Consider the following 144179-nt stretch of genomic DNA (forward strand, 5'->3'; position numbering starts at 1 on the left):
ATCACATCGTTGGTCCCGTGTAGTTGCGTTAAGGCCTGGAAACTGTCAACATTGTCCATAGGGTTTGTCGTTCCATTGCAAGATTCAAGGCTAGGGGCTCTAAAGTCTTTAGGCCACGAAGCTGTGAGTATCTCGACAGCCAGTGGCGAGGTGCGAGATATTGGACACCCAAATGAGTTGCCTACCTGGATGACTTCCTTATTTTCATTTCTTCTATCTATCTTGTTCACAGACGGAGTGAGCTAACTCTTTTTTGAGGCACGGTGAGTACGTCTGCGGCACCTCCTTTGGGACCCTTTTGACGAACTAGCAGGTTCAGTTTTGATGGGCGTGGTAGCTCGGCTTTGTCCTTCCATTGGGGGCTAGTTCAGGTTTTAGTCGGGAACCTGGTTAGGGACCTGACCAAGAATCTGATTAGAAGCCAGGTTAGGGTTCTACTTGGCATGCTAACGTTATTGTTGCCAATGTTGTTGTGTTCGCTGGTGCTGATGCTAAGTCTGTTGTTGTTGTTGCTATTCTTGCCCCCTATTAGGGTGGCAAACTTATCTTCCCAGGCCCTCATTTGAGAGCTCATCCCCCGAACACATTGCACCAAATCATAGAACTGACGCGCATCGACTCCAACAGGAGCCGCGAAGGGCTCAACCGCAGAAGGAGGTGGCTTAAGATGGTGGAAATGTCGGGTTCAGTGTAGGAGTGGCACCTAGTAGAGTCAGGGGTACATTGATTTGTCCTATTGTCATTGAGGGAACATTTGGGATTAGTCCGAGCTGGTCCTGTCCTCTAGTGACCTGGTTGTTGTTATTGTTGTTGGTTGCTTGCTTTCTTGAAGAAGCCATGGATGCTTGTTATAAAAGTGTTGAGAGGTGAGAACTTAGCTTTTCGTAGCGGTTCCCACAGACAATGCCAATTGGTGGTGCGTGATCTAGTAGCTCTCACGTGGCAGGTGACTCAGACTCCGAGTTGGAAGTTTTCCTGGTCGGTGGTCGAGCTATGCAGTTTTGCAAGAGAAAGGTGTTAGAGTGCCCGGGTGTTTTTACACAGGGTGGGCACTCCGATACTTAAGTCAGCGAGGAGCTCTTTAGAATGCTAAGGAGATTAGAGAGTGTGAGAGCTTAATCATGCATGTAAGCAAGGTGGTGGTTAGGCTAGGGGTGATAGTCTCCTTGAAAGACAGGGGAGGGTCTGAAGCCGGAGAGAGTTCAATCGGTGGTTAGGATGTGTTAAATAGAATGTTGGGATGAGGGATCAGTGATGGGGGTACCCGGTGATTGAGTGAATGAGTTTCGTTATGAGAAAGGATCTTATTTATGGGGGAAGACCCCGAGATCCTGAAAAGAAGGACTTAAAGGCATTTGTGTTTGACTAGGAAAGTGAATATTGGATCTGTTGTCAATTATTAAGAACACTACTAGGGTTTCACCACGTGTCCCTATGGGGATTTGGCCAATGATTGACTTTCCCTTCACTCGGAGATCCTCATAGCTCAATGTACTACTACCCCTTCACACCTTACTTAACCGATGTGGCGCTAGTGACGTCACTGCTTGGCAAGCAATGTTTTATTAGACCTACGTGGCGTCTTGTTACGCTTGTCACTTTGACATTATGGGTGCAGCTAATACCCGAGACCGGTTCTTAATGAACTGGGGTTCTATGGCAATTCGGAGTTGTTTGCGAGGCCAAACACATAAAACCTCATTGTGGGTTCAACTCGAGTTTACTTTGGGCTTGCGCTAAGCATAGATTCATCGCAAGCATGCATGAACCAAGAGTTCATCGTAGAGAAGAGATGAGCTGTTGGCTAATCGCAAGCATCTATGTGGTGTCAATACATTGTTCACTGTGTTCTAAGGGGTTGAGTAAGCGCTATGTATCTACAATAGCCCCCTTGCTTATCGCTAGGTGGAAGCTTATCGATAAGCACTTCGACTTGGCATTTTTTTTAGGTCTTGCGATGAGTCAGTAGATATTCACACGTTGGGTCTGGGGATTTTGCTCTATTTTAGTAATTTTGTGTGGCTTTTGTTAGCCCCCCTATTTGTTGGTAAACTGAGAGTCGATTACTCGAGGGATTGTGCGTTTCTGGCCTTTGGTATACATTAGGTATCTACTCTTTGGTGATATTGCTTCATAGTTTAGCCCCCTGTCTTTTGGTGATTCCCTTTCTGTCGACCGGCAACTCCATGTCAAGTTTATGCGTTTCAGCCCCCTTGGCCGTTGGCAGGAAGGGAATCAGGAAAAGACATAACAACAAGGCCATTATCATTAACAATTCCTTGTCTGCCATTTCGTGACAGATATTGTCTATTTTTTGACGGCATGCTCTTGCACTCCACTATTTAGCCCCCCTGGCCACTGGAGGGAGGGATTTGATGACAGGGACCAGTGTCATGTGTGGTTGTGTGGGTGAAGGCCTCCTCCTTTATGTTTGAGTGGGACTAGATGTTGAACCAAATTGTGGACTGATTAGTTTATGGGAGCATTTCGTATTCGACTGCTATTGGGAATTGGTTGGGCGTGCCATTTGATAGTGGTTTGGGTATTATAATTGGCACGTGTTGCTTGCCTGACATTGTTTAATTAATGGACCAGTTCGCACGTGTGGCGGGTTCCCACTACTCGATACTATGAATTGGCAGTTAATGACGTGGCCATTTCATTTGATTTAAATGCGTCGTTTCGTTCCGCTTTGCGAGGGCATAGGTGTAATTTTCTATAGGTTTCTCTTTTGTTAAGATTCGCTTGGGATTTCGTATTGGCGTTTGTTTGTCTTCTCCGGTGCCATTTGGTGTTCTGAACATGTGAGTTGCAGTTCTTAAGAAACCTTTTTCTTTTCTCTTCGTGTCTTTTATCATACCTTTGTTCTATTCCTATGGTTTCTTTTCCTGACACATCGTTAAGTGTGATAAGGTTATCTCGGTATAATGTAATATCTTAGTATGCACCTAGGAAGGTGAAATTGAGCTTTTTTAGGGAGAATACGACTTCCCGGGGAGTAGTGTTGTATCATTAACACTAAAATAGCCATCTAAAATTGCCATCAACCTCTCAACTTTATCATATGAAATGTTCCCAATAGTCACCAAGTTAGATGATCTATCATTAACACGTGCAAGGAGAGTAGTGTTGTAGGTGGGGTAAGGCTTGGATGGGAGTGGTCTCTTTGAAAGATAGAGAGAGGCCAGTGAGTAGGGAGGTTGATTCCTTGGCTAAGTGTTAGGGATAAGGAATCTCGAAGTGAGGTGTGCTTGAGTATTGAGTGTTGGGTATAGAATGCCAAATGCTGAGTAATTCCCAATACGAGGAAGATCTCCATTTATGGGGAGATCCCAACATCCTAAAAGGTATGAGATAAAGGTACTTACGATATATCGGGAAAGGGAATATTGGATTTGTTGTCAATCATTAAGTGTGCCACTGGGGTTTCGCCACGTGTCTCATGAGGATTTTCCCAAGGATTGGCTTTTCTTCTCCTCAAGACCCCTCATTACTCGCGTGTGCTATTACCTCTTGTGCACTTTATTTTAATTGAAGCGGCATTTAATGATGTCGCTGCTTGGCGGGCAGTGTCTTGTTAACCCTACATGGTGTCTCGTCGTGTCTTTTGATGGTGTAGGTTCCACATGGCTCTGGGCATGCGTGGGCTCAGCTTGAGCTTCTCTCGGTTTGGGTCGCGAGTGGGCTCGTAAGCCGTGGATTCATCGCACGTTTAGCAAGTCATCGATTTATCGTGTGTTAGGACAAGTGCAGGGCCCTGTCCTAGGTTCGGCCGTGGTTTCCTTTATTTCGGGCACCGAATGGGCTCGGTGAACTGTGGGTTTATCGCAGTTTTATAATACGCATTGTGAGTTCATCGCAGAACTTGTGGTGCATTGTGGGTTCATCGTAGCAAGAAGGTTGACTGTGGGTTGCTTGCATGCAACCTTATGGTGTTAGTTTTGGTTTTTGGTGTTCTCTGAGGGTCTAAGCAAACATTGTATATCTACAAGTGTTATAGATAGTAAAAACAGTGACAGATGATATGGTGTCCTGGAAATTGGAAATGTTAGACAACGTAGAAAGATGGGTCTTGTTTAAAGCTTTGAGATCTGCAACAGAAGCAACAAAAAAAACACATTTAAGATTATGCACAAAAATAAAATTGATAATACAGCAACAAAATGGGATCTGCAGTTATGTGTCCCCAAGAAAAAGGAATAGAAGAAAGGATATGCCATTTGTAAGATAAAAACATGTGAATACAAATACCAAGTGACAAATTCTGAACACTTTAACTCCGAATCACCTCACCTAGCCACCCAACTTGGGTAAGCCATAAGTTACAGAAAAAGCCTCAAAAGAACCAAAAAAAAAAGTTAATAGAAGAATATGTTCTTGGATGGTCCCATTCAGAATTGCTTCCTCACCCCTTCTCTAGTCATGCAGAGTGTTAATGTGCCCAATTCATGCTATCCATCTGAGAGTCAACCAAAGAGATTTGTTTTTGTGTCCTTGTCCCCTTGAGGGCCTTTACTATGTAATCTCCATACTTTTTATTGAATTACAGTTTTTTGACCAAAACAATAACGATGAGAAAGGGTGTAGTTGGTTGGTAAGGAAAAAAATAGTGATGAAGCACCTAGTAAAAATGGATTGAGATAAAGGAGACATAAAACAAAGTTTCCTAGAGACACCATAATACAAAGTATTCACCAACCTATGTTTCCAAAGGGTAGAGTATCACCACATAAAAGGCCATTACCAATGTTGATGTGATCCCTGCTATCTATGGTCTTGGTAGGGTGGATTGGGCAAAGACCTAACCTAAAATGTCAATTCTAAGATATGAACCTACACTCTCAAACTTGGCAACCTGAGATTTATCACTGCACCAAGCAATGGCTCCTGTAGAGAAACAAATTTTGGATGGAGTCACCCTATGGTAGGATGGTATCATATTAGAAGTTCAAGATGGAATAACACCTACAACAACAAATAGAAACATCTTGCTTCTAAGGAATAAACAGTTGATAACTACTAATGTCACTTTGAGCTGATGTCATGTCTCTGAGGAAACCAGACTATCAGACCATTAAAGAGGGTGACTCCTTTGAGCTGATGTCATGTCATTCCTATTTGTCTTTATGATTGCTAAGTCTAGGGAGTCTAGGGTCCCATTTCTTTTTTTGATAGAAGGAGATTCGTCAAAGGCAATCAGATAGGACAAAGGTGATTATGTGGATAGTTTGCTACATAAGGTTTCTAAAAAAACCAAAATAAAGCCATGCCCTTGTTGGCATAGGAAATAATGGAATCAATAAAGTAACAAGATTGCTATGCTCTATGGCATGAGGCTTGATCTCAAGCTTACCAAATCATGGGTTTAGGCTATGATGTTTGAATCTAGGGGTTATATCAGATAAGGGTAACTTTTGAGCCCTAATACCAATAAAAGTAATATATTTAATAAAATTTCAAAAATAAATTAACTTTTTAAAAATAATATAAAAAAGGGCAAAGTTAATATTCGTCTTCTTCTTCTTGTAAATTATTCATCAGAGTCGCCTGTCGCTGCCTCCGGCATGCCTTCGCCCACCTCCACTAATCGTTTCCTCCATTTTCGTTGCTATAGAGATGCACGCCACCGACAACAGCTGTAAAGGCCACCCATTCCCATGTAGTTCATTTGACGAAACAATAAAAAAATGGCGTCAAGCGTCAGAGCCCACAGAAAACAGGGGATGGCAACTATGTACTGGGAGGTTATGTTATGATAGGATAGAAAATAATCGAGATAATTGATGGAGAGATACGCCGTTACAGGTCAAAGCGGTAGTACGCATGCACCTGAGTCACGGAAGGAAGAAAAACAAAATTACAAAAAACAATAAGGAAATAAAAGGCTAGACTCAAATTTAATGAAAAATAATTGAGTAGACAAACAAATTTTATGCCTTCAACGTCCAATTAATGGCATCCTGTCTAGTGGTGGCATCAACCGAATGATCGAGAAAGCATCGCTGATAGTCGAACACCAAAAAGTGGTGGAGTTCGGAACCCATGAGTCTCGCAAAAAAGCGGTCCCTATCTTGGCCATCATCGTCGTCGGTCATCAACAAATAAGTGTTAGTCATTATGGGGGGATCCAAGCTGCAGGTGTCGGCATCCCAGGAAATGGCATCTCCTTTGCCACAGTATAAGCTAGAAGCAGAGTGGTCATCTGGGGATAGCGACATCATGGCCAAGGAGAATGGGTTCGACGACGACATAGTCGTTCTCAAATGGTTTTCCCAAACCACATAAGCCCTACTCTCTAGATTTGGGGAAACCAGTGGATTTGGACATGGCCACCGTCTATGGTTCAGGGAGAGTCATGAGTAAAATTTTCTTACTCTCACTCATTCCCATTTGAGTAGTGAGATTTTTTTTATATAGAGGCGAAGGGGTATGAAGTTTGAGAAAGATTTAAGGAGATGTTTCTGCGACTACAGGCGACAGTTGGAGGCGTGCTAGAGGTGGCGACGGGCGACTTTGATGAATAATCTAAAAGAAGAAGAAGATGAATAGTAACTTTGCCCCTTTTTGATATTATTTTTAAAAAGTTAATTTATTTTTTTTTATTTTATTAAATATATTACTTTTATTGATATTAGGGCCAAAAATTTGCCCTTGTCTGATGTAATCCCGTGAATCTATACTCAAACACTATATATAAAGTTTGAAATCTAAATCTATACTAAGAGAGGATTGTTATGCTCTATGATGTGATCCACAAAATGTAAAGTTGCCAAAAGTAGGCTATGATCAAGGATATTATTCCCCAACTCCTACAATGCAACAAAAAACTTGCAATAACATGCTTAAAAAGTTGAATGTGCTTTGGTGCCATGTATTTCAAATTAAAAACATCAACTTCATAACCATTTTCTAAATCTTAACAACAAAAAACCCAAAAAATCCAAGCAAAACTTAAGAGACTAGAGACCAATGATGAAGAAGATCAATGATCAATGACCAAAACTAATTCCATGGATCCACCTCTAAACAAGTATCATTCGTTTCATCCTTTGATTTATCTACATCAAAAACAAACAAAAGAATAAATTAATCAGAACCTTTTTAAACTAATAAGATTTTACCATAAAAAACTTAAGTTATCCACATAAATAAATATCTAGAAAAAGGGGAAAATTTTACCTTCCAGACCAAACAACCAATCTTGCGTACAAACTAAAGCTTCAACATTCTCTGGAAGATGGAATTGTGATATTGCTCTAAAATTCTACCTCCACCACTAAATATAACTTCTGAAGCAACTATAGAGATCGGAATTGTAAGAACATCACGAACCATCCTCGATAACTCAAGAAAGCGAGACTCATTCAATCTACAAAATCCTAAAATATAAATATGGCTTTTTTAATCAATGCTTGTTTACTCTAAATCTAATTGGGATATCTTTTCATGAATAGCATAGACTTGACTTTGAAAAGTATAATTTGTATAATTAGTCGCCTTAAATTTAATAATTGAATTCATATTGGGCATTACATTACTATTCTTCATATATTCGACAAATAAGTATCCACTTCTACCTTTCAATGTCATAGAAAATTTTCAAAATCTTAACGATTTTTTCAACCTTCACCCATTCTTCTTTAGTTGGAGCATTAACATAATTGATATCATATGATTTCGAATGAGAAAAAGTTTTTCGATAAAACATAGCCCTTTCAAACATCAAATATATGGAATTCCACCTTGTATAAACATCCAAAATTAGTTTCTTTTTACTCTCAATCATCAATTGATTGGCACATTCAATTAATCTCAATTTGTATGTCTTAGAACCTTTAACAAGCTTTACAATTTCTCTAATTTTAAGCACCATGCTATCTATTTCTTTCAAACCTTCTTGCACTATAAGATTTAAATATGTGCACAACAATGCACATGAAAAACGTTTCCCTCTAATAGAAGTGTATTTTTCAAGTTAAGACGCCTTTTATACAAATTAACAAATGTATCATTGGTTGAGGCATTGTCTAAACTAATTGAAAATAATTTATTTTCAATTTTTCATTCATTAAATGCATTCGACACCTTCTCAAAAATTGAAATACCAGTGTGAAAGGGTGGTACATGAAAAAAACATAGAATATGTTTCTATAACCTCAACTCAATATCAACAAAATGAATAATGATGCACATGTATGATTCCGTGGTAATCGAAGTCCACATATCTAATTTAAGACAAATTCTATTAGGAAGTGATTGTAATAAACCCCACAATTTTTTCTTCTCCTTATTATATATCTTTAACACATAAGCTTTTGTAGTGTTACATGAAATATGTTTCACTTTCGGATTCAAACCAGAGTGTATACGTCTAATATCTTCATGCTCTGCAAATGAAAATGCATATCCATGTCTAATTATAGCCATTGTCATATTTTCTCTATATGCATCTTGATCATATTTATTAACTTGACTCCTATAATATTCATCACCTTCTCCACAAATTCCTATATGACATAACATATTTGATGTGCCGACACTCACATCTAAACTATATATTTTATCACAATTTTTGCATTTTTCCCTTTCAATTCCATTTTCATTATAAAACAAATCAAAATGTTCCCAAACAATAGTTTTTTTTTTTTTTTTTTTTTTATTCCTTGAAGTAGACCTTGATTCAACATCACTATGGCTTTCCATTGACATAAGTTTGTAACAAAAAAAATATATATTTGATTCAGATTTATACTATAAAGAAATATAGCCTAAATGAACTAAATTCTAAAAGGAGTATCATTTCTAGGTCATCAACTCATCATTAGTGAAATAATGCCCTAGCCAAAGATACTTTGAAACATCAATAGCCTGTTACAAAATTCTGATCCAAATTTAGAAATATTCTATCCAATGGTAGGCCACCTCAGGAGGACAAATTCATGCAATAATAAAAATGCAATAAGACACTAACTAAATAACTAATATATGAAAATAACTAATATGAAATAATGCTCTAACTAAAGACACTTTGAAACATCATTAGCCCGTTACAAAATTCTGGTCCAAATTTAGAATTATTCTATCCAATGGTAGGTTACCTCAGGACACTAACTTGTGAGCTATGTCTACCACTGAAGTGAAAACAAGAGCTATGTTTACCATTGTGTCTACCCAATATGTAAAGACAAAGTTATATTTTCACATAAATTCTATTCAAAAGATGAATTTGACAAGACATACATTCCTTGATCATCAAGGGATGGAAAAGCTTAAATTGACATGAGATTGAAGAATGCAAGCAACTATCAAATAAGGGCTGATCAATTCTCAACTCTCCATGAGATTAGCAATCTAATGGAACAAGAAAAATTTTTCACCAAGCATGTTGTAGAGTAGCAGACAAGGTTAAAGATACTGAGAGAGAGAGAGAGATTGAGTACCTAAAGTACCTAAGATGGCAGCCTAAATTGCCGTATTGGTCTCTTCTAAACCCTAGAATTTGTTCTTCCCTTTTCGTTCTCCAATCGCCTGAATCATCGTATCTCGGCTAAAACCTAGAGTTCCCTCTTCATTCTCCGACAACCTAAATCATTGTATGATCAAGTGGTCTCTACTGAACCCTAGATTTCATCCTTTCCTCTTCTCATTCAGACGTTCTCCATTTCTCTGTATGACTATATTGACTATCGAGTATTGTCTCTATATTTGCTCATTGATGGATTCGATGGTTAACCATCACCTAACCCGCCCAATCCATTAAAACCCATGCTTATTGGGTTAACCGACCCACAACTACCTAGAATTAAATAAATGGGTTCGACTCATTAATAATTGGGTGGGTTGGGTGGGTTCAACAGGTTGGGTCAAAAATTGCTGCCCCAACATGTGATCATCATCCATTTGCTCCACTTGTGATTCATTTGACAAACGGTGCAACAGAATAAATGGTGGGAAGGAAACAAGAAAAAAGAAGGGAGAGTGATAAGATATCGAACTCTGTTATACGATGGAAAAAACTGAAGATATGGGGTGAGATCGGAAATGCAAGAAAAAAGTGAATAGATTTTAGGAATTTTTGAAAAATGTATTTGTCATGCGACGTCATATGTGATAGAGCGTGATGAAAAGTTAACAGCAAGGGAGGTTGTAGATAATTGTTACAAAACTTAAGGATACTTTGACAGTATGTAAATAGTAAAGATAGAGTTAGTCAATTCCTAAAACTTTGGGGGTACTTTAAGAAATTTATCCTTTTTTTTGGTTATCACCCGATTTGATCTTCCTCTGCCTAGTGATGCCACTTCTGTTACATATTAAAATACAACCATGCTAGTCATTGCTCCCAAAACAACCATTCACATTTCTGCTACAAGCTGATAGCGGGAAAAATCATTCCAGGTTGGTCGTATTGTTTGCGAAGCTCAGAAGGGCGTTTAATCAAGAACTGACATCCGCCATGAAGGTGAACAATTAGGACTGTTAGTTTTTGAAATAGGAGAATGATGCAGGCATGCAGGGTGGTCATTAATCGAGATTCATTGAGACCAATGGGGGTTGGAATTTGGAGAGAAAGAGTCAAAGAGAGAAGGGGGGAGAGTGACAACTAAAAACCTTTTAACGACTAAAGACGTTAACATATCATAGATTAATAGACGTTAATGATCGAAAGTGATAAGGCGACTGTTGATTGTCTTCCTTCTGATATGATACAAGAATGATACCTTTCCCATATCATAGATTAAAAGATTAATAGTTATGCATTAATGATATATGGAAATATGGGGCTTTGATTGAAATTTAAAACTAACCAAAACATAAGAGCATCGATGATTTTAGTTGCTCAATACTGAACTATTGATATTTTGGACGTTGGTTTTATGATTTTGAAAGAAATTCTATATTTTAGTATGATATAGCTTTGGATGAAGTTAATAGCATTGATCACACTGACTTCATGATGCTTTCATGCCATTTTTACAAACAATTAGGCTCAGTTTGGTAGGAGTATGAATACAAATATGTACAGTACAAATACAAGGTTTTATACATGTCTATCCATGTGGCACCGCTACCTCATCTACTAGAATCCATTCCAATTTTTCTATTCTCTCCTAAATTATCTCTAATTCCAATTGATCCTCTACCCCACTTTCTACTTGAATTAAAAAATTTAAGAATTATTTAAATATAACTAAATTTTCTAAAACATTAAAATGTCTATTACAAATAATTATAATAGATTTAATAATACTTAGATTATTAATATTTTTATATTTTACAAAATTCATAACAAAATTATGTAATAACAATATAAACCATAATTTTACCGGTTATTCAATTTGATAAATAAATAGTATTTTACAATTTAAAATAAAAAATATTATATGATGTTATTTAAATAATATTTTTTTTCAAAATTACAAAAATTAAAATACTATTTAAATATTTAAATAACAAAATATTAAAAATATTTAATATTATGTAATAAATTTAAAATAAATAAAAATTAGATATTTTAAATATTAATGGAAGATTTAAATAAAAAAATATTTAACATAACAAAATTTAAAATAATAAGATAATGTAATGAATTAAAAAATTTTCTTAAAAATAGAAAAATAATTATAATATATTTCATAATATTCGAGTTAATAATAATTTAGTATTTTACAAAATGAATAACGAAATTATGTTATAGCACTATAATTTATAATTTTGTAGATTATTGAAATAATAAATAATTAATGTTTTAAAATTTTCAATGAAAAAATTCGTCAAACAACTAAATAATATTTGAAATATTATTTAATTAAAGAATAGAATAAATAACGAAATTATGTTATATCTTAAATTTTATTAAAAACAAAAAATAATTATAATAAGTTTAATAATGTATGACAATAAGAATATAAAATATAAATAATTTAAAATTTTTAAATATTGTTGAAATAATGAAAAATAGATTAAATAATTTACATGTATTGAAGCTTCCAGATAACAAAAATATGTAATGCTTTTCAAAAAAAATTAATAGATATAAGCAATATTATAATAATTAAAATTATTATTGTATTAATAAAATTATTATTTCACTTATATCAATTAATAATGATAAAAAATATTTTTCATAAAAATTAATATTTATTAATAATAGGTTTAAATATTTATTTATATCTAATATATATGTACTAATATTTATTGTATTTTTAGTAATTATTTGATGTATTTTTGTGATAAATATATTTTTGCTTTGTTATTTAACAATAAATTTCAATAATTATTGTATAATAAATTATTTCTATTTAAATTTTTGAAATTTAATATATTATATTTTTCTTATAATTTATTTTCAGTAATTTTGTATTTTTGTTATAATTTATTGATTAATATTTATTAGAGATTAAGCTGTTACTGGAAATTACTTTATTTTTTAATTAATTTAATACATTTTCAGTATTTTTGTACTTTCCTAACTATTGTATTTTTATTAGTTATTTATTATATTTTTATTATTAATTTGTTTTCAATAATTATGTGTTTTTACTATAAATTTTTAATAATGATTGGAGATTAAACTATTGTTATTTATTAGAGATTCGACTATTAATTTAGCTGAAATTACTTATTGTTACTTTCAAATCGTAAAAGAGTTTATTAAAAGTAATATATAAACATAAATGATTATAATTAGTTGAGAAGTGAAAATATAAAAAAGTGTCTGCTCTTATATGTTTCTATTGTTTACCTTTCGATTAACAAAATCCATACATCACACGAGTCTCCATTAATTCTAAAATAAAGAAGCATAAGTGGTTGGTGTATGAAGCCATGCTTTTGAACTATTGTGGAAACAAAATAGACATTATTAAACTAAGATATTCATTTCGTGGGTTTATATACTATTTTCATTTTATTATTTTCTTATTCCTTAGCCTTCAATCAACACATGTTGGTCTTATGGTGCATGCTATCTTGAACCCTCAAAGACTTGAAAACTTGAATAAATAAGTTAAGAACTAGTAAGATTTTAAAATTTTGTCCAAGAAACACCTTCTTCTTCCACCTTTTTTTTCTTTTACTGAGACAAAAACATTTTATGATTTTTTTTTCTTTCCTTAGTTTCTTCTCATGAATATGTTGATTTTCTATTTATGAAATTGATACTTTTTGATGAAAATTGTTATTATTATTAGTGAATGATGGTTTCTAGTTGCTATGGAGCCTAGGAACTACCCTAGGGTTCATGCTTTTTATTAAAAAAAAATCCATCACCTAGGAGAGTAGCGGCCCTAGCCTCACCTTGGCACCTTGATTACTATAGCATCCTTCAAATGACTCCATTTCTTGGACATATTATTTAACTACCCAACACTTCACTCAATATTTGCCTATACTCGATAGCACAAGATGCCAGATGCAGCCTTCTATTTTGCCTATACTCCATGGGCAACGTCCTCAATATTTCCATTGTTATGAATTATCCAACTGATGTACCAGAGAAGTCGGATTGAGTCATCTCTTAATCTCCATCCTAAGTATATCTTGATTTGCACTCCTATTATCTTCTCAACATGATTGGTTTTGTTTTCACTTGTTTCCAAAATTGCCACATATAGCAGGAAAACAAAATCATGTTTGTCAACTTTGTTTTTCTTTTCACATGTGAAAACAAGGTTTTTTTTTTTTTTAAATCCATGTTTTCGAAACCAACAAAATTATGTTTTCTAAAACAAAAATAAATTGTTGGTCTCTAATCTCATGATACGGTGAGTCGCAAGCAACCCTGCTTCTCCATCTATCATCCTCCATAGCTTCAATACATTCCAAGAGTTACAATGGAGTTGTCAGATTTGGTAGTGTGTAAAAAAGCCACAGTAACTCTTACCGATATGAAAAAGAGGGTTTAGACCGAAGACGGACAAAAGACCTCAGCAATCTGGTTTCAAAGAAACATCCAACAATAAAGCAACTCTGAGCGATCTAGTAACTTTGAGATGCTCTTTAGTGAGTATACCTACAATCTTACTCTGGTTTTAGAGGTTTAGGTCTTTTGGAGCATTCAATCTCAATTGCCTTTGTACTTACAAATAAGAAATATAAAAACATTTATAGGACAATTATATACCTTATCAATGTGGGTTAGATTAGGCATAAGTATGCATAGGAAAAAGTATACCATTGAATTAGAATCTATGTGCAAATATCATATGATTTATGAAACATAATATCAAATCACTAATTGAAAACATGTTTTTGAAACCAGCAATTCACGAACATTTTTTTGCTTTCTGTTTTGAAAGCAAAAACAAATTTCACAACCAAAAGATCATGTTTTCTTTGTTTTTGTTTTCAATAACAATTTGTTTCCAATCCAGCCGGTTTTTATTTGGTTTTGGAAACGGAAACAAGAAAAACAATTCACGTATAACGCCCCCTAAATTTGCATTGCATATATTCTATTCCACTACAAATACAATTGTCTAAAATTTGAATTACATGTAACAATCAGTTAAGAGATTCACATATAGATAACTGTACATGAAAACCCCAAAATACCCTTCAGCGATTTACAAATTAACTATATTTACAACTGATAACCAAAAGTGCTAAAAAGACAAAAACTAAAAGAATACATGGATAAAACAATCACATCACATAGCTTACTAAGAAGACCCTGTTTACGGTACCATAGGTGAAGCCACTGCATCATGATCACCGCAAAATTAATGACCTGGATCTAGTTCCTGTGTCACAAAAAATGATACAACAGAGTTGTTCATTATAAATGGGCCATCGATGGGAGGCATTAGAGTCCACAACTAGAATTATATTTATACCCATTTTAAATGAGGGAAAAAAATTAAATCTAACAATTATGATCAGTTGTATGATTCACAGTGGAATTTTCATTTTATCTGTCTATGCCCAAGTGAAATTTAAAACCATAGGTTTATGAACAAGTCACCATCTTTGCTTATCCATCATAAGGGGTGTCAATAGACTGGGTTTGGATTGGACCCAATACGAACTGAACCAAATTCAGATGGATTGGACAGTCCAATATATCTTTTGAGTTGGACCAATCCAGACTTAAGGGGTAATTGGTGAAACGGATTGATGTGGATTTAGTTTGATAGTCCAATGGGCCTCATTCTATTCCAAAGAGGTGAAACCAGAGGCAGCGAGAAAAGGAGCTCGCCATTGATCCTAACATCGAAGGCTTGAGCGGTTCAGCCCTTGACCCTACCCAGTTATGCATCCATTTAAGAGTATCCCACTATGCCTCCATTCTTATCGTCCCCAGTGACCCTCTCCAGTTCACTTGTGTGTAGGAGGAGATGTTCCCAACACAGAAGGCGACCTGATAATTGATGGTGATTCCAAAGTAATCCTAAGCTGGTTGAGAAAAGAGGAAAAGAGAGCCTATGGTATTTCAGAAATGAGATCAAAAAGTTTAGAAGGCTATCAAAAGATATGCAATTAATAATTCTTTGGACTCCAAGACTCCAAGGTCGGCTAAAAGACCCTAGAGAATTATAACTTACAAGTAATGATCTATTCTGAAAGCAAATTACTTGCACTTCCTCCCATGGGATTTTGGTCAAATACACATTCCACCCCTCCATTAACATGCCATCAGTTTTAGTGATGGAAAGCACTTGACAGTTAGAACTTTTTGAAAATCCATTTTACCTTTTCTTTTTGCATCTTCATATATTATACGGACGAAATACCCTCCTTTATACTTTCTTGAAAAGACATTTTTATGCTATTGTATCAAGGTAAGAATGAAAAGTTGAAAACAGGTTCAAGAAAAAATCAAACAAAGAAACTGTATTTGATGTTTATAAACGAGGGTACTTTTATCAAATTTCGGAACATACATTTTGAAGGAAAAACTAATATTTTACTGTCAAGGACATTTTAGTAAGTCTCTATTTCTATCGTAATTATGTCCCTTCTCTCAACAAACCCCCTGTAGCTTGGTGGTCAAAGGGGTACAAGTTATTAGGTAAACCTGAAGGGTTGTGCAAGTATTTGACTGAAACCCATAGGGAGGTATTAGTGATTTACCCATTTTGCAAAGACTACTAATAAAAGGATAAGATAATACTAACTGTTAGGACGCTTTATGTCTCGGCAGAATTTGCTTCCACAGCAACAACAGAATGCCTTTACAGGATGGTCATCATCAGCAAAGTCAATCCCATAGTCCTGAAGCAGATGCACACAGCCTGACTTAGTTCCTAAACAATAAGTAAATGCACATAATTCCAAAATTTCTACTTCTACGGGACCAAAAATAGTTCAAAGCAACCAATAAAGGTTGCGGTTATGCATATCCACAATCAAAAAATGACAACCTGGATATGTATAAATATTTGTCCTGTCCAATAATAACACAAGATACAATCGATAACCACATATAAAAAGGCTGCAATTGGTATTCATTTCTCCAAATTTGAATTTGAATCTGATCCAATCGAGGTGATCCAAATTTGATCCTTTTATGGTTGGATGAATTATGGATCCATCCAAATCTGATCCATTACCATTGGCCAATAATATTTAAATATAAATATACATGCTTATAGCTAGATGAACTTGATGTGTATCTATTACATAAATTGGCGTAAATGTTGTCTGTGCACCAAAGATTCACAGGTTCAAGTCTCATGTCTTTAAGCCAATTTATTCATGATGTACAATCTCAAAGTCATTATCAGCTATTTTGTTAGTAATACATAATATATTGATCATTTTTAGAGTACTTATGATCCAAGTCCGGTTTATATCCAACAATTAAAACTTAATATGGATCAGAAATATTAACAAATCAAATTTGGATTTTAGCATACCCAATTTCATCCAATCTCGTTTCGAAATGCCAAGTTCAACTACTTTTGTCTGACTCTCAAACTTCCCCTTTCTAGTTTCTACTTACAACCATTATATATTTACCATTATAATCCTTATATATTTACCATTAAAAGCTTGATTTGTCCAATCAATTCTGGATACGTTGGGAAATGCATATAAATTCCAAAAATATATTAATAACATTATATTTAAGGTTAAAATAGTCAAAATAAATGTATAAATACATAGGAAATGTATATTATAATGGTATTTGTGAATAAATATATTACAATTAATGTAGTAGGATGCATAGAAATCATACAATTTTATTGATAATGTATCAATCCAGAGTCCTAGAACATATTATGTAAATTTTCACAAATTAATACATGCACAAAGCTAATATTTATTTTTTATTGAAGTTCATGTCACAAAATACATGCAACTATTTTAGTTTTTAACATTAACCCAAAATTAATTCTCAAATGTTTGGTAAACAATATTTATATTTTTGTGAACAATAAAAATGTTATAATAAAGTGTAATGAAAATAACAATAAATAATTCATAAAAATATATAACCTTAACATAAAATATCTCAAATATACTAAAATTTCCAAGATACATATCATATGCAAATTCATATTTTTAATTACTAAAATTATTACTTCATTATTAATATTTTTTTATGATTTTATGAAATAAAAAGCATTTTTTTATATAAAAATAGATTAGTGGATTTGGAAAATTCAATTTATATTATATTTTCAAGTATTTTGTAAACAATATTTTTATTTTTGTAAAATAATAAATATATTTTTATTTAATGCAAATTAAAATATTAATTAACAATTTACAAAAAATTTAAGACATTATCATGTTTAAATTTATAAATTTTAAGTACTAAAATAATTATTCTATTATTAACAATTTTATTTGTATAAATTTCATGAGATTAGAAACCACTTTTTGTTATAAATGTCGATTTGAGAAATTATTTACTCCATTAGTTTACAAAATATTAATTTTGAATAATAATTTTTAATCTTTACTTGGAATTGTTGAACATAAATATATGTTATTTATTCAAACTACATGTGGGCATTAAAATTTGAAAAGGTTTATTTTATTTCACTTATTAACATAAAATAAATAATGGTTGTCTTAGTGGCTTATGAATGTGTTCAAGTCTTATGTGTTGGTTGATTTGGGTTCAAGTCATGCCAGCCGCAATTTTTTAAATTAGGCGCATGAAAGTGTGAAAAACGAAACACACGTGTAGCCGTGTATTGGTCCGTATCAGCATGTATCGACTAATACAACACGATATGGTCTGATACAAATGCGAATCATTCCAATACGGATGATTCAGGGGATACGAGCGTATTCGTAGCATTTCCCATATACCCCATGACCAATACCGATACAGAGGTGTCGGCCCAAGTTAGGCCCAATCTCAAGTCCAAAGAAATTGAACCAAATGTAGGCCCGACCCAACATGCCTAACATGGGGTCGTAAGACCTATCAGTTGAACCGAGGGCCAAATTTGTTAAAGAGGTCCATGTTAATATGTTAGAATCAGGCAAGTCACATAAAACTTTAAAAAACCGACGTGCTCGAATCTCTAAGAGCTCCTATAGACTGGAAGGACGGTATATCATCGTCCTCCTTAAGCTCCTTTGCTGGTTGCTGCAAATCTGGAGCAGCTTCTCTCCCCAACAGCTTGCTTCAACGGATGCCGACCAAGATTCTAAAAACAATCTCGCATGATAGGCAAAATCCCGGATGTGTGAAAAGAAGGGACCTAGATCTCGTGGAAGTTGGTGATTGGTCTGATGAAGAGGATAGTGAAGACTCAGCACAAAACTTCTGTTCATAGAAGAGAAAATGACTGGCGTTTGTGAAGTCAAGGAAGACCACAACATTGAAACAACGGCTTTAGGCTTTAGGGGTTGTGCTTACTACACCCCCATTATCAAGGGAGCTAATCCAAAAGAGTAGTGTTGTATGGGGATTGGTCCAGAAAGGCAGAACTTGCATGCGTCTTGTAAAGGGATATCAATCCAACCAAACCACTCCGCAGAAAAGTCTGGATAAGGGGAAAATCATGGTCTCAGACTAAAAGTCTCAACTCCTAGCCTTCTTTAATGTTTCTTCGTCGTCTCAAAGACCAGGTACGACTGTCCATTTGTTTTTTGGTACTAACAAGTGTGTTGATCCTCTTGCAGATACCCTAGTGTCTCATCTAGAAGGGGGGCATTGACAGATCTAAAGGCGGAGTTACAGTTGTTGTTGAGGAAGGAAAAGAAAAAGCTGAATCTGTTTTTAGGAAGGGACTAGAGGAGGAGGTCACAAGGATCTAGAGTCTAATCCAGATTGTCTTTGAGGAGCTTAGGCAAAGGGAAGAATTTTTTGGAAGAGTTTAATGAGAAGATGGTGTTGTCCAAAAAAGTAGAGGATGAAGTAGAAAATGAACGTAAAAGGATAGTTAAGGAGGCTGCTTTTGAGAAGGAGAGAGAAGCTTTGCAGAAGTATCATAGGAAAAATGAGCAAAAGAAGGAAATTAAAAAGAAAAAAAAAACTACAGCAGAAAGGTTGATATCTAACATTGAGGGGGACATAGAGTTTAGTGGAAGGAGAGACTGGAGAAAGAGCTCTAGGTGAGGAAAGGAGGAGAGGGGTACTAGAAGGGTCTTGATAAGAAAGGTAATGAAGAGAATAGTAAAGCTGGAATGTGCGAGGACGAGGGAGTGTGAGAAAGAGGAGTGTAAATGGAATGTGCGAGGTCCAATAAGTTTTGGAGATCCAGGGGTGTAAGTTGGTCTTCGGTTCCAGCCTAAGGAGCTTCAGGGGGGGGGATTGTGACAATCTAGAAAGACGAGGCAGTGGAACCAGTGGAGGAACTCATAGGGAGATTCTCTATTTCTATCAAATTTAGGAATGTGGAGAACAACTTTCTTCAGGTATTAACTAATGTGTATGCACCAACTCCTACAAAGAGAGAAATGAAATGTGGGAGGAGTTGTTTGCAATTAAAGGTCTAAGGAATGGTCCTTGGTGTCTAGGAGGGGATTTTAACGTCATAAGATTTTCAAATGAAACTAGTAGTTCCCAACAATCAATAACAGCAAGCACGAGGAAGTTTAATGACTTCATAGATGAATGCAAGTTGAAGGAAATCCCACTGTTGTAGAACAGATTCACTTGGTCTATCTCCAGGAAAACCCTTTGTGCTCAAAGCTGGACAGGTTCCTTTTCAACTTAGCCTGGGAGAATAACTGGGGCAATTTGGTTTCTAGAACCTTGCCTAGGATCGCCTCTGACCATTGTCCAATTAAGATGGGGGTAGAACCCTTCATCAATGGTCCTAGACCTTTCAGATTTGAAAACATGTGGTTAACACACCCAAAATTTAAGGCCAAAGTAAAGGAGTGGTGGAATGAGGAATTAAGGGGGGTAAAATGGAAGGGAGTGAGATTCCATAAGAAGCTACAGAGGCTAAGATTTAAATTGAAGGAGTAGAATAGAGATCACTTTGGAAGGATGGAAGAACAAAACCTGAATTTATCAAATTGAAGTGTTGGATGAGAAGGAATCCCAAGGGTTGTTGAATGAACAAGACAAAGAACAGAGAAGGCAGCTGAAAAAGGACTTGGAAGAGAAGTTACCAACCAAGAGGAAATAGTTTGAGCTTTTGTCAATCATTTCAAATCTCTTTATGGAAGCCCTTTGAATGAGAAGTTACCTTCGGAAGAACTGGAGTGGCCAAGGCTGGAAGAAGGAAAGAAAGAAGGAAACCACCATGGCGTTCAAGAGCATGGCGAAGTGGATGAAGGAAGCAAGGATCGAGGCCAACTACTTTCTGCTCGAGGAAGCTAGAGGCAGAGGAAAGGAGTTATTAAAGATAAGAGAAGGAAGAAGAACAACTGTGTTCCTGGACATTGAAGCAGTGAGCTGGCTAAAAGGCTTCGTTGATGGAGTAATACACAGTAAAATTTCAAGGCTGGAAGAACACCCCAACGGTGGAAGAAAGGTCTTATCTTATAGAACAGAAAAGAAATCTAAAAGGTTGGTTCCTGACGCTAAAAGAATAGTTTGGTCGAGGATAAAAGGCAAGTATTATGCTTCCCAGAGGAACATAACAGCTCGGGTTGGAAAAATGCAGCAGAACTGCTACAGGTGTGTATGAGCAGAATGCTTGAAAAAAAGAAACCTGATCAAAACGTAGAAGACCATTCACAGAATACCCAGGAGGCAAACAAGAAGATCCAGCCAGAGGCAATCCCACGCTCTATTGACTTACTGATTGATGGAGTCTGGCACAAAATCTGGGTTGCAACGGAAGTAGAAGCTTTACTCTGGAGCTGTGGGAAGAAGGTAGAAGACGATGCTAACCTGGTTTGGTGGATCCCATGTGGTAGAAGGCAAAGGGAAGGTAATGATGGCATGGCAATAACTGGTCACACAGAAGAAGAGGAAGAGTCTTTGAGGAAAAGAGGAAGCGAGGTTTTATGAGAAAAGGAAAATTTTCAAATAGGGGACTCGAAAGTAAAAAAGAACAATGCGTTTTTCAAGAAAGGAGAGAAACAGTCTCAGCTGCTAAAAGAAAATTAAACGGTAGGGAGCAAATCCTATGCAAAGGTTGTATCAGAAGTAACATCTGGCCCGAGGTCAAAGTTTGATTTGAAGAACATCTAGCCAGGCTACCCGGGCACATGACACTTTAAATGGCCGCATGACTGGTAACCTGGTCTGGAGATCAGAAAGCGAGACGACACTCTGCTTAAACCAAACCGTTGGCTCAGCTCTCCACATGACAGATCAGATTTGTGGTCCATCGTCTTCTTCTCTTCCAGTCCCAAGGAAAACCTCGCTATCCAGGTCGTGGAGAAGAAACGCCAAAGTGGAGAAAGCAGTGTTTTAAAAGCGCAAGGTGCAAAAAAGGCGCAAGGGCCATTTTGTGCCTGATGCGCAAGGCACAAGGCGAGGCATGCGCCTTATTGAGGCAAGGCACACAATTTAAAAAAAAAAGCAAAAAAAATAAAAAAATATAAAACATAATATTAATAGAAATATAAACTTAAGTTTTAAAATAAATGTTTTAAAAAACCTATTGTCTAAAATTAAAATACATAAACATAATATGTAAAGCATATTCAAATGAAAATTTAAAAATGAAATCAAACATATAAAACATTTTCAAGTATATAAAACCCACAATCTCTTTCTTTCTTGATGAAGGGTGATTTGGCCCAACCTAGTAAAAAGGGGACACGTGGACACAACCTGACCAAGAGATGACAACTCAGCCTGACAAGTTCAGTTCGCAACAATGGAGCTAGCGTATTCAGTCACCTCGGCACAAAGGCCACGGCTTAAGGATCACCTCAGAGCAGAGCCACCTCGATGCAGGTCGGACCTCGGCATCGAGGCACCTCGGTATTCAAGGTAGTTTGGAACTAAAAGGCCGAAGTACCAGTTCGGAACCAACAACTCGAATCGACACGTAACCGACTCCCGCGTGACCAACTCTAGAGGTCTCTCCAACAACTCCCGAATCCCTCGAGATCACGACAAGTTAACAGACTGCGACCTTTCCGAGATCATGATAAGCACTTATCCTCACTCCGCCGGAATCGGAGGAGGAACGAGATAAGCCTTACCTATATGTTGTTCCTTCGGAAACGGAGCGAACTCCATCTCCACATCCCTGATATCCCGAAACTCTTTCGTGTGCCCCACGAATACTCAACTATATAAAGGCTCCAACCCCGATGGCATGAGGTACGCGTGATTTCTCAGCTCTCTAGCTGTCTAGCTCTCTACATTCTCAAAGTTATTTCAGCTCGCAACAACTTACTAACTTAAGCATTGGAGCAACCTCGCCAGGCTAACCACCCTGGGTTCTCTGGTCTTATTTTGCAGATTTACCTAGCTCGCCATCCGACTGGAAGCCAGATCAACCTCCAGCAGGGAGCAGTCAGATCGCACAACAACAATTGGCATCGTCTGTGGGAAACACAACAAAAAGCCTTCTCCACAATCAACAGTTCATCTGAAATCAATGGCATCTTCCAGTCACGCCGGATAGAGCACTGAAATGAACGTCACTAGGAAGCAACCTCAGTTTCCATCAGTGTGCATTGGTCAGTTCACCATACCGCTCACGGTGGCTGGGATCCCAACACTAACCGTGCCACAAAGCGACACAAGTAAACACCCAGCTCCCTCCAGTCGTGGGCACAACCTTCGCTGAACCGTCTGTGGTTCCCCCCGGAGTCGGGCAGTCCCAGTTCGATGACCCGGTACACTGCGTGCGGGCCATTCAGGTCCAAATGCAGCAGGTCCAGCAGTTCCAACAATACCAGCAACATGTGTTTTACCAGTACTACCAATAGCAATTCCCTCCACTGCCGCAAAGCCAACAGTCGGTTACACCCAGGCACCCAGCAACTCAGCAAAACCGACCTCGTGTGCAGAACACTCAATCTCCCCACCGAGGCAAGGAGACTTCCCAGGTCCCACTTCCTCTTGGGAGCCGAGTCTCACCTCGCGGAAGGAGAGACGGACAGATCACTCCAACCGCTTCACAAGGCAATATCGGAAACAGGTCCGGAGACACACAACCCAAGGAACAAAGAACTACCTCGCAACAGAGCAGTACCTGACCATACAGAGGTTAGCAGCACCAATGTCGAGCCCATGAAAAAGCAGCAATGAAGGCGTCACAAGGCACGCTGACATTCAGCTCAGAACAGCCAACTCACGAGACCAAACCAATAAGAACAGGTTAAAGGTAAAGAAGAGGCGAGCTCGGTAGCCACAAAGACCGCCCCTCTACTCTCCGGGTCGTCCCCTCTATCTCCCGAGCTCTTGGCGACCCCGATGCCCAAGGACTTCAAGATGCCTCCCCTCGACAAGTACGATGGATCTTTTGATCCTAACGATCACGTGGACTCCTTCCAGTCCCAGATGCATCTAGCTGGGGCTGATGAGTCCTGCATGTGTGTAGCTTTCTCAACCACATTCAAAGGAGTAGATCGCACATGGTATCAGAACCTCGTGCCAGGAACAATCAAGAGTTGGGCGCAGTTCGTGGAGTTGTTCACCTCACACTTCATCACCAGCAAGAAGTGTCCGAGGTCCCAAGAGAGTCTCCTTAATGTAGTACAGAGAGAAGGGGAGTCCATCAGAAGCTACATCAAGCGCTTCAACGACACATGTCTGCAGATCCCCGACCTAGACCCAGCGGTGAGACTCACGACAGCAAAGAAGGGCATAACTCACAGAGAATTCAAATGGCATGTGGTAGCCAACAAGTCGAAAGATATCACAGAATTCCTCAAGCTCGCCGACCAGTTCATCGGAACCGAGGAAGAGATGAATCAGAGGACCGATAATCCAGTAGAGAAGAGAAAAAGAGAAGGTGACAACACAGGTAATGACGGGAATAAGAGAAGAAAGAGTAAGTCCCCGACCAGGGAAGGAAACATGTCTGGGAGCCGATCTCGCAAGTCAGGTCAGCCTCCAGAACCCCACCTGTAGAAAGGACGAACTACACACCCCTCAACGCTAAGCGAGGAGAAATCATGATGGCTATCAAAGACTCCTCCTTTGTCAAGTGGCCTCCTAGGTTGAGGGGAGATCCCACCACCAGGAACAGGAATGTTTAATGTCACTTTCATAAAGACCACGGACACAGTACAAAGAACTCTAGGAACCTCCACGACGAGATCGAAGAGCTCATCCGTCGCGAGTATCTGAAAAATTTTATACAATGAGAAGAAAGGAACCAAGCAGATCGGCAAACAGACCAGCAGGGGGACCAGAGAAGAAATGCTCCTGAGTCTAGTAACAGACAGAACGAGCAGCCGTCACGGCAACTGCCCGAGGAGAGACTGATCCGCGGAGTAATCAATATGATTACTGGCAGGTCCATCATCGCGGGCTGCACTTCGGCAGCAAGTCGAACTTCAGTTCGCAAATTAGAAAGCGAGGAGCAAAATCCGCCAAAGATCGACCGCCTAGTGGATGCGACCTCAGGGCATGAGTTGCTGAGCTTTCTAGATGCATACTCGAGTTACAACCAGATCAGGATGGACCCCACCGATTAAGAAAAGACGGCCTTTATAACCGAGCTCGGAGTGTACTGCTATAAGGTTATGCCCTTTGGAATAAAAAATGCCGAGGCAGCCTTTCAAAGACTTGTAAACAGAATTTTTGAGCCGTTAATCGGCAATAAAGTTGAATGTTATGTAGATGATATGGTCGTTAAGACCTAATTTTCAAAATTTTTATTAAATGATTTGCAAAATGTTTTCAAAATTTTACGGAAGTACAACATGAAGTTAAATCCCAACAAATGTGTCTTCGGGGTCACCTCGGGTAAATTCTTGGGCTACATAGTCAATCGACGTGGCATCAAAGCCAACCCGGAAAAGATAAAGGCCATCTTAGATATGAGACCACCTCGCAAACTAAAAGAGGTTCAGAGGTTGAATGGCCGCATAGCCACTTCGAGCCGTTTTATGTCCAAGTCGGCAGATCGCTGCCTGCCTTTCTTTAAGGCCATAAAGAAGAGTAAAGACTTCGAGTGGACCGCGGAGTGTCAGCTCGCGGGCGAGCTGAAAAGATACTAAGCTAGTACCCCGATTCTGACCTGACCCGAGGAAAGGGATATTTTGAAGTTGTACCTCTCCGCAAGTGACGAGGTAGTCAGCTCGGTACTGATAAAAGAGGTAGATCGGGTCCAACAACCCATCTACTATGTTAGCAAGGTTTTGCAGGATGCTGAAACAAGGTATCCGGAGATCGAGAAGCTGGCGTACACGCTAGTCATAGCAGCTCGGAAGCTTCGTCCATACTTCCAAGCCCACACCATCGTCGTCCTCACCAATAAGCCTCTGAGACAGATCCTGCTCAAGCCCGAGGTGTTTAGCAGATTGACGAAATGGGCCATCGAACTAAGCGAGTACGATATCCGGTACGAACCACGGACGGCAATTAAAGCCCAAGCCTAGGCCGATTAAGTGGCAGAATGTACGTTCAACACCGCAATCCCTAAGCTGGACGAGCTCGAGCACACAGAGGATACTTCAACCAGTGCGGCGCCAATCCCGATTAAAGCAAGTCCGACCTAGGACGAGGAGCCCTGGATCCTCCATGTTGACGGCTCGTCAAACCAACAAGGAAGCGGTGTGGGAATAATTCTATACAGTCCAAACGGGGTGAAACTAGAATACGCACTCCGGTTCAGGCTCGCAACATCAAACAACAAAGCAAAGTACGAAGCACTAGTCGCCGAGCTCACTTTAGCGAAGGAAGTAAAGGCTAAGCACCTTATCATATGTAGCGATTCCCAGCTCGTGGTCAACTAAATCAGCGGCGAGTATGAAGCCCACGACACCACCATGGCTACTTATTTGGCCAAGGTCAAAGAGATACTACGTGGCTTCATCTCCTACTTCATCAGGCAGATCCCGAGATCCGAGAATGCAGAGGCCGACGCCTTTGTCCCGGTTAGCTAGCACAAAAAGCAACACCATGCGGACCGTGTTCATAGAGGACTTACCTCGGCCCAATATTCTCGGGGGGGCAGGAGAGGTCGCTCCTGTAGCACAAGCAGAGCAGAGTTGGATCGACCCGCTTGTGAGTTACTTGCTTCACGGGACCCTCCCTACAGAACGCAATGCGGCCCGAAGGGTAAAGCGCTAGTCGGCCAAGTACGTCATCATAGACAGACAACTGTACATGAGATCTTTCATGCTCCCCTACTTGCGCTGCTTGCGACCCTCAGAGGCCGAGCTAGTTCTCCGCGATACCCATGAAGGCTTGTGCGGCGAACACTTGGGGGGCAGAGCTCTCGCCCAGAAGGCATTACGACAAGGTTATAAATGACCCAAGATGAAGGCAGACACACTCGAGCTCGTCAAGAAGTGTGACAAGTGTCAGAGGCATGCCAACATCCATCACCGACCTGCTGCCGACCTCAAATACCTCACTAGCCCATGGCCCTTCGCATAGTGGGGAATCGACATACTTGGCCCATTCCCGCCTGCGACAGGACAAAGGAAATTTATGGTCATAGCAGTGGATTATTTTACGAAGTGGGTGGAAGCGGAACCCCTAACGACGATCACGACACGCAACATACAAAACTTCTTCTAGAGGAATATAGTATGTCGCTTTGGGCTACCTCGGGTACTCATCTTCGACAACGGAAAGCAATTCGAGGACATCAAGTTTCAGAATTGGTGTGCCGAGATGGAAATACAACGAAACTTCACCTTGGTGGACTAAAAGCTCGCTTAGCTCGAGCAAAAGGACTGTGGGTAGACGAACTGCCCAGTGTGCTATGGGCCTACCCAACAACTATCAAGACTACCACGGGTTAGACTCCCTTCAATCTCACTTATGGCACGGAAGCGGTGATCCCAATAGAAATCGAGGTGCCTACGCTACTTGGAGACCTACGACGAGGAGACAAACAATGACGAGCTTTGTACCAACCTAGACCTGGTGAAAGAAGTACGAGACCTGGCATACATCCAGACTGCAACTTACCAGCAGAGAGTAGCTCGATACTATAATGCCCGGGTCAAGAAGCGACACTTCTGTGTCGGCGACCTGGTTCTTCGGAAGGTTATGGTACCTGAGCCCGGTGTTGGTAAGCTCGGACCAAACTGGGAAGGTCTGTACCGAGTAAAATGGGTATTCGGGGAAGGTACATACGAACTAGAGACCTTGGAAGGGAAACAAATACCTCGAGCGTGGAACGTCGACAACCTGAGAAGATACTATTTCTGATCACCGAACTGGGGAGAGGACTGTGAGTCACTCCCAAAAGCCCAAGGGCCATAATGCCGAGCTGACATATGACCTCGGCACTATGAACAAGTCCCAATCGCCTCTTCGGCATGGGCAGACAAGTCCCAGTCGCCTCTTCGGCATGGGCAGACAAGTCCTAGTCGCCTCTTTGGCATAGACAGACAAGTGCTAGTCGCCTCTTCGACATAGGTAAATCAGCCGTCATGCCTAAGGCATAGACAGTTTGGGTATAAACCCTACGACGTCTAGCCCAGTTCGACATATAATAACAGGTTGGACCCACTAGCTCTAAGGGACAACCGACATCTAAGCGATTAGCCCGTGCGCAGACAGGTCAGGTATATACCCTACAATGTCCGCTCACCTGGGCGTACATTAAGTGAAGTTACCCCTACTCCTAGTCTAGTGCGTTAGCTCGACAGTTCGGGGTAACTTGCACTTGGAAAAATTTTATTTCGGTTATCCCTACTTGTAGTCCAGCTCGGAAGCTCGACAGTTCAGGGTAACCTACACATTTCTACTCCTACTTGGTTTAGTTTGTCAGTTCGAGAATTATTTACACTTGGAACATTTTTGAACAAAGATAAGTCAAAATGTGTATTTCATTGGTATAAAATTTCGAGTACAAGAGGAAAAAAGATGAAATTCACTATAGACCGAGCTCGGAGGCATGGGGTATACAATATAGGAGATAAGGAAAACTCTATTCATCTCGGTGCTCTTCGCCCTTGTCCGAGGCTTCAGTAGAAGGGTCCATACACTCATCATTACCAGTCTCCTCGACGTCACCGAGCAGCTCGCTGTCGCTTTCCGCTTCGGAGTCCGGATCTTCAGCAGCTTCGACAGCCATTTCCTCTGTGACCTTCGAAGTAGTAATGGCGCTAAGGTCAAGCTGAGGGAATTCACGTCGGGTCAGCCACCTACTAAGCTTGAAGCCTTTGCGGTAGCTCTCCGTCCCCACCTCAAGCATTTCCCTCTGATACTCCTCCGAGGCCCTATATTCCTTGACGGCCTTGACTTTGGCCTCCTCCACAGCTTGAAGGAGTATCTTAGTGCGCTCCTTTACGTGGACCTCGAGGTTCTCCACCTCCCTCTTCAGCGCCACTTTCTGCCCCGCGACCTCCTCCTTCTCAGACATTAGCAGTGTGATCAACTCATTTTTCGCCCGCGCATCCTTCTTTAACTGGTTAACTTTGTTGCGGGCCAAATTTAACTCGGCGTGAGCCTCACGAGAAGAAGACTCAGTTGCAAGAGCTCGCTTCAGGTGCACCACGGACTGGTAAGTCAGGGCATGTATAGTGTTCACCTACCAAGAGAAGAGAACAAGAGTTAGTACAAGAGAAGTTAAGTACAAAATTGAAGAAGTCAAGACAAAAAACTTACCACCATGCAATGGGTAGCCGCTCGTGCTCCGAGCTGAGCGACTGGCAACTCGGCCCAACTAGCAACCTCCTCAGCATATACTGTGCTTTGGCTCTTGAGAAGGCTATATTTCGGAGTCAGAATGCTCCGAGCTGCTTCATCACTACCTGAAGAAGCGACAGTTGCAGGGGTGGGCTCCATAGACATTGCCTCCTCGGGCGCGCGGGGCGAGGAGAGCTTCCCGGATTCCTACTCGACCAGATCGATCACGGGAGGTTGCTCGGCAGATAAGGGCTGCTCGGGCTCTGGAACGGCAGCCTACGAAGACTCGATACGAGCTCTTTTGGCAGCTCGCTTCTTCTTTCCCTTCTTCATGCTACCGAAGAGTTCGGTCGCAATGATTTTCATGGTTGCTTCAACAAAAGCAAACTATCAGAAATGACACCGAAATAAAACAAAGACAACACAACAAGTGACGACCCACCAAGACTCAGATCGGCCTGCACAAGCTTGTCTTCAGTCACGTAGTCCACGAACTTCAGACCGAGCTCCGCCCAAGATCGGAGCGCTTCCCTTGTCTTCAGGTTCAGCCTGACACCGGGGTCTTCGATGGCCGCCCTTAAGTGGGTCGGGAAAGGCCACCCCTCTGTGTTGCGGACCACAAAGTAACGCCTTTTCCAGGTTGGGACCTTGTTTGGGAGCTCGTGCAAGAGCTTGTAGCCCGGACGAGGGGACAGGTAGTAAGTTCGCTTGTGTTCGGGCATAACACAGGAGTTCTTCTTTATAGAGGGAATGGAAGAGAAGATATCAAGTTCGAGGGGAAGGTTGTAGTCGTGGAAAAGGGAGATGGTTCCTACTACATTACGAATGGAGTTCGGGTGCAACTGATCTATGGTGATTTAAAAAGTTGACTTCGACTATCAAGGGGTGAAGGGGAAGATGAAGACCAGCTACGAGCTGCTCCACAAAGATCACGATCTCGTCGTGACCGTGCTCCCAAGGAGAGGTGGGCGCCAGATCACCTGAGGGGAATACTATAGACTAAGTTGCCCGGAAGCCTATACCGAGCTACTAGGGACTGGAGCCCGTCCGCCGTCATTGTCGACGGGTCAAAGTTATCTGGCTGCCGACCTCGATGCGAGGTGGGCGCCAAATCACCCGAGGCCTCTCGCGCCTCCCGGGGTGATTCCACCACAGGAGGATCGCAGACCGCATCTTGACCTGAAGTAGCTTCTTCGGTAAGGCGATCTACGAGTTGAGCCGAGGTACCTACCTCGGTCCCAACGGATCCATCACTCCCATCTAAAAGACTGTTGAAACTAAATATAGACATGGAAAAGACACAAAATCGAAAAGGAGAGATAGGGAAGACTCACCAAAGAGAAATCGAACTGAAGGAAGACCTCGGGAAGACACCGAACTGAAGAGACCGAGCTAGGGAACTTGAGCCCAACCTCAGACCGAAGGCTAGCGAATTTGTGGCGAAGCAAATGAGTCTCGGGGCCCCTATTTATAGCCGTTGTGTCCGAGAATCAACGATCGAGATTGAAGTGATCCAACGGCTCCTAGAAAAACCGATCGCGCGACCCCGAGCTTGAAATCGGTTTAGCGTGTGTTTTGCCGTCCGCGAAGTTTATAGATCGCATGACGTCTACATGCAGACTACACGCAACCTGGGTTATTCCTGGTTGAGTCAGGTGGCCGAACAGGTCCGACCTCGGGCCAAATCCACCTGGACTCGTCATGAACTCCCCGCACCGGGTCGGGACCCTTGGCTCGGGAAGTGGGGGGCAATTGATGAAGGGTGATTTGGCCTGACCTAGTAAAAAGGGGACGCATGGACACAACCTAACCAAGAGATGACAACTCAGCCTGACACGTTCAGTTCGCAACAATGGAGCTGGCATATTCAGTCACCTCGGCACAAAGGCCACGGCTCAAGGATCACCTTGGAGCAGAGCCACCTCGATGCAGGTCGCACCTCGGCATCGAGTCACCTCGGTATTCAAGCCAGTTCGGAACTAAAAAGCCGAAGTACCAATTCAGAACCAACAACTCGAATCGACACGTAACCGACTCCCACGTGACCAACTCCAGAGGTCTCTCCAACGACTCCCGAATCCCACGAGATCACGATAAGTTAACAGACCGCGACCTTTCCGGGATCGCGATAAGCACTTATCCTCACTCCGCCGGAATCGGAGGAGGAACGAGATAAGCATTACCTGTATGTTGTTCCTTCGGAAACGGAGCGAACTCCATCGCCACATCCCTGATATCCTCGAACTCTTTCGTGTGCCCCACGAATACTCAACTATATAAAGGCTCCAACCCCGATGGCACGAGGTACGCGTGATTTCTCTGTTCTCTAGCTCTCTAGCTCTCTAGCTCTCTACATTCTCAAAGCTATTTCAGCTCGCAACAGCTTACTAACTTAAACATCGGAGCGACCTCGCCGGGCTAACCACCCCGGGTTCTCTGGTCTTATTTTGCAGATTTACCAAGCTCGTCGTCCGACTGGAAGCCAGATCATCCTCCAACAGGGAGCAGTTAGATCGCGCAACATCATTTCTCAATTGCATCAAGTAGCTAATGTGACATATTACATTATTAATTCTACGAGCCGCCTTTGTGCCACACCCCTAAGGCAAGCCCAAACAAGTCCATGTTAGGGACTTAAATTCTAAGTTTTCACACAAAAAATAATAATTTTATAGTTTTAATTTTTGCTCGTTCATCGAAGCTTCAAGAACCCCCTATTTAGTAATGTTGTCCGTTCATTCATCCTAATAAAATATCTTCTTAAAAGCAATTAAAACTATAAAATTATTATTTTTTGTGTGAAAACTTAGAATTTAAGACCCTAACATGGACTTGTTTGGGCTAGCCTCGAGAGGCGTGGCACGGGGATCCAAGGGCGGAGCCCCAAACCGAGCTGCCAGACTCAAAAAAAAGGAGAAAGCAACAAATTTTCAACAGGTGCATGCCTGGTCTAAGGCACAAGGCGCACCAAGCGTATGCCTTTCGAATGGGTTGCGCCTAGGACCTGGGCAAGGCACCTACCTTGAAATGCGCCTCGCCTGTGCGCCTAGGCGCGCCTTTTAAATCACTGGAGAGAGTACTTCAGGTTCAAGCCAAAAAGCTTCAAACCTGAGTTGGAAGCCGAAGCAAAAGTTGTAGACCACAACCCCTGGAAAGGCAAAACCCAAGGTATAACAGGAAGAAAGCGAATGAAGATAAAGAGTGTAATGGTTGGAGTGATTCACAATTTGCAAGCGAAGACTCACAAAATGGCGAGTAAGGAGGAAATTAAAACTTGCCAACCCGATGAAGTCTTGCAGCCACAGATAGGCATCAGTTCCCCACGAGACAAATTTAAGGAGAATAATCAACCAACAAAAGAGCAAGGGCAGAATCATGGTGAAACGGGCATTGGTTTCAATCAGGAACCGAGCATAAGTGTTACAAAGGCTCTGTCTCTGGAGTCAGATCAAGAAATATCGACCAAGGGAAATACCTCGTTGGTCTCTAAAGGGCAGGCTTGCGACAGTGTGGAGCAAGAAGTTTCTTTCCCCTCTCCCCCTCCCCCTCCCATATTCTTTCTCCTATTCCGATGCCTTTTCCTTCTCCTTCCGTGGTACCTCATCTTTTTCCTGTTGATTTGTACTTTACAGATCCGGTCATTGCCCAAGCCCGGAATGCCACTATGACTAAGTCGTTTGAATTGAGACAAGAAGAAACTGAAGATAAGACAGTCTTGACAAACAGTAAGGAGGAAGAAATTGTGTTCAATTTAATTCTAGAGGACCTAAAGGAATTGGGGGAGAGTGGATGGATTTCCAAAGAGGAGTAAAGGGGGAGAGAAAGTGAATGGAATTCCAAAAGAGGAGGTGCTTGAGAGAGATAAAAATGAAAAAAAGAAAGAGACTGAGAGAATTAGAGAAGTTACATTGTGGGATAGACTATGAAAAGGTAGAAAGCAGAAGAAAGGAGAGAAAGCAAGGAAAGGTAGGAAAGTAACTTGAGGAGAAAGAGGGAATAGCTCTCTGCATTTGCTGAAACAATGTTATTAGAGGCCTAGGAAGTGTTAAGAAAGGAGTGTAATTAAAAGCGTTTTAAAAAAAGAGAAACCATTACTGGTTATGATGCAAGAAACAAATTTATTAGAGGTAGACAGAAGATGGATCAAAAGTATTTGGGGGGTGGGGAGGGATAAGCTGGTCCTACGCCCCTTCTAGGGGGGGGGGGGGCATCTGGAGGACTGTTGACAATGTGGAAAAATGAGGAGGTGGACTGTGTAGAGGAACTGATTGGGCAGCTTTTCCATTTCCATAAAAATCAAGAGGCAAAAGGACAATAAACTTTGGGCATTGACAAATGTCTATGGTTCAAACTCTTATAGGGAAAGAAACCTTTTCTGGGAAGAACTGAGTGATGTTGAGGCCTGTGGGAAGGACCATGGTGTCTAGGGGGTGATTTTAATGTCATTAGTTACTCAAATGAGTCAAATAACCCAAACCTTGGCATAACCACAAGAATGAGGAAGTTCAACAACCTGGTGATGGACTTGGAATTGAAGGAAATGCCACTCCTGCATGCACAATTTACGTGATCTAACTTCCAGAGAAATCCGGTTTGCTCTAAACTGGACAGATTTTTATTCACAATAGGTTGAGAGGAGATGTGGGAAGACTTAGTATCCAAAGCCCTGCCTAGGTTAACCTCAGACCATTGCCCTGTAAGTCTAGGACAGGAGAGGATTGGAGGCAGCCCAACACCCTTTAGATTTGAAAATATTTGGTTGGAGGATCCCAGATTTTTGGGAAAAAAAAAAGGAGTGGTGGGAGGAAAATGGAATAAATGTGAGGAAGAAGGGAGTGGGGTTTGTCATCAAAATAAAAAGACTGAAAGACAGGATAAAAGAGTGGAATAGAGAGACTTTTGGGAGGTTAGAGGATAAGAAGTCTTTAATCTGTAGAAGACTAAAGGAATTAGACGAGAAGGAATCGTGGGGAACAATGTCAAAAGAGGATAGAAAAGAGAGAAGGGTCTTAAAAAGAGATATGGAGGACACCCTATGGAAGGAGGAAATTTCTTGGAGACAAAAGTGGAGGTGTAGATGGCTGTTAGAGGGTGATGGGAATACTAGATTCTGTCACTCTCTAGCAAATGGAAGAAGGGAAAAGAATTACATCTATAGTGTGGAGATCGGAGGGGAAGTGCTTTCGAGGGAGGAGGAAATTGTGAGAGCTTTCATGAATCATTTCAAAGACATTTATGGAAAAATTGAGGAAAGAGATCCCTTGCCTGAGTTGGATTGGACCAAATTGCCTAAGACCCAGAAGGAACTCCTGGAAGAGAGGTTCACTTTGGAGGAGATAAAAGAAGCAGCTTTCATAATGGACAACTCCGAAGCCCTAGTGCCAGATGGCTTCACAATGGCATTCTATCAAAAATGTTGGGATATAATTAAAGCCGATTTGTTGGAGGTCTTTAATGAATTTTGGATCAAAGGAAAAGTAATCCAGGTGCAAATTCCACCTTCATAGCAATAATACCCAAGAAAAAAAAAGCTTCACATCCAAAGGATTACAGACCAATTAGTTTGGTGGGAAGCCTTTACAAAATTTTAGCGAAGGTCCTGTCTGGGAGACTAAGCAAGGTTCTATCTGTGGTGATCTCCCAAAATCAAGGATCTTTTGTTAAGGGGAGACAAATAAAAGATCAAAGTTTGATAGCAAATGAATGTGTTGAGGAAAGGAGAAGAAGAAAGGAAAAATGTTTCATTTGCAAATTAGATCTTGAAAAGGCCTACAACTTTGTTAATTGGGAGTTCCTCTTGGAGATTATGGAGAAATTGGGTTTTGGAGCTAGATGGAGAAAGTGGATAAAAGGATGCATATGCTCATGCCACTTATCTATATTAATCAATGGGTGTCAAGAGATTTATTCCCAACAAAGAGGGGTCTGAGGCTAGGGGATCCTTTATCTCCGATGCTCTTCACATTGGTGGCTGGGGTGCCAAGTAGAATGATATCAAAGGCAGATGAAAGTAATAGTATAAGGGGATGGAGAGTAGGGAGGCAAGAAGTAGTTGGGACGCGCCTCCTTTTTGCAGATGACATTATCATTTTCAGTGAGGAAGGAAGTGAGGGTTAGGAGGAAGGGGGGGGGAATCTGAAAGAAATTATCTCAGCCTTTGAGTGTAGCTCCAGATTGAGAATAAATTTGGAGAAAAGCTACCTGGTAGGGGTAAATACCCAAGAGGAAGAGGTTGAAGCCTTACCTGATTGCTTGGGGTGTCAACTAGGCTCATGGCTGTTAACCTACTCAGGCTTACCCTTAGGTGGAAACCCAAAATCTGAATTCTTTTGGAGGCCAATTTTGGAGAAGTTCACAAAGAAGCTTACAGTTTGGAAGAGAAACTACATTTCTCTAGGGGAAGGATTACTTTGATTAAGTCGACCCTATCAAACCTCCCAATTTATTTCCTCTCTACATTCCGAATCCCCACCAAGGTAGCACGAAAGCTAGAGAAAATCATGCGAGATTTCCTTTGGGAACCAGGGGAGGAAAGAAAAGATCACTTGGTGAAGTGGGAGATTGTCTGTAGACCTAAGACGCAAGGGGGACTAGGGTTGGGAAACTTGAAACATAGAAATACAGCTCTACTTGGGAGCATTCATAGTGAAGTGGGAGTTTGTGGCACAAAGTCATAGTGAGCATTCATGGTGCTTTGGGCAATGGATGGGAATGCAAAGATCTCGCCTCTCGCTTCAGGTCTTTCCCCCTAAAATCTCAATTCCCTTTACTTTTTTCTCTCTCTAACCTTAAAAAGAAGCCCATTGCTTGTTTTTGGAGTCTTTCTCCCTCAGGTCTAAATTGGGATTTTGGTTTCAAAAGGGGTTTAAGGGATAGAGAATGTGAACTAGTGATAAACTTGTTGTTACAAGCTTTGGGGTCAGTCTTCTTGGATGTAAGGGGGGAAGATAAGAGTTTGGACACCTTCCCCCTCTAGATATTTCACTTGTGCTTCTTTTTTTGACACTTTAGTTTCCTTAGACACAGGGAGGGGAGGTAACTTCCCTACAAAGGAAATATGGAGTAAGCTTATTCCCCCAAAAGTCTAAGCCTTCTGCTGCGAAGTTTACTTGGGATAGATAAATAACCACGATGTTCTCCAAAGAAGAAGGCCAAATAAATGCCCATCCCCTCACATGTGCATTTTATGGAATGAAAATAGTGAAACTACCTCACACTTACTACTATCTTGCTCTCTTGCATATTCTGTTTGGTCGTGCATCTCTTCACTATTTGGCTGCAGGTGAGACCCTCCACAGGACTGTGCAACTCTTTTCAATCCAGCTTTCTTTAGACAAGAAAATAAGAGAGGAAGATTAATAAGGAAGACAGCAAGGGCATCCACAATCTGGACTCTATGGGAGGAAACAAATGAAAGACTGTTTGAAGACAAGGCAAGGAACTTGGAGGACATTGTGGAAAACATAAAGACCAAAACAGCAATGTCGGTAAAATCCTTGGAAGCTTTCAAATGGGTGGCCATACATGATATTATCAGAGCCAGGTTTGAAGTGGCCAACTCAGCAGCTGTGAAAGAAAGATTAGTTCTGGACTGGAAACCTCCTCAACCAAACAGACTAAAACTTAACTTCAATGGAAGCTCATTTGGAAAACCTGGATTGTCAAAAATAGGAGTGTTCAGGGATGAAGCAGGGAAAGTGGTAAAACTATTCTCAGGTCCGATAAGAGTAGGGGATTCGGCAAAAGCAGAAATATCAGCCTTATTGCAAGGCCTGAAACTAGCAAAACAAAGGGGTTTTAAGAATTTAGAAATAGGAGATTCAAAACTAGTAATTTTATGGATGGATGAAATGGGATGGCTGATACGTTAGCAAAGCAAGGGCACATAGGGATCAACTATTTTGCGCAGACATGGAATAATCTCTGTAAATTGGAAAATATGCAGTTCCCTTTTTATAATCTTCATGAATCTGTAATCATTTTTCTCTTAATGAAATGAAATGCCTTTGATTATGTAGAGATCATTAGTGTGGTTCTGTGTGGTCCCCACCATTTTTTTGTTTGCTTATTATGCTTAATGCTTAGTCTTTTTGTTTAGTTTCAGTCGACAGTTATTCTCTGTTAGTAGTTATTTATTTCTTTTGTAAACAGTAGGGGCAATTCAGGTTTTTTCCCTATTATTTAATTGTTAATATAAATAGCAGTGAGGGGGCGACAGTCAAACTGATCACCCATATTCTTTGACTTCTCTTCGTTTTCTTCTTCTTCTCACCTCACCTTCTTCTCTAATTCTCAGATCTCTCTCTTGATTCTGTATATTATATCTAGGACTGATTACAGTCCCACTCGATAACTTGGTATCAGAGCCAACCTAGGGCTTCTCATGTCAGCCTAATCAGGCCGACTACATGAGAACTTCCTAGGGTTGGAAGTTTCAGCAAAACAAGACCAACGGCTGATTCTTGGAGGTTGTTGGTAGTGTGCAGCTACTACTCAAGGGACCATAGAGCCTGGAGAGTGTCCAGCAATAAGGAAGAATCAGAAGGGAAGAATTTTCAAGATTAGGGTTCAAACTTGGTTTTGATGGTAGCAGCCAGAGTTTTCTGAAGTAAGTTGATGTCTTTTGGAGATCAATCTATTAAAAGAACCTTTTTTTTGGTTCTTCTAAGAGGTGCGGCTGAGAGATCTCTCTTCTCTCCTGAGTCTTAAGGGTTTTTCTCGACCTTCGAATAGTTCTAGGATTAAAACCCTAAACCTTTTGACTGTTGCCAATTCTAGGGCAGCAGTTAAATCAGTTACAGCTTTGCAGACCAAGGTTTTTAGCTTTCTGGAAAAAAACAAACAGAGCTGTTCTATTATTTCTGGGTGGATTGCCGACCTAAAGGGTAAAGTAGGTTCAGCTGTTAACAAATTTTGGATGTAATTACCTAGTGTCAGGGCTAAAAGGGGTGTTTTTTGACCTTTATCTTGACAAGAATGGAGTTTAAGAGCCAAGGGGAAGGTGTTCTAGGGACTGGAGGTTCAGATAAAATGTCCGAGAACACTTTTCAGGTTACAACTGTCAAGTTTGACGGTTCAAATTACTTGGAATGAGCCCAATCAGCCATGATGGCTATTGGAGATAGAAGAAAACTGAACTATTTGATGGGGGATGTGAAGGAACCAACTAAGGAGGACCCAACCTATGCCAAATGGGTTCAGGAGAACTACTTGGTTATGACATGGATGTACAACTCCATGCAGCCCCACATCAGCAGAAATTACTTGTGGGTAAAAACAGCCAAGGAAATTCGGGACATCATGAAAGAAACCTATTCCCAACCTGTTAATGTTGCTAGGGCCTATGAGCTGAAATGTGAAGTAAACAAAACTTAAGCAAGGAGAGAAGCCAATCACAGTCTAGTTCTCAACCTTGAAATCTCTGTCACATGAAATTGATCACCTAGAGACAATTGAGTGGGAAAGTCAGAAGGATGCACGAACTTATAGGAAGCAGGTGAAAACTAATAGGGTGTTTGAATTCTTAGCTGGTCTGAATTCTGAGAACGATATTGTGAGACAGCAACTTCTCACGAGAGAAAGTGTGACCTAATCACAAGCCTACGCCTTAGTGCACAGTGAAGAAAGTAGGAGGAAAGTTATGATGCAGCATCAACCTTTTGAATCAGCCTTGGCAACAGTCAAACCAAAGTTTGGGGGTGATAAGAAGAGGGATATGAAGAAGGAAGACCAGAGGGAGCTAGTATGTGAACATTGCAAGAAACCAAATAATACTAAAGACACATGTTGGAAGTTACATCCACATCTAGTTCCAACAAAGCTCAAAAACAAAAGGGGAAATGCTAATATGGCCGTTACAACTAATGGAGCACCCTCGTCAAGTACAAGAGCTACATCCCTAGACACCTTAGCTGTTGTCTGGGCTGCTTTGACTTAGTTGGAAAGTGAAGTTGGCAATTCAACAGCATTATCTCAGCCATCAGTCACAACATCTATTGCTCCCACTTCAGAATTTGCTCATTCAGGTACACGGGCCTCAGCTTATCATGCATCAGCCCCAGGTAACACTGAACCTTGTTGGATAATAGACTCAGGTGCATCTGATCACATCACTTATCCTCAGACAGAGACAAAGTGTCTATTGCTGACGGCTCTCTTGTTCCTATTTATGGCAAGGGAGACATCAAATTGTCCAATGCCATTTCTTTCTCTTCAATTTAAAATGTCTCTAAACATAGTACTAACTTGCTTTCTGTCAGTAGTATTACTAAAACCCAAAATTGTTCAATGACATTTTTTCCTAATCGATATGTTTTTCAAGATTTGGAGACAAAGAAGGTGATTGGGATTGGCCATGAGATGAATAGAATCTACCTGCATGGAGGGAGCTCACATGGAGAAGACAGTGAAGTTGGGAGATCCTTTGTTTCTCAGTCTATGGGTCAAGTTATGCTTTGGCAAAACCGGTTAGGTCATTTATCCTTTAGGTCTTTGAAAAGTTTATTTCCTAGTTTGTTTGAGTCAGTCCAGATGTCTGATTTGAAATGTGAAAGTTGTGAGCTTGCAAAGCATTGTAAAACAACTTATCCCTTGAGTAATAAAAGTAGTATTCCTTTTGAAATTGTGCATACTGATGTTCGGGGACCTTATCACAACACTGCTATGGGGGGATACGGATATTTCTTGTTGTTTGTTGATGACTATACTCGTTTCTCATGGGTTTACCTTATGTGTTCTCGAGATGAGGTCCCAACCTTAACCCAAACCTTTCATCAGATGATTTTGACCCAGTTTGGGGTCAAAATCAATATCTTCAGATCTGATCATGCAAAAGAGTATTTTCCAAAACCCTTAACCTCATATTTCCTTGACCATGGGATTATTCATCAAGAGTACTTGTCCTCATACTCCTCAGCAAAATGGGGTTGCTGAGAGGAAGAATAGACACATATTGGAGGTAGCTAGGAGCATTATGTTCAGCTCCAATGTGCCTATACAATTCTAGGGAGATGCCATTCATACAGTTGTATACCTCACCAACTGAGTTCCTTCACGAGTTACTAGACATGAAAGTTCCATTTACCCTCTTATATCCTGATGAAGAGTTGTTCACTATTCCTCGTAAGACATTTGGATGTACTTGTTTTGTTTAGACCCTTGGACCTTATCGTTCCAAATTTGATCCTAAGGCCTCAAAATGCATTTTCCTTAGTTATACACAAACTCAAAAGGGATATTGTTGCTATGAACCTACTTCTGGGAGAAGGTTCGTCTCTATGGATGTCACTTTCTTTCAAGATATACCCTATTATCCTAAGTTCTTCTCAGGGGAGAGTAGTGAGGTGGGGATTCATTCACCAGAAATTCCATTGCCAGTCCCTATCAATGAAGGGGAGTGTAGTGAGGAGGGTTGTCAGAGGTGCCAAGATTTGAGAGTTTATCATAAACAATGGAGGCAGGTTGATTTTGGTCATCAACAGTCCAGGCCAGTCCCAGTTCCTTCTGCAGATCCGGATCCAAGTACCATAGTTCCTTCATCTTCCATTACAGATGAGATACCTTCCATTGTTGAGCCTTCACCTCCTTTGGATGACCTTGAGCTTCCCATTGCAGTTCGTAAGGGGAAACGCCATTGTACCTCATCTACAACACATTGTATTTCCCAATTTTTGTCTTATGATCATTTGTCCCCCTCTTACAAGTCCTTTTTGGCATCCATTGTTGTTATTCCCATTCCTAGAACAGTGCAGGAAGCCATGTCAGTCCTTGAGTGGAAAGATGCAATGAAAGTAGAAATGGATGCTCTTCTGAAGAACAATACATGGGAATTAGTTGACCAACCTAAAGGGAAGAAACCAGTGGAGTGCAGATAGGTGTTTGCAGTGAAGCATAATGTTGATTGTTCCGTTGAGAGGTATAAAGCTAGATTAGTTGCAAGGGGATTTACTCAGACATTAAGCATAGACTACTTGGAAACTTTTGCACTAGTAGCCAAGATGAACACTACCAGGGTTTTATTATCTCTTGCAACTGACTACTCATGGCCCTTGTTTCAGATGGATGTTAAAAATGCTTTCCTCAATGGTGACTTGCAAGAAGAAATGTACATGCAGTTGCCCCCTACATTTTATAGTGCAAAAACAGAAAAGAATGTTTGCAGACTTTATATGGACTAAAACAGTCTCCTAGAGCCTGGTTTCATAGATTCAAACAAGCACTTGAGAAGTTTGGCTATGTGCAGGCCCAGTCAGATCACTCCCTTTATTAAGAAAGTGGATACCTCCTTAACATTGTTAGCTGTATATGTGGATGATATTGTGGTGACAGGGAGTGATACCCATGAGATTGACTCTCTTGAGCAACTCCTTCACCAAGAATTTGAGGTCAAAGACCAGGGAGAGCTACGGTATTTCTTGGGTATTGAGATAGCACGGTCTAAGCATGGGATCTTTTTTTTCCAAATGAAGTATGTTCTTGATTTGTTGGAAGAAACAGCGAAGTTGGGTGTTAAACCAACTGACACACCTATTGAACAAAATCACAAGATTAGTGCAAAAGGTGGAGAGCCCCTTGAGGATAAAGTCATGTTCCAACGATTAGTTGGAAAACTTCTCTATGTATGCCTCACACGACCGGACATCAATTATGCAGTTAGTGTTGTTAGCCAATATATGCATTCTCCTATAACTACTCATCTACTTGTAGTTGAGAGGATACTGGCATATTTGAAACCAAGCAGAGGCATACTATTCAAAAATAATGGTCACATGAAAATAGAAGTTTACACAGATGCTGATTGGGTTGGATCTATTGATGAGGTCTACCCCTGGGTATTGTGCCTTTGTAGGGGGTAATCTTGTCTCTTAGAAGAGGAAGAAACAAAATATCGTTGCCCGTTCCAGTGCTGAAACTGAATATAGATCAATGGCAAATGGTGTGGCTGAAGTATTGTGGTTTAAATCCCTATTTGAGGAGTTGGGTATCACTTATGAGAAGCCTCTAATGTTGTATTGTGATAATCAGGCTGCTATTAAAACAACCCATAATCTGGTACAGCATGACAGAACTAAACATATTGAAGTGGACCGACACTTTATCGGAGAGAGAGTTGTTTCACAAGAAGTGTGCCTTCTCTATATCACCTCTAGTATGTAACTTGCAGATCTCTTCACCAAGGCAGTTCCAAAAACAAAGCTCAAGACAGACCTATGCAAGTTGGGAATGACAAACATCTATTCCCAACTTGAGGGGGAGTGTAGAGATCATTAATGTGGTTCTGTGTGGTCCCCAAAAATTTTTTGTTTGTTTATTATGCTGAATGTTTAGTCTTTCTGTTTAGTTACAGTCAACAATTATTTTCTGTTAGTAGTTACTTATTTCTTTTGTAAACAGTAGAGGCAATTCAGGTTTTTCCCCTATTATTTAATTGTTAACATAAATAGCAGTGAGGGGGCGACAGTCAAACTGATCACCTATATTCTTTGACTTCTCCTTTTTGTTTTCTTCTTCTCTTCTCCTCTCCTTCTTCTCTAATTCTCATATCTCTCTCTTGATTCTGTATATTATATCTAGGACTGATTACAACCCCACTCGACAACTGATTGATGATTAAAAAAAGGCTAGAAGAAGGAAAAGCTTGTTGGCTAGAAAGAAATTTTTAAGAAGTGGAAATTTAAGAGGCAGTCTTCTTAGTGGATAGATCTAAGGCATCAGGCCCTGATGGTTTTACAATGGCCTTCTACCAAGATTGTTGGGAGATCTTGAAAGATGAATTTTGTGAAGTATTCAAAGAGTTTGCAAGAAATTACATAATAATCCCAGGAGTTAATGCTACTTTTTTGGCTTGAATTCCCAAAAGGGTTTACGCTTCTCACCCTAAGGACTTTAGACCTATCAGTGGTGACTAGTATCAACAAGATTCTAGCTAAGGTACTATCTTTGAGGATCAAAGAAGTTTTCCCCTCCTTAATCGGCAAATCCCAAGGGGCCTTTATGAAAGAGAGACAAATCACAGATCAGATTCCGGTAGCGAATGAGTGCCTGGAGGACATGAGAAGAACTAAGAAGAAAGGTTTCATTTGTAAGCTAGATTTGGAAAAAGCCTATGATTTGTCAGATTGGCAATTCCAGTTACAAGTTTTGAGAAAATGTGGGTTTGGAGAAGGTGTTGCAAGTGGATCCAGGGTTGTGTCAGTTCTAGTCACCTTTCTATCATGGTTAATGGGGTGGTAAATTTCCAGCTTGTAGAGGTGTAAAGCAAGGGGACCCTTTATCACCTTTCCTTTTTACCTTATTAGCAAATGTACTAAATTGAATGATCTATCAAAAAAAAAAAAAGATCTCAAAGTCAAAGGCTGATAGGGAGAACATCAATGGATGGAAAATAGGCAGGGATTGAGTGTTAGCAACACCTTGGAAGGCAATTCACAATATTCTTCCCCAACTTCACGAATTTATTAGGTATGATGTGTGCTTTGGTAATTCAGTTCTTTTTTGGGAAAATAGTTGGATTGGAGAGGTTCCTTTGAAGGACCTCTTACAGTCATTATTCAATTTATCGCAATATAAAAAAGAGCCCGTGTCAAAATTCTTCTCCTCCCTGGAATCTCCCTTGACACTAGTTTAGGACTTTGATTTCTGTAGAGATCTAAGGGATGAAGAGAGTGAGAGCCTAAGTGACCTTTTTGAGCTTCTTGAAAAAATTTGCTTGGACCCCTCTGAACCAAACAAAAGAATTTGGACGCCTTTGCCCCCGGGTCAGTTCTCTTATGCTTCATTTTTCAAGGCCCTTTGTTGCTCTGAAGTCCACCAAGTCTTCTCTTACAATGAGGTCTGGTGCAAGCCTATTCCCCCTAAGATCTTAGCTTTCTGTTGGGGCATATTCTATGGGAAGGTACACACCCTCGATAATCTACAAAAGAGAAGACCTTATCTTTGCATTTCTGTTGGGTGCAGGTGGAATAGGCCAGCGATTGTAAGTTTGCTTTTTGATCCATCTACCTTTCCTTGGCATCATCGGATAGGAAGATTAATGTGGAGATGTGCAAAGCAGCTTTTCTCTGGACAGTGTGGGAAGAAGTAAATGCCATAATTTTTCAAGAGAAGGAAAGAAGCATACAAGAATTAAAGGACTGCATATTACGTAGGGCCATTTTGTGGCTGAAATCTTTGGACTTATTTCACCATTTCTCTTTTAATGATCTTTGGAGGCATTGGGCAGTAGTGGCAAGTAGCTCCTCAAGGAAGAACAAAGTGTATATGAGTTGGGCACTCCCTCCTGAAGAATTTATAAAATTAAATTTTGATGGCAGAAGTCAAGGTAACCCAGGCCCTCTAGAATGGAGGGTTTACAAGGAATGAAAGTGGTAATGTAGCTATCTTATACTCCGGTCCTCTAGGTGTGGGGGACTCTAGGGCAGAATTACTAGCTTCCCTCCAAGGGGTACAATTTGCATTACAGCTAGTAGTGCAACAGCTACTATTAGAAGGTGACTATAAGGTGGTGGTGGGGTGGCTGCAAAACCCAAAAGGAATGTGGTCTGGTGTTACAAAAATGAACTAAATAAGTATCTATCAAAAAAAATGAACTGAAAATTTTCAAGTGGCTGACAAGGAATATATGCTCAAGGATAAAATGGGAGGGAAGATCAGCTAATGCTATGACTGACAGCTTAGGCAAGCAAGGGGCAAATAGGGAACAATTGTATTGGGCACAGTTGTAATTTGCTTTTTTTTAGTCTGTTGGGCGAGGTTGCAGCTCATGCCTCTACCTAAACAATTGTATGTGGTCTGGTGTTACAAAAATGAACTAAATAAGGTCTATCAAAAAAAAATGAACTGAAAATTTTCAAGTGGCTGACAAGGAATATATGCTTAAGGATAAAATGGGAGGGAAGATCAGCTAATGCTATGGCTGACAGCTTAGGCAAGCAAGGGGCAAATAGGGAACAGTTGTATTGGGCACAGTTGTAATTTGCTTTTTTTTAGTCTGTTGGGTGCGGTTGCAGCTCATGCTTCTACCTAAACAGTTGTAACTTTTTCTCTTCTTTCTCTAATAAAATCTCATTACTTATCAAAAAAAAGAAACCTACCAAGTTAAAACTTGTACAGATTTATTTATGTCTGGTTTATTTCTGCTTTGTTGGATTTAGGCAGCCAGGCATATAATTATTATTTTACACTTATTTTGGTGATATATAAATGCTCTCTACTCCCCTTCTTATTAATTTCCTCATTCTTAATCAAATAAAATAGAGTTCATCAAATAAATTTAGATTCAAGAGAAACAAGTAAACTAGCATATGGCAAGGACAATGCTAGGAATGGGGTGGTAGTAGCAGCAGACTAAAACGTTCATATCATAAACTTGTGAGTGTAAGTAAACATTCATAAAGTAAATACAAAGAAGAAAAAGAAAATGTCACTTAAATAAGAGAAGTCGTAATTAAACTTGCATGATAAGGGAACAAGAATGAAAATAAATTTTGAACTCAATAAGCATGGTCATCAAAAAAATATTGGCAGTACGTATGTAAAAAAGGCCTGAAAAACAACAGATTCATTTATGATTGCAAAGAACATAATGTCTAAAACCTGAGATAGAACATTCATAGCAGCTTAGCCCCCTTACCCAAGTTAGCTCTTCCATAGCATCTACTTTTCTTGTTGTGAAAAAGGCAAGCTACATTTTAGGAATAAAACATTGGTCTATTAGATATAATTCTTTCTCATGTAATACTCTTAAACTACAATGCAACATGTACAAAAAGGATAAGAGAAGTACAAGATAAATAAATACTCTTAAAGAAGAGCAGTAAACCCATACATGATAGTAGTGATGGTCAGGCGTTTCAACTTCGACAGGGATCTCAACCAAGTTAGCATCAAAACATCTACAAGGATGAGAAGTACAAGATAAATAAGATCAAAATGAATGACAATTCAGAATTAATTTTTTTCTGCTAATAATTGAAATAACAAAAAAAAAATTATCACAACATTACTTTCAAAAACAGAAGAATAGACATTGGATGTTTCTAAGGTGCCTAGGGCTAAATCGTAGTGGGAACAAGCTAGAAAAACATTTCTCTCTTCATTCCCACTCTCCTTTCAAAGAGAGACATGGGTATGAAAGGGAGTAGACTTAAAAAAATAACATCCATAAAAATTACTTTTCTTGCTAAAGTAGGATCAAAGCAGCAATATCCTTTTTTGTCAAATGCAAACCCAAGAAAAATACACCCAAACAATTGCAAAGGAACTAAAAACAAAACAATTGGGATACAATAGGCTTGAAGGCATTAAACCCCAAAATGTAAGGAGACATTTGTGAAATAGGTGCTTGTATGCATTGCATCCCCCCCCCCAATATGGAAAAGGAACATTATTATTGAACATATGACTTCTAGACACTGGAACAATATGAAAATTTTTCCTTTTAGCCACCCCATTTTAAAGGGTAGTACATGCACAAGAACTTTGATGATATGGCCCCCTGTAGAGAAGATGGGCTGAATGGCCCATAGGTTGTCTATCCTTTCATATGTTTATATTCTTTTCTGTGGTGGGCCTTATTATGGGTCCATTCTTTCTATGTTATGTTCTTTTAATTTCTGGCCCAACTAAGGGCCTCTTTGTAAATTATTCAAGTTTAACTTAATAAAACAGTGTTAGGGAGTAAGAGGAGAGATTAAGGTTTGAAACTCTCTCTCTCTGAACCCTTATTGCCGCCATCTTCTTCTTCATCTTTTCTTTTGATTTCTGCTGTTCTAGTGTTGGAAGCTTCAGCTTGAGTTGCCTGATTCTTGGAGGTCATTAAAGATTGAAGAAGTTGCCCAAGACTCAAATCTCTTGGAGAGTGGTCCGGTGACCAGGAAGAATCAGAGAAAACAGGTCGGTTTCTGATTTAGAGCTTTAATCAGAGATTGTAAGTTGTGCTCAGTAGTTTCTGGGTTGCTTTTACTGTTCTGGACTGTTGAAGTGTCCGAAGTTTCTTTGGGAACAGTACAGCTATTCGGTTGTTCTTTTAGTCTGGTTTAGCCCAAAAATTTCTGGGTTGGTTTCACTTTTTTTCTGGACTGTCAAGTAGCTAAAATACCTCTGGAATCAGTACTGCTGGTTATTGTTTCCCTTGAACTGTTTTTGGGCCCTTGTACAGACTGTTCTTTGGGCTGGTTTTATTTCTGACAGTGCGGTCTTCTCTACTGCCCACTCTGTGTTTGTTAAAAGGCCTCTTCACCAGTACGGACTGTTCTCTGCTCTTTTTGGGGTACTGTTTGGTCAGTACCTGGAATTTCTGTTTAGAAAAGGAGCTTGGACTGGGTGCTCAGTGTTTGGAGGTTTTCTGATTTTATTTCATTAAGGCCGAACCAAGTTGGTTGGTGTCCCATGTAGTCAACAAGGTGCTACTTCTATTTCTGGTTCTCACAGCTTTCGGGTGTGACTCAGATTTGTGATACTGCTGCTTTGAAGTGTTTAAAGAGATGAACTCCTCAGAGATTGAAAACAAGAATGCTGCTGAATTCGGACAGGTTCCGGGAGCTTCGGTTGACTCTTTACTGACTGTGACCACAATCAAGCTGGATGGAACTAATTATCTAGCATGGTCACAATCGGTAAAGATTCATATCTGTAGTAGAGGAAAGTGGGGTGGATGCAAGTGGATGCAAGAGAAGTATAATGTTATTGGGTGGCTTGTAAACTCAATGCAGCCACAAATTAGCCAGCACTATTTGTGGATGAATTCAGCCAAGGAAATTTGGGATAGTGTTGCAAAAACCTATTCCCAAAAATTAAATGTGCTAGAGCTTACAAGTTAAGAAGTGATGTGAAGAATTTAAGACAGGGAGAGAAACCTTTAACTGTATACTTCTCAACACTGAAGTCTTTGTGGCAAGAGATAGATTTGATAGAAACTGTAACCTGGGACACCACTAATGATGCAGAGACCTACAGGAAACTGGTTGAAAGAAACAGGGTGTTTGAGTTCTTAACCGGACTAAACCCAGAGTATGATATTACAAAACAGAATATTTTATCCAAGGAGAGTGTCTCACTGTCACAAGCATATGCATTGGTAAGTAGTGAAGAGAACAGAAGGATTGTCCAGGCTCAAGGGGCTGGTCTAAATGATCACTTTGCTAATATGGGAGTGAAACCCAAAGGAGTTGCAGGGACTTCTAGTGGCTCAGGGAAGAAAGAGGATGTATGTGAGTACTGTAAAAGGCCAAAACACACTAAAGACAAGTGCTGGAAATTACATCCTGATCTTGTTCCTCTTCGGTTTCAGAAAAAGCATGATAGTAAAAGGGCAGGGAGTGCTAATGTGGCTGTTGATCCAGATTGTGACAAGTACCATACTGAAGAGATGACTACTAGTGCACAGCAGCCATGAAAACAAAATATCAGTCACCTAGAGGGTGTGGCTTCTCCTTCCAACCCTTCAGGAAATTCAGCCTCTTCTGCATTTGCTCATTCAAGTATAAGGGCTTCTACCAATCATGCAACCATTTCAAGTAATCTTAAGATCCCTTGGATTATTGATTCAGGTGCTTCTAATCATATGACCAACATTTCTACCTTATTTGTTTCATATGATTAGCTTCCTGGACGTGACAAAATCACCCTAGCCGATGGTTCTCTTGCCTCTATCTCTGGCAAGGGAGCCATTAAGGCTATAGATTCCTTGTTCCTACCTTCTTCCCTTCATGTACCTAGACTAAATACAAATTTGTCTTCTGTAAGTAGTCTAAGTCATTAAACTGTTGTGTAACCTTCTTTCCTTCCTACTGTGTTTTTCAGGATCTGGAGTCTCAGAAGGTGATTGGGAGTGGCCATGAGGCGAATGGAATATACCTGCTTGATACTCCGGGGCAGTGCCCTGAACAGCCTGGAAATGTTGCTTTTGGGTCTATATCTTCAGAGTCTATCAATTGAGTTATGTTATGTCATTTTCGTTTGGGTCATCTTTCCTTTTCTGCATTGAGTCATTTATTCCCTGAACTGTTTAAGGGAATTAGTTTGTCCAATCTTCATTGTGAGTCTTGTGAGTTGTCAAATCATTGTAGAAACAATTATCCTTTGAGTAATAAAAGATCTTCTTCTCCTTTTAATATTGTGCACTCTGATGTGTGAGGGCCTTACCACTTACCCTTTATGGGTGGTTACAAATATTTTATCTTGTTCATTGATGACTTTTCTCGGTTTACTTGGATATTCCTGAAGAAATCCCGTGATGAAGTTCCCAGAATTGTGAGACAATTCCATGAATTTGTCCTAACCCAGTTTGATACCAGGATTAAAATTTTCAGATCGAACAATGCAAAAGAATATTTTGAGAAAAACTTATCCTACTACCTCTCTGACATGGGGATTATTCATCAAAGTTCCTGTGTTAGGACCCCAGAACAAAATGGAGTTGCTGAAAGGAAAAATATGCATATTGTTGAAGTTGCAAGAAGTATCTTGTTTGCCTCACATGTTCCTACAAAGTTTTGGGGTGATGTTGTTCTCACTGCTACCTACCTTATAAACCGCATGCCATCCAGGATCTTAGGGTTTAAGTCTCCTTTCAGTCTTCTTCATCCGAACAAGGAGCTTTTTTTCTATTCCTCTTCGTGTCTTTGGTTGCACTTGTTATGTACATATTCCTAGTGTCCAAAGACATAAATTTGAACCAAAAGCCCACAAGTGTATCTTCCTTGGTTATTCCCCCACACAGAAGGGTTACTGTTGCTTTGATCCAAAGACTGATACTCGATATGTCACAATGGATGTCACCTTTGATGAGCTTTCTTCCTTTTATGGTTCCTCCATGGATGGACATTGTCCAAAGGGGGAGGATTTGTCACAGGTCTTTGCTCTTCCTCTTCCTGTCTCGGTTGAGACTCTTACTGAGTCTCTTTCTTCTTCAAATGAATCAAGGGAGGATCAATCATTCCACTCTCCTTGTCCCAGTGTTCCCCCCCCCCCCCTTTACCTCCTCGTCCTCTCTTTAATCCCAGGATGTATCAAAGGCAAAGATCCAAAAGTGAGCAGGTTGTTTCCCCTACAACACATGAGCCTCGTGCACTTCCAGTTACAGATGAGACAACAGGTACTTTTTCAGCCCCTTTGGAGCCATCCTTCCCTGACCTTGATATTCCCATTGCTGTTAGGAAAGGAAAATGGATGTGTACTGCACATTGCATTTCCAAACACCTTTCTTATAGTCTGCTTTCTCCTTCATACTTTGCCTACCTCTCTTCTGTTGCCTCTAACCCTATTCCCAGGTCTGTGTCAGAAGCTCTTAATATTCCAGAATGGAGGGATGCTAATGAGATCCGAAATTGATGCCCTACACAAAAATGACACTTGGGAAGTGGTTGATTTGCCTGAAGGGAAGGATCCAGTTGATTGTAAGTGGGTCTTTACCATCAAATATCATGCTGATGGCACCATTGAGAGGTACAAGGCTAGGCTAGTTGCAAAAGGCTATACACAGACATATGGGATTGATTATTTGGAGACCTTTGCACCTATTGCCAAGATGACATCTGTGAGAGTTCTTCTATCTTTGGCTACTCACTCTGACTGGCCACTTTATCAATTGGATGTAAAGAATGCATTTCTGAATGGAGAATTAAATGAGGAGGTTTATATGTCTCTTCCTCTAGGGATGTATGAAGCAGATATGAAAGGAAAGGTATGCAAGCTGAAGAGATCTCTTTATGGACTAAAACAGTCCCCTAGAGCATGGTTTGAGAGGTTTAGAGTTGCCCTTGTTAACTTTGGCTATGTACAGACACAGTTTGATCATACTCTCTTTGTGAAGAGGAGTGGACTCCTGGCAGTATACCTAATTGTGTATGTTGATGATATTGTTGTGACTGGTAATGATGTTTCAGGAATTAATGATCTCAAATCTTTCCTCCATACAGAGTTTGTGATTAAAGATCTGGGGGAATTGAGATACTTCCTTGGCATAGAAGTTGCTAGATCCAAGGATGGGATTCGTATCTCCCAAAGGAAGTATGTTCTTGATTTGCTCTCTGAAACAGGGAAGATGGGTGCTAGACCAGTTGCTACTCCTATTAATATGAGTAATAAACTGTCTGCTTCAGATGGAACATTGTTAGAAGACAAAGGAGTCTTCCAGAGACTTCTTGGAAAACTTCTATATCTATGCATGACTCGGCCAGACATTGCATATGTTGTCAGTTGCATCAGCCAATTCATGCATGCTCCCCGAGACACTCATGTGGCAGCAGTAGAGCGAATCCTTTGTTATTTGAAGGGCTCCCTAGGAAAGGGAATTTTGTTTGCCAAGCATGGTCATATGAAACTTGAAGCCTATACTGATGCTGACTGGGCTGGAAACATTGATGACAGAAGATCTACTTCTGGGTATTGCAGCTTGGTGGCTGGTAATATTGTTTCTTGGAGAAGCAAGAAACAATCTGTTGTTGCTCTATCTTCAGCAGAAGCAGAATACAGAGCCATGGCACATGGAGTTTCTGAACTATTGAGGTTAAAATCATTGATGGAGGAACTGGGGATTGAGCATGACAAACCAATGATGTTATACTGTGATAATCAGGCCGCCATCAACATTGCTCATAACCCAGTGCAACATGACAGAACTAAACATATTGAAGTTGATAGACACTTCATTCGAGAAAGAGTGGCTTCGGGTGAAGTATGTCTTCCTTTCATCACCTCTGAAGGACAGCTAGCAGATTTTCTCACCAAGGGCATTCCCAAGGCAAAACTTCAGCATGATACTGGCAAGCTTGGCATGATTGACATTTATGCTCAGCTTAAGGGGGAGTGTAGAGAAGATGGGCCGAATGGGCCATAGGTTGTCTATCCTTTCATATGTTTATATTCTTTTCTGTAGTGGGCCTTATTCTGGGCCCATTCTTTCTATGTTATGTTCTTTTAATTCCTGGCCCAACTAAGGGCCTCTTTGTAAATTATTCAAGTTTAACTTAATAAAACAGTGTTAGGGAGTAAGAGGAGAGATTAAGTTTCGAAACTCTCTTTCTCTGAACCCTTATTGCCACCATCTTCTTCTTCATCTTCTCTTCCTTAGAAGAAGTATTTTCTGCTGTTTTCTTTTGATTTCTGCATCTATCCTAAACAGTCCTCTATTCTCAAGGACTGTTTTTCTTCTAATGGCAACTGCACAAAATCAAAGGGCAAAACACTTCGATTACTTAGACTAGAATAGTTCCTACATTGTTTAGCCAATCGACAACTTCTACATTATAGACATGAGACTTGAATAGACTTAAATAACTAAGGAAACAAGGAAGTTAACAAAAAAAATTAACAAAAAATCAAACGGCCTAGTTGACTATGCCAAAACATTATCCAATCCGTACACAAGAGACCTAGCATGACCAAAACAACTACTCTGGTGATGGGTAAATGTAGGGGAAACATTGAAAAGATATATCCTATTCACCAAATGACCAGTCAACCACCCTCCATCACCCTCCTAGAAACTAGATCCAAAAAATGACATGGATCAGGAAAAAATATAATGCAATAGATGACTCCTAGGTGGATTTTTGCAATATAACCAAATCTCAAACCAGATCTTAATAGTCAATGAATGTTAGAGGCGGTAAAGAGGACTAGGAGAAGGGTTTTGGTATGTAAGAAAAACATGAAGAAGGCTTATGATTTAATAGATTAGCAATTTCTTGAGCAAGCAATGGCAAGAGTAGGCTAGTTGCCTAGGCAATGGAATTTTTTTAAGTAAAAAACATACATCCTAGGGTAGTTCCTTAGGTTCCATAACCATATACCTTAATAATTATCCATAATTTTCATAAGAAAAGTATAAACTTCATGATAAAGTATAGAAAATCATCATATTCATGAAAAAAAATAAAAGAAAGAAGAGAAAATCCCAAACATATAGGGGTTGAACCCCTATTTGTACTACAGGAAAAGGAGAAAAGAAAAGAAAAGGTGCATGAAGAAGTGGAAGAAGAAAATGTGTTGATTAGAAAAATTTTAACTTCTTCCTTGTCTATTGGTTCAGGTTTTGAAGTCATTGAGAATTCAATACAGCATTTAGCAATGTATGTCTTGATTAAACCCTAACAAATAAGAAAATAAAAAAAAAGAAATTAGTATATAAACACACAAAATGAATATTTTAGTTTAATGATGTCTGTTTTATAATTATAATCTAAAAAACTTAAGAATATAAAAGTATTTTATTACACAATGTACAAAACTGCTTAGCGATTAGGCGAGGCGAGCCTCCAAGGCCACCTTGTCGCCTAGTCGCCTTGATAACTATGCTCAATTTTTTGTTCAATAAAGTAGTCAAAGATACTTTCCAACCAAGAAGGGTTGAGACAAGGTGGCCCACTCTCCTTTTCACCCTCAGTTTTTTTAGAAAGGTAAAGTATTTCAATGATCTTAGAATGCAAAACGAATTAAGAAAACCCTATAAAACAGGTTGGTATACACAGGGAAGGAAAAAAAAAAACAAAGTTATTCACTTTACACTACGGAATCAGTCCAAGAATATCTACCAAAAGGGTCAAAATCATAAAAGGAGTTGGTATTTCTTCCTCTAAACAACTTGCAGTTCACCAACCAAGAGAACATCTACCCCATAATTTTTTTTATCCATTACCTCTATACTTGCTTTGTTGTCAAAAATCCAAGTGTTCCCATCTATAATGACTAAAACACATCTGCAAGTACCCTCCATGCTACTTTCCCTTGTTTACTCAAACTATAGGTGTAATGTGGGCCATGCTGGGCTGGCATGGCCTACATTTTCGTGCCAACCGCACCATAACAGGCCATGCCAGCATGGCATGAAAATGTAAGGAGGGGAGCCTGGATCCAGCCCAGGCAGGCACGTTTTTATACCTAAGAAAAATTAAAAATTGAAAGAAAATTGAAAAATAATGAAAATTTAAAAAAAAAAATAACTTAACAAGAATACAAGAATTTTTCAGGAAAAGAAGATAAGTATACAAGAAATCAAGGAGTGTGTGATGACTAGGGTGATATTAGGGCTGCAAGTCGGGCCAGGTTAGGTCGGGTTGAGGCCAACCCTAGCCCAACCCTAAGTTCCAAAACCCCAACCCTAACCCTATCCCAACCCAACCTACCCAACCCTAACCCTAACCCTAACCCTAACTAAATTCCTTCAACCCTAACCCCACCCAACCCAACCGAAAGTCAACTTCGGGTTGGGCCCAACCCAACCTTCTTCCCATCCCTTAAAATCTTGTAGAACTTCTTAGTCTTAGATCTTAACTCAACTTTCATTACATATATCAATCCTATGTTTTATTAGTATTTGTTTGTTGATGTTTTTATTGGTTCTTTAAGTACAAAATTCAGAAAAAAGTGTTTGAAATGACTATAGTATATTATGATGAGTTATAATAGATCTTTGATGGGCAGCAAGCTATGAGTGGCAAACAATAGAGAGGAGATAAAGAATAAAATATTCAGAAAACATAAAATATGTTATCAAGGTTTTAGTATTTCCAATTAGGATTAAGTGAAGGAATTATCTTAAATGAAATAAATGTTATTATGTGGTAGTGGCTATACAACTATCATGCATCTAAACAAATCAATGTATGATCATATATAATAACATATATTTATACATGATATGTACTATAGAGTTGGATTCGGGTTCGGGTTGGGTTAGGATCGGTCGGGTTCATAAATTTCAACCCTAACCCTAACCCGCGCATCAACCTGACCCAACCCAACCTGACTTTTTCAAGTTGGGTTAGGGTTGGGTTCGGGCTAACCTGGCCCAAGTTGCAGCCATAGGTGATATATTGGTTAAAAACTGAGGACTGTTTTCACCAGTTTTCCTTTGATAATATTTGGAGAAATTGGAGGGCAGTGGCCAATCAATTCTCAGAAGGATAGAACACATCTAGCTTCGACACCGCCTCTAGAAGATTACTTAAAATTGAATTTTGATGGAAGCAGTCAAGGAACTCCAGGCCAGTCTGGTGTAGGAGGGGTGGTTCAAGACAAGGATGGGAATATCCTGGCACTTTTCTCAAGACCGGTGGGGGAAGGATATTTTATTACGGCTGAACTGCTTGCTGCAATGCAAGGGATCCAGATTGCTAACCAACTTAGCTTGGTAAATTTAATAGTAGAAGGAGATTCTAAGGTGATGGTGGGATGGCTGCAAAATCTGTATTCTGTTGCAATGCAAGGGATCCAGATTGTTCACCAACTTAGCTTGGTAAATTTGATAGTAGAAGGAGATTCTAAGTTGATGGTGGGATGGCTGAAAGATCTGGATTCTGTCCTTCGGTGTTCTAGAGATGAAATCAAGAAATATAAATGGTATACAAGGAGTATGAATGTAAGAGTACACTGGGTTAGGAGATCAATAAATTCTTTGGCTGATCTTTTTTTTTTTTTTGATACGTAATTCTTTGGCTGATCTTCTTGCAAAACAAGGTACAATAGGGATATTTTATACTGGGCTCAGCTGTAATTTGCTTTTAATCTGTTCAATTTGTTTTTATTTTGGGGCAGGCAGCAACTCACGCTTTTCCAAGGGAATACAAGATAGACAACAAATTGAAAAAAAAAATCTTACATTTTTATTTCATATTTATTTTAATGAAACTTGCAATGAAATTAAAAAAATACAATGGAATAAGAATAATATAGTATAATAAAATTGAGAACAAAAATTTGCAATAGAATTAGAAAATAAATCACACATGACTTACAAATAAAATTGTAAATCAAAATTTACAATAATATTAAAAGTTTGTACAATTATTGAATATTGGCCCCACTGTTCCACCACCTCCCTGATCTGCCATCTTCCAATGACCCATCAAATGAGGTGTCATGTCCTCAATCTTGTAGTCTATCCTCTACACCTAACCAATCGCTGAGGTATATGAACACCTACAGAGTTTCATTTGCATGTGGCTTCCCTCTTCATCTAATACCCCATTACCTGCAATAAAACAAGACTCTGATGCTACAGTGGCCACCGAAGGAGTTAGTAGATAACGTGACACAGTGGCAAAGACGGGATAATTTTGTTCATGTCCTTTCCACCAAGCAAAAATATCAAAATTATCTAATTCCTCAAATGAGAGGAAGTTTGTAATATTACTCTACAAATAAAAATTATGGTCATATGGTGTTGTTTGTTAAGTCTTTTTACGAAGATCTTCCGACAGCCTAGATAGCCAAAAGATGTAGTGAGATTTTGGGGTCTTGTCTTTAAAGATCTAGTCTACCATTATTTACAGAACTGTTAAATGAAAGATCTTAGGTGCAGAAAGAATCAAGTAAAATATCAACACCAGCTTGTTTTAATCATAGGGTCTAATATTGCAAATAAACAATATAAAGGCATTCATAAAAAAAAAACAATATAAAGGAGAAATACTCCCCCAAAATATTGGGAAAATGTTTCTCCTTTAATTTTATGTTCCATTATTTCAATAATATTTTTAAAATTGTCATCATTTCTATATTTTAAAAAATAATCACTAGTTACATATAATTAATTACGTAGTAATGTACATGAAGTTGGGTAATAAACACCTGAAAAATATTGGTAGCATCATAAAAATGTTGGAAAACTTCTTTTATAAAAATGGCAATATTCCAATTATCCTCACTTATAGCACCACTGGCATTCTGTCATTGTAAAACATGTTAAGAATTTCCCTATATGAGATGCAAACTTCCAACAAAAAAAAGGTGGAATTCCAACAATTTGAGCATCTAACATAAATCTTTTATGTGCTTTTCCATATTGAGAATAAAAGTTTTTAAAATCATGTTTTCTTGAACCAGAAGATCTAACAAACAAAATACATTTATTAATATCTGTAATATGTGGCGAAATAATGTTCAAACCATCTTGAACACATAAATTTAACATGTGACATGAACATCTTATACGAAATACGAAACAATTTTACATTTAAAATAGGTTTTCAATGAGATTTTAAAATATTTACAGCAACATCACTATCATTAGCATTACCAAAACTAATAGAAAAAGTGTTATTTTAAATACCATAAATATGTATAGTATTTAAAATACTATTTGCAATAGCTGAGCCAAAATGTGGCCATTCAAGTTTTGAAAAACTTAAAATTCTTTTTTTGTAAAAGCAATGATTCACCAATTAAATGCCAAGTGACACAAATATAACTAACACTATATTTAGAAGTCCAAATATCTGAAGTACGTGAAATTTTAGAAGAGTTGAAAGAGTAGAAATTAAAAGTAGGATTTACAAATGTTTGTAAAAATTTTACAAGCCCTATATCTTTAAAAACATAGAAATGGTTGTTCAGCATGTATAATATATTTAGCTAGTTCTTGTCTCCTTTTTTCATGATAATATTGAAATTTACCAAAAGAAAAACAGATGTTTGTGCAATTGGTTGTTCAGTATGTATAATATATTTAGCTAGTTCTTGTCACATTTTTTCATGAGAATATTGAAAATTACCAAAAAAACAGATGTTTGTGCATTTGTGTTTGATTTGGATCATTGTTTTTCTTCATGTGTTTCTCCATGTGTCTTTCTAAATGTCCAATGCCAACATTGCTTTGGTAACTAAAATCACTTGTGCATTTTTTGCAGGCAGCTCTCATGCCCTTTCCTTCAACTTCTTCTACAATAAAGCAAGCCCATATTTCATTAAATTTTCTCTTGCCACCCCTAGATCCACCAAGAATAGCTTCATTAGCAGTAACTATAGCACCAACATCAATGCTATCATATTGGGACTAGGCCTCATCGAAGCCATAGGAAGAGGGTGTTTGGGAAATGCCCTTTCCTTCAACTTCTTCTACGATAAAGCAAGCCCATATTTCATTAAATTTTCTCTTGCCACCCCTAGATCCACCAAGAATAGCATCATTAGCAGTAACTATAGCACCAACATCAATGCTATCATATTGGGACTAGGCCTCATCGAAGCCATAGGAAGAGGGTGTTTGGGAAGACCTGACCATTTTAATAAATTAGTTACATCTTACCCGCTCTATCAGTCCGGTATCCCAACTTGATTTCAATAAATGAAGCTTTTGAGCCTCACAAATTGCAGAGACACTTGAGCAAGCCTCCTCCTTATTGAAACTTGAAAAAGGTTGAGAATTAAAGAGTAAGAAAATATGAGTATGAGAGAGATTGATTGTTGTTGTGATGAAAATGAGCTAGGGTAAAGGTATTTATAAGAGTTGGGAGTTTTTTTCTTTTTTTTTTCTTGAAAATGGTAAGGTGAATTTTATTAAAAAGCCAGGAAAATAAACAAGTTTACAAGCGACCAAAAAGGCAAAAACAGCAACCCCAAGAGCCACAAGGACCTAAGCAACAAGGCAAAGCCCATAAAGCCTAGTCGACTCCCCAAAAAAGAGCTCAACCGCCCCCAAAAAAGCTAAACTAGACCTAAGTAGGGAAAAAGCAAACCATGAAAAAAGGGGAAAGCCACCCCTCTAGCGACTTGCAATACCCTTACCTCTGCCACTCCCACCCCTCCCCCTAAAGCTACATGCCCCTTGGGAAGGAGGATCTACAACTGTCAAATCATAAAGGTTTGTCTATAGCTTGGACTTCTTGCTCCCAAGAGGAAACACTATTGGATCAACAGAATAGCCGGACCAAGTATTCTATGTCTCTGACTCTACAGCCAACCTAGTGTGCAGATTAGATAGAGGTGGATTGGCCTTCGCTTCGCCAATGAGCTTAGAAATAGACCAGCCCTTGACTTGAGAATCCTGCTCAGTTAGATAGGACACCCCTGAGGAACTTTTCGAGACAAAACGCTTTATCCACCTGATCCACTAATTCAGCCGGTGCAGAGCTAGGCTCCCCCTCATGCACATTAGAAGGAGAATCATACAACTAATTAACAAGAGAGAAAGGCTCAACTTGGTCCGAGAAAGCTTCCGTGCCTAGCTACTTCCCAAAAAGATTGCCTCTACCACAAAAAGGGGGATCAATAATCGACTTGAACCGCTGCCAAATGAACTTCAAGGGGACTAAACCTTGGGACTTCATAGAGCACATGGGCTTCAAACCACTCCGCGGCAGGCCCAAACAAAGTTCTTGGCCATTAGCCAGAAAAGAGCGAGTGAACAAGTTGACCCGTAAGGGTGGGATCGGGCCCAAAGCAGTAAACCAGCCACCATTTAGTATTCCTAGTCTAATTGAAAAAAAAAAAAAAACAATGACTTTGAAATTTGAAATGCCTGCCCACTGAGATGAGTGAAGAGGGGTTGGAACCGATTGTATTGAGCATCTGTGTTTCAGAAGAAAAACACCCAACGGCACGATATCTAACGGCAACCCTACTGGTGATGGCACCAAAACAAGATTCCCTCCCATCATCACATGATACTAAGGGGAGGACATTGCCCTATCTTCCACCGACAATGGGATCGCTAGAATCTCCCCCCCCCACCCTCTTCACTAACAACACGGGACGGTGAATGCAACTTCTTCTTTCTTCTTTGCCTTCTTCGACGCCTCAACCATACGGAATTAGAAGGGTCCCCAATGATAAGAGGAGATCCGCCATTGCCCCCACTGGGAGCCCCAGGTCAAGAAACGGAGGTTTAGTTGGAGGTCGTTCAATTCTGGTAAAGTGAAACAAAACATAGGTCTACAAGACCCAGTTGCACATGGTGCAGCTCCAATGTTGACGATCAACCGGGGACTCAATGCCCTTGATGGCAATCCGGAGGTACCGAACACCCCACTACAAGCTCTATAGTTTTGGGGATATCTCACGCTACCCTACTCCAAACAAGCAGGCGAAGAGCATCAAGGTTCCTCCAAGCAAGGTTTGTTCGAATCCACAAATATAAAACCACCAACAACATCGTCGATATCCTTGAAGACTGTCAAACATCAAGCTAAAAGCGGAATCCAGAAGATTTGGATTCACCACTTGCCAAAGCCACTACTCAGCCTATCCGAGCAGCCAACCAGGGACCATCGTGACAAGGATAAGTGCAAGCCATTAAAACAAGGACTTCATAAATGCAAGGCTCCACGTGCTTCCTCCTCCGAAGCAAAATGATAAGCCATTTGTTTTCTTTAAGCCTTCTCATGGATGGCTTTTGCATGTTCCGCCACATAAGAGACTACTGTCATTTGATCTCTTCATCAATTGGGCAGCCACCTGAGAAGTGAAGCACCACGCATCTGTGAAGGAAGATTTCATGCTCCTAAATCCTATCCTCTACAACGAACACCTTAATCGCTCCTCCTTACACTTGCACCATCGCAAAACCTTCCACGGAAATGCCAAAATCCACCATCACTCCTCTAAACTAGTTGTAGGAGGCATTTAAGTCATTTAATTATCACGTGACCAAGATGCCCCTCAAAGTAGTTGTTTATAGTTGTTAGGGGGCATTTAAGTCATTTTTGCCCCCTAAGGCTAAATACACAAATGCCCCCACAAATTAGTTATTTATAGCTGTAGGGGGCATTTTTTATCATTTTGGGCCACCCAAAATTTTTCATCATTTCGGACCCAATGGCTATATACGAGTTGTGTTAGCTTGTGGGACTAAACCACTAGGCCCAACCCGACCCAAATTTGTGGGTTGTGCCAGCCCATATGCCAACAAAACTTAAACTCTAACCCCTCAAATCCCAACCCTTCAAAAAATTTTGCATTTGAGGCAAGGAGGCAACCTCTAACTGTAAAAAAGGCTATAATGTAGAAGCAAATGGTTGACAATCTCCAAATTTTCATCACAAAGCAATTTGTGTTAACAACTTGCATCCCTCTTCAAACAAGGTTGTCTAGTTAGAATTGTGTCCAAGATGGCCAACTAAACAAAAAAAAAACAACTTTAGATGGCACAACTGCACACCAAACTCTATTACTAGGGAAATCATACTCCATTTATCTATCCAAACTAGAAGGAGCTAACAAAGAATTGGCCAAATTTCTCCTAGACCTATCAATTATAATCTGAGTAAAGTTTCTATAACAAATCCATCATTGAGGTCACCTCCAATCATTCTGGCTTTCCTAAAAATGGGATTCCAATAATAGCATTTTGCACTTGGTAATACTGTAATAGTCAGCCATACATGCCTCCCTGTCTATAGCCACCTCAAACAGGGCAGAGAATAGGTCTTTAGAGGTCTGTCCTCACACGTTCTTCCAGAACCTGATTGTTTGACCATTGCCCACTATACATTTTAACCCCATATATAGCAGTTGTAGACTTTATCAACTCTCACCTCCACACAGTACAAGTATACAAATATAGGACTATCACCTGGTTTTTATCCTCATAGCTTAAGTTTTCAGTATATTAATAAAACCAAAAGCATTTATGCTTCCCTTTCTCATTCTTTCTTTTGGATCTATCACATGTCTCTTCATATTTGAGTGCTTCAACCACACCAATAGTTGAATTTCTAATCCAATTAGGAAGTGTTGAAATTCTCCATACTTTATTGTATAGTCCAGCCTACCCCTTATTGCTTTCTTGATAAAATCATCTTACATGTTAGTCAACTCCCAATACATTTTTTGGTAACTAGAAACTTTATTAATGTCTAAAAAATAATGCTTTACCGTAAAGTGTGCACTAAGTAGAATCCAGGAGGGTTTATGAGTGGAAAAATTAGAAAGGATAGGATAAGAAATGAAATCATTCTAGGAGTAGCTCCAATAGATATAAACAAGTGTAACGGGGACAGAAGAGGTGCGAGGGACAGGTTCATGGACGAGGGCAGGTTCAGAGTAGTAGGAAGGTGGAGGTCTGAGGTGTCGATCGAAGCCAAGACTTTCAAGTTCGAAGAGGAAAGGATCAAAGGTGAGGATGTTTTGAAAATCAGAGAGAATAACAGGGCGACTGTGTTGGTGTCAAAGGAAGTCTTAGTCTGGTTGAAAGGTTTCATAGATGGGGCTATCAACTCTGGTAAGGTGATTGGATGGACAAATTCATTGGCTGTACCAGGTAAGAAATATGTAACAGAATTGAAAAGAAACAGAAAGGGATGGTTTATCTCTGTGGTGGAGTTTTTTGGAACAAGTGGAAAGCAACTACTGTGTGTGCCAGAAGGGAGGCTACGGAAAGGGTGGATGGACTTTGTGAAGGTGCTACAGTCTTTTCTTGTAGCCTTGGAAGTGAAGAGAGCAGAGGGGGTGAAGAGAACTGGTCAAATTTCCAAAGATCAGGGTAAAAAAGCTCAGGAAGGGGCAGTTTCGTTTAGTTCCTCTGGGAGCGTAGAACTGCAAGGCACTCCAACTGAAGTGGTGGTTGCTTGCACGTCTAGTCTTCGAAGATTATTGGTAGGAGCAGGGAAGGATGAGTGGAAGAAAAGAAGGGTGTTAGTGGCCAATAGAGGAGTGACAGACTGGAGAAGGGTTCTGTGTACAGTGGCAGGGGAGTTAGGATCTGGGAGGGAAGCTATGTTGTTCCCTTTTGCAGAGACGAAAGCTGTGCTTGATGTAGGCGACCAGGAGCTAAGTTTTAAAGCAGTAGTGGTGGATGGAGTTCTGATACAGGTTCAGAACTGGAGTCCATTATGCAATGAAGACGAAGTCCAAGATGGTTGTGTCCGGCTGAAGCTTGTAGGCCTTCCATTTCACCTCTGGCGGAACTCTGTTCTTGAACACATCGCGCATTGTCTGGGAGGCATCTTGATGAAAGCTGATAAACGATTTTCTGGGTGTCGTGGAGCTACAGGTTGCTAGTGTAAGGCACGAGAACTTGCCGAGGGTCATTGAAATATGCTCGGATGATGCCTGGTACAAGGTGTGGGTGGCCTCTGAAGTTGAATGGTCGTGGTGGGGAGGTGTTCCTAAGGTAGAAGATGATGAACTGGCGGGGTGGTGGACACGTGGAGGGCGTATGTTGGGAGTCGAAAAGGTGGAGCAGATGAAAGGTTTTTTTGGGGTTACTGAGCCGGTTGGGGGAAACCAAATGACAAGAAATCCCTTTAAGGAAAATTTTTCAAATAGGTTTGAATTAAGCAACTTAATGGCGAGATTCTCTTCCTTTGCTGACGTGGCGAAAGGGCAGGGTGGGTTGGGGAGCCGAAAGGGTTGGTCTGAGCCGTTAAAGGTCACGCGGGCGGGTCAGGTGGGCATAACACCGAAAGGGGGATCCATTTGAAGAACCCACGTGATAACTTAAATCGTCACGTGGGTCGGGGCAAAGGGGCTTCTCTTGGGGCGCTGATAGACAGTGCTAATGGTCTATCATCGTCCTAAGTCGTGAGAAAGGGGGGGGGGGGGGGGGGGGGGGGCTTGTGCACAGCGGCAGAAGCTGGAGAAGAAACCGGTGTTGCAGTGGGTTTCCCGGCGATGTTTGGAGGAGCATAGCCAACTGTGACGCTCCTCAGAAAGGCCGAATCGAAGATTCTATAGGGACAGAACTGAAGAAAGGGAAGAGAAGGATGAAGGATGGGCGCAGTGCAGTGAAGGAGATGAAGAAGCGAAGGACCTTTCTGCTGATGGTACTAGAGTGGGCAGTGTAAACGACGAAGGTAGTTGTGCTGGTGGTGACGTGGATGGGTGGAATATTGCTAGCTTATTTCAGGGTGTAGGTTGCAATCGGGTCAACTCATTTCCAAGATTACAGAGTGTGCAAGGATTATCAGAAGGGGTAAACCAGGAGAACAGGAAGCTGAGCAGGAACACACCATCTAGGGGTGAACCAGGGGTAGAGGGGAAAGATCACTAGGTTGGCCAAAGGACAGAAGTACTTCCCAACCAACTAAGGGAGACAGATGTTTACCAACCTCTGGAACATGAGAGGGAGGCCGGGAGCAATCCTTTTCTAGCCTGTCCACCAATCCCAAGTAACCCAGTGAATTCGGTTTCTGCTACTAGTGTGTCTCCTCTGTCTTTGGTTCCAGATTCCGTTTCTGTCCCATGTCCTGTAGCCCATGAATATGCAGTCATGCTAGAAGGCGGGCTCTCCGAGGAGGGGGAAAAGGGGATGAAGGAAAGTGGGAAGGTGAGGGAAGGAAGGTTTAGGAGTGAAAAAGTGTGGGAAATCATTGAAAAAGTGTTTAAGTGGAAGGAAAATTGATTTGGAGGAGGGAAGGGGAGGAAGGAAGAGGGGAGGGGCTAGTGGAGAGGGGGGTTTGAGAGTAGAGATGGAGGGAAAGGAACAGGGAAGGAGGGAAGTAATAGGAGAGGGAGGTTGGATGGAGAGGAAAGAACAAAGGTGGGACCAGGGGAGAGGAAGAACGGGCAGATGGGCAGAGATGGAGGGGTTTCTGTAGGAAGGGTAGGGATGGAGGACTCGGTGAGAGAAGACTTGCTAGCTGAATTTATAGAGAAGTTGGGTTGTAGGTTGGAAGATTTGAATGTGTTGAAAGAAAGATTACAGAAGAGGAAGATGCAGATCATAACAAAGAAGAGGAGATTGAGTGAAGTAGAGAGATTGAAGAGAAATGTAGGAGACAACAATCTTGGGGTAAAAGGAGATAGGAGGAAAGGGAGAAAGTAGTTAAAGGTGGCAAGGGGTTTAAATAAGAAGTGGAATGAAGATCCTTAGTTGGAATGTGAGGGGAATTGGGAGTGCAAGGAAGAGAGCGACAATAAAAGATGTAATAAAACGGTTTGACCCAGACATCGTGTTGTTGCAAGAGTCTAAGAGAATGGAGTTTAATAACAATTGGGCACGGAGTGTTTGGAAAGCCAGGGGGATCAGTTGGGTGCCTGCTCCCTCTTGGGGTGCATCCGGGGGGATTGTAACAATGTGGAAGAGGGATGTGGTTGAAGGCCTGGAGGAGTTGATCGGAAGGTTCTCAGTTTCCGTGAAGTTTAAGCAACTTGAGGGTGATTTTACGTGGGTTCTCACAAATGTTTACGGACCGAATGACTACAGAAAGAGAAAGGAGTTGTGGGAGGAATTGGTGGATGTTAGAGGGTTGTGGGATGGGCCCTGGTGCATGGGTGGAGACTTCAATGTGATTAGATTCTCGGAGGAATCCAATAAGGTTAACCAGAGGGTGACAAAAAGCATGAGAAAGTTTAACAGCTTTGTGGATGACTTTGAGTTTAAAGAGATCCCCCTAGCCCATAAGACATTTACTTGGTCAAATCTCCAATCTAGACCCATTTGCTCTAAATTGGATAGATTCCTGTTCTCTCTGGATTGGGAAGTTCATTGGGGAACCTTGGCTTCTAGAGCTCTTCCAAGGGTGACCTCCGATCAACGGCCCACAGTGTTATGTAAGGAGGAAAGAAGGCGTGGAGGTCCTACCCCCTTTAGATTTGAAAATATGTGGTTACTCCACCCAGGGTTTAACAACAAAGTGAGGGAGAGGTGGTATGAGTGTAACCCATTGGTGGAATGGGAGGGGATGAAATTATATAAGAAACTTCAATTTTTGAAAGCAAAAATCAAGTGGAATTTGGTGGAGTTTGGGATGATAGAAAAAAGAAAGGGAGATCTGTTGGATAAGATTGAAAGCCTTGACTCTAAAGAAGAAAGGGGAGAACTTGGAGAGGAAGACATTGAGCTCAGGAGAGATTTAAGAAGACAGTTAGAGGACTGCCTGCACAAGGAGGAAATTAGCTGGAGGCAAAAATCTCGGTGTAAATGGGTGCAAGAGAGGGACAGAAACACTAGGTTTTTCCACTCTCTAGCAGAAGGCAGGAGAAGGAAGAACCTGATCTCCAAATTGGTAGTAGATGGAGTTGAGCTAGTGCATCAAGAGGAGATTGCCAGGGCTTGTGTGGAGCACTTCAAATCTATCCTAAGAAGGCCTGTGTGTAGAAGGGTGTGGGTAGAAGGATTGGATTGGCCAGATGTAGGGGTGGAGAACAGGAGAAGGTTGGAGAGAAGCTTTAGTTTATAAGAGATCCAGAAGGCTGTATTTTCTATGGATAGAACAAAAGCCCCAGGGCCGGATGGGTACACAATGGCTTTTTATCAGGACTATTGGGACATTTTGAAAGATGATCTTTTGCAGGTATTTGAGGAGTTTTACAGAAGAGGAATTGTCAATCCGGGTGTGAACTCCACATTTATAGCCTTAATTCCAAAAAAGAAATATGCTTCCCACCCGAAGGATTTTAGGCCAATTAGCTTGGTTAATAGCTTGTATAAGATCATTGCAAAAGTGTTGTCTTTGAGGCTGAAGAAGGTTTTGCCAGATATCATTGCACACTACCAAGGAGCTTTTGTGAATGGAAGACAAATTACTAATCAGATTTTAATTGCTAATGAGAGTGTGGAGAATTTTAAGAGGGATAAGAAGAAGGGAGTGGTTTGTAAGTTGGACTTGGAAAAGGCTTATGACTTGGTGGACTGGGAATTTTTGAGGAAAGTTTTGACTAAATTTGGGTTCAGGGCTAGATGGTGTAAGTGGATCAAGGGTTGTGTCCGGAATTGTCATTACCCAATGCTGGTGAATGGGACAATGGTAGACTTCTTTCCAGCCAGTAGGGGTATAAGACAAGGAGACCCCCTTTATCCTTTCTTATTCATTCTAATTGCGGAGGATTTGGGGAAATTGATTCACAGAGCAGATTCTAGGGGGCTCATTAGAGACTGGAGAGTTGGGAGGGCGGAAACCCCTCTTACTCACTTGCAGTTTGCTAACAACACGATTCTGTTTTGTTAAGGCGGTAATGTGAGCTTTATTAGGAATTTGAAGTCGGTGATACAACTGTTTGAGCAAATATCCAACTTGAAAGTTAACCTTGGGAAAAGTTGTGTTGTGGGGGTGAATTTGGAAGAGGGAGAGATCAAGGAGAGTGCTGAAGTGTTGGGGTGTGAAGTCTCAGGTTGGCCTTTGAACTACTTAGGGTTTCCTTTAGGGGATAATCCCATGAGAGAGAGCTTTTGGAACCCGGTGGTGGAAAGGTTCAAAAAAAGACTGGTGTCATGGAAAAAGAACTACCTCTCTCTTGGTGGGAGAATTACTCTTATTAAGGCCACGCTTGCTAATTTACCTATCTTTTTCCTGTCGGTGTTTAAAATCCCAGTGAAGGTCGCTAATAGATTGGAGAAGTTAATGAGAGATTTCCTGTGGGAACCGAGAGAGGAAAAGAGAGATCATAAAGTGAGCTAGGAGATAGTCTGTAGGAGTAAGACATGCGGTGGCTTGGGGCTTGGGAATATTAGGAGATGACTCTGTTGGGAAAGTGGTTGTGGAGATTCCCCTTGGAGAAGGAGAAGCTTTGGGCTAGAATAGTGGCAAGTATTCATGGGTTGGAGCATAATGGATGGGACGCTGGAATCAGAACTAGGACCACAAGCAATTCTCCTTGGAAAGCCATTCATGACCTACTACCAGTTTTCTCCCCTAATATCAGGTATGATTTGAATTTCGGTAACTCCATAAAATTTTGGGAACAAACCTGGGTGGGGAGTGCCCCTCTAAAGGATCAGTTTCCTTCTTTGTTTGCTCTTTCTGATTTGAAAAATGAGTCAATCTCGTCTTTTACCACCCCGTCCTCTTCCTTTTCTGGGATTGGGTGGAACTTGGGTCTAAGAAGGGATTTGAGAGACTCAGACTTTGACATTATTTTGAGCCTTATTGCAATTCTTGATAACGTTGTCTTAGACCCCACTAGGGCGGATTCTAGAATTTGGACACCTTCTCCCAATGGCATTTTTACTTGTGCTTCTTTCTTCAAAGTCTTAAGTCAGTCCACCAGTCCTACCTTCCCTCCTTTTCCCGTTGATGAGGTTTGGTGCAGAGCAATACCTCCTAGGGTTGGTAGTTTTTGTTGGGAAGCCTATCTGGAAAGAATCAACACTGGTGATTTACTCCAAAAGAAGAGATCCAATACTTGTTTGTCACCTTAGTGGTGTGTTCTTTGTAAAGCGGATGGAGAGACTGGTTTTCACCTTCTGGTGTCTTGCCACTTTGCGAGGTCAATTTGGGAATGGGCTTTGTCCCTATTTGGTTGTAGTTGGAACCCCCCATCAGACTTGCAAGGCCTTTTTTCCCTTCTTTTTTCAGGTGGCGGATAAAAAGGGAAAGGACTGTGGAGAGGACTAAGGGTTGCAGTATGTTGGACACTTTGGGAAGAAAGAAACTCCAGGATATTCTCAGAAGCTCAGAGAGGAGCAGCAGATCTGAGGGCTATCATTCATATTAGGGCAATACAGTGGCTGAAATCTTTGGAGCTTTTCACAGATTACACTGTGGATGACATGTTGAAGAAGTGGGGTGAAATTGCAAGTTGCACACAAACTAAGTCAGTAATGAGTGTGGCTTGGACCCCTCCACCTAGTGGATTCGTGAAACTAAACTTTGATGGGTGTAGCAGGGGAAATCCGGGACAATCGAAAATTGGGGGTGTTTTTAGGGATGAAAATGGGGTCATTTCTGCCATGTTCTCAGGCCCAATTGGAGTGGGTGACTCCCTTAGAGCTGAGATCTTTGCAGTTATGGAAGGAGTCCAAAAAGCTAAGGAGTTGAACATCAGGAAACTCTTAATTGAAGGGGATTTAGAGGTGGTGATAGGGTGGCTGATTAAAGATCACAATGGCTTATGGAAGTACAATAATGAGAGGAGGAAATTCAAGTGGTTGGTGCGGGAGATGGAAGTTAAGATACGTTGGGTTAAAAGATCAGCTAATTCCCTAGCTGACGGTTTAGCTAAACAAGGGGCAGAAAGGGATTCACTTTTTTGGGCCAAACTGTAACTTTAGTGTGTTTTCTTTCTTTTCTCTTTCTTTTTTTCCTTTTCTTGAGGTTCTTTGTTGCTCTTGGAAGATAAGTGTGTTTGTCTTCCTATTGTAAATCTTCTATTGATGAATTAATGAAAGTGTTATTGATCAAAAAAAAAAGTGTGCACTAAGTAGACCTTTTTAAATGATAGGATAGGCCCAGCTACCCATCACATTTTCAAACATTCGACATCATGGGTGATGACCCACCCCCCTCCCCAATACAGAACTCTTCTATATACCCATTGCATAGATAATTCATCAACTGAACTATTGCCTGATCTTGGGGTCCAAATAAATGTTGTCCGCAATTCCCTAATCAACTATAGTGTTTCTCTCACTTTAATGCCCATGAATCCAAGATGAGCCAAACAACAACCATCCTTGAATCACCTTACCAGCCCTCACTACACATTCCATAATCTATGATCATTATATTAATCACCATAACCAATAACACCAACTTACTTCACCTTTAAGTTGAACCACGAAAGTTGCATTAGAAATAGAATCAAAGCCATCCTAATTTCAGGCTGGTATTATAGAAACTCACTCCTATCAGCCCTAAAAACCCTACCAAAGACACTATAAAACTATCCTATTTTTTTGATAAGATATGAATTTTATTGAAATTAAAGAGAAACAAAAGAAAGGCACAAGGTGGAAACTACAACCACAGAGGCACAAGTTGCAACCTCAATGAGTAAAAAGCAAATTACAACTGTGCCCAAAATAACTGATTCTTGTGTACGCCATGCTTAGCTAAGCAATCAGCGACCCCATTGGCCGATCTTCTTTCCCAAGGAAACCTTACTTCAATGCTTGTGGTTAGCCATTTTACTCTTCACAAAGCCCCCCTAAATGGCCAAGACGCTTTATCTGGTTCCCTTAGCCACCTAATTACCAGTTTAGAGTCACCTTCAACTAGTAATCTGCCAAAGCCCAACTCTGTAGCAATCTCCACTCCTTGTAAGACTGCAAGGAGTTCCGCATTCACAGCATTCCCTACTCCAATGGGACCTAAGACATCAAAGGAGTAATGCGATAGAAGTCAGAGGCTTTAATCCACTTTATAGCCCTGTTGAGTAGACACTCCCAAACCGTAACCTTATCTCTCTCCTTATCATTGAATATTCTAGCATTTCTTTCCTCCCAAACTGTCCATAATAGAGCCGCCCTAACACATCGCCACATAATCTTACCTCTCCGCTTAGGCCATCTGAAAGTTGTAGGGTCAAAGAGGCTACTAATCTGTGAAGGCTCAGTCCACCTACAACCAAAAATCTTTTCCCAGAGACCAACAAAGGGGCGAGATTAGTAAATGGTAACAGCTTTCTCCATTAGTTTTGCAAAGTATACACCAGTTTGGGGAAATACTAAGACCAGGTCTTCTCTTTTGCAAGTTGTCCAAGGTGTTTAACTTTCCAAGAGACACTTCCCAACGAAAAGCCCTCACTTTAGGAGGAATTGGTCTAGAGCAAATTTCCTTACAAAAAGACAAGTGGGGGTTAGACATAGAGCACAAGGAAGAAAAGGAGGCACAAGAGAAAGAACCCAATGAGTTGGGGGTCCAAACATGCGCATCAGGTTTAGAAGGGTCCAAGCAAATAGGTTCAAGAGTCTTGAGAAGCAAGGCCACACAATCAATCTCTAAATCCCTCAGGTCTCTCCTAAAACCCAAGTTCCAATTAAAACCCAAAGAATGAGAAAGGGACAACAAGCTTTGAATGAGTTCATTTTTAAAGATAGAAATGCCAATCCAGATGTCTTCCTGGAATAGAACCTTTTCACCAGAGCAAACGGCATACCTGATGAGGCTCAAAAAGTGGGGGAGAACCTCATTTATAGCCTTCCACGGAGAGTTCAAGGTGGCCCACTCAGATACACCAGCATCGCAACCATTATCTGCACAACCATGGATACTTCCTACAACCTTGTGCTAGAGCCTCTCCTTCTCAAGAGGCCACCTCCACAATCACTTAGCAAAGACATGTTTTTCTTCCTTAGGTTTCCTATACCCAAACCCCCCTCCTCCACTTTCCTGAACACTAATTCCCACCTAACCAAATGGTCCTTTCTTCCTTCACTAGGCTCCCACAAGAAATCTCTCATGATCTTTTCTAATCTCAACACCTCCCTTTGAAGCAACCTAAACACTGAGAGAAAATAGACTATCGGGTTTGCTAATGTGGCCTTAATCAACAGCTCAACGCAATTCTACCCCCGAGTGAAACATAATTTTCCTCCACGCTGCCAATTTCTTCGCACAGTTTTCCACAATTGGGTTCCAAAATCTTCCTTCACAAGAGTTATCTCCTAAGAGCATGCCTAGATACTTCAAAGGCCAGTTAGAGATGGGACATCCTAGAGCCCCTCCTCTACCTTCCAATAACTCCTGCAAATTTAACCTCGCCACACAACACTTACCAAAATTGACTTTCATCTTAGAGATAACCTCAAACAATTTTGTCACCCTTCTCAAGTTCCAAGCCTTGTGTGGGTCCCCACTCTCACAAAATATTATTGTATCTGCAAACTGTAGGTGAGTGACCAGAACATTCTCTCTACCCACCCTTCAGTCTCTAAAGAGATCCAACCTATCAGCTCTCAAGATAAGCATGCTATCCTATTTTCTTCCCACAGTGGATCTTGATTTTCCTAACAATTCTATATCAGAATGTCAAAACATATTTTTCTTCTGATTGTTGGATATCAAAGTATAAATGGAAAAAGGAATTGGCATGAGAAATCTTTAATCCAACTCAAAGCAAGGTATTTGGATACTTCAATAACATATTTGGTTACCCTCCTTTTCTTTGTGTTTTTTGTGTCTGCTGTGCATGTGACTGTGTGTGACAAACAGGGAAAGGAATTATTTGTCTCATTGCCTCGATTTTTTCATGAAGTAATAAAGGATCACCTATGATTAATAAATCTTGCAACATTTCCATAATATGTAGCATCTAAACATAGGGCCTCTTCATCTTTTAATACTCCTTCTGAACCCCAATCAGCATCTAGTAATACTGGATAGGTATGTCTCTTGTTCCGAGTGCTTTGCGTATTTCGCTCGTATAGCTCCATGTTTGTCAATATTTCCCCAATATATTCACATACAAAAGCACCTCTGGGAAGGCCCTTAAGGGTTCGGAGACCCCAACCTTTCTCTTCAGATGTCAAGAAAACCTGGAATACAAAAATATTGAATTATTGTAAATAACAGAACATATATAAGCATAAATATAGAGCTAAAATGCTCTGTAACCAGCTTCTGAAAAATCATATCTACCACTGGTCTGAAGAGAAATCATTGTTTCAAAAGTTCAAATATATAAATAATGTTAAGAAAAAATCCTAAATTCAAGCTCTAATATAAGAATTGAAAAGCAAAATCCAACTCCTAATGAACTAGCATCCAGCAAGAAAGATCCCACAGATAGAGCCTTACCTGTAAATTGCATGTTATGCCACGCTGCACCACTCGATTTCCACATTGCTTACTGCAGCCACATTTACTCCAGCACTCTTTAATAAATCTCCTCACTAGGTGGCCCTTGCAAGTGTCGGGTATATCCTCATTCTTGGACCTCTCTAGGGGGCAGTCCTTACAATAAAAGAGACGGTGCTGTTGAGGATCACGATTCATAGAAATTACCTCATCTAGAAACTCCTTCTTAACTAAGCCTTCCCGGTTATAGGCAAACTCTCCACCAGTTTCACGTGCACATGCACAAGGAATGGATGATGACAAACAATCCCCAAAACAACTTGAACAACAATCTTCATCTGCAATTCGAGCAAGTGAGAAGTTGACATACCCGTGTTGATAAACTATGTTCTTTGGTATGTAATAAAAAGTTGGTGGATACTGCTCATCACTGATCTCATTGGCTACTGAAATTCTGACTTTTTCTTCACCTTTGGATATGTCATTGACATCATGAAGAGGTTTTACATCATCAAAGGAAATTTTCCGTTGCTGAACAACCACTACACTACGTGAATTTGAAGATTCTGGACCTTTCACCTCTTTTTTCTTCTTATTCCTTTTATCACTAGAGCTCCATGCAACATTCCAGTAGGATTCTAGACCATTCAAACCTAGAAGCCTTGGTTTTTGGGATACAGGCACCCTAATAGAAGAATGCAAATTTGTAGATCCATTTGAAGAACTTTCCGGCATGTGGAAATTGCTCAGATTATTATACTTGGAACCAAAACCTTTTCGACTATCAGAATTTTGCAATGAACCAAGTTTTGGCAACATATTAGTTAATCTTTCTTGTTTATCACCAGAAGAATCAGTACCCTGTTCCAAAAAGCACAGACACAATTCCTTCATCAGCTTCATCAGAGAAAAATCAGGCTCAGCAATTCTATAAGATTTGCGACATTTATCTTCCACCATCTTTAGAACCATATCTAGATTTGGCATGTGAAAGTCTGACCGTCCAAGGTCAGACCTATAGCTAAGAGAAATTTTGACCTCTCCCAAGGGTGATGAAGCAATCTCAAAATTAGCAAGAGATTCCTCCTGGAGGTTTGGAGGCTCAAAATTACTTCCAGACTTGAATGCAATGTTCCCAACACCATCATTTCTCCCTTTTTCTTCCACGTTTTTAGACAACACAGGTTCCCGTCCATCTGCCTTGGTAGAACCAACTCCAACTGAATAACTCCCCCTATTTACTGGATCTGGGATAGCTGTGAAAAACAAAGCTAGCCAGTTAAAAATCCATTAAGCATTGCCTTATTCTCCAATCAAATTAATATAAGGCATATATGCAACTTATTCAGCAAGGTTTGAGAAATCAACAAGCTTACTACTTTTAATAACAACAACAATGGAGAAATGGTCAAGGCTAAAACAAACAGTTTAGCTGCAAGGCAATGCTACACCTCTAATAGATAAAACAAAACTTTTAACTTATACATAAATAGGCAACCATACCTGTGAGGGAGTTTGGATGGGCTCCCCACAGAGCAACCCACATGCACATCCAACCTTGCATTGGGAACATCTCCCCATTACAAGTACGGGAGATGTTTCCAATGCACGGTTGGATGTGCATGTGGAGTGCGCTCTATGGGAAGCCCATCCAAACTCCCTGTCAGGCTGTTTGCCAAGGAAGATGGCACTTTTTGGGGTGGAGGGTTACCTAGCTTAAATTCTGAGTTATAAAGGTACCCCCACCTAGGGTTTTGACTTTTGAGGAGAGAGAAGGAAAGAAGGGAAAAAGAGGAGAGGGCCCTAAACCTTTTTCTTTTCTACAATTGTTCTCACTCTCTATTAAATAGAGCAAAGGACCTGCCCCTTGGTATGTAAGTATTTGTGTTTTTCCTTTCATTATTCTATTTTGATCTCTAATCCTATATTTTATTAGTAAAAAATTAGACTTCTTTAATAGCTAATAACAGTTTTTGGCATATAATAGTTCTATTAAATACTTAGGTTGTAATAGTCTGTTTGAAATATTGCAATTAATGGATTTAACATGCTATTGCTTTTTGCATATGATGATTTACTACAAAACTGTTTATCATTTAGGAAAAAACATTGCTATTATTCAATTTTCGTACTTGCTGGTTGGAGTAAAGAAATAGAAATCAACTTAGAATATGGGTTTCTTCTTTTTCAAATTCCATGCATATTGGGGCATCTAGACAATTAGGTGTTACACTGTTACCTGGAATCACCAAGACGCCTTAAAAACCATGAAGACAACATGGCACAATAAACAAATCAATCATTTATACTTTATCATGAAACACTAGAAAGAATAGTCATGTTACAGTTCCTCTACTAAATGGTAGAGGAAATGTAAAAAAGGGGGGCAGCTCAATGAACAAGGCTCCCACCAATGCAGGGTCTGAGAGACAGATGTACACAGCCTTACCCATGCAGAAAAACTCAAACCATTTCTACAATCAAAATAATAGCATCCAGGCATCTTAGTTGAAGAAGGCTTTACACTTTGTGCCACACATACTTGGGTGTTTTTTACTTGGGTGGAGGTAAGATTAGCAGAACCTTATTATTATAGCATTTGCTATCCTCATCCAGTGCATTAGTTTTTTTTGTCTAGCATGTCAGTGTCTATAGTCTGATGACAGAAGCTTTTGTCATAGCAGTGTGCTCTTGTCACGTGACAACAAGGAACCACCAACTATAGCATGCATGCAACCCCCATCCTAAAAAACTGACAATGTGATCTGTAAGATGTTATATTGTTAGTTTTGTGTTTCAGTGTTGAGTTGGTAGTTAGTAGTTATTTAGTGGTGTGCGCATGTTCTGGGTGCATGGTCCCCAATCCACTCATCTCCATGTAAATATAGGGGGAATGCATAGAATGAAAAGAGTAGTCTGATCTTTTGTTATCAGAAAGTTGGCTCATATAATGAGTTGGAGGTCTGGTTGTCCCTCAAATGGTCACCTTTTCATCTGTCGCTTAGAATTCTCTAAAAAGAGGCAGACCCAAGAAAAAGAAGCAGTGGCTTGCTAGAATCCATTCCGAGGTTTTCAACCAAAACTGTGACAGCTCTCCTCATCTACTGCACTAGTTTTTCTTCTAGCATGAGTGTCTATAGTCTGATACGCTAATTGTGCAAGCATAACCCAACTCTTTTGTCTATTTATAATTTGCTTTTCAGTTTCTTATGGATCCCTGCATCAAACCTGACTGAACAACAAGGTATTTAATATAAGTAGAGAGATGATCTACCTTTATTTTTCATGAGACCTTGCTCAGGTGGGCAGATCATAGCAAGTGGAAGTTCAAACTGTGGCAACTCATCAGTGAATGGCTCACTTTTCGGCTTCATTAAAGCATTATAACAATGAGAATTAGGCTTTTCTTTGGGCAAAAGAACATTTCCTGGCTCAATATTTGACTCTTTTAAGCATACTGCTAGAGAGAGTGATCTTTTCTCCCTAGGGGAAATTTGAATTGAAAGAAGCTCTTTTCCTTTGTCTCTATGATGTATCCGAGGGGTGACAGCATCAGATTCAGTTCTTCTGTTCCTAAGAAATTGCGGGCATGTTTCTGCCTCTTCCTGCTGAGGACAAGGTTGAGGCAAGGCACGTTCCTTTCTTCTGTCCCTAAGATGTGTCTCAGGTGACACATATTTGGATTCAGATCTTTCATCTCCTTGAGATGACTCCTCTTTTTCCTGTGTAGAACAAGATTGGTCTGAAGCAGTGCCTGATTTTGCCTTTCTGGAAGAATTTTCACCTAGTGCCAGGCCAGAGATAACAATAGAAGATGATGCATGGCGTCTCAAACACAGCCTTTTATGTGGATGTTCAGAGTCATCATGTAGTAGATATTCTGTCCTTACATCATCAGTTGTCTGCTAAACAAGGTCAAGGGCAACATCAATTAAGAGTGTATAAGGGACTCAAAATCAAGCCAAACCAGTGAAGCGAGTAACAAGAAATAGACTACATACTTCAATATTCTCAACTCTCTTAATCGTCCTTTCTGCTGCCTGATAGTTGAGACCAATAAGTTCAAACATATTGAAAGAAATGTAAAACAAAAAACTAAAATGCGTAAAATTATCTGAAAGAAGGAAAACAAAATGACCTGAGTCTCCTCATACTCAAATATAGCATCTGCAAGAGCTCTATAGTTTTCTTCTTCAATAAGTTCCCATTTTCTTTCATACAATTTCAATAGATTTCTCAGGACAGGTCTTACAGTGTCTTCAGAAATGCCTAGAGCTTCCATAGCACTAAGGGCCTTAGCTACTCTTGGGTTAGGACCTTTACGTGACATTTCGTGTCCAAAACCTAGAGAAACCTTAATGCCAGAACTAACTCATCACCTCTGCCACACTCTTTCTCTACGGAGTATTAGTGCTCCAAACCTGTAGACACATTTGGGCAGACCAATAAGAGGCGGGGAAGACAACAAAATCCAGAACAGGCGTACTTAACTAGGACTAATAAGTAACCAAAAAAAAAAAGAAAAAGAAAAGAAATCTTGTCATTGATTCATTGAATGCTGCAAGAGATTTTTCCTACACTGAAAGATTAGAAAATACGGAGCTACCAACAAATAATGCGAAAGGCCTAGAAAAACGAAGTTCATAGACTGCAACAATTAAGCTGATCAAAAAACAAAAAGACTGCAACAATTGCAAAAATGGTACAAGAACTACTAGGAATTAGGCTTGCAATGACATAAGCTATTAACAAGAATAGAAACTTCAATTTTAGTCAATCCAATACCTCCAGAATCTCAAGGAGAAAAGACCAGAAAAAGAAAACCATTTGAGATAAAAAAAAAAAGAGCTGAAACATGTAAATTGCAAAATCAAAATAAAACGCATGACCCCGTATGACATTCAAATCAACAGAGAAGTACAACAACCATTAGTAGTAAAATAAGACACTTAGATATTGATCAAAAAAAAAAATGAGACACTTAGATTCTTAAAGGAACATGTATAGAAATTTCAAGACATGACAATAAGGAACTCCGCAAAAAGTCAACCTAACAATAAAATACATAAAACAGACGACAACAAGCAAATTTTCAAAAGGATAAATAGCACAAGAACAAAACCCAAAAACATATAAAAAAGCACAACATATCGAACAACTTGGGAAAAATCACTGAAGTACATCTTCTACCACTAATTTAACACAAGAAAAGGCTTTAAAGAGCAGTATTTTACTTTCGACTTTCGAGTGAATAAGAGCTCTCGAGTTTCAAAGATAGTATGAAGAGAAAAACAGAAAAAAAGTAGCGAACAATCATAATAACGTTAACGGCGAAGTTGCAGTAATGCACATTGAAAAAAGCACAAAACTCATCCCCGAAAAAATAGAGTAGGCAGAAACTTCTGATACTAGTTCCAAGTTCAATCAAAGGCGAATAAAAAAACACTACACACGAAACCATTTCGATCAAAAAACATCAAGAACAGAAAAATCAAAACAAATATCAATTAATACAAACCACGTATGTACAGCACTTGCGAAAAATGTCGATAGAAAAAGGAAAGTGAGAGCTAGGGCAAACCGGGAAAGAACTCAATCAAGAAAACTTGCAGAGTAAGCAAAGAGGAAACTGACGATACGAGAGAGTTGCATGAAAAGGGAATGAAGCTAAGAGAGAGAGAGAGGGACGTGTAAATGCGAAAGTCCTTTCCGTGTATGCAAGCCCTTTACATGCTTAGATACATCATATGTCTTATACCGTTGGATGGAGCATATGGTGTTTGAAGAAGAATCTCGATTTCATCTAGCGGTTTAAACTCTTAAAAGTAGGTAAGGTATACCTATCGCACGATCCGCAATGTACGTACGGATTTTAAGATGATGTTTGCTAACATGCGCCTTAGTGTTAGCATAGGAAATTACTGCGCATAATAAACCAAAACTGTCCGATTCAATCGACGTCCTCCTCTTCATTGAACGGTGCATATATGATACATCCTGATGTGGGCTAGCCAGGCCCAGCCCATTACGGGCTGGGAGGCCCGGCCCACTAACGCTTGACAGCGCCAGCCACAAAAGAGGAGCCCTACGGGCAGTTAGACGTATTCACAAGGATTTGTCGCCTAACTTTGTATGGCTTTCATCTAGTGCATTCATCTCCACATGCCTCCAGTTCGCTCAAGTATAAATATGAGGTAACTCTTCTTTTACAAGGGATCCAGATCCCAGAATTATGATACAACTCTCCCATTTACTTCTAGTGCCTTGAATTAAACTTTTGCACCTACCTCGCTTCATTAGCATTTACTCCTGGGGACCCAGTGCATCCGAGGACTACCATCGAGACCTCGTCTGCACCTTCCCCCACCTTACACCTCGTACTAACTTGAGCATTGGAGCCTCCGCCTCTGGTCTTCACCTGAGGCCTCTGACATCTCTTGTTTTGCAGTACCTCGGATCTCCAAGAATCTCGTTACTGAGCCAACAACCCGCAGTCCTCGGCCTCTACCATACTCAGAAGGGAGCACCACACCCCGGCCTACATTCCTCAGCCTCGGCTTACCCTCTTTAGAATCCTCAAAGCCTTTCAACCTGCCTTTGGAACTTTGGGGTGAATTTACCTCGTTGCCCTCGGCTAATCCGAGCAGCAACAATTGGCGCCATCTGTGGGAAACGTTGCTAAGATGATTCCTTAAAACTCACAAAAAGAAAAATCTTTAAGTCCTCCTAAGTTCGAAAGTCATGGTGCGAAAAACCAGGAATAACCAGAACCTGGTCACCTACGAGCAGTTTCAGGAAGTCCTTGACCGTTTGGACTGCCTCACTCAGTGCATACAAGAAGTCTGCCCCCGAGCAGGAGGTCCCTTCTGAAGCGACCACCCCGCTGGGGTGTCAGAGAACCAAGGTCAACGCGAGCACGTCAAGCCCCCAGCCCTCGGCCAGGGCGAAAATCAGCTGGTCGAGCAATCGAAGTCAAGCAATAGCCGACCCCCCACTTCACCTTGGAGGAATATTCGACCTCCCAGCCAAAAAGAAGAAGTGCCCGCTCGATCCGAAGACAATCACCAGCCTTTGGAGTAGCATCACCGCCGTCGAAGGAAGATCCCCTGGGACAACAGCGAACACCTAGGCCACCCCGAAGTTCGCTCTCGAGGCGATAGCCAACGTCGTGCCACTCCCCCACTTGTCTCGGATCTCTAGGACGTTCTAAATGATCGTCGCGCTCGTAGGGGAGTGCACGACCCGGCCTCAGAGTACTCGGGAATCTGAGTTGATACCCACCAAGTCCGCGAAGACAGAAGTGGGGCCCATGCCCCCACCGATCTAGGGTTGGCCGAGTTGCAAGCCAAGCTTGGGGCCGTCAGAGACGAGCTCCGTCAAGTCAAGGAGAACCGAGCTGATACCTCCGCTAGTCATGACAATTCCGCCGGCCACATGGACGCGTTCACCCCGAAAATCATTTTAGAGCCTCTCCCCCCACACTTCAAGGCTCTTACTTTGGAGATGTACGACAGCTCCTCGGACCCCAACGACCACCTGGAAAGTTTTAGAGTGCTCATGATACTCTATGGGTACTCCGACGCCTTAACGTACCGAACTTTCTAGGCCACCTTCAATGGGGCAGAACGCCGCTGGTTCTCCAGCCTCCCCCCAAGGTCAATCAGTTCCTAGGAGCAGTTTGCCAACATGTTCCTCGTACGCTTCATCAGTAGTAGACGGTGTTAGAAGAGCATCGTTTTGCTCATGTCCATCAAGCAAAAATCGGGTGAAAGCTTGCAGTCTTACATCGTCCGCTTTAAAAAATAAGAGATCGAGGTCAGGGACCTCAACCCCATAGTCTCAATGCACGCCGCCATCAATGGACTATGAGCTGGCTCTGCCCTCAAGTGCTCAGTCGCCGAAGACAAAGCTAGAGTTCCTCAAAAAGGCCCAAAAGTACATTGCACCCGAAGAGGTGATGAGAATAAAAATTATCATATTTTTATCCCTTAATATTCAGTCTTTTACACTTATTTAGTACCTAATTGGACTCACTATTCTTGTATTTTGATTTAGGGCATGAAAGAAGGCGTAGGGTGAAAAACAAGGCTAATCGGGTAATTTTGCACAGTTTCGGAATAGTGCGGTAATCTGGGAATAACTCTCACATCCGGACTCCGATTGAGATGATTCAAGATGCATTAGAAATATAAGGAAAAAATATACAAATTTCATGTTTTGAATTTTGATAGATTCGGACTGAATCGAGGTCAAAATCGATCCCTAAGTCTAAGTCAATTCGTAGAGAAGCCTAGTTCGCAGCAGAAGCCCAGTTCGCATAGAAGCCTTGCAACAGCCCAATTCGTTGAAGAAGCCCAATACGAATGCAAGAATAAGAAACATCAAAGAGTCCTATCATATTCAATTTTCTATTGTATTTCTAGAAGGATAAAAGAGATTAAGATTACCAGTTATGAGATAGGAGTAGATTAGATCTAATCTAGGCATTATCTATTAGAGAACTAAACTCCCAATGAAGAAATAACTCCTTAAAGGAGCAGGATACAACTCCCTCCTAATTCTATATAAAGGGGGTAGACTAGCACCCAAGATCATCATCAAATCCTTCAAGAGAGCTTCAGCCTCCAAGAAGAGCAATCAACAACCAAGGAGGAAGAAGCAGAGTTCGCCCCCTCTCATCTGGAAACTGCGATTTCATCATAAAGTGTCTATAAGGTTTTAATTTCTGGTTGAAGGGTTAGGGAAGCTTTGATTCTATAAACATTGTGAGATCTAATTGATTTTTATTTCACTTCATTGTTTATGGGTATTCATATGTTTTATGCGATTAACTGTGAAGATTATTTTTATTGATTAAGCAAGAAGGTGCCCTAGCTCATTCAATGAGAATAATCTATGGCCGATTGAACCTCCAGTTTCGTATATGATTGGTAGGTTTGATCATGGTGGCAACTAACAGAAATAGATTGCAAAAAATTTTTCGGTCTATGTTAGGAAAATGTATGATCTGGTTTAAACGGTCCGAGCTTGTGAGATCGCTGACCAGAATTGGGTCTCTCCCCTCTTAATGCTATTAATAGATTAAATCCTAAGAGCTTGTTTAGGATTGTTTATTAATAAGAGAAGCAATCAAAGAGCTTGTTTTGATTGTCGAATAATATGAGTAGAGGATGGCTGTTAGAGTTTGTTAATGGATATAACCAATTTATTCGTAAACATATGAATTTATCCTTGCATCAAGGATCAATGATAAGAATCAAAGCTGAACTTGTCCCTTAAACCGAAAGCTATTTCCCATCAATTTGATCATCGCTTTCTGTTATTTTCCGTTATTTTATTTATTTCAACATATTTTCTTATCTTCACAACCCCCTACTTCGTTCACTTGGAAATAAATCCACCCAATCCCTGTGGAGACGACCTTGCTCATCACTATCTACAAAAATATTTAATTCGAGCAGGACTTTTATTTTTGGTTGGATTCGACACCCACCAAGAGGCTTCGGCCAAGGACCACCAGGAGAAGGAGACCGAACGCAACGGCGGGCCCTCGGGAAAGAAAAGAAAGAATGAAGACTATTGAGGTGATAGCGGCAAAGATAACAGGAATCCGTCAGCCCTGACTACGGCTTACAGCAAATATACGCCACTCAACTTCTCCCGGACCTAAATCCTTATGCAAATAGGCGAGGAAATGTTCATGAAGTGGCCTGAGAAGATGAAGAGGAACCCCAAAATGTACTGCAAGCTTCATCGTGGTGTCAGCCACGACACCGAGGACTACTATGAGTTGAAGAACAAAATATAGTCCTTCAATCGCCGTGGGCATTTGAAACAATTCATTAGGGGTGAAGCTAGTGCTTCGTCCTCCCAGCAATACCAGCACCAGCGAGTCGCCAGAGTTATCAACGTCATTATCGGAGGCTTGGCCTCGACCTGCTAGGCCTACGCCAGGCAATTGAACATCTAGGGGCCAGCCCCCAAGAGGCCAAAGCAACATGAGGACCTCTCCTTTACCGACGAAAACCTCAATGGGATCACAGTCCCCCATGACGGTGCATTGGTAATTTCGGCCGTAGTAGCAAACTTCCTAGTCAAGAGGATTCTCGTCGATGGCAGCTCCTTGACAAACATTCTCTTCTACAAAGCCTCTGAAAAGATGAAAATAGCGCCAAACCATCTTCAACCCACCGATGTCCCACTAGTCGGCTTCTCCAGCAATGTTGTTAGGCCGGAAGGAAAGATCACCCTGCCAATCATGGTAGGAACTAAGCCTCGGCAAGTGACGAGGATGACGAAGTTCCTTGTCGTGAGGATTGGCTCCGCCTATAATGCAATCATGGGTAGACCGACCCTCCACGCGCTGCGAGCTGCCATGTCCTTCTACCACCTCACCCTCAAATTCTCAACCGAGCATGGCGTCGAAGTTGTTCGGGGGGATCAACATACCGCCCAACAGTGCTATGTAGCGGCACTGAAGGGCAAGAACAAAGAAGCATTGCCACTTGAGGGCCTTGACCTCAGGGAGGAGCGATCGAGCTGAGGACCTCGTCTCGGTTACCTTGGACGAGGACGAGCCCGAGAAGATGGTCCGTGTCGGGTCCAACCTTCCCCCAAAGAGACTATCCAAACTAGTAAGTTTCCTTAAAACTAACGTCAGTGTTTTTGATTGGTCTGCCACTAACATGTTCAGGATTGACCCTTCGGTCATTATTCACAGGCTGAGAGTGGACCCGAGCTCTAGGCCAGTTCAATAGAAGAAGAAGAACTTTGCATCGGAACGATGGAAGGCCATAGGAGAGAAAGTTGACAAGCTACTCTACGCCAGATTCATCTGAGAGGTATACTATTCTAACAGGCTGTCGAATGTGGTTTTGGTTAACTAAGCCTGCCTTAACGACAATTTTCCTTTGCCAAGAATAGACCACTTTATCGATGCCACTGCAGGATATGAATTGCTTAGCTTCGTGGATGCCTTCTCCATAAACAATCAGATAAAGATGCACCGTGAAGACGAAGAGAAGACCTCATTCATCATCGAACATGGTACATACTGCTACAAGGTGATGCTCTTCGTGCTTAAAAATGCAAGAGCTACCTACTAGCGTCTTGTTAATAAAGTGTTCAAGGATCAGATGGGGAGGAACATTGAATCCTATGTTGATGATATGGTTGTGAAGAGCCTGGAAGCCGAAACCCACACCTCGGACCTGGCGAGACCTTCGACACTCTACAAAAGTTTAATATGAAGTTAAACCCCAACAAGTGTGCCTTCGGCATCACTTCGGGCAAGTTTCTAGGCTTCATGGTCACTCAACGAGGCATCAAGGCCAACCCTGAGAAAATACAGGCCATACTAGACATGGCACCTCCTTGGCCGGTGAAGGAAATTCAAAAGTTCACTGGCCGAGTGGCGGCACTTAACCGCTTCATGTCAAAGTTAGCTGACCGATGTCTTCCCTTCTTTCGAGCCAACAAGAAACTGAAAGACTTCAATGGATGGAGGAATGTCAGTGAGATTTCGACGAACTCAAGGAGTACCTCGCCTCACCTCCCCTCCTGGCCCGCCTGGTCCCATGAGAAACTCTATACTTGTACCTATCAGTCAGGGATGAAGTAGTCAGCTCAGTCATGATCAAAGAAAACGGAGCATTGAAACCGATATACTACGTCAACAAGGTACTGTGCGATGCCAAAACCAGATACCCCGAAGTGGAGAAGCTGGCCTTCGCTCTCGTGGTCTAAACCAGGAAGCTTAGGCCATACTTCTAAGCTCATATCATCATAGTGTTGATAAATCAGCCCCTCAGAGTAGTCCCCACCAAACCTGAGACCTCGGGGTGTTTGATCAAATGGGCCATCAAGCTTTCCGAATTTGACATACGGTACCAGTCGAGGCCTACCATCAAATCACAAGCCCTCACAGATTTCGTGATGGAGTGTACTTTCAGCCGAGCTCTCCTTCGGGCTCTAAAAGATGAAATGGGAGAAGGGCACCCAGTAGGAGATGCTTCCCCTGCTTGGAAGCTTTTTGTGGATGGGTCGTCCAACGCCAAAGGAAGTGGCGCTAGCCTCCGCCTCATGGATCCCAAAGAGGTTCATCAGGCTACGTTTCCCTCGCAGACTGAGGTGGAGAGCAATAGCTCGGACATCCCCGTGTCGCGCTGGTTGGTCCGTAGCCGGGATGCAGTAGAGACCCCTAGGGTTCCTAAGCAACTGCTTTCGTGGGATGATGATGATGGCAAACATCATTGAGGAGGCTGAGAATACTGGGAACGACACCTTGGAATGCTCACTCATTCGGGCAGCGGCTCAAGTAAGCTCGTACTCACTCAAGTTGCTTTGAAGTAGATTTCTTCATGCTAAGGATACTTCTGATGTTTACAGAATGCATGCTTGACAATAGCTCTAGTTCACCATCTTCGGAACTTGCGGGGAATGTACGAGACAGAGCACTCCAAGTACCTACGACAGAAGGCTCAGTTGGCCGAGCTTCGGGTGACAGGGGAGCGGTCAACCACGCTGGAGAAGGAAGTGGTCGTGATGATGGCCTAATTGGCTGAGCAGTGAACATAGTATGTGGCCTAAGGCAAGAGATCGCTAAGCTGAGGGCGGAAGAAGGAGCAGCTAATGCAGGAGGTCGCCGAGGAGGCGGTAGATCGGTACAAGGCCTCGGTGGAGCTCCGACAAGAGATGGACCAATATGCCTCGACTTCCTTTGTAGCTAGATTCAACGTCTTCTGCAGGAGGGCTCTACGTCACTGCCCAAAGCTGAGTTTGATTGCGCGGAATTGAGAGGCGTATGGCTTAGACACTGCACCTGCTTTGGACAATCTTGTTGACGAGGAAGCCGACAGGGACGAGGATGGTGAGGGCGGTGACGAGGCCGCTGATCCCCTTGCCGAGGATTGATTGTGGGTTCCTTTCTTTTTCTTCTTCTTGTAATGGCTCGGTATGTCGAGCTTTCATCTACAGTACTGACTGTTTAACTTAATGAAAATTTTTGTTCTAAACTTGTGTGAATACATACATCATTTTTTTTTGGGTTCCCCGGCCTTGCTTTGGCCGAGGTTTAGGGTTAGCCGAGATCTTTAGTCTTCGGCTAGTGAACAACCGTCCGAGATGCTCAATTTCTGGTCTCGGGAGCCTTTAAGGCCATTTGAGGGCTGACCGTTCTTCTCTACCTTAGGCTCGAGTTGTGGACAACCGAGTCAAGTTGGTCAACGTTACGCTGCCGAGCTATGCGTCATGGGCTCAGGCCGTTCGAAGATCAGCCGAGTCAGTGAGTTGTGTTGAGCTACGCATGTATTGTGTGGCTGTGTAGTGAGGCTGTGTAGCGCGGCTTACACGGTTTGTGTGTAGTGGTGCGTGTGTATGCGGTGTGCAGGACAATCAGACGTGTAGCTTGAATAAAACATTATGCATTAACTATCAGATTATTGATAGTACATCTGAAGATTCCCTGTATTCCAACTCCTCAATATTGGTCGGCCATCGAGGTCTTCAAGTCTGTAGGTGCCCGGTCTAAGAACTCTGGTGACTCTGTATGGCCCTTCTCAATTTGGTCTGAGTTGCCTTCCCCGGGCGCGGGCACAATGACTTTGTAGAGGACGAGTTCACCTATCTTGAACTTGCGTCTTCTGACTTTGGAGTCATAGTATTTTGCCATCCTCTACTGCTGTGCTACCTACCTGACATGTGCTCGGTCCCGGACTTCCTCTATCAGGTCTAACTTTGCGTGGAGGTCCTCGTCATTCCAGTCTTCATCGAAGAGCTCGGTCTGGAGAGTTGGGGAGCCAATCTCTACAGGCACCATGGCTTTGGCTTCGTAGGTCAGGCTAAAGGGTGTCTCTTTGGTGGCCGTCCACAGAGTAGTTTTGTATGCCCAGAGAATGCTCGGCAGTTGACCCACCTCCCCTTGGCTTGGTCTAGCCGAGTTTTCAAGTCGTGCAATAAGGTTCGGTTGGTCACTTCGGTCTGCCCATTTCTCTAGGGTCGGTGTACAGCGGTGGTTCGGTGGTCGATCTTCATGTTGATGTAGAGGGCCTCGAACTTTTGGTCAGTGAACTGCATCCCGTTGTCTGTGATGATAATGCGCGGAACACCGAACTGGTAGACAATACCTTGACAAAAAAAGTTTTGGGCATTGTGCACGGTAATGCGTGCCAAAGCTTCGGCTTCCCCCCATTTGTTGAAGTAATCCATTGCCAGCAGGAGGAACTTCTGTGCAACCGCAGTGGGGAAGGGACTGAGGATGTCCATACCCTACTGTGCGAATGGCCACGGGCTGGTGATCGGCTTCAAGGCGATTACGGGTTGATGATGGAGATTGGAATGCCGTTGACAATTGTCGCATTTCCGAACTAGCCAAGCTGCGCCTTGCTTCATCATTGGCCAGAAATAACCTTTATGAAGTGTCTTCTGTGCTAGGGTGTATGCACCGGGGTGGTCTCCGCAGATACGTTCATGGATCTCCCTGAGGATGTAATCTGCCTCAGTTAGGGAGACATTTCAGGTAGGGGAGAGTGTGCGAGCAGCGGTAGAGCTGACCTCGGATGAGGCAGTACTAGGTTAATCTATGTTGAAGTCTCTTTGTCTCTGTCCGATCTTCTGGAAGCATGCCTTCTCGGAGGTACTGTGTGATGGGGTCCTTCCAGGACAAACCGTGTTGTACCGGGAGGATGAGAAGAGTCCTCTGTGCGATGCTCGGCTGGGCCAGTGTGTCCAACCATACTGTCTTGTCTAGGTTGGTTTTTTGAGAGCTAGCTAGCTTGGACAACGCATCGGCTCATATGCTTTTGGCATCTACTGGATGTTGAAGTGCTCAAGCCGATGGATGAGCACTTGCACCTTCTATAGATAGCTCGCCATTGTGGGCATTTGTGTCTCAAACTAGCCGTGGATCTGGTTGACTACCAGTTAAGAGTTGCTTAAGGCTTCTATTCTCCAAGATCCTAGGTCTAGGGCGAGGCGAAGTCTGGCAATCAAGGCCTCATACTCAGCCTTATTATTGGATGCTTTAAACGCAAGCCTGAGAGCATGCTCTAACACCATGTCATCTAGGCCAAGGAGGATGAAGTTGGCCCCCCTGCCTTGTTGATTTGATGGGCCATCCACATGCAGAGACTGAGCTTTGATCGCGAGTTGAGGTGCGTATTCGATGTCGAACTCACTTAGCTCTACACTCCATTTGATCAAGCAGCCATATGCTTCCAGCCTTTGGAGGACTTGCTTGAGCGGCTGGTCGGTGAGCACTCGAATGCTACAGGCCTGGAAGCATGGCTTGAGCTTTCTGGTCGAGGTGACCAGTGCCAGGGCCATTTTTTCCAAGTTGGAGTACCGGGTTTCCGCACCGCTGAGGACTTTGCTGGTATAGTAGATCGGCGTTTGTACCTGGTCTTCCTCCTTAACCAGCAAAGAGCTGACGACCTCATCCCCGATTGAGAGGTAGAGCAATAGCTCATCCCCTGGGCTCGGTTTGGTGAGGAGAGGCGGTGAGCTCAGGTACAACTTCAGTTCTTGAAAGGACCGTTCGCATTCATCAGTCCATTGGAAGTCTTTCGGTCGCTTGAGGGCTTTGAAGAATGGTAGACATCGGTCTGCGGATTTGGACATGAATCTACTAAGGGCGGCTACACTACCGAAGAGTCGTTGCACTTCTTTTGAGTCTGGGGTGATTGCATGTCGAGGATGGCCTATATTTTCTCTGGATTTGCCTCAATCCCCCTCTATGTCACCATGAACCCAAGGAATTTACCTGAGTCGACCCCGAAAGCGCATTTGGTTGGGTTTAACTTCATCTTATACTTCCTAAGGGTGCCGTAGATTTCCTTTAAGTCGACAAGGTGGTGTTTAGCCTTCTTGCGCTTCACAAGCATGTCGTCGACGTATGTTTCCACATTTTATCCGAGTTGGTCCTTAAATACCTCATTCACCAGCCGCTGATAGGTGGCGCCGGCGTTCTTGAGGCCGAAGGGCATCACCTTGTAGCAGTATAGGCCGCAATCGGTGATGAAAGCCGTTTTCTCCTAGTCATCTAGGTGCATTCAAATCGGGTTGTACCCCAAGAATGCATCCATGAAGCTCAGGAGTTCATGCCTTGTCGTCGCATCAATGAGCTGATCAATCATCGATAAAGGAAAGTTGTTCTTAGGGCAGGCTTTGTTTAGGTTGGTGAAATCAATGCATATCCACCACTTCCTATTGGCCTTCTTCACCATCTCAACGTTGGTCAGCCAATTGGGGTACTTAACTTCCCGAATGAAGTCGGCGTCGAGTAACTTCTGCACTTCATCAATGATCACTTGCCACCGTTCTGTGGCGAAGCTTCTCTTCTTTTGCTTGATAGGTTGGTAGCAAGGGTTGGCGTTTAGGCGATGTGTGATGACTTCGGGGTCAATCCCCGACATATTTGCCGCCGACCAGGTGAATACGTCGGAGTGGTCCCTTAGTAGTTGTACAAGCTCTTCTCGGAGCCGGTCATCTAGGAGAGAGTTGACCTGGACCATCCTCTCGGGGTTTTCTTCATTGAATGGCACCTGGATGAGGTCTTTGATCGGTTGACCGCTTTATGTTCTCACCTTGTCCCGTAGATCATAGGCTTCGGCCATCATTGTTTCTGCGGCTGGGCGTGGTCCTCGGCAAGAGAGCAAGTAGTACTGTCGTGTAGTTGTTTGGTCTCTACGCGCTATGCCTATGCCATATTCGGTGGGGAACTTCATGACGAGGTGGAACGTGGGGACTGTAGCCTGCAGAACATTAAGGGTCGACCTGCCAAGGATGGCATTGTAGGATGAGGGGCAACAGACCACAATGAAGTCCACCATGGTCATCGCAGTGATGTCGCCATCTCCGATCAAGAGGGGAAGAGTTATCCTTCCAAGGGGCAAGAGGGACTCCCCCAAGAAACCCATTAGGGGAGTGTTGACGGGGGTGAGGCGCTCTTTGTCTATGTCGAGATTCTCGAATGTGGCCTCGAAGAGCACATCAGCGGAGCTACCTGTATCAACCATAATCCGCCGCATCTCAAAATTGGCAACCTCGGATATAATTACCAAGGCGTCGTCATGCGGGGTTTGAACCCCTGGATGCCATCGTCGGTGAAGGTGGTAGACTGGTCGTGCTTCTTCTTGTGCCCTCGTCGATTTCGCACAGCCGCACATACTTCTTATGCCTCAAGCTACTCTCTCCTCCTGCGGCAATTCCTCCTAATATGATGTGAATCACACCAACAGGAGGGGCTTGGGGCAGTGGTTGAGCATTCTCCGCACACTGTTCTTCCTGTGCTGACTTCTTGCTTTTTTTGACGAACCCGCCGAGGTACCCGTGCCTGATCAGGTATTCGATGTGGTTGCGTAGGTCAAAGCAGTTCTTTGTGTCATGGCCGTGGTCTTTATGGAACTCACAATACTTGTTGCGGTTCCTTTTGTTGATCTATGATCGGGCTGACGATCCTGCCTCTTATGGTCCCGATCTGATCTTTCTGATTTTCGCTCCATGGTGTCTCTCATCTTCTTGTCGGGCCTTTCTTCCTCGTTCCGCATCTGTGTCTGTGCTTCTTCCCCATTGATATATTTTTGGGCATGAATAATTAGGTCAGGTAGTGTTTACGGGAGGTGCTTGGAGATGGAGAAGTTGAATGGTGAGGGGTGGAGTCCTTGCTGCATGGCTATGACAACTACGAATTGGTTCAGGTTTCGGACCTATAGTGCTTCAGTGTTGAACCTCTATTGGTAGTCTCTGGGAGATTTGTTTTTCCTCTACTGCACCTGCATGAGGCTAGTTGAGGTTTTCCATTGCTTCTGTCTTGCTGTAAACTATTTCCGAACTGGGTTGCCAACTGACTCCATGATGCTATGGAGCGCGGGGGGAGTGAGGAGTACCATGTCAGAGCTGGGCCCTTGAGTGTGGCCACAAGAGTCTTGCAGATCAGGTCCTCAGAGGATGCGTGCAACATCAATTGAGCTTTCAGGGCCTCGATGTGGTCGGAAGGGTCAGTGTTCCCGTCATATTTGTCGAGTTGGGGTGCTCACCATCCTACGGGAGGCACCTCGTCCACGACCTCTTGGATGAACGGTGGTTCTTGGACAAGCTGAGCAATGGGTTGCATGGGCTGACCTACGACTGGCGTTGTGCTCCTCTGAAGTTGATTGCGTTCCAACTCTTCTAGGCGTTGTTAGAGTTCTTAGATTTTAGCATCCCTATGGTTCGGAGCCGCGGTGTGTGTTGCCTTTTCTTTCTTAGGGCGCGCAAGGCGGTCATTTACAGAGATGGATTCAGCGACGGAGACCACGCTAGGTCGCGTTCATCTACCGAGCCTTTCTTTGGCAGGGATCTGCGTGGTTTGGTGCGCTCTGCTGTGATTGCCAGGCTTGCGAGAGCGGACGGAGGGGGCGGACTTTCTTGTTGTGTCTTGCCTTTCTTGATTGGACAGCGTTGCTCCCTTGTGAGTCTGGGGCGCTTTGGGGTCCTCGGAGTAAGGATCATCCTTCGTGCGCGTCGGGGCGAAAGGTGGGAGGGCTCTGTTGGGTGGCGCCACAGATCCTAGGTTCTGCATCATCTCAAAGATCTTGTCGACCTTCTCTTTCATCGCCTGGAATTGCACGGGATCAACCGTGGTTGGGTTTTGCTGAGTTTCTTGGTGTGGAGAATTGTGGCGGCGAGATTCCCGAGATGAGGATCGGCCTGTTGATCGCTCATAATGGTTTCTCGGCATCTTGATCACTTCCTTGATTGCACAGTGAGAGAGATTTCAAGAAGGCTTTTTGTGCGTTTCCTATAGACGGTGCCAATCTGATGCTACTCAATCCGAGGTGGTGCATGAACTAAAGATAGCAACCAGATAGTCCTTGCCAATAGGGCGGTGCTGATGTCAAAGGCTCGAAGAGTTATCCCCGGGTTGGTACTTTGACGCTCAAGTCAGTAGGAGGTGATGGATGACTGGGATGAGCTATAGGGATGCTGGTTCGAGCAGAGTAACAGTATGGGTGTCAGAAGTTGGAATCCTTTACCTTGAGAATGGAGTATCTCTTTGTAGCTGAAACTTTGTGTCCTGGTCAGATTAGGCTTCCGGGGTTGTTGAGATGAGGTTGGCCGTCGAGGTGTTTGGGTTAGAGTCCTATTCCCCCAGCGGAGTTGTCTTCCTTACTCCTCCTTATCCGTAGTTATGCTCATCAGCGTGGCATATAACTGACGTGGCTGAGAGGATAAGATAGGGGGCCACAGTAATAGCGTAGCCCAGCCTAAGTCGCGGAGGGCTGACTACGGAGCTGGCTGAGCTATGCCGACGTGGCCGGGCTGACTTGGCGGCCACGTGTCTCTTAGGACCAGCTCAACCATGATCCGAATGCAAATATGTATAATGCAAAGCCTTGTATTTGCATTGTACATATTTGTATTTATAATCTTCTCAAAATGAGCCTATTTTTCATTACAAAAAAGTTGCGTTTTCAATTTCAAACAAAAAAGGGTAACTTTCTTAAACTACCCCTACTGTTTAGCTAATTAACAACTTGTACTTAGAGGTGTAAATCGGGCCATGTTGGGCTGCGGCACGATCATGTGGGGCATGCTGGGCTTGGGGTTTTAGGTCCGTAGGCCTGGGTAGGCCGCTCGTGGCATGCGTGTTGGTATGGCCTATCACGACCCATATATATTATTTATATTATATATAATGTTATATATTACATAATCTATAATTATATAATATATTAATAAAATAAATAATTATTTTCAATTTTATTATACTAATTTATTTAATTATTGTATATATAAGCAGTTGTATACATCAAAATTCATATAAAATTAAAACTTTAAGTTTTTTTTTCATTTTTTTAAATAAATAGCTTTGGCCCAGTCCACGGCCCGCTTGGCCCATGGACTAGCCTGGTCCATGGCACAGCATGGGCCTGCATGGGCTTGGGCTGTGGGCTGTGCCGGGCTGGCATGGCCTATTTTACACCTCTAGTTGTACCCTTACTATTTAACTATTGTCTTGCACCACCCCTACTGTTTTTGATAATAGGAGTATTAGTTGTTGTCAATTAAGGTAGATAAAATAAGTTATTTTTATAATTTTTAGCTTTTTAAATTTTGGGGAAAATTAACTTTTAAATTATTTAATTCAGCTTTTATAGTTATAATTTTCAATTTTTATTAATTTTTGGGGAAATTAATTAATTTAGTATTTTTGTATCGAGCATATCATAATGATATTTTAATCCTTGGTTTCTCTGCATATAACTTATTAAAGTGTGCATTTCTCATGTATTTATACCTTATTCATAGATAATTCAACTTTAAATTTAGTGCTATGAATGCATTTATGTGATTTTTTATGCATTTCTTAGCAAATCAAAGTGTTTCAATATCTTTCGCGTATATCCATGTGTTTCTAAAGTATATCTGTATTTGTCTTTGTATTTAAGTTGTTAGATACGATACCCAGTAGCTATACTTTTTTCATTGAGCCTAACTACAAAGTCTTGCAGCACTTTGGAAGCCTATTGGTTTAGGTCTTATTGGCACTTTTGAAGTCCAATTGGGTTAGGTATTGTAGACATTCATGAAGTCTTGTTGGTTATAAAGGTTTTGTTGGCACTTGGGAAGTCTAATTGGTTAATGGAAATCCTTAATGGTAGTTTAGGTGGAGGATATAGGCAGGATTGGCCAATCCTCTATAAAAAATCCTATGTGCCTTGTATGTGTTTTCTTTTCTTCAAGTTTTTGTAGTAATTTGTTTACTAACTTCACTAACATTTTCACTTCACTATAATAACTTAGGTGCCTTGAGATCTAGTAATGATTGCACTGATTTTGTTTATTTTCTTTATATTTGCAAGATATAAGATCTCTTAGTGCAGTTACAAAGCTAGTAACCCTACTAACTTTACTATCTCCTTAGTTTAATAGTTTGGGCCAATGTTTTTGAATCGTCGTTGACTCGGACGGTTGGACAATTCGGCCCAGAAACCGTCCAATTAACTGGTTCCATTTCACCACTGACCTGTTCTTGGGTAAAAAACCGTTGACTTCATCAAAAAATCGTTGACTCGGATGGTCGAACTGTCGATTTGTTTAACCCGAACAGCGGTTCGTGGTTTAAGAAATTATAGGGGAGAAACTCTGAGTCTGAGACATGAGAAGAAGAAGAAGAAGAAAAAGTTGCAGAGATTTGAGAAAAAGTTTCATTTTTTATCAGATCTTAGATCTCGGAGAAAAAACATTAAAAATGAAAAATCAATCTTAGATCTAAGATCCTAGAATTCGTATCTCCGATCTGTTATCTACGCAATTACCATTGTCACCATCTCGTTGTCATCATCATCGTTGCCGTCGCCATCTTAGATCTCAGATCTGCCATTCTCCTCCTCTTCCTTCTTTCTTTCTTTCCTTTTCTTTCTCTCCTTTTCTTTTTTTTTTCCCTTTCTCCTTCCCTAATGCAAACCGTCCAAATCGTTCGACCCGAATGGTCGAACTACTGACCTGGAAACTAGTAGCTAGAATGGTTCCATTTCTAGGTCAGTTTTTAAAACCTTGGTTTGGGCTTTATTTCTTACTAACATCTTCCAACTTTTTAAAACCATTTCTTCTAAGCAGTGTTTTCAACCTGTCGTTGACCTATCCAGTTGAACCATTCAAATTGTCACTCGGCCAGGATTCCGGGTCCGATTCAGTCAAGACCCCACTAGAAGGTCAAAACTGTTGATTTGGTCAAGAACCATTCAACTCGACTGGTTCGACCGTTGACCCATTCGACTCAATGATTGGGTCGCGGGTTGCACACTCAATTCATTCAAACTTTCGGAGGCCATAACTTTGCACTCAAATGTCCAATTGTGGTATTCTTTTTTATTTTGGGTAACTTTTTGAGATCTATGTGCCCCAAGGCATCGCAGTCCCGCTATTTTCGCGATTGTTTGGGCTCAAAATGCAAATTTTAATATTTTTTATAAATAAAAAATAAAAAACTGAATTAAAAAACATAAATTAAATATCAAAATACATATAGCATATTTATATGTTATTTATTGATAAAATATATATTTGCACACACATATTGATAAAATATATATTTAGACACACACACAAAAAATATATTGACTTGGGCGTAATTTGTGGGCCGGAAATGGATGGGATCAATATTTTTAGGTCCTAAGCAGCCAAAAACTTGATATTGTAGGCCATAAAGATGGAGTCGAACCCATCCCCAACCCAAACCCAAGTTTAGTGTTAGATTTAATTTTCAAAACAAGGTCCCAAAATGTTATGATTGTATGATTGGTTTTGCCCAAACAACACCTTTAGTGTGAATGCCTTTGTTCACATGACCAGTGTTTGTACTCAGGGTGCAACTTAGGTGAATTGGGTTTGGTTAAGACTCAACCCGGTCTCAAACCTAAAGGTGTAAAACTTGGTGTTGGGCACCCAACCCAAGGTTAAACTTGAGTTTATTGACCCAAACCCAAGTTAAGCTTAACTCAATACAACTCAAGGGAGGGCTGGGCTCAAGTTGGGTTATGCTAGGCTTAGTCAAGGTGTGGGCATGTTGGTTGGGTTCAAAGAACTTAAGATTCACTAGCAAATATGCACATACATTTTGATGATGCGCAATCCGGCTGGCCTTAGCTGTCAGCGATCTTGCCTCTGGACCAAGTGACAGGGAACCTGAAACGGAGGAGATGAAGAAGCTCCGGGGAGGACCCGGTGTAAAGGCTCCGAAGCTTATGTTAGAATCCTTCAAAGGCAAGATAAACCAGATAGCGCAAAGTTTGCCTACCTCCTCTTTGGGGGTGGAGAGCCTTTTATAACCACCTCGTGCACTCACTCCTAGACTCCTGTCAGGTCGGGAATGAGTATTTCCGTGCTTCTGCCAGTCTGGGCGTCATCGCCTCTGCTGGGGCAGAACCGTCACTGCTCATTTTGTCGGAGCCATCTCTATAACTGGAGGCGGTGGTGACAGGTGATAGGTGACAGGTGACGGTGGCAGGTGGCCGTTGGAAATGCGGCCGTCAAGCGTCAGAGCCCAAGTCAGTCAGGTGCGCCGCCCCTGGATACGGATTCCTTCGGTGTCAGGTACGGCGTGGTTCGTCCAGTTCAATGCTCTGGAAGCGAAGTGCCTGGAGTGGTGCGTAAGGCAAAGTCTCGAGTTCGGATAAGGGGAGGCCCCGAACTTTCATAAGATGGGCCTGTTCGGGTCTCTGCTTTGTGTGACTCAGGGTTAAAAGGGAGAGCTCGGGCACCTTGCGGAGAGTTCGTTCACTAAGTAGGGAGCTCGGGCACCTTGCGGAGAGTTCGACCACTAAGTAGGGAGTTTGGGCACTAAGTAGGGAGCTCGGGCTTCTTGCTAGGGAGTTCGAACTCCAAGTAGGGAGTTCGGGCACTAAGTAGGGAGCTCGGGCCTTTTGCTAGGGAGTTCGAGCTCTAAGTAGGGAGCTCGGGCTTCTTGCTAGGGAGTTCGAGCTCTAAGTAGGGAGTTTGGGCCTACTGGTCCCTTCCCTTTGGTGTTTGTACCCTCGATATGCTGTCTTGAGTGCCGAGCTACTTGCCTTTTTTGCCACGTGCCGTGATTTGCGAGGTCGGGCCAAATCTTCCTTCATCAATTGCCCCCCACTCCTTGTGCTAAGGTCTTGCCCTGGCGCGGGGAGTTCGCAAGGTGTCAGGTAGATTTGTCCTGCACTTTGAATCTTGGTTCTGCTGGTGCGAGGTGCGTTGTTAGGGTTTCTTCGAGTGTCCATTTATGCGGGAAGCGTGTTGGCCTGTCTAAATGCTGATAGATGCGGTGCACGCGCGTTGCTTCGAAATTTCAAAAAAGAAAAGGGTGCGCCACTTGGGGGCGTGAAAGCGGGCGTTTTTTTTTCAAATTTGAAAAAGACGTGTCGCTGCCATTTTTCTGAGACGTGCACTGACGTTCCATCAGTTTCGAAAAGATGCACGCCGTCGCTGTCAGTTTCAAAAAGACGTGCGCCAATCACGTCTCGGTCTCGGGCGACGTGCGGTCAGGGCGGCCGTAGGCCATCGGATTGGCTTTGATTTGAGCCGTTGCTTTTTGGTCACTGTGAGCATAAATAGCGCGGGGGGGGGGGGGGGGGTTTGTTGTCGCTTTTGTATTTCTCTCGAGCTCACGTCTGAGTTTCAGCTTGCATCTAGTTCGCGTCCAAGTTTTTTTAGTTCGCGCTCAAGGTCTTCCGTTCGTCCGAGCTCCTGTGGTCTATAGCTTTCGTCCGAGTGAGTACTTTCCTGGGTCTCGTCACTCCCAATGTCTAGCTCGGATGGCTCAGATAGTCATTTCAGCGGGTCTGATGCAGGTTCTACGAACCAAGTTGCATCTCCCGATAGCCTTAGCGAGCCGGAGGTAGAGCTCGAGGAAGAGTTCGAGCCTGTAGGCCGTGGCGCTTCGGGTAGTTCGAACCAAGTTGCATCTCCAATCCCTTATTACTTACTATAACCTGCCCGAGGAGTATGCTTATTTCATACCTTCGGGTAGCTTTCCTTGGGAACACGGTTCTGATGAGATCGTAATATTCCGGGAGCAGCTCGCCGCGGGGCTGCGATTGCCTTTCCACCCCCTCTTCGTCGAAGTCTTGAACCACTTCGGCGTGACAGTCGGCCAGCTTCACCCGAACTCCATTCGGAACATGGTGGGGACAATCTCCCTTTTCTGTGACGAGAGCTTTCCGTTGGACTTGGAGATTTTTTCTTCAATCTTGATGCTCAAGAAGCAAGCGGGTCCTCTCCCCGGGCGCAAGCGGGCTTACTACCTGTCTCCTCGCCCGGGTTTTAAGCTTTTACACGAGCTCCCCAACAAGGTCCCAGCATGGAAGCGAGACTATTTCGGGGTGCGAAGTGTGCTGGGGTGGCCTTTTTAGACCGGGTGGGGGATGGCTGCTCCCGACTCCGGGGTTACGCTTGACAAGGAGACGACGAAGGGCCTCCGGCATTGGGCGCGACTTGGGCTGAAGTGTGAACAGTATCTGACGGAGGCCAAGTTCATTGCGGCCGGCCTGAGCTCGGGTAGGTCGTTCACTTAGAGACTCTTATCTTGCTGTCTTTCTTGCTTTTTACTGATGGCGAACTTCTTTTCGCAGGTGTGATGGATTCGCGAGGGACCCGAGGTGGGATCTTGTTTCAAGGTATGAAGAGGAGAAAGCGGGTTGCCAAGCGAACTCGCACCGAGGTGCCTCATGATGCGGAGCCCGAGGTGCCGGGCTACCAGCTAGAAGATCCGCCCAGGGGGCCCGAGATGGTCCCTCCAATGCAAGAGCCGGCGGGGGGCCCTTATGTTGAGACTACATACACAGGGGCTCCTACATACTCCGGTGCTCCTACTTACTCCGGGTCTGCTTATACGCGAGCTGGTCCCTCGGGCTCGGGGGCCCCGGGGGATTTCAGGAGCGTGTTGACGCCGACCCATGCTCTTCAAAAGAGTAAAGAGACCATCTTCCCCGAGGAGGTCACGGCATGGACTACTCTCCCTCTGCATCAAGTGGCCTGCCGTGCCGTTACCCATGCCATGGTGGTAAGTGTTCTCCTTTTTTAGCTCTTTGGCTTTTGTTTTGTTGGTTCTTTTGATCATTCGGTCTCTTTTGGCAGGTGAATTCTTCCATTCACGCCTTGGCGGCTCAGGTGGAGAGGAGCTCGAGGCAGGCGCGAGCTGCCGAAGAGGCTCGTCGTGCGGCCGAGGAAGGAGCTCGTGCTGCTGAAGAGACTGCTCATTTTTCTCGGATCAGGCATGCGAGGTCTTAGAGAGATGCCGAGGCCATGGGAGTGGTGGTGAAGCACATGGCAGACTTGAGACTGGATCTGCAGCATCAGGTCGAGTATCTTCAGGGGGACATCAGGGAGAGGACGCAGATATTCTCCCAAGGTATCGAAGATGCCAAGAAGAAGGCCGTTGAAGAGTACATCGCTTCGCCGGGTTTTGACGATCTGATGGTGGATTCATATAGGAGGGGTTTTAAGCTAAGCCGGTGGATGATCCGGAATACGTACCCCGAGCTCGATGTTAGCGCCATATCCACTTCGCGCGTAACTCAGGAGATGGCTAATGCTGCTGATGCCGAGCCAGACTCCGAGGGCGAGGCGGGGCCTTCGGGTTTTGTCGAAGTGCCTTCTGACGATGATGAAATAGCTCCTGGCTTGTAAACATTTTTTTTTGTACTGCTCTACCTTTTGGAATGGAAGGATTTGTTTGTGCTGAGCATATTTGCCGAACTGAGCATCCTCTCCCGAACTGAGCATTCTCTCCCGAACTAAGCATATTTGCCGAACTTCATGTATTTGCCGAATTGACTATTCGTTCGGTCTGTTTTCTGCCTGTTAAACGCACTCGCGCGGACTGTTTTCTTTGCTTGCTTGTGCCGGGATTCCTTCGTTAGCTCGGCATCCTAGCCCGTAGGCTTTGGTGCTGATTTTACCCATTTCGCTTGGCGGTCTATAGGGAGTATCGCCTTAGGTTGACAATGTTCAATGCTCGGGGTACTTGTTTTCTCTCTAGGGTCTCGAGCTCGTATGCCCCCTCGAGTGCTTTCTTTACTCTGTAGGGTCCTTCCCAATTTGGTCCAAGTTTCCCTATGCCGGGTTCGGGCACCATGACCTTACGGAGAACCAGGTCGCCGACGTGGAAGTTCCTCTTCTTTACTCGCGTGTTATAATACCGAGCTACCTTTTGCTGGTAGGCCGCAGTTCGGATGTGCGCGAGGTCTCTCACCTCGTCCAGTAGGTCGAGGTTGGTGCGTAACTCGCCTTCGTTTGTCTGTTCGTCGTATGCTTCTAGTCGCAGCGTAGGTACTTCGATTTCCGCCGGGATTACCGCCTTGGTGCCGTAGGTGAGGTTAAAGGGGGTCTCTCCTGTGGCGGTTTTTTCCGTGGTTCGGTGAGCCCATAGAACACTTGGTAGCTCGTCTGCCCACAACCCTTTAGCTCGGTCTAGTCGTGCTTTCAGTCCGTGGAGGATGGCTCTGTTCATTACTTCTGTTTGGCCATTTGCCTGCGGGTGTGCGACCGACGTGAACTTCTGAATAATTCCTATACTTTGGCACCATTCTTGGAACTTGATATCCTCGAACTGTTTTCCGTTGTCGGAGATCAGTACCCGAGGTAGCCCGAAGCGACATACTATGTTCTTCCAAAAGAAGTTCTGTATGTTTCGGGCTGTAACTATTGCCAGAGGTTCAGCTTCTATCCACTTTGTGAAGTAATCTACTGCCACCATTAGGAATTTTCTCCCGCCTGTCGCTGGGTGGGAATGGCCCCAGAAGGTCGATGCCCCATTGGGCGAAGGGCCATGGACTGGTGAGGTATTTGAGGTCAGCAGCGGGCTGATGGGGGATATTGGCATGCTCCTGACACTTGTTGCATTTTCTGATGAGCTTAATGGCCTCTGTCTTCATCGTTCGCCAGTAGTATCCTTGTCAAAGTGCTTTTTGGGTGAGGGCTCTGCCCCCCAGGTGTCCGCCGCACAAGTCTTCATGAGTGTCACGGAGTACCAGCTCGGTTTCGGCTGGGCGCAAGCATCGCAGGTAGGGGAGCGTGTAGGATCGTTGGTACAACCGTTCATCTATCATGACGTATTTGGCTGCCTGGCGCTGCGCCCTCTTGGCTGCGTTGCGGTCCGCGGGGAGGGTTCCGTCTAACAGGAAGTTCGCGAGTGGGTCGATCCAGCTCTGCTCTGCTTCAGTGACGGGAGCGACCTCTTCTGCCCCACCGAGAATGCTGGGCTGAGTTAAGTCCTCTACGTACACGGTCCTCATGGCGTTGTGGCTCGTGCTGGCTAGTCGGGACAGGGCGTCGGCCTCAGTGTTCTTTGACCTCGGGATTTGCTTGATGAAGTGTGACTGGAAGTTGAGCAGAGCCTCCTTTACCTTTGCCAAGTATGCAATCATTGTGAGCTCGCGCGCTTCGTATTCGCCTGTAACTTGGTTGACCACGAGCTGGGAATCACTACAGATAACTGCGTGCTTTGCTCCAACCTTGTGCGCTAGGTTCTGCCCGGCTATCAGTGCCTCATACTCCGCCTCGTTGTTGGATGCTACGAATTCAAAGCGTAGTGCGTATTCCAACTTTCTTCCGCTCGGGCCGCGTAGCACTATTCCAGCCCCGTTGCCTTGCTGGTTCGAGGGGCCATCTACGTGAAAGATCCAGGGCTCCTCATCCCAGTTCGCTCTTGGTCTAACCAGGAGGGATGCTACACTGGCTGCTACTTCACGGGGTTCGGACTCGATTGGCTTGGGAGCTCTGAGATTGCCCAAAATGGGGATTTTGGGCTCGACCGGCTCAGGGGCTTCGAGGCTAAACGTGCATTCTGCGATAAAATCTGCCAAGGCTTGGGCCTTAATGACAGTTCTTGGCTTGTACTGGAGATCGTACTCGCTGAGTTCAATGGCCCATTTCGTCAGTCGACCGAAAACCTTGGGTTTGAGTAAAACTTGTCTCAGAGGTTTGTCGGTCAGGACAATGACGGTGTGAGCCTGGAAGTACGGGCGGAGTTTCCGAGCTGCTATCACTAGTGCATAGGCTAGCTTTTCTATCTGCGGGTACCTTGTCTCTGCTCCCTGCAAAATTTTACTAACATAATATATGGGTCGCTGGACCCGGTCTGTTTCCTTTATTAGTACCGAACTGACCACCTCGTCGCTTGTCGAGAGGTACAGTTCTAAGACCTTGCCCTCCTCGGGCCGAGCTAAGGTTGGCACACTGGCGAGGTAACCTTTTAGCTCATCAAACGCGAGCTGGCAGTCTTGGGTTCACTCGAACCCTTTGCCTTTGATTGCTTTGAAGAAAGGTAGGCAGCGGTCTGCTGACTTGGACATGAAGCGGCTTAGGGCGGCTATGCGGCCATTTAGCCTCTGAACTTCTTTTACTTTCCGAGGTGGTCTCATATCTAGGATGGCTTTTATCTTGTCCGGGTTGGCCTCAATACCACGCCGATTGACAATGTAGCCTAGGAATTTGCCCGAGGTGACGCCAAAGACACATTTGTTGTTGTTCAATTTCATGCTAAACTGTCGCAGGATTTGGAAGACAGAATCTAAGTCTTGTATTAATTCTTGTGAAAACTGTCTTGACGACCATGTCGTCTACATAACACTCTATCTTCGTGTCAATCAGGGGCCGAAACAGCCTATTTACAAGTCTTTGGAAGGTTGCCTCGGCATTTTTTAATCCGAAGGTCATGACCTTGTAACAGTATAGACCGAACTCGGTTATGAAGCTGGTTTTTTCCTCATCGGACTGGTCCATCCGGATTTGGTTGTAGCCTGAGTAGGCGTCCAGGAAGCTTAGCAACTCATGTCCCGAGGTCGCGTCCACTAGGCAGTCAATTATGGGGAAGGGGAAGCAATCTTTCGGGCAAGCTCGGTTCAGGTCGGTGTAGTTGATGCACATGCGCCACTTGCCGTTCGCCTTTTTTACCAGCACAGGGTTGGCCACCTAGCTCGGGTAATGGACTTCCCTTATGAAGTCTGCTGCGAGGAGCTTCTCGACCTCCTCGTCGACCGCCCTCCAACGTTCTGGGGCTAAGTTGCGTTTCTTCTGTCTAACGGGTCTGACTACAGGGTTAGTGTTAAGTTTGTGAGTTATAAGGCCAGGGTCAATACCGGGCATATCGGTCGTGGACCATGCAAAAATATCTAAATTTTGAAGTAAAAAACTCACCAGTTCGGCCTGTAGGGGTTCTTCAACGGAAGCACCGATCTGGAGTGTGCGAGCTGGGTCCGTAGGCGAAGTCGGGATTGCGACTGTTTCTTCTGTGGGCGAAGCTCATTCCTCGCCTTGCTCCGCAGGCCGCTCCAGATCGAGGTCGCCGGCTGCCTTGGTTTTTCCCTTCAGGGCGGCAACATAACACTTGCGGGACTCGAGCTGGTCACCCCGCGCTACCCCCACACTGAAGTCCGTAGGGAACTTAATGGCGAAATAGTTGGTGGAGACCACCGCCCGTAGGATATGCGTGATCGGCCGCCCTATTATGGCATTGTATGGAGAGGGGGTCGCGACCACCAGGAAGTCATGGTTGAGTCTGACAGCACAAGGCCATGTGCCGATTTCCACAGGTACTGTTATTTTTCCGAGGGGCCTGAATTCCTCTCCGCTGAAACCCACCAGGGGAGTGTTCGCGGGTTTCAGTTCGCTCCTCCGAAGCTGTAGCTGGTCAAGCGCTGATTTAAAGAGGATGTCTGCCGAACTGCCCGAATCTACGAGTACGTGTCTGACCTCGAAGTCGCTGATCCTTAGTTTAATGACAAGCGTGCCATCATGGGGGTAGCGGACTCCTCGCGCGTCGTCCTCCGTGAAGAAGATTGGTTCTTCGGTCTTTGGTCTCTTTGGAGGGTTGCGCTCCTCGAGGGCCGCTTCGCGAAGTGAAGTCCGGGCTGCTGCCGAGGTACACCCTGCTACCACCGAACCTCCCACAATTACATGGATGTTTCCCCGAACTGGCCTCTCCACCGGAGGCTGTCGCTGCAATGGTTCGGCAGGCCTGCTGCTAGATTCGGGGGCATCCTTTTCGTGCTCCCCTGGCTGATCTGTCTTATTGTTATTATTGTTGTGCTGTACAAAGTTTCTCAAGTATCCACGACGGATGAGCCCCTCTATCTCGTCCCAGAGATTATTACACTACTCTGTACTGTGACCATGGTCTCTATGGAAAGTACAATACAAATTCTTATTTCTTTCGTTCGGATTTCCCTTTAGGCGAGGTGGCCACTTCACGTATGAGGCGTCCTTGATCGTCATTAAGATCTCGGTCCGCCTTGTGTTTAGTGGCGTGTAATCCGTCCGAACTGCTAGGGGAGTTCGGAACGACTGGTTCGGCTTCGGCTCTCGAGCCGGGTTTTTCCGATCGACTGGGTTAGAGGGCTCACCTTCCCTCTTTCTTTTCTCGTTTCCGCTCTCGGTTCGTTGGTTGATTTCTTCCTCTGTCCTCATGAATTTGTCCGCGAGCTTGAGGAATTCGGCCACGGTTGCGGGCTGGTTAGCTACCATGTGCCTTTTGAATTCTTTGTGCGTTACCCCTCTTTTTGCCGCCGCGAGCTACACCGCGGGGTCTAATCGCAGTATCTGCAAGCATGCTTCGTTGAATCGCTTGATGTAGCCCCGTATGGATTCTCCTTCCCTTTGGACTACTCCAAAGATGCTTTCCTCTGCTCTAGGGCACCGTTTGCTGGTGACAAAGTGTGCGGTGAAGACCTGCACGAACTGAGCCCAGCACTTTATCGACCCGGGGGCTAGGTTCCTGTACCAAGTGCGGGCTACCCCCCGGAGGGTGGTGGTGAAGGCCACGCACATGCATGATTCGCTGGCCCTGGCGAGGTGCATTTGGGACTGGAAAGCGTCAACGTGGTCGTTGGGGTCGAAGGACCCATCATACTTGTCCAGAGGTGGGAGTTTGAAATCTCTGGGCAAGGGGACCGCCAGGAGTTCTGAGGCGAGGGGGAGGGAACTGAGAGAATCGGGGTGACTCCTACCTCGTCCGAGCTTGTCTCTTCTTTGCCTCTGAGCTCTGACAGGACACAGGTGGCGGTTCGGCGACTTCGCCGGCGCCTTCGCTGTTGAGTGGGCCTTATACTTACACTGTTGGCCTCCGTGTTGCCGAGTTCGATGGGCCCGGAATGCTGGTAGTCCGCTGCTGCCAGTGCGCCGAATCGGTTTCCCGCGAGTGGGAACTCGGGATTGGAGCGCCGAGGTGCCGATCTCGCGGGCGAGGTGCCCGACCTGCCTGCGAGCTGCGAGGCGGGGACGACTTTTTTTTCTCTTTGGCCTGGGGACGAGGCCTGGCTATTAGGGGGGTTCTGGGGCCTGGAGGCCTTGCCTTGGTGGGGGCGTCCATCCTGCGGGGAGGCCTTGGCCGGCCTCGGAGCTGGGTGGCGAGGTGGAAGTAGTGGTTGGTTCAGTGGCAGTTGGGGGAACTGCTGTTGATAGTGATATTGGGAGATGTTGTGCAGCACCTGTTGCTGGTGAAGCTGGTGTTGCTGAAACTGTTGCTTTTGGGCTTGCATTGCCCGCATGCACTGCATCAGGTCGTTTAATCGGTTTTGGCTGGCTGCTAGGGGGACGGCAGTCGGTTCAGTAAAGGTTGTCTCAATAGGGGGAGTAAAGGGGATGCTTGTGGCAGGAAGGTTTACGGGCGCCACTGCTTGTGGCGCATTCAGACTGGGGATTCCATCCACCTAAAGGGGGATGGTGAACTGTCCGACGCACACCACGGGAACTTAAAGCTGTTCCCCGGTGGTGTTTGTCTCTATGCCGCGTCCGGCGTTGCTGGAAGAGGCCATGAGTGTTGGGTTTTCTGAAGAAGAAAAGGGGGTATGAGAGTTTGGAGGGAGGCTTTTTGAAGCGTTCACACAGACGGCGCCAATTGATGATGTGCAATCCGGCCGGTCTCAGCTGTCAGCGATCTTGCCTCTGAACCGAGTGACAGGGAACCTGAAACGGAGGAGATGAGGAAGCTCCGGGGAGGATCCGGTGTAAAGGCTCCGAAGCTTAAGTTAGAATCTTTCAAAGGCAAGATAAACCAGATAGCGCAAAGTTTTCCTACCTCCTCTTTGGGGGTGGAGAGCCTTTTATAACCACCTCACGCACTCACTCCTAGACTCTTGTCAGGTCGGGAATAAGTATTTCCGTGCTTCTGCCAGTCCGGGCGTCATCGCCTCTGCTGGGGCAGAATCGTCACTGCTCCTTTTGTCGGAGCCGTCTCTGTAACTGGAGGCAGTGGTGACAGGTGATGGTGGCAGGTGGCCATTGGAAATGCGGCCGTCAAGCGTCAGATCCCAAGTTAGTCAGGTGCGCCGCCCCTGGATACGGACTCCTTCGGTGTCAGGTACGGCGTGGTTCGTCCAGTTCAATGCTCCGGAAGTGAAGTGCCTGGAGTGGTGCGTAAGGCAAAGTCTCGAGTTCGGATAAGGGGAGGCCCCGAACTGTCATAAGATGGGTCAGTTCGGGTCTCTGCTTTGTGTGACTCGGGGTCAAAAGGGAGAGCTCGGGCACCTTGCGGAGAGTTCGATCACTAAGTAGGGAGCTCGGGCACCTTGCGAAGAGTTCGACCACTAAGTAGGGAGTTCGGGCACTAAGTAGGGAGCTCGGGCTTCTTGTTAGGGAGTTCGAACTCCAAGTAGGGAGTTCGGGCACTAAGTAGGGAGCTCGGGCCTCTTGCTAGGGAGTTCGAGCTCTAAGTAGGGAGCTCAGGCTTCTTGCTAGGGAGTTCGAGCTCTAAGTAGGGAGTTCGGGCCTCTTGCTAGGGAGTTCAAGCTCTAAGTAGGGAGCTCGGGCTTCTTGCTAGGGAGTTCGAGCTCTAAGTAGGGAGTTCGGGCCTGCTGGTCCCTTCCCTTTGGTGTTTGTACCCTTGGTATGCTGTCTTGAATGCCGAGCTACTTGCCTTTTTTGCTACGTACCGTGATTTGCGAGGTTGGACTAAATCTTCCTTCATCACATTTCACCTGGGAATTTCAGATAACAATAACAATTTCAATATTCTTATCAGAGTCCATTAAAAAAGGATAAGTAATGAAAATATGGTACGATGGTGATATAAATTTTGTACTTCATTTCCAATATTAATAAAAATAGTTCTTATCTATGATATTTATTTTTTATTTAATATGATAAGTATAGTCCAAAACAAAAATGGTTTCCTCCATTCGCGCTCATAACCTCTCATCTCTCGTCATGCCCTAAGCCCTACACCTCCTCTTCCTTCTCCATCTGAGCTTGATGAGAAATCCAACACCGACGCCGGCGACTGTTCCAGTAAGGACAGCAGAGGTACTCCCCGTCTCTCTCATCTCATAAGTTCTCTCACATGTTCTCATCCGAACTACAAGTATTTTGGCTACAACAGACTTAACATTTTGTATTTTATCTACAATCAGTGCAAAATTGTAACCTAATTAGTAATGAGGCCCCATTACATCCTTTCTTTTTCCAGTGAAAATTGAAAAGCGCTTCCCTTAAACAGAAAACACAGGCTACACAACAGACCTGAGCAAATGGAAAAAACACAACAGAAAACCATCTAAACTAAAACTCAACATGGCAGAACAGATCGAACATATGAGATGAGAGAGATAGGTAGTACACCCAATGTCCTTACTAGAACGGTCGTCGGCATCGGCACTGGATTTCTCGTCAAGATCAAATGGACGAGGAAGAGGAGGTGCAAGGTTCAGGGCAGGTCGAGATATGAGTGGGAATGGAGGGAAACACTTTTGTTTCAGACTTTTGGAGCTAAAGGGATGAACTAACGACACTGTTAGTTCCGCACAGACTTCGAAGGGGAATGCGTGTTGTGTAAGAGGACATGCGATGACTCCCTATTGTGTGGGACGTTTTTGGGGCACCAGGTCATGGGGTGCATATTCCAACTCATCATCTGTTGATCCATTTGACTTTAAAGAAAACACAATCTCATTTTGGGTGGCTGGCTTAAAATTATTTATTTTCTTTCCATGATTAATTGTAAAGATACTTATTGTTTTTTCACACTTAGTTTATGTAGAACGTAGGAGAGCTGATCACGTGAAGAGGACTGACATTGGCATCAGAGTCGTTGATTGAATCCGAGGCGCTGGCCCGCAGCAGCAAAACGCAACCCGACCCTTCTTAATCTGGATGGAGCTGCCGAGCTGGAGTAGAGAGGATCTTTTCATTTATCAGTAATGTTCTTTTTCACATATACAAGAAGCAATGGGAGTGACCTTATACAGCGTTCTATCTCCAACGTTAAGTTTCCAGTTAATAGGAATAAACAACAATCAAATAATCAATTGAGGTAAGTGTTCTACAACAGTATAACTCATACCCCATCAGATTTGAGATAAGTGTCTTATATTAATCAAGGATTTAACCACTTGGTCATCTACTTTAGATCAAGTCAAATGGATATCCATTGACCCAATAAGAACTTGAACTAGGATTCAAAGTAATCCAGTAATATTGGTATTTCTATGCATAAAACATTTTCCAATAAATAATCAAATAAATTTTCTTGTATAGAAAATAAATAAATAGATAATAATTTAAGAAAAAGTGAATGATTGTATGTGAAGGTGTTGCATAGAGATAACCATGAAATAATCATCTTTCATCAACACATAGCTTGTTACATGGCCATTGGATATTCCAACATGTTGAGAATTAAACAAGAACCTGTGCCCATTCTACCAATAGTTTATTATGATACTTTGTTTTATAGACCATTAAATCCACATTGGATGTCTTGTTCGTCCAAAAGGCATTTAATGTCGCGTCCTTGTTTCAAAGGGTAATATTTGGGTCTTTGCCATATAAATCAAGTTTGAATTGGATTAGGAAGTAACGGCAAAATTGGGAAAATCTTTTTGAAATTTGAAAGGGAAAAACAAGAGGGAAACTTGGAAAAAACAAGATTTGAAATTAAACCAAAAATGTTGAATCCTTTTTAAAGTCTTTGAATCCCAAATTCTTGCATCAGCTGCTGAATAGTTTGAGATGTATTAGTAAATCCATCCTGAAGGGATTCTCAATGATATTCATTGTAAACATTTTGAAAAAGATAGGTTTTTGAGAGCAAAGAGCAGTGAGCTGTCGCTATATTAACTAGTGGAGTTTTTGAAATGTCCCTACGACTCTGAAACAATGGAACTAGCATTGGATCAAATGGTTGAATGTTGTATTAAGTGTAACCAACATTGAATCAATTACTTGGATGTTGCAAGAGGCATAACCAACACCCTATCAATTGGTTGTTGTACTATTCAGTCTTTGAATTCATGTTTGTGCCCATCACAACTAAATGCAATACAAAATTGAACCAAGTTTGCATTTGTACTTTTGACCAATTTTGCATTTACATCAATATACATGATTTTTATACTTAGGCTGCATTTGGAAATGATGCAATTAGAGTGTAAATCCTTCACTTTTGCCATATCTACATTGATAGTAAATTTGCATTCAATTAGGCTTTTGATAAAAAAAGACATATGCTTTATTGGAATTCATGTTTGCATCCATTACAGCTAAAAATCTATTTGGTAAGAAAGTAATTTTGTCATGCAAAACTAACCCAACTTTACAATTTATATGGACTGTTTAACACTCTATGTATTTGCATGGATTCCGAATGCAGCCTTACCAAAAACAAACAAGAGGTAAATCACCTACAAAGGAAGGAAAAAAAGCAGATTAAAGAAAAAGGTGTGAAAGATTCTAAAACCCTAACAAAAAAAATAATAAATAAATATTTTAAATGTAACCTTTATTCCATGGTGAGCTTTTTTAAGTATTGGTTGATTTTTTATTAAATACTAAGCCTATTCCGTTCTTCGTTATGACACTTTTCTCATTTTCAAACAAACTTCCTTTAGTAACATACTGACAAGCTGCTCGAAATAAATGAAACCATGGAATATATATATTAATACTAGTTTGGCTCGAGGCAGTGCAATACTTGTTCAAACAGTCTTTACAGCCTTGCATTGAGAATATCTTCGTACTTATATATTTCATTTCATAAAGCGATATTCCTAATACAAAATTGCAAGAGGCTGTTCGAACGGACGTTGCAGTCACTGAAGTGGTGAACCCGAACTCTATTAAGTATTAATACAGACCTCACAGAGAAGACATACAGTAGGGCCACTAATCCTAGTACTACCACAAATGTGTCTTCTTGTATCTACACGAGACAAAGATTAAAACATGAATTATACATGAAACAAAAATTTATATAAAAAAGTAAAAGCATGTGAACACGAATTGTACAACAACTGGACCACATGCAAGAGAATCCGTACAAAGTACCAGTTTTGATCAAATAATTTTAACCACACAAAGGTAATTTAAATTGTTTTAGCTCTCTTTTGTTTACGGTGTCAATTTCAGTTGCACTGATGTAAATGTATGAAAGTGTAGATATGAATGTAAGTTTTACTTTCGTTTCATTATCTTAAATGAAAGATAATGGACGCTTAGAGGGTTATTTGTTTTTGAGTGAGGTAAGAAGGAAGATGATATGGTCTTTACTGGTCTCTACTTTTATATGAAAGAGAACTGAGGCTATTTGATTCATAGGAATAGGGTCTGAAATCGGAATTGGAATCCAACTGTTTGGAAAGAAAATCCATTCCAACTGATTCCGATTTTGTATAAACCAAACAGGTGGGAGGTATAGACCATTCTAGCTCCTATTCCAATAGATTTTGATTCCAGCTGTGAACCAAACAGACCCTTGATGTAGAAGAGAAGAGTGGTGCAAATTTTGCAGTAGCTTTTGAGATGCAAAATTTGAATTGCCAGTGAATGCAAAAAGTACAAGTTTTATATTAAGTAGGAGTGCAAATTTTAGTTACGAACAAATAGATGAACGAAACCGGTTGCAAAATTTGCATCCCGTTCAAATTTGCATTGCACAAACAGAGCCTTGAGATTATTGTCCTTATTCTTTTTACTGTTTAAACCAAATAAACTGTTTGAGTGTTTATGATAATCCAAATTTCCTAATTTTTACTTGGACTGCATTTGTTTCTCTATAAAATGGCTGTAGATTTTTTCAAGTGAAATAAAACCCACTTATTATTTTTGCCTCCTTTAGAGTGAAAACTTTGTTTTTTTTTTTTTTTTTTTAAAACTCCTATACCAATATGTTTTGATCTAAATGGCAAGTAAAACGAAATTTTCATCATAAAAGGGCAAAAATATAGCCCTAGTATTTCAACCTGAAGAATTTCCTAACCATTTTATGTCAGAAGTCAGAACTTAGAAAATATTATGAATTTTCTTGTGAGAGATATGCTTATCACCAAAAGGCCATGCATTGACCACCCAATGCATGTCTTGTTTGAAACGTTCAATGCAAAGTTGTATACATTCCTGGTCAGTTCTTCCAAAATTTGTAGTTTGAGCTATTTGGCTTGTTATGGTCATGCTTGTTGCTTAGGCTCAGTTTGAAAGGAGAACAATACATATTTGTATTTGTATTCTTTCCAAATTAAGCCTTACTTAAATAAGAAGAAGTGCCCACCATATCTCCAAGACTCCAACATTCAGTTTCATCACCCTGAAGGCCTCTACCCTGTAATTGTCATGAGATACCTAATCTTTTTCTACTTGGTTCAATTGTTAATACACAATAAACATAAACCCTTTATAGATGCTCTACGAGTAATTTCTTGCCAGACACAAAGTTCTGAATCAGTGCTTTAAAACACAAAGTTATGGATCATTGCTTATGGATACCGTATTGTCATTTGCACCAAACAAATGCTGTACTTATCAATGAACTTATCAATGAATACATTTGAGTTATTTTCTTTTCTAAATTACTTATCTATCTTGCTAAATGCATTTATCCTAGCAAGTGTTTCTTGAAAAACACTTATCCGGATAAGAACACTTGCCAATGTTCTTTTATTCCCTAGGTAAAGGTGTACAATGACCGATTTATCCAAAAGAGTAGCATTATTGAAGGGACAATATTATCCCATCACATATTAGTGATTATCGACATGTATCAATAAATAATTTACCCAAGTTTAAAGAAAGTATTACTTCCCCAAGTAAATAAGCCACTTGAAATCACTCTTTTCCACAAAACCCACTAATACTAGAAAATGAACATGGGTTTATTTCTTTTATGGGACCTACCAACTTACCCACCCCTATTTCCCTGAAAACGAATGAGGCCTTGGTATAATGTTTTTTCCTACATGTTTGATGATTTTTCTCCATCTTCCTTCTTAATTATTCAATGTTTACAACGATCACTAGGCCTTAATATATTTTTTTTTCTAACGCCATCACTAGGCCACAAATTACATTTAGGAACTTGTCAATTATAATATCATAAGCCAAAATAATTGTCTTCAAATCCTGAAACTAGATATTTATCTATACCACTATTAAAAGTCTAAATGAGAGTGTGGAACTTTTGTTCCACTAAAATACCCCAATTTTTTAATTTGGTACCTCTCTAATTATAAGAATAAAAATGTAATTTGAATGACTACTTTTCTCATTCAAATCCCTCTCATTAACTCTTATATTTGAGGTATTAAGTCCCATTAACATTCATTGAATCCTATTCTAGACTACAATACCCCTAGTTTTGAATTTGCTCCCTCTCCAATTATGGGGCTACAAAATGTAATTTGAACTATTACATTTCTCCTCATTCAATTCTCTCTTATTAAATCTTACATTTAGGGTATTAGTTCACATTCTTTCATAGAATCCTATATTAATTAACCAAAGTAAATAAAAATAAATATGACAGAAAGATTGTTTTTATTGATGATAGAAATAAAATACAAATTTAAACCTAACCTAGAAATGAAGTTGTTTTCTTGTTTGGTGGTAAGTCAACAATTCAACCTAGGGGCAAATGTGTCAAACTTTTTGATGTCATAATTAAATAATAATAAAAATTAAAATAGATGAAAACACAAAAAAGTATAAAAAATGCAAAAAGTTTTGTAGAAAACATTTGGGCACATCTCTAATATAATATATTTCATTATATTAAACAAAAACAAGTGTGACAAATAAGAATAATTTTTATAGATATAAAAATACAAAAAAAAATTATTATAAAAATTTTAGAAACATGTTATTTACAATCATTCATCATCATCAAAAATTGCCACGTGCAAAACAAGCATACACTTACTAGTATGTTAAAATAAAGCAAACAACCAAGCTTTGTCACAGCACAACAGATTGCTACAGCTAAAAAGATTGGGTTCTTGCCAATTGTTTTAGTCTCAGGTACACCTCCACTTTTGCATCATATCAATTAGTAAAAGCTGTTAGTATTGACTTATCAATCATCCAGCATGAGACAATAAACACAGTTGCACTGGTGGAGAGTACTAAGAACTACAAGTAGCAATAAGCATCAACTTTTGCACAACTAATTTTCCTTGGACATTCTGTATTGCTGTACTATATACTGTAACTATTAAGTACACACAGAGAGAGAGAGCTACAATTATGAAACTACCAACCATAACTTCTACTGCTTCATCATTTGTACATTTTTGGAGACAGATTGGGACTCTGTGAGTGAATAATTGCCACTCCTACGGAGAAAGACTGGAGAGCAGAAAGAGTTGATTGGAAATGAATAAAATAGAGACCATCATGGATATTCACCATTCTTAGGGTGGGCGCACCTTGCTTTGAACCCTGCCAGATAGAATTTGGTTCACCATCAGCTCCATGTTCTGTGCTAACATAACTCGTAATGCAGAAAGCTAATATAATTCATTGGCTTCTAAAGAAATGTATATTCTTGACCTTAACATATTCATAACTACTTGGCTATGTCCTGATTGAAAGAGATACTGGAATTTGAATAATACACAACACATTAATTTATTTATAATTCCGAGGAAATCAGGAAATTTAGAAATCACAAGGACACTTAATAATATCCAATATGTTAAATTTTGTACCTTAAAGTTGTTACTAAAACAATTTAAAAATTTGAAGGCCATGGATTAAATCAATGTAAACTGATAGAGGATTGGGCTTTAAAAAAAAAGCTGATAGAGGATTGACAAACCTTGATGAACAGATTCAATGTTTTGCATTCCTCTTTTGCATCTGGTCTATGTGAAACTTCTTTGGTCGGTCTACAATTAAGCACTGTGAGAGGACACCCAATATCCCAGCCACCACAGTCACAGTGTCCACCAGACCTCCATCTTTCACTAAGACTAGAAGGGCCACCAATTCTTGTCCTTGGGCCATCATGAATGCCTGCTGGGACTAGAACATCAATACTTGTAGAACAATCATTTTCATTTTGCAATAAACTTTCCTGGCCGTCTTCTGAAGAAACAGTCGCTTCTAGAAAAGTATTATTCTGCTGAGCCTCAACTTTGTTGAGAAATTTCAAGCCCCACCCTCCAACTGTTGTGTCTTGACAATCATCATGCACATAGCTTCTCACAACAATGGCAGCCAATTCAAGATTTGGTAAAAGATGGCCTTCAAGCAAGTTAATCCTACTTGGTGCATCAAGATTTCGGAACATATCTTGATAAGGCTCTGAAGATAAGTCTTCAAGCATGGAGCTTGGTACACCAAATCCTGGGATAGACCAATTCTTGGTAGTGTTAATTGTCCTAAAATCATTTACAACCTTCTTTGGCAGCCTGCTGTTATTCTTACGAATAGGAGTTGAACTTGGCATCTCCCCCAAATGGTTTTCACTAGTACCAAACAAAACAAATTCAGTCTCCGTGAGCTTTAAATCGTTTGAGCAAAGGCTGAAAGAACTTGAAACTTTCATCTTACCAACAATATCTGATACATTATTTGAATCACCCTGTTTCTCTTGTCCACCTGTTCTTGAATGGAAAGTATACATATAATCCAGAGCCTTATCATCTGATGATTCAACTTTCCACATGTTGGCAACATAAACCTCCCTTTGATCATCTACTGAGAACACAAAGTAAGGAACTCCATTTTTCCATATGCAATGAAGCCTTCCCTGAGAAAGAGTGCTACAAGTGGATGGAGAAGATTGATTGGAGCATGCTGAGTTTGAACATGACACAGATTCAGGCGTTTTATGGATAGCTCCTGATTCATATTTTTCATTTCCATGAAGTACTACTCCTCTTTCTAGGTTCTGGGATAGATTGATACTCAGCCTAGAAGGTGATCTCATGAAACCAGAATATTTTTTTCCTTTTACTCCGGTTGAACCCACCTTCTCTAAGTTGATGTCATGATTTAAGGCTCCTAAATTATATAATAATGGACTCTTCAGGATGCCACTTATCTTGGTGTTCCCTGAGATGGCACCTACAATCCACTGCCCAACGGAACTTATAACTAAATTCCCCTGTTCAGCAGCGGATGGGCATTCAATAATAAAACTACCCCAATCACTTCCATTTCTTCTTGTGCTTTTAACTGGTGACAAGGCATCAAACAGAATTTCCATCTTAGAGGAACTCAGATTTACAGCAATATTGCATGGGGGCACCGAGTGGCATGCTACACTTAGAGGTTTAGATTCTCTAACATCTGCAAAATCCAAGCCATGCCGGACATGTATCTCTTTGAGACTTCCAAAATGCATTTGTTTTAGAATCTTAACATCAGTACTCAGTTGACTCTGAAAGAATGATTCATGTATACATCTTTCACCTGTGTGAGATTGTTTGATTCCTGAAGTTAGCATCTGGTCTGGTTTCAACCTTTCTAAGGATCTCTTGTGGTTAGGTTCAGTAAACTCTGAATTACTATTCTCTACTACTAACTTCATGTCCTTTTCATGTGTAAAAGGAAATTCTTCCTTCCCATGTTCATCTTTACGTGGATTGGCAGATGTTTGATCCATTTTCGCAATCCAACCAAAGAAAGCACATACAGTGTCTAAATATGCTCAACCCTGGTCTTTTCAGTCAAAGCGCATTGTGAAACTGGGAAATCACATGCAACATCAGCACAAATACACCAAGAAGAAGTAAAATGTACATAAAGCAAAATCAAGATTTAAAATTTCCAAATGATATTCTTAATGGGATATTTAACCACCAAAGAAAAACTGCCAAAAGAAAAAGATTCTTACAAGTTGGTCAAGGGGATCAGATTGGTTTTCCAGGAATGGAAGACATAGTTGTTTTCTTCCACCTCTTTTAAATTGAACTTAATGCCACCAAGAGGGGGGAGCACTTTTTCCTTTTCCAGTTCTAGTTTTACTTGTAAGTTTCAATATGGTAGGAATTTACATTTTTATTGTCATAATCAGTAATAACATATTGTTCTGCTAATCTGAGAAAAGGACACTACGGCTGTACAGAGCAAAATGAACCAATAATTTTAGGAAATTAAAGAATTTACCCAATCGACCTGAACCCATTACCATAAAAATACAGAACACCCCTAAACTCTTCTTAAAACAGAAAATTGAAATAATGGAACTCTTAAAAACGATTGCTGGAACAACATTCAAATGCTTTTTGACTGAGAATAACTTGAGCATCTACAAATCCATTCATTTTCTTTAATGCTTGTGAAGGACACGATAGAAAGGAGAAGAAATAGAAAATCAGTAAACTTCCTGACAATTCTACCAAACCATACGAAAGTATTGGAGTAAAAAGCTCTTCTGTATGTCAACGAAGTGCTATCCACTTGCACAAGCTACAAAGGAAAACAAGAGAAAGATTCAGAGCAGCCATTTACAGGGAAGGCAGACTCTCGTAAACAATTATTCAAATAAAAAGACAAACAGAAAAACAATTACATTTGAAAAAAAAAACCATCTCTCTGATAAAAATAATACTCCCACTTGGATAAAACAAAAACAAATTCCAATTCGGGGCTGTTCCTTGAATAAAAACGTAAAAGAAAACGGGAATAAAACCTGCAAGAAACACGGAAGTTAAACAAATCAAAGACAAGCACAGAAAAACTAATCGATTAACAGAAAGCATAGACTGATAGTAACGGGTTTACAGTAGCAGTTTCAGCTTCTATCAGATAATCTACCGAAAAGGAAAAAGAATTCAAGCAACAGGATCGAAAACTAACGTCAACTAAACCAAAAATTCAAGCAAAACAAGCAACAGAAGCGAAAGTCGCAAAAGAAATTGCAAAAAATTCAATCTTCTCTCACCTCAAGAACCTCCATCCACCATGCAAACTCGACCTCTCCCAGAAAATGGAACTCACTTTTAGCCTTCACTCTCTGAGAAAGAGAGAACTGAAAAAGGTAATAAGGAAGAAAAAGGGAGAAACAGCTTTACTGGTAAAGTTGCCCAGCTCTTTTTATACTCCTTAGTAAGCGTAAGAAGAGAACAGAAGAAAGTATTACGGACTCCGCAGAGAGAAAGGGGTGGGAGAGGAGGAAAGGAAATTAACAAAACCGACGAAATGAAGTCATAAGCCACGCTTTTAACAACTTTTTAGCTCCCCTCCATCTCTGTCTCTCTCTCTGTTTTCCACTCCTTTTTGTTTTAAAGAAAAAACACAGTAGAAGAAACTCGAAATTCCGGTATTGTGGGTCCCTCTCTTGCTTCGCGTTTTCTACATAGAGAGAGGAGAGAGTATGAGAGCCAGTGCGGACGCCGGATGACAATTGACAACCGGTACCATGAAACCACCGACGAGGCGGCGAACCTCAGAAAGGTCAAGACTGATACTGCAGCTGCAACTGATGCGGAGTTGCGGACGTGTTCCCGTTTTTCTGAATTCTGGTCCTCTGCGGTTGTACACGTTATACTCGGTCAATCAATATATCCCACGGCAACAACTTATACGTAGGTCCCACACGTCATGATGACGTGGCGTATTATGACTGGCCAAGTATCCTCAGTTTTCCCCCCAAAACCGGCGCTTTATGATAAGCTTTTGTGGTAAAATTACTATTGTGTCTTCAGCCTTATTATCAATCACCTTTTTTATTTAGCTATTGAAATTTACAATAATATCCTTTGGGATATGTACTATCCTTTAGTCCCTGTTGGACAAATGTCCATCTGGGGACGAGGATGAATTTCTGACCCCCGATCCTCCACTGTGACCCGACGTCCGAGTTCCGACGGCGACTCTACCGGATCACTCTATCGGTTCTTTTTTCACTATTGGAAATACGGATCTAGGATAGATCCAAAATTACCTCGTCACTTCCATTGTTCTGGTGCATGGCAGACGATTGGGCCCTATCAGAAGTGGGGTCCCCATCATAAGAAGGATCTATACCAAGAAACCGCATGATCAGTTGATCACTGCTCAGATCAGATGGGGGACCGTGAATGGTGTCAAAATGGTTCGGGTCGTACTCGTACCCACTGTTTCCAAACAATTCGGTTGTGTCATTTTTATGCTCTTACAAAACCGATCTAATCTGATGGTTGGACCACTAACCACGGACCAATAGGCCGGTGGGCCGTGGCTAGAGTGCTAGACAACTAGAACTAGTTGGGTTTTCAAAACAAACATTGCTCACTAGTCACTACTAAACAGCTTTGGTTGCTGTGTTAATCTTGGTTCCATAAACATGATATCGAACAAGAAATTTGTATGTTGAAGTACGACATTGTATGCGTCGTACCTTTCAAATATAACTACTAACCCAATAATTTAGGTATCTGTCGTTCGTTCTGTCTACAATATAAATTTAATGATTCTTTTATATATTTTGTTTCATAATCCATACAACTAGGGCCTGGAATGGAATCGTTGATCTGGTTTTTGGCCAAAAATCATTGAATTGGTCAACGGTCTATTGATTTGAGTGGTTGAATTATCGACATGTTGACCTGTAAAATGGTTTTGGGCCATTTTTTATTTTTTAATTGGGAACCATTTAGACAATCAGTTCCGTTTTATCCTAATCTTGGTTCTTGGCTAAAAATTGTCGAATCAATCAATGACCTATTGACTTGGGTGGTTGAACTATTGACCCTTTCAATGGTTTTTGGTCGTTTTTTATTTTTTAATTTTTGTTGTTAGAACGGGCCATCCATTCAAACCGAACAGTCGAATTATTGACCCAAAAACCGGTGGTCAGAACGATTCCGTTTTCAGGTCGTATGAGTCACACGCTCGAATGACATAACACATATGGTACTGCTTAATGGACCTCACACACTCAAGTTTTGGTCTGTAATTTTTGTTGTCAGAATGGGTTGTCCGTTTTTTATTTTTTTAATTGAGAACCGTCTAGGCAACTAGTTCCGTTTTACCCCAATCCCGATCCCTGGCCAAAAATCGTTGAATCGGTCAATGACCCATTGACCCAAGTGGTTGAACCGTTAACCCGTTGACTTGTTCAGTGGTTTTTGACTGTTTTTTTATTTTTTATTTTTGTTGTTAGAACAGGCCGTTTGTTCAAACCGGACGGTCAAACTGTCAACCCGAAAACTGGTAGCCAGAACGGATCCATTTTCGAGTCGTATGAGTCACACGCTCGAATGACATAACATCATGGTTTTTAAAACCGACCCGGAGACCAAACCAGTCAGCGGTCTAGTTACCGGGTCGAACGGTCAGCCCGTTTTGACCAAAAAATAAAAAATAATAAAAAACGGTCAAAACCGTTCGAACGGTTCAATATCTAGTTATTAACAATATTTATAATAAATATTATATATTTATATAATTAGATAATTACATATATCTAATTATCTAACAATATTTATATAATTAATAGGAAATGGGACTTGAGTAGTCGAACCATTGACCCGTAATATGGTTTTTGGCCATTTTTTTTTTAATTGGGAACCATCTAGGCAACCAGTTTTGTTTTATCCTAATCTCGGTCCCTGGCCAAAAATCGTTGAATCGGTAACGACCCATTGACTCAGGCGGTCGAACCATTGATCCATTCAATGATTTTTGGTCGTTTTTTTATTTTTTTAGTTTTTGTTGTTTGAACGGGCCATCCGTTTGAACCGAATAGTCGAATAGTTGACCTGAAAACCGATGGCCAGAATGATTCCATTTTCAGGTTGTATGAGTCACACGCTCGAATGACATAACACATATGGTACTGCTTAATGGACCTCACACACTCAATTTTTTGCTTGTAATTTTTGTTGTCAGAACGGGTCGTCCGTTTTTTAGTTTTTTAATTGGGAACCGTCTAGGAAACTAGTTCTGTTTTACCCCAATCCCGGTTCCTGGCCAAAAACCGTTGAATCGGTCAATGACCCAAGTGGTCGAACCGTCAACCCGTTAACTCGTTCAATGGTTTTTGGTCGTCTTTTTATTTATTTTTATTTTTTTAATTTTTGTTGTCAGAACGGGCCGTTCGTTCAAACCAGACGGTCGAACTGTCAACCTGAAAACTAGTGGCCAGAACGGTTCCATTTTCGGATTGTATGAGTCACACGCTCGAATGAAATAACATCATGGTTTTTAAAACTAACCCGAAGACCGAACCGGTCAAGGGTTCGGTTACCAGGTCGAATAATCGGCCCGTTCTGACAAAAAAAATGATCAAAACCGTTCAAACGGTTCGATATCTAGTTATTAACAATATTTATAATAACTATTCTATATTTATATAATTAAATAACTATTATATAATTAATAGGATTGCTGCACGGAGAGAGCACCCCAATCTATATATATATGTTAAATTTAGGCGGTGTTTGGTATGCCTTTCATTTATTTGATAAATGGTGTCATGTCATTGTTAGATCAGCATTTGTCCCATCTAAGGATGGCAATTTTGTAGGAAATTTCGTGTATCTGACATGTCCCGACCCTAATAGGACTCGTTTATCAAAACTCTATAGGTTTTGGAATGGGTTTGAGATTTTTGATAAAACCCTATAGGGTTTGGATTTTGACTTTAGGGTATCCAATACCCAATACCCGAGATGCATAAATATGAAGCTATTATATTATATATCATGCACAAATTTATAAAATTTAAGTACTAAGATAAATATTCTATTATTAATATTTTATTTATATAAATTTCTTTGGATTAAAATCATTTTATATAAATTTGGATTTGATAGATTGTTTATTTCATTTAGTTATAAAATGCTAATTTTAAATATTATTTCTTTCAAAATTTAGTTGGAATTATTAATTATATACATGTATCGATTGTTTTGATGAACACAAAAGTTAATAAAATCTATTTTATTTCATTGAATAATATAAAAGGTGAGAAGGCTTAGTGGCTTATAGGAATGGCAACGGGGCGGGGTGGGGACGAGGAGCCTCTCCCCATCCCCATCCCTGTGAAAATCCCCATCCCCGTCCCTGCTAACGGGAACAAGGTTATCCCCATATTTTTAAAAATATTAATATATAGATGTATATTTACATATTTACATATTTACATATATAGCATAGGAATACATATATGCATATATATTAGTGGGGATCCTACGAAGTGGGGATCGGGGTCCCCGCGGGGCGGGGAGTGCTCTCCCCGTCCCCGCCCCGTCCCTACTAACGGGGATGAAAATTTCCCCATCCCCATCCTTGCCCCATTCAGGGTGGATCCCCACGGGGACCGGGGAAATGGGGAAAATTGCCATCCCTAGTGGCTTAAAATAGTGTTAAGAGATTTGGCGCTATTATTAATTGATCTGAGTTCAAGTCACAATATAAGCATTAAGAATTTTTTTTTATAGAAAACATTTGGTCAAGGGGTTTAACGGGTTTGGGAAATTGAGAAGAAAAGTTAGACGGATTTGGAATCAATGATACATAGGCGGGTTCGAAAATGGGTAGGGCAATTTGCAAGGGTACCCCACCCGTTGCCATTCCTATCCCATTATGTCGATTTGTAAGCATAGGTATTGATAAAAGTTGGTCTTGATTTGTGTACGCCAACCTTTGAGGGAAATTTTATTTTAATGTTTTTCCAACGGTTAAGTGTTTATTCACTGTTTTACTGATGTGGCGCCTAGTGGCACCTAGTGACGTCTAGTTGTCAACAAATCCCAGAAAAAACTTTTATCAATCACTTTTTCTCAGTTTTGAAGATAAATCAAGTACAAACGTTTATTTAACAAACAAAAGCCATGCGGAACATATACCTAGTTAATGGGTAAGTGGGGTAGTGATAAGGTGTATGTGGGGCCCATTGACATATAAGATAGAGATTTTGAAGGCATCTTTGTATTTTAAGGTTGTGTTTGGTATCATTGTTGTTTGCACCCTAAAGGTTTTGGGGTGATCAATATAAATTGGCATACTATGATGCAATTGTTATTTATGATTGAAATAGGAATACCTTAAAAATGCATGTATTAGAGGCTGTTTATAGAAATATCAAATTGGTGTTTCTTGTAAGTAATAATTCTCACACTTGATGTGACAATACATATTTCTCACCAATTTGTATTACTCATCCCAAATTGTTTTTGGTAGAAACAACAATAGTACCAAATACAACATAAATCTGCACCTTTTTAGGATGCCTTACCACCAACTTGGTATTAAGATTATGCTTGATGAATAAGTGGTTTAAGAAATAAATATTTTTTAGTGCTTGGGAGGTCTTTTTCCAAACCACTTACACTTATTTTAAGTACTTTTTTGGAATTGGTAAGCCACTTATCTAATAAGTATTTATATTTACAGAAATGATGACAGTTATAGTAACTAAGAATTGTCCAAAATAGAGCAAAAAATGGAGAAAAAAGAGAAGAGATTCATGTACCTATAATGATTTCTTACCTTAGAGTCACTTGTTGCTGTCACTGGTTCATTTTGGAGTTTAAATGGAGAATATGCTCGATGGGATTTTGAAAAATGACGGGGACAATTTTGTCCCAAAAATTGAAGTAAGTGCTTAAAATAAATAGCTCTAGTTGCTTTTTTTTTTTTTTTTTGTTTTTCAGTACTTATTTCGAAAATAAGCACTTAGCCTCATATTTTTGTCAAACACAAATGGATGTTTATTTGCCGCTTATTATGTGGTCCCACCATTTATTTTAAGTTATTATTCAAACAAGTGTTTATTTAAATAAATACCAAACATAGGCGAAGTGAAATTGCAAGCTATATCAAATAAGTACTTTCTGTAATTTTTTTTCCCTAAAAGCTAAGAAGATTTATGAAAACAATGGTTTAGAAGCCATATCAACAAAAGAACCATGTAACTAAAAATTGGATAATTGCTTATTTATCAGCATTTCAATTGAATGAAGACAAAAGGGCAATGCCAACCCTCCTGTGGCTCATGACAATCCCACTAGTTCTGAGAGAGGTGGTGGTTGAAACAGGTTTGGCTCGACTTGACCCATGCCAAAGCTGATCTGGTGACATCCCTAAATGTGTGTGCCAATTTGTCTCTCCTTGTGTCTTTTTCATGTGGCAACTTTAAATTAAATCACACTTGAACCATTATTATTTATCTTATAGGATATTTAAATGCTAATTTGAAAGAAAAAAATAAAAAACTGGCTAACCATTAAGGATCATTACACCACAATCATTTGCGCAAATTTGATAAAATTAAACAAATGCATATTCCATAAAATGGATGCAAAATTTTTCAGGAAAAAATATTTCAGCTATTATTTCTGCCCCCTTTTGTATAGAAAAATGTTAAAATATGAATAAATGAATAAATATCTTTAAACTACAAAAGGGGCTAAAACTTAAAATTGACAAATAAGTAGTGAAAAAGATAAATCACAATCTTATAAAAACTTGGATATATGCATAGTACCAACATGTGTCAGCAGATGGAAAAATATCAACCGAGAAGGATTGCTCCAATTCAGTTTGGAAGGAGTACAAATATAAATATGCAGAGTGCAAAATCTTGTATTTTCTATTATTTTGTATATATTTGTATTGTACATATTTGTATTTATACTCTTTTTAAACTGATCCAAAAGCCAAAAGGACATAAACAAACTTTGTGCAAGATGAAGACAACAAGAAAGCATAAAGTGAGCAAAAAGTACTGAACACTGATGAATTGATTGATGACATATTGATATGTCATAGGGTACAATATATAACAGAATGGGATTAAAGCAATAGTTGAGATAAGGGTTAGCTGAAACTAGTTGAGCACCAAATCTATTGTGAAGTCTTGAGCATCTATGATTTTGATAGAAGACATGACAGGCAACAAAGTTGGATGAAGGAATAGGATTCGTGTGCCAAACATGGAATAAGGATAAGTCATTTTTAGTCATTCCATGCTTTACCTACTGCCACCCAGATAAAAAAAATATAAAAAATAAAAAAGTTCCAACCCAAATGGCCATTATAATGCTTTTTATTCACAGCCACCCAATAAAAATATTTGATTATTAAGTCAAATTTGAATTTAATTATTTTTCAAAAGTTAGTTAGGTATGGAACCGAATTTGAATAATCATGTATTTAATCAAATTAAAATTTAAGTATAATCTGATTTTGCTTCAAATTCGTTCTGTTCATTTTTTAAATGCCAAATAATAGTAATCTCATACAAATCATCAAACCCTCAATTATAGCAATTAGAATCTACTACCTACAAATTGTTTCCACATCTTTACCCACAGAGCATCATCACCGTGTATTGTGAATATCTCCCCATGAATGACAAAGGAAGATATTTCCAATGCGTAGCTATAAGCCCCAATTGTACAATTGATTCAAATTCATTCCATTTATACTATTAAGAATTTTTTATAAATCAATAGAATCTCAGAATTAAAACAATGGTGATTACCCATATGCCATAGTATATAAAACGTGAACTATGGGACTTTTATTGGTCCACTCTCACCCTTGGGTTGACACATGTCCATGTAATAGTTACGTAATTGTTGCATCACTCTCAACTATATAATTCCATATATAGAAGGGCATTCTTGGCCTTTTACATTTGCAAGAATGTAAAGCAAAGAGTCAGACAGTAGATGGTTGCTCCAACAGTTGGAAGGATGTGGGCTTAGCATTCAACATTGGACCACACACTTGTTCTCACATAGCAAATGGACCCTTTTTTGAGCCATGGGTTCACAATCAAACCTAATGAAACCCATCAGTTTCTTGAGATCGGTTAGGACTTAGAAACAATCTTTACTTAATGGGCTTTACATTTTGGTTTCAATCCAGTCACCGGGATGTGCCATGGCCCAGTAAACAGGAAATACCAAAAAAAAACAAGAACACTTCGACGCAGCCGAAGATGAATAATGGAATAGTGGACGGATGCATGGGAGTTTTCTATGGTAGGAATCTTAGCTGTTGAACCTTGCGTTAGGTGGTCCAATAGCTTCATACCAAGATGTGAAAAGCTAGTTGTTTGTCTCATTTTTATTTTTTATTTTTGTTAAAAGGAAGAAAGATTCCGATCTAGGGTTTCTATATGTATATATTTGAATTTTAAAATTTGAATAAAATTGGGACCATATATGAGATTGTATTTTAATTCCTGTACTCTATTAGATTTGGATTTTCTCCCAACTTAGTAGTCAACACTTGGTTATCCCATACTTAACAATATAATAGACCCAAATTGTGTAATCTAGAGGCTCATGAGCTCATAGAATTGTCCATGCCAAATTCCATTCCGCTTTTATCCCAATGCAGGCCTAGTAATTCCCTAATGGTGGTACTTGAAACATGTGAATTGTGATGATCAAATAGTTTTGTCAACCAAGAGGACAATGGCATAATATTAAACCATCTGTTTAATAAAAAAATGCTTCATAAAATATTGTTCTCATAATTTTTAAGGGTATATGTATCACATATGGATACAACCTGATTTGATTTGATAAATATTTAAATTAATTATTTCTTTATTTGATAAAAAAAGGTATAATGGCAAAACAAATCAGTTAAATCTGATTTGGATTGGGAGATTTGAATCGATTGGTAAAATTTGAATCAAGTCCAATTATTTGATTATTTAATAGAATTTGAATACGGTGGGTTCTTTTAAAAATCCGTCGCATGTCAAATTGAATTTAAGTCAATATTTCTTCAACCTGAATCGTTTTGAATTCACTAACTTTATATCTCCATCCACCAATGGAACATGAAAATCTTTTAATCCTAGTGGAAAATCATGATCTGGTCACCATTTCTTTATAGTTGAAATTTTTTATTGGATTGGCCATAAAAAAAATATTTATTTTTTATTGAACCGTTCACTCGTCCAGCCCACGGTCTTGTAAAAATAATTGACTATTCGTTTGTTCCAAATGTGTGTAGAAAGTCCAAATTGTCGGAAAAGTTAGGAACATTTGGCTTGGGTATTGTGAAATCTACCAATGGATCACTCACCATTAACCATTAATTTGAATAACAATTACATGTATTAGGTCGGTTCATAGCCGAGTCCCAATCATTTTTGGGACTTGGGAGGACTTCAGCTTTGACTGAAATGGTTTGAACAAGTTACCATAATCACTTCACGGAAATGTTAATTTTATTGGCTGAATTAAAATTTATATGGGCTTTTTATTTTTATGCTTTATTAAGGGAAAATCTATAATGCTGGAAAGACGAGATATCGGAAGAGTTTTGACCAATTAAAATCCATTGTCAATTTTGATAAATTTCACCTAATTGGTTAATATGTTTATAATACTTGTTGATTGTTTTTCTTATGATAGTTGAACCCTTTTATCACACATGACTTTTAGGCTTTCAATATGGAACCTACATTGAAAATAACCGAAGCCATTGCATGAAAGCCCTCCCATACTAGCACATGAAAAGATGAACAACACATACAGGAGGAAGCAAAAACAATTCACTTAAGTGGCATTTAATAAATCTGAAATCGGGAATTTGAAAAGTTAAAAAGATATTAAATCGTGTCTGAAATATGAAAAGAGACATAGTTTTTTTTTACTTTTTAGAGACTCTTAATAAAGAAGGTTGTTTGTGTTAGATCAAACCTTTAGCATCTGAAATTCACTAATTTTATTATTTTACCCCTAAATTAGACTATTCAGTTGTTGCGGCGAGAGAAGAAGAAAAAGAAGAAGAAGAGAGAGAGGGGGGGGGGGGCAGAACTTGCCATCGCTAGTTCGCCGGAGGAGTTGTAGCGGCGAGAGAAGAAGAAGAAGAAGAAGAAGAAGAAGAAGAGAGAGCGGGGGGGGGGGGGGGGGGGGGGGGCAGAACTCGCCACCGCTAGTTTGCCGGAGGAGTTGTAGTGGCGAGAGAAGAAGAAGAAGAAGAAGAGAGAGAGAGAGAGAGAGGGCTGGAACATGCAACCACTAGGGAGGAGTTGCAGCGGCGAGAATTGTAGCGACGAGAGAAGAAGAAGAAAAAGAAGAAAGGAGAGAGAGGCGAGAGTTCAAGGGTATTTTGGACTTTTGGTCAGGTCTGAAATGCATCTGAACGCGTTTAGTGCCTGACCCATGTCTTATTATTTCAGATATGAAAATAATTTTCAGACCCAAATTCAGATACACTTCCGAACACCTCTAACGTCTAAAAAGCAACATTTTCAGACTTCAGAGGTCTGAAAAGTGTAATCAAATGCCACCTTACTACCATTAAAAAAAATAACTTACAATGAACTGCTTGGAATCATACATTTTGGGCCCACTAAAATATGAAAGTAATTGAAAAAAGAAGGGGAATATAAATGGGCACACCACCACCACCATGATTCATGTCTTTTCTATTAGGGATGCCACTGGTTTATCAAAAATGAGGATGTGCCCAAAATAATTCCAATAATTGTTTGCTTGAGGTACAAATCTGAACTAAATATGGATCTTTCACTTAGTTCAGATGTATCTATGGACTCCGGATCTGCTACCCTCAAGAACCCACAAGACATTGGAACATTTCGGATGACAACATACAAATATGGGAGATGTTCACAATGTGTGGTTGCAGTGTTTTGTGGGTAGTCTTATTGCGGGTAGTACATCCAAGTTCATAATTATGATTTGCATTCCTCCTACAAAATTTAATTATTTTTTGTCTCAGTTGCACTTATTCAAAATGCAAATTTTACTTTAAGAAAAGGGAAAATCTATGATGCTAGAAAGACATAATATCAGAAAGGCTTTGACCAATCAAAACCCCTTGTGAATTCTGATTAAAACCAAGTTGATTGGTTACCACTTTTATGATACCAGTTGATTGGTTATAAGTCTTTCTGGCATCATAGTCGAACCTTCCAAAATATTGATGAAAATTTGCACCACCTTACTCCTACATCAATTCTCTCTCATATAAAGTGGAGACCACATCATCAAACAATAACCTTCTTCCTACCTCTATTTTGTTTCATATAAGTGGGGGTATACATTATGTTATTTCCTATTTTACTGATGAAAATAAATAAGACAAGGTGAAATTTGGAGCCAAGGTAAATCAGAATTTACATTCAGCCTATTTGCATTCCCATGCATTTACATTAGTGCAAAAGAAACAAACTGAGCCGAAAAAGATGATGGGGGTATGGGACTTATTTTAGATACTTTTCCTTCAAGGGGGTGTTCTTTTTTTGGATTTTGGGAGGGGGAAAGTTGGTCAATGGGATTTTGGTTCCCATTGACCAAGAATCCCATGTTCATTTTTCAAATTTATGTGGGGACTAGGGAAATTTTATTTTCTGGGTAAGTGATAACCATATCCTAGGTGGGTAGATAACTTTCCCACCTAGGGGGTAAGTTGCTAACACTTAAATGAGACAAAAATACCCCTTTTAATAATGGGTTTTTATGACTAAAATGGTCATTACCTTATTTACCTAGGAAATAAAAGAACATGGATAAATGCACTTACCTGGGTAAGTAACTTACCGAAAAGCGAACATGGCCCAAAAGTAAACTGTGAAGGTGAAATATTTGTTAGTTGTAGCAAAATTTGCAAGGGAAATTTAGAGTTCAGTCTATCTCATGGATTTTTATTAGGTTTTTGGGCTTTAATTATCAACAACTCCACCTATGATTCACTACCCCCTTAAATTTTGATTGAAGTTTAGGTTTTTGGGCTTTATTTATCTCAGGGAAATTTAGGTTTTTGGGTTTGAAAACTCGAGCTCGGCTCGGCTTTAGCTTGATTGCAAGCCAAATTTTTTCTAAAAAATAAAAATTATAAATATAAAAATATTTTTTATTTTACATACAAAAAATTAATAATTTTAAAAATTATTTATTATTATACATATAAAAATAAAAATATGTATAAATAATAAGAATTATAAAAAGTATTTACTATTATACATAAAAAATAAAAATATTATTATTTATAATAAAAATATTTATTATATATATATGTATATAAACTAAAAAATATTTATTTATTATACTAAGCTCGATTAAACTTGTGAACTTCACGAGTTAAATTTTACTGTACTCAAGCCTAATTTAAATCGAGCTTAGTCAAACTTTTTACGAATCAAACTCGTAAAAAACTCGACTTATGGCCTCCCCTATGGGCTAATGCACTAACAAACTTTTAGCGGATCCAGGAGGCACTTTCATCCCGAATATCAAAATTTCAAAAGGTGCCAATTGTAGTGTTTGAATCAAGGTTATAGTTATATTTATGTTTCGTCTGGTTCACGAATGCATCGGAAACCTCTCCTCTGTGTAAATAGTTCCAGATACAGAACTATCAAAGCAGAACACAATTTTTTTATAACTTTTCCAACCACCCGGTGAGAATGGTTCACTGATGTAATGTAAGTATGACATATGTCTCACCCACCAAAGACAACTCCTATCATAATGTTTCTATTCAATAATTACACATACACATGAGTGACATAATAATCAATACTCGTGTCATTTTTTGAAACAATGAATCACTCATTTACCAATGATACAATGTTTATGGAAGGAAAAATTTTAAATGTTTTCTAATTTTAATAAATTAAGGTTTGACAATAGTTTTTTTTTTTTGTTTGTTTGTAATTGGTTAGTGCTAATTGGGATTAAGGGGTGGATTAGCGCAGGGTTTTCTAGTTGGGTGATTAACCATCTCAACTAATTGGGACAAATTTTTTCGAATATATTTTTCGGTAAATATGAAGTTAGAAGTCAGAAAAGAAGAAAAAATAAACCCAAACTTTTGAAGAAGCTCTAAAAGCATTCAGTAGAAAATCTGCTTTATTGCTTTTGTAGACATCTGAGTATAGTGGAGTTGTTTGGTAATTTGAATCCTGTGACATTGGAAAAAATTGTATTTTACAAATTTATCTCTCAAGTTATTATTTAAATAAAAATAAAATAAAATGATTTATTAGTAAAATAGTACACAAATAATAAAAAATAAAGATATGATAAAAAATCAATAAATAGTATTAATAAAATTTAAAATTAATGTTAAAAATGATAAAATACTAAGATTTATTATAAATATAATAAAATAAACAAAAAGAAAATAATAATGGTAATAAAAAATTAGATATATAAAAATATCATTTAATAATAATAAAAAATAATAATGAGATTTGTAAATTGTAAAATTATGTCAAAAAGATCAAATAGTAAAAAATTATAAATATAATAGTAAAAGTTAAATAAATAATGTAAAAAATATATGGGGTAATTTTGGATAATATAAAATAAATAATATTAAAATACGAGAGTTTTGGATTTTTCAAAAATTTAAAGGGGCACTATTGCATAGTTTTTGCGCTCTACCTTCGAATCCGTTCGGAGGTAGCTTAGTGTCTAAAACATTTGGAGCATTTTTTTGGTGTTCGGTGGTCAATTCGACATTATCAAACACCACCTTAGTCTAATAAGATGTTAAGTTCAACTCAAATCGGCCTTAATCTCAACTTTGTTTTTGCTATTTTTTTAATCCTGACTATTTGGGGTATCTGATTGTCCAAATTTGAATTCAAATTCAACCCAACTATTGGGATGCAAATGATTTCCGATTGTCTGGATTCGACTTAAATCCCATTAAGGGTTATTCTAATTCAATCCATTTACAACCAAACCAAATATAGATCCACCCCTATACGATCTGATATATTCCAATTTGATTCAATCTAATATATATGACCATATATACTTGGTTTATACCATATCTATTAATAAAGTTGGTTTCAATTATCAAAAAATATATTTCAGAAAAATTGGTTTAAATATTGAATTATCAAAAATATATTATAAGTTCAAGTGTTATTGAATTCATTTTGTTCACGAAATATAATATAAAAGTCATTTTTATTTATTTATTAGTAATACTGTAATATATATAAAAGATTTTAATTATTTTTAGTTTAATTTATTTATAATATTCAGTATTACTGCAATTCAATTTGAATTTGACTTTGATCTTTCCGTTTCTGATTTGATCCATTTGTAGCCCTATCACCTGTCGGATTTAGCTAATTACTTATAACCCTTCAGTATAGGAGCTAGGTGGTTAATAAAGAAGGCAAAACCGAGGCAGGCGTAGGCATTTTATATTTTTATCAAAGTGCATTCAATAAAGAAAGATTTAGTTTTGTCTACAGAACTATTGTTGTTTGCAATAAATACAGTTTTGCTCTCTTTCTCTCTCTCTGAACCCGTTTATCAACATTTTATTATCACCTTATTGCTAAGACATGAAAAGTTTGTCACTTCAAAAGTATATAGGTGAGGTTTTTTTTTTTTTTTTTCATGTGGTAAGAAAAAATCTATGATGTCAGAAACACATGAAATTTAGGGTTTGTTTGGTTTGCAGGAATATGAGTTTGGAATTTGAATTGAAATAGTTCATTCCAATTCTAACTGTTTGGTTGAGTGGAATTAGAATTCCATTCCCATTTCTGGTGGAATGACATTTCCTTATATGAGCGAATGGCCATTCCCTCACCCTCCCCTAGGAATGTGAATCCATTCCAGCCATTTCTATTTCCGATTTTGATTCCTGACTGAACCAAACAAGTAAAGGAAATAGACCATTTTAATTCTGATTCTGACCATGAACCAAACGGATCCTTAGGGAAATCTTTGACAATAATTTAATCAAAGGGGTAAAATCATGGTTCGAAGTATCGTTACACATGATACGGATTTTTCATGTATCAAAACATTGGCACTCCTAGATTTAAATTATCGGGGAAGGGTATTAAACTTTTGAAATCTCCATAGGAGTTTGGAATAGGAATCGGAATGGGCCAATCTGATTCTCCAACTGTTTGGTGGGCGGAATTAGAATCTCGTTCCCATTCCTGATGGAATAACATTCTCCCATGTGAGGGAATGGTCATTCCCTCTACCCCTCTTGGGAATGAAATTCCATTCCAACTGATTTCAATTTCCATTCCGATTCCTGTTTGAACCAAACAAATATGAGAATAGACCATTCTGATTCTGATTCGACAAATTTCTTATTTCAATTCTGAATGCAAATCAAATAGACCTTTATTCTCTATTTCCTTGTATTTCATGTATCTATAATCTCAAAAATCAATATCGTACAATACGATACGATACATATTGATACTTTGAATCATGGGTAAAATTGACTTTCAGTCACTAAAACTGTGGGCATGTTAGTGGAGCACTGGAATGAATAGCTTAACCACCCCAGACTACAAAGGGCCAATAATTAAGTTAGTAGTTAAATTGAGGAAGGTTTTAGTGTTTATATTATTCCAAATCTCAGAATTAAGCCGGCAATTGACCCAAAAGTTATGGCACTAAAACCTCAGATATGTTAGCTTGTCCTTTTGAGACAAATCTTCCATGTTTCCATGGTTAAATAATCAAAATCACCGACCAATTACAAGCACTAAGGAGCAAAAGTCGAGAACACATCCACTTTGCTGTGTTCAATGATTCTTTGTTTTTTTAATCAAAAACCAACTCTGATTAAGGTAGTTTGGGAATCAGATCATTTGATAAATGAGCCTGGGATTTATTAATTAGAGCCAGGCACAACTGCACAAGTGACAGGAACAGAAGAAGCATTTCCTTTTGGTAGGTGGAAGAAAACATTTACTTGGTTCAAAGACTTTGGGAAAGCAAAAAAGAGTGACAATTAACAAACAGCATTACAAGAGCACTTACTGGTATTGCTGCATCAAATTCAAACCTCATTTCCTCAAAATGGGGTTCACGCGCAGAGTGAGGGAAGCCTCGGTGATTGATTGATCGCTATCAGGAACAAAAAGTCAATTACATCCATACAGATTTGGTGAAGTGTTTTTTGGCTTACAAGAGGAGTCACCTTCCTATGAGAAAGGTGCATCCCTCCATTTGAGAAGTTGAAATCACAAGAAGGTAGGTTTTCAGTGTCGTGAATTTCAATTGGTTCCAACCCCACTAATTGGGTCTAGTGCATGGCACCTCACCCTTATCACAGTTAAAGCCGCATCGGCTTTGTTGCATTCTGATGTCAATGGATCGGGTTTGGCATAGGTTTGCATCAATCTTTGTAGTGCGCGATCTGGATGCTCTTAGCTGGAGGGAAGTTAGGACGTCGGACGCTTCGCTGGTCAGTCGAACTACAAGGAAACAGTGCTCAGAGGACCCGGGGTGGTTTATCCGGTGTGGGTGCTCTGATGCTTAAGTTAGTACTTTTAGTGTGCAAGTTAAAAGGTTGAGTGCAAGTAAGCTAGTGAGTAATTAATTGCACGTACTTTAAGACGTTGGGTTGGTGTCCTTATATAGGCGAGCTGCTGTAGGTCTCACGAAACTCCTCCGAGATCTTTGGCCCATGCCACTAGGAATCCGTTTTGCACCAGGAGGTGGACTTCGTGTTAGCTGATAAGGCTTATCGAGTCCGTCCGATCTGGACGGGATTAAGATAAGGCTGGCAGATGTGCGGTGTGATCCCGTAGAGGTTGGAGACAGCTTGTTTGCTTCTAGAAGTTGGCTACGTGTCACCTCGGCAGGTCGGGCCATCGTGAACTGCTCGGACCTCGGTCTTGGCCGAAGTGCCCGAGGTACCCAAGCTGACCTGACTTGCTGAGGTGGCAAGAAGTGTTGAGTCATCATCGAGTTAGCAGGTCGCTTCCATGTGTTTGGGTGTTGATAGGTCAGGCCAAATTATCCCTCATCAAACTCTAACCTAAAAGCCATTAATTTAGATTTGTATTATATGTTCTAATTCATTGGCAGGATGTGGTTTATAAGGGGGGGGGGGCAAAGAAAAATTTTGAGGGGAAGTGCAGTCCAAAAATCCGTAAAAATAAATCTTAAACTTTTATGGATATAGAGTTAGAAAAAAAATTACAATTAAAAACCCTAACCTGACCCTAAACCTGAATATTTCTAACCCTAACTCGACCTGATAGGATCCGGTCAAGATGAATTTACTGTTTAATCTGACCCCATTGACATGGAGATGCTCATCCCTTCAGGCTCAACTGGATACAAACCCCTAGGTCAACCTAAACGATTGCTCATATAACATAGCTAATTATGCTATTCCAAATGTTGGTTACTTTATTTGGGGAGTCAGTTCCTTTAATCCTTCATTCATCATCACTTCATCAGCCCTAGAGCTGATGAATAAAGAAAATAAAAAGGACGACTTTCTCACATTGATGAATGCACATGGGCAGGTTTTTGGAGCTTCAGGTGTGATCGCTATCACAGTATCACTAAAAGACTTGGTTAGATAAAATGATTGAGAAGGGAAAAGAGTTTTCGTCCTTTTCTAGTTGGTATGGATTATGGATGTAGGTAGGTTGGATTGACTTCCTTCTTCAAATAAAATATAAAAATAACAACTAAAATGACTTATTATTAGAAGGTATTTGCCAATTTGAATGATTTCTTAATTTTGAGAGGTTAGAAATTCGGAATCACTCATAAACATTCAACTCATTATCAACTACTTTCTTGTCAGATTTTGAAACCAAGCTGTTGTAGATACCTTGAAAATAATATTTAAGTTTGAAGCTTTCACAAAATAGGAAACATTTTTTACTCTTTGTGGGGTCTGGTCTATAATAACCAAAAACACCTTGAAAATTTTAATTTTCAGAAAGGTAGATGCTTCCTTTTTGTTCATACTTGGTGAGGGACTGGTAGGTCTTCAGATCTCTAATCAAAGAAATACTTACCATTGTGCAGATGACCATTGTTTCCAGCAATGGCAACCTGGTAGCTTAATTGGGTAACTTATCCTATGGGGATGGGTTCAGCATATAACCCTGAATGGGTCCTGCTTGGATGATCTGAACCCTCAATCCTTATCCAGGTCCCTATCTTGTTAGTGGTTCTGATTCAATTGGCCATCTCATCCAGTGAATGGATCATACTTGGATGATCTGAATCCTCATCTTGTCCAGGTCCCTACCTTGTTATTGGTAATTTCTTTTCTTTTTGGGTAAATCCCTTAAACCTCCCATTGGTTTTCTGAAAAGGTCTTAAACCTCCCATATGCCCTTAAACCTCTCCTGACTTTTGGGGATAAAGGGAATTTTATACATCACTTCTGTTAGAAATCTAACAGCAAATACTGATGTCATAGTTTTAAGCATATTATAATACCAATTTTGCCCTTATGTAAAATCATCAAATGTTTGATCACAAAAACACCCTTAAACCTTTAACCAAAAAATACCCTTAGGCTGTGTTTGATTGCAATGCAAATAAATTTGTACTGATGCAAAACTATGAGAGTGCAAATGATTTGGATGTAAGTTCTAGTTTATTTTTGTTTTAAATTTTACTTTATTTTATTTGATTGCAATACAAATGAAGTAAAATAAGACCTGAAATAGAATGAAGTAAAACCCAACCAAAAATTAAACCAGAATGTGCATTCTTTTAATTTGCACTCCTATGCATTTGTACTAGTGCAAATAAGATTGCACTGCAACTAAAAACAGCCTTAATTCTTTAACAAAAAAAAAAAAAACCTTAAACCTCTCTTTATCCAAAACAGATTTATTTATTCTATAAAAAAAATGAAATACTAAAACAAATTTTAGGGTAAAATTGGAATTAGAAATGCTCTACTAACTTGATTGGAGGAATTAATATAGGCATAATAGACATTTAATGTCTATATCCACTAACGAAGGGGTCTGTAAGTTCCTTTTATCCTAAAAATCAGGAAAGGTTTAAGGGCATGTCAAAGTTGAGGGAGGTTTATAGGCCCAGTGAAGGTTTAAGGGATTTACCCTTTCTTTCCTTTTTTTTAATCTTAATGTGGGCCTCTTGGGCTTGAATGGGCCAAATTTCAAGAAGTTGACTTGAACAAGTCAAGCCAAGCCTGAGCTTGCATGACATCGATCTCAGGTTCTTGATGAACCCAATTACTGATTACTTGATTAGTGATTAATAGGGTCAGCTACTTGTTTTTTGGACAATGGCTGCAAACGGTCTGGTTTTGTCCGAAGTCCATGATTCCATCTTATCAAAGTGATCTGAATTCGATCCATTTGGATTGCAAATGGGTCTATCCTAATATGATCTGATAATATTTTAATCAGATTCCAATCCAATCCCATTAAGAGTGATCTAAATTTTACACATTTAATTGGATTGAACATGGATCCACAATCTGATTTAAATATGTGCTTAAAATTTATATGGTATCTGATGAAGGAAGATTTGGCCCAACCTCGTAACCACTCAACACGTGGCAAAGGTAACAGCTCGGTATAACAGCACGCCCAAGGTGCGAGCTCCGAAGGGAGGAACTAGTGGTCCGAACTCCCTACAAGGAGCCCGGACTCCCTACAAGGAGCCCGAACTCCCTACAAAGAGCCCGAACTTTCCGCAAAGAGCCCGGGCTCTCCCTTAGGCCCCGAGCCTTACGAAACAACCCGAACTGGCCCGGCCCATGGCAATTCGGGCCACACTTCTATCCGAACTCAAGAATTAACCTCGCACACCATTCCAGCACTTCGCCTCCAGGACGCCAAACTAAACAAACCGCACCGTACCTGACACCGAAGGAGTCCGTATCCAGGGGCGGTGCGCTTGACTGACTTGGGATCTGACGCTTGACAGCCGCACTTCAACGGCCACCTGCCACCGCCATCTCCAGTTACAGAGACGGCTCCGACAAAGAGAGCAATGGCGGTTCTGCCCCAACAGAGGTGATGACACCCGAACTGGCAGAAGCACAGAAGTAATCATACCCGACCTGACAGAAGCTTAGGAGTGAGTGCGCGAAGTGGTTATGAAAGGCTCTCTACCCCCCAAGAACAAGGTATGTGAATTTTGCGCCATCTAGTTTTATCTTGCCTTTGAGGAAATACTAACATGAGCTTCGGAGCATACTCATCGGGTTCTTCCCCGGAGGTTACTCTCTTTCCCTTTCGTTTCAGGCACCTTCTGCTCCAGCCCAAGGCAAGATCTTTGACAGCTAGGACCCGCCGGATTGCGCACCATCAATTGGCGCCGTCTGTGGGAAAGCTTCTAAAAGCCTCCCTCTAAAACTCTCATAACCTCTTTTTTCCAAAAACCCCAACACTCATGGCTTCTTCCAGCAATGCCAGACGTGGCACGAAGATGAACACCACCGGGGAACAACTTCAAGTCCCCATGGTGTGCATCGGACAGTTCACCATCCCCCTTCCGGTGGATGGGATCCCCAGCCTGAATGCGTCACGAACAGTGGCGGCCGTAAACCTTTCTGCCATGAACGTCCCCTTTCCTCTCCCTGTCGATACAACCTTTATTGAACCAACTACTGTCCCCCTGGCGACCAACCAGAACTAGTTGGACGACTTGATGCAATGCATGCGGGCATTGCAAGCCCAAATGCAACAATCCCAGCAACATCAGCTCCAGCAGCACCAAGTACTACACCACATCTCTCAGTATCACTATCAGCAGCAGTTCCCCCAACTGCCTCTGAACCAACCACTGCTTCCACCTCGGCACCCTGCTCCAAAGCCGGTTAAGCCCTCCCCTCAGGGTGGATGCCATCACCGAGGAGAAGCCTCCCAACTTCAGAACCCCCACAAGAGCCATGACTCATCCCCGGGCAGAGGGGAAAGAAAAATCACCCCCGCCTCGTAGCTCGCCGGCGGGTCGGGAACCTCGCCCGCCAAGTCAGTATCTCGGGACTCCCAGTCTGAGCTCCCGCTGACAGAGAATCGATTCAGTGTCCTGGCGGTAGACTACCAACAGTCCGGGCCCATCGAGCTCGGCAACACAGAGGCCAGCAGCTCCAGTACCATGTCCACTCAACAACGAAGACGCCGGCGAAGTTGCCGAACTGCCACCCGTGTCCTGCTCGAGCTCAGAGGTAAAGAAGAGACAAGCTCGGATGAGGTAAAAGCTGCCCCGATTCTCTTAGTTCCTTCCCCCCTCGCATCGGAACTCCTTGCAGTCCCCATGCCCAGAGACTTCAAGCTCCCACCTTTGGACAAGTATGATGGGTCCTTCGACCCCAACGACCACGTCGATGCTTTCCAGTCCCAAATGCACCTAGCTAGGGCCAGTGAATCGTGCATGTGTGTGGCCTTCACCACCACCTTCAGGGGGGTGGCCCGCACTTGGTACAGGAACCTGGCCCCCGGGTTGATAAGAAGTTGGACCCAGTTCGTGCAGGTCTTCACCGCACACTTTGTAACCAGCAAGCGATGCTCCAGAACCGAGGAAAGCATCTTTGGAGTAGTTCAGAGGGAAGGAGAGTCCATCCGGGGCTACATCAAGCGGTTCAATGATGCGTGCTTGCAGATACCGCGATTGGACCCCGCAGTGCAGCTCGCGGCGGCCAAGAGAGGAGTAACACCCAAGAAGTTCAAATGGCATGTGGTAGCTAACCAGCCCGCGACCGTAGCCGAATTCCTCAAGCTCGCGGATAAGTTCATGAGAATAGAGGAAGAGATCAACCAAAGGACCGAAAGTAGGATCGAGAAAAGAAAGAGGGAAGGCGAGCCCTCCAACCCAGTCGACAGAAGAAAAAACCCAGCCCGGGAGCCGAAGCCGAGCCAGCCGTTCCGAGCTCACTTAGTAGTTCGGACGGACTATACACCGTTAAACACGAGGCGGACCGAGATCTTGATGACGATCAAAGATGCCCCATACGTAAAATGGCCACCTCGCCTAAAGGGGAACCCAAACGAGAGAAATAAAAACTTGTATTGTAGTTTCCATAGAGATCACGGTCATAGTACCGGACAGTGTAATAATCTCCGGGACGAGATAGAGGGACTCATCCGTCGCGGATGCTTGAGAAATTTTGTACAACATAATAATAATAATAACAATAAGCAGGTCGGAAAGGGGAGCACAGAAGGGATGCCCCCGAATCCAGCAGCAGGCCAGCCGAACCATTGCAACGACAGCCTCCGGAAGAGAGGCCAGTTCGGGGAACCATCCATGTGATAGTGGGAGGTTCGGTGGTAGCAGGTTGTACTTCGGCAGCGGCCCGGACGTCAGTTCGCGAAGTAGCCTGAGAAGAACAGAACCCTCCAAAGAGGCCGAAGACAGAAGAACCGATCTTCTTCACGGAAGACGATGCATGAGGGGTCCACTACTCCCACGATGACGCACTTGTCATAAAACTAAGGATCAACGACTTCGAGGTCAGGCGCGTACTTGTGGATTCGGGCAGCTCGACAGACATCCTCTTCAAGTCGGCATTTGACCAGCTACAGTTGCAGAGAAGCGAGTTGAAGCCCGTGAACACTCCTCTGGTGGGCTTCAATGGAGAGGAAGTCAGGCCCCTCGGGAAAATAACAGTACCTGTGGAAGTCGGCACATGGCCTTGTGCGGTCAGACTCAACCACGATTTCCTAGTGGTCGCGACCCCCTCCCCATACAATGCCATAATAGGGCGGCCAATTACGCATATCCTGCGAGCAGTGGTCTCCACCTACTATTTAGCAATGAAGTTCCCTACAGAATTCGGTGTGGGGGTAGCGCGGGGCGACCAGCTTGAGTCCCGCAAGTGTTATGTTGCTGCCCTGAAGGGAAAAACCAAGGCGGCCGACGACGTCGAACTGAAGTGGCCTACGGAGCAAGGCGAGGAACGAGCTTCGCCCACAAAGGAAACGGTCGCTATCCCAACTTCGGCTACGGACTCGGTTCGAATGCTACAGATCGGTGCTTCCGTCAAGAAACCTCTACGAACCGAACTGGTGAGTTTCTTATTTCAAAATTTTGATATTTTTGCATGGTCCGCGGTCGATATGCCCGGTTTTGACCCCAGCCTTATAACTCACAAACTTAATCCTGACCCTGTAGTCAGACCCATTAGACAGAAGAAACGCAACTTAGCCCCAGAGCGCTGGAGGGCGGTCGACGAGGAGGTCAAAAAGCTCCTCGTAGCAGACTTCATAAGGGAAGTTCATTACCCGAGTTGGGTAGCCAACCCGGTGGTGGTAAAAAAAGCAAACGACAAGTGGCGCATGTGCGTCGACTACACCGACCTGAACCGAGCTTGCCCGAAAGATTGCTTCCCCCTCCCCAGAATTGACCGCCTAGTGGACGCGACCTCGGGACATGAGTTGCTAAGCTTCTTGGACACCTACTCGGGCTACAACCAAATCAGGATGGACTAGTCCGATGAGGAAAAAACCACCTTCATAACCGAGTTCGGCCTGTACTGCTACAAGGTCATGCCCTTCGGATTGAAGAATGCTGGGGCGACCTTCCAAAGACTTGTGAATAAGCTGTTTCGGCCCTTAATTGGCACAAAAATAGAATGTTATGTAGACGACATGGTCATCAAGATGCAGTTTCCATAGGAATTATTACAAGACTTAGATTCTGTCTTCCAAATTCTGCGTCAATTTAGCATGAAACTGAACCCAAACAAGTGTGTCTTCGGTGTCACCTTGGGTAAGTTCCTAGGGTACATTGTCAACCGGTGCGGTATTGAGGCCAACCCGGACAAGATAAAGGCCATCCTAGATATGAGACCACCCCGAAAAGCAAAAGAGGTTCAGAGGCTAAACGGCCGCATAGCCGCTCTGAGTCACTTCAAGTCCAAATCAGCAGACCGTTGCCTGTCTTTCTTTAAAGCAATCAAAGGCAAAGGATTCGAATGGACCCGAGACTGCCAGCTCGCGTTCGACAAGCTAGAAAACTACCTCGCTAGTGTGCTGATCTTAACCCGGCCTGAGGAGGGCGAGGTCTTGGAACTATACCTCTCGGCAAGCAATGAGGTGGTCAGTTCGGTACGAATAAAAGAAGTAGATCGGGTCCAACGACCCATCTATTATGTTAGTAAAATTTTGCAGGGAGCAGAGACGAGATACCCGCAGATAGAAAAGCTAGCATACGCACTGGTAATTGCAGCTCAGAAACTCCGCCCATATTTCCAAGCTCACACTGTCATCATCTTGAATGACAAACCTCTGAGGCAAGTCTTACTCAAGCCCGAGGTTTCTGATCGACTGACGAAGTGGGCCATCGAGCTCAGCGAGTACGACCTCCAGTATAAACCATGAACTGCTATTAAGGCCCAAGCCTTAGCAGATTTTATCGCCGAGTGCACGTTCAGCCTCGAAGTCCCTAGGCCGGTTGAGCCCAAGATCCCCAGTTCGGGTGAGAACAGAGCTCCCAAGCCAATAAAGTCTGAACCCCGTGAAGTAGCAACCAGTGTGACATCTCTCTTGGTTAGGCCAAACGCGAATTGGGATGAGGAGCCCTGGATCCTTCACGTAAATGGCCCCTCGAACTAGCAGGGCTGGAATAGTGCTGCGCGGCCCGGGTGGCACAAAATTGGAATACACACTACGCTTTGAGTTCGCGGCATCCAACAACGAGGTGGAGTATGAGGCACTGATAGCCGTATTGAACTTAGCGCAAAAAGTAAGAGCAAAACACATAGTTATCTGCAGCGATTCCCAGCTTGTGGTCAACAAGGTTACGGGCGAATACGAAGCACGTGAGCTAACTATGATCGCCTACCTGGCAAAAGTAAAGGAGGCTCTGCTCAACTTCTAGTCACACTTCATCAAGCAAATCCCGATGTCAGAGAACACTGAGGCCGACGCCCTGTCTCGGTTAGCCAGCATGAGTCACAACGCCATGAGAACCGTGTACATAGAGGACTTACCTCGGCCTAACATTCTCGGTGGGGCAGAGGAGGTCACTCCCGTCCTTGAAGCAGAGCCGAGCTGGATCGACCCACTCGCGAGCTTCTTGGTAGACGGAACCCTCCCTGCGGACCGCAATGCAGCCAGGAGGGAGCAGCGCTAGGCAGCCAAATACGTCATAATAGACGAACGGCTGTACCGACGGTCCTACACGCTCCCCTACCTGCGTTGCTTGTGACCTACCGAAGCCGAGATCGTACTCCGCGACACTCATGAAGGTCTGTGCGGCGGACACTTAGGAGGCAGGGCCCTCGCCCAAAAGGCACTTCGACAAGGGCACTACTGGCCAACGATGAAGGCAGAGGCCGTCGAGCTCGTCAGAAAATACGACAAGTGTCAGAAGCATGCCAATATCCACCATTAGCCTGCCGCCGACCTCAAGTACCTCAGCAGTCCATGGCCCTTTGCGCAATGGGGCATCGACCTCCTGGGGCCATTCCCGCCAACAACAGGTGGGAGGAAGTTCCTAATGGTAGCGGTAGATTAATTCACAAAGTGGATAGAAGTTGAACCTCTAGCAACAGTTACAGCCCGAAACATACAGAACTTGTTTTGGAAGAAGATAGTATGTCGCTTCGGGTTACCTCGGGTACTGATCTCCGACAACGGCAAGCAGTTCGAGGATATCAATCCAGGAATGGTGCCAAGATATGAGAATTCGGCAGAACTTCACAACGGTCGCACATCCGCAGGCAAATTGTTAGACAGAAGTAATGAACAGAGCTATCCTCCGCAGACTCAAAGCGCGACTAGACCGAGCTAAAGGGTTGTGGGCGGACGAGCTACCAAGTGTTCTATGGGCTCACCGAACTACGGAAAAAACCACCATGGGTGAGACCCCCTTTAACCTCACCTACGACACTGAAGCAGTAATCCTGGCGGAGATCGAAGTACCTACACTGCGACTATAAGCATATGACGATCAGACAAACGGAGACGAGTTACGTACCAACCTCGACCTACTGGACGAGGTAAGAGACCTCGCGTACATCTGGACAGCAACTTACCAGCAAAAAGTAGCTCGGTATTACAATGCCAGAGTAAAGAAGCAGAACTTCTGCGTCGGCGACCTGGTTCTTCGTAAGATCATGGCACCCGAACCCGACGTAGGCAAACTTGGACCAAATTGGGAGGGGCCCTACAGAGTAAAGAGAGCGCTCGGGGGGGGCATACAAGATCGAAACCTTAGAGGGCAAACAAGTACCCCGAGCGTGGAACATCGTCAACTTAAGGCAATACTACCTATAGACCACCAAGCGAAGTGGACAAAGTCGCTATCAGAGCCTAAGGGCTAGGATGTCGAGTTAACAAAGAACCTCGGCATAGGCAAGCAAAGGCAAAAAGTGCCAACCAAAGGCCCAGGCAAAGTGCTGACAACGAACTAATAGGGCAGTAACCCGGGCATCTCAGAGGCTAAGTATTAAACACCAAAACAAGCCGCGCGAGTGTAATAACTCGGGCAAAAAACCAATCGGGCATATGGTCAGTTCGGCAAATACGGTTAGTTCGGGAGAAAGAGCAACCAACACTTAACCAAAAGAGTCATTCCAATGCAAAATAAGGGAGTGTACATTTCGAAAAAATATATATATATATATATATATATATATATATATATATATATATATATATATTAGAAGCCACTTCAACAACACCCGAAGGACCTGCCTCATCCTCAGAGTCCGATTCAGCGTCTGCAGCGTTGCCATCTCCTGAGTAATGCGTGAAGTGTTTATAGCGCTGATATCGAGCTCGGGGTACGTATTCCGGATCATCCACCGGCTTAGTTTAAAGCCCCTTCTGTACGAGCCCACCATCAGGTCGTCAAAGTGCGACGAGGCGATGTATTCATCAATGGCCTTCTTCTTGGCATCCTCAATGCCTTGAGAAAAGATTTGTGTCCTCTCCCTAATGTCCTCTTGAAGGTATTCAACCTGATGCTGCAAATCCAGTCTTAGGTCCGCCATATGCTTAACAACAACTCCCATGGCCTCGGTATTCCTCTAAGACATCGCCAGCCTGGCCTGAGCAGCGCGAGAAGCCGCCTCAGCTGCTCGAGAAGCCGCCTTGGTAGCACGGGAAGCCTCTTCAGCTGCTCGCGCCTACCTCGAGCTCCTTTCCACTTGGGCCGCCAAGGCATGGATAGAAGAATTCACCTACCAAAAGGAAAAATAACAAAATGATCAAAAGAACGATAGCAAGAAAAATAAAAGCAAAGAGCCCGACAAGAAAATCGCTCTTACCACCATGGCATGAGTGGCAGCACGACAAGCCACCTGGTTCAGAGGGAGCTCGGTCCATGCCGCGACCTCCTCAGGATAAATGGCCTCCCTACTCTTCTGAAGAGCGTAGTTCGGCGACAACACGCTCTTGAACTCGCCTTGGTATCTCGAGCCTGATGGCCCAGCTCGGGTATAAGCGGACTCAGAGAAAACGGGAGCCCCCGTGTAAGTAGCCTCGGCATAAGGGGCCCCTACCGCTTCTTGTACTGGAGGGGCCATCTCGGGCTCCCTGGGCAGATCCACTGACGGGTAGTCTGGTACCTCGGGCTCCGCATCTTGGGGCAGCTCGGCACGAGTTCGCTTGGCGACTTGCTTCCTCCTCTTCATGGTGCGAAACAGATTCCCACCACGAGTCTTCTCTGAGTCCATCTCACCTGCAAAAAGAGCTCTGCATCAGGAAAACGAAAGAACAAAGCAAAACAAAAGGTAAGCCTCCAAGTAAGGAACCTACCCGAACTCAGACGGGCCTCGATGAGCTTGGCCTTCGTCAGATAATGGTGGCATTTTAGCTTATCAAGCGTAACACCGGCATCAGGGGCAGCCTACCTGTGAGAACCTATCCGAGCTCAGAACCTACCCAAACTCCGTCAGAACCTACTCGAACTCAGACCAAGCCGTGCCCATTCCCGGAGGCCCTTCGCCGTCTCCTTATCAAGCGTAACACCGGCATCAGGGGCAGCCAACCCCCACCCGGTTTGGAACGGCCACCCCAATGCACTTCGCACCCCGAAGTAGTCCCGTTTCCACGCCGGGACCTTGTTGGGAAGATCGTGTAAAAGCTTAAAAGTCGGGCGAGGAGACAGGTAATACGCTTGCCTACGCTCGGGAAGGGGACCCGTTTTGCTTCTTAAGCATTAGAATGGAAGAAAAAATCTCCAAGTCTAAGGGCAAGATCTGTTCGCAAAATAGGGAGATTGTCCCCTCCAAGTTACGAATAGAATTCGGGTGAAGCTAGCCGACAGTAACACCGAAGTGGTTCATGACCTCGACTATAAGGGGGTGGAAAGGCAGGCGCAACCCAGTAGCGAGCTGCTCCTGGAATATCATGATCTCATCAGGACCGTGTTCCCAAGGAAAACTGCCCGGGGGTATAAAATAGGTGTACTCCCTAGGCAAGTTAAATTGGGTAATAAGGGAGTGAAGCCCCTCAGGCATCATGGTCGAAGGCCCAAACTTGTCTAACGTCCGACCTCGGCGGGAGGAGGACGCCAAACTACCCGAGGCGACTCGGCCTCTGGGTTCAAACTCTTCCTCGAGCTCTACCTCCGGTTCGCTAAGACTGTCGGGGGATGCAACTCGGTTCGTAGAACCTGCATCTGACCCCCTTGAAG

General features: G+C 41.6%; 3 protein-coding genes across 15 annotated transcripts; all 3 read right to left on the reverse strand.

Annotated features, from left to right (window-relative positions):
* Positions 1–14417: 14417 nt before the first annotated feature.
* Positions 14418–77920, reverse strand: LOC104600961 (putative inactive histone-lysine N-methyltransferase SUVR2). 11 transcript variants are annotated; one of them, XR_016084023.1, is made up of 11 exons: positions 77442–77719; positions 76346–76628; positions 76209–76247; positions 75482–76109; positions 72208–73463; positions 71680–71945; positions 55828–56063; positions 45918–45984; positions 45723–45773; positions 16119–16215; positions 14418–14744 (listed from the first exon to the last, which is right to left on the reverse strand). XR_016084023.1 is itself a non-coding variant. In XM_010264134.3 (10 exons), the coding sequence occupies exons 2-10, from the start codon at positions 76535–76537 to the stop codon at positions 14713–14715; spliced, it is 2631 nt and encodes an 876-aa protein (XP_010262436.1). In that variant the 5' UTR covers positions 76538–76628; positions 77789–77920; the 3' UTR covers positions 14418–14712. The 11 variants fall into 11 exon arrangements, 8 of the variants coding, with proteins under 8 accessions (XP_010262436.1, XP_010262437.1, XP_010262435.1 ...); XR_016084022.1 differs by lacking the exons at positions 55828–56063; positions 77442–77719 and adding an exon at positions 77726–77877 and having other exon boundaries at positions 45686–45773; positions 75482–76112; XM_010264134.3 differs by lacking the exons at positions 55828–56063; positions 77442–77719 and adding an exon at positions 77789–77920 and having other exon boundaries at positions 75482–76112.
* On the reverse strand, positions 28328–31818 carry LOC148801224 (uncharacterized). The gene is made up of 2 exons (XM_088901938.1): positions 29072–31818; positions 28328–28994 (listed from the first exon to the last, which is right to left on the reverse strand). The coding sequence occupies exons 1-2, from the start codon at positions 29255–29257 to the stop codon at positions 28392–28394; spliced, it is 789 nt and encodes a 262-aa protein (XP_088758064.1). The 5' UTR covers positions 29258–31818; the 3' UTR covers positions 28328–28391.
* Positions 77921–112074: 34154 nt separating the features above from the next.
* LOC104600962 (uncharacterized) lies at positions 112075–116408 on the reverse strand. Of its 3 annotated transcripts, XM_088901917.1 has the most exons (4): positions 115814–116401; positions 115442–115561; positions 112739–115338; positions 112075–112359 (listed from the first exon to the last, which is right to left on the reverse strand). In XM_088901917.1, exons 3-4 carry the CDS (start codon positions 114530–114532, stop codon positions 112198–112200), a joined length of 1956 nt encoding a protein of 651 aa, XP_088758043.1. In that variant the 5' UTR covers positions 114533–115338; positions 115442–115561; positions 115814–116401; the 3' UTR covers positions 112075–112197. The 3 variants fall into 3 exon arrangements, with proteins under 3 accessions (XP_088758043.1, XP_010262438.1, XP_088758044.1); XM_010264136.2 differs by lacking the exon at positions 115442–115561 and having other exon boundaries at positions 112739–114614; positions 115814–116408; XM_088901918.1 differs by lacking the exon at positions 115442–115561.
* Positions 116409–144179: the final 27771 nt, after the last annotated feature.

This window comes from Nelumbo nucifera, chromosome 3 (assembly GCF_055504915.1).
Source record: "Nelumbo nucifera cultivar China Antique chromosome 3, China Antique-T2T, whole genome shotgun sequence".
In the NCBI taxonomy this organism is placed as follows: Eukaryota; Viridiplantae; Streptophyta; class Magnoliopsida; order Proteales; family Nelumbonaceae; genus Nelumbo; species Nelumbo nucifera.

Excerpts from the sequence above, each read along its gene's own strand:
- LOC148801224 (XM_088901938.1), bottom strand. The coding sequence starts at position 29,257 with ATGTCTATGGAGCCCACCCCTGCAACTGTCGCTTCTTCAGGTAGTGAT. Across the intron at positions 28,995-29,071 it reads CGGCTACCCATTGCATGGTG|GTGAACACTATACATGCCCT; the intron begins GTAAGTTTTTTG and ends TTCTCTTGGTAG.
- LOC104600961 (XM_010264134.3), bottom strand. The coding sequence starts at position 76,537 with ATGTCACGTAAAGGTCCTAACCCAAGAGTAGCTAAGGCCCTTAGTGCT. Across the intron at positions 71,946-72,207 it reads GCATAACATGCAATTTACAG|GTTTTCTTGACATCTGAAGA; the intron begins GTAAGGCTCTAT and ends TTTGTATTCCAG. Across the intron at positions 45,985-71,679 it reads GCAAGATTTATTAATCATAG|ATGTTTTGATGCTAACTTGG; the intron begins GTGATCCTTTAT and ends TCATCCTTGTAG.
- LOC104600962 (XM_010264136.2), bottom strand. The coding sequence starts at position 114,532 with ATGGATCAAACATCTGCCAATCCACGTAAAGATGAACATGGGAAGGAA. Across the intron at positions 112,360-112,738 it reads CATTGAATCTGTTCATCAAG|GGTTCAAAGCAAGGTGCGCC; the intron begins GTTTGTCAATCC and ends TCTATCTGGCAG.